The sequence below is a fragment of the Coregonus clupeaformis genome, chromosome 4 (assembly GCF_020615455.1).
Source record: "Coregonus clupeaformis isolate EN_2021a chromosome 4, ASM2061545v1, whole genome shotgun sequence".
Lineage (NCBI taxonomy): Eukaryota > Metazoa > Chordata > Actinopteri > Salmoniformes > Salmonidae > Coregonus > Coregonus clupeaformis.
This window is the reverse complement of record NC_059195.1, coordinates 1,899,701-2,043,879: the sequence shown is the minus strand read 5'-3', so window position 1 is coordinate 2,043,879 and position 144,179 is coordinate 1,899,701. Positions and strand designations below refer to the sequence as shown.

The 144,179-nt window shown below is 43.0% G+C and overlaps 1 protein-coding gene across 2 annotated transcripts; it reads left to right on the top strand.

The window, feature by feature from the left end:
• The first annotated feature begins 68,330 nt into the window (after window positions 1-68,330).
• slc39a10 (solute carrier family 39 member 10) lies at window positions 68,331-129,019 on the top strand. Of its 2 annotated transcripts, XM_041863403.2 has the most exons (12): window positions 68,331-68,434; window positions 85,541-85,622; window positions 86,367-86,395; window positions 92,414-93,673; window positions 93,849-94,026; window positions 109,100-109,275; window positions 115,553-115,732; window positions 119,425-119,545; window positions 119,775-120,086; window positions 120,378-120,458; window positions 124,827-125,017; window positions 126,243-129,019. In XM_041863403.2, exons 3-12 carry the CDS (start codon window positions 86,393-86,395, stop codon window positions 126,393-126,395), a joined length of 2,655 nt encoding a protein of 884 aa, XP_041719337.1. In that variant the 5' UTR covers window positions 68,331-68,434; window positions 85,541-85,622; window positions 86,367-86,392; the 3' UTR covers window positions 126,396-129,019. The 2 variants fall into 2 exon arrangements, with proteins under 2 accessions (XP_041719337.1, XP_041719346.1); XM_041863412.2 differs by lacking the exons at window positions 68,331-68,434; window positions 85,541-85,622; window positions 86,367-86,395 and adding an exon at window positions 87,705-87,791.
• The last annotated feature ends 15,160 nt before the right edge of the window (window positions 129,020-144,179 follow it).

Here is a 144,179-nt window from a genome sequence, read left to right as displayed (position 1 = left end):
AAGTAGGTGTTATTCCAGAGCACTGGATCAAAGACCAAACTGTGTGTTTACCCCCAAATAAATATGACAAAGCAATATAGGATTGGTCCACACCCTCTCTGAAATGGAAGTCATTTCAGCTTCTGAGGATAAAACTGACATCAAGTAAATAGCAGATACATTATACTTGAAAATGCAATAAGTAAAAACTGCTGGTTGTTCAAAATGACTGTTGAATTGTTCGAACCCTCACCCCACCATTCAGAATCAAAACAGTAATGTGAAGACATCGAAATCACCGAAGCCAGTGAAGTGGAGGAGATCTCCAATAGAAAACTACATTCAAATAATTTTTAACTGTTATGTTAAAACACTCATTTACATTTTGTGTACATTCAATTTACTTGCCATGGTTTTTATTCTGTATATTGTTGTGTGTTTAGAATCACATGAGGAATGTAATCTCCCACCTCCAGTCACTACTGCCTCCAAGTTATGTAAGTATGGTAGCCTGCAATGCTGATTACTATTCAACCCCTTGTCCCTAAACCCAAGCCACTGAACAACCACCTTGCCTTTTGATAGACTGGGAGGACCTTTTACCGTATTACTTTAACTGATCCTTTCAAATCTACAAGCGTGTGGCTAGTGGGATGGTAGCCTCAACTCAGATGGAATCACTCCATGTTTCACCATTGTTAGTGCAGTGAAACAAACCTGAAACTGAGCTGAATTCTGTCTGGATTTCCATGCTAGGGGGTAAGGGCTTGGGAGGTTAACTTTGGCATGTTGTAGAATTTTGTCTTCTTCCACTTCAATAAAACTTAAACACATGACAAATGTGTGTAGAAAAAGGCTGAATGTTATTTTACACTATTTTCAGGCAAAGGTCTACCTAAGCCCCCACCAAAATATTCCCGAATCACCAGAAAACCTGTGCCACTGCTACCAAGAAACAAAAGGCTCAAACGCAGCACAAGCCACCTAATAATGACGGTGAGGACGACCCTTCACAACGTAAGCCAACTCCTTGTTCTTGATCATTTTATTTGAGAAAGGTATCCTAATTGTAAAAACAATTGGCATTATGTTGTCCAATCTTTTATTGCATAGAATCATCTTGGTCTCTTAAATGGCTTAACCCTGGAGCATGAGGGCTCGAGGTCTCCTTCTGCCTTCTTAATTGAGGGATCCTCCTCACCAAATCATTGCAAAGGATCAGACCCTTTTCCTGTGACAGACGCAAGTACGAAACTCTCCACTTAGAATTTTGGTTTAAAGTTTGGTAGACATTAGATTGTGTTTAGGTTGCCTTACAAATGTGTGTAGAAAAATGATTGATGTTATTTGTCACTTGCATGTGTTATTTCTTTAGGCCTACCCAAGCCCCCACTAAAATCTGCCAGAAAACGTTTGGTTTTCGCCAGGCATTACTGGAACCATGTTGTCCAAAAAGTTATACTTTTGAATCATCTGTCCATAGAACGTTCTTCCATGAGTCTTGATGATCATCCAGGTGCTTTTTGGCAAAGTTTAGTCAACTTTTTGGACGAGATGGGTCCCATTATGCCTGGGGAAAACCAAACACTGCATTCCACAGTAAGAACATCATACCAAAGGTCAAGCATGGTGGTGGGGGTGTGATGGTTTGGGGATGCTTTGCTGCCTCAGGACCTGGACGACTTGCCTTAATAGAAGGAACCATGAATTCTGCTCTGTATCAGAGAATTCTACAGGAGAATTTCAGACCATCCGTCTGTGAGCTGAAGCTGAAGCGCAGCTGGTTCATGCAGCAAGACAATGATCCAAAACACACAATCAAGTCTACATGAAAATTGCTAAAAAGCAACAAATTGGAAGTTTTGGAATGGCCCAGTCAAAGTCCAGACCTAATCCCAATTGAGATGTTGTGGCAGGACTTGAAACGAGCAGTTCATGCTTGAAAACCCACACGTCACTAAGTTAAAGCAGTTCTGCATGGAAGAGTGGGCCAAAATTCCTCCACAGCGACGTAAGAGACTGATCAACAACTACAGGAAGCATTTGGTTGGAGTCATTGCAGCTAAAGGTGGCACAACCAGTTATTGAGTGTAAGGGGGCAATTACTTTTTCACACAGGGGAATTGGGTGTTGCATAACTTTGTTTATGAAATAAATGAAATAAATATGTAATTGTTGTGTTATTTATTCACTTATGTTCCCTTTATCTAATATTAGGTTTTGGTTGAAGATCTGATAACATTCAGTATCACAAATATGCAAAAGTAGAGAAAATTAGAAAGGGGGCAAATACTTTTTCATAGCACCGTATTTGGTAAAGATATTCTAAATTGTACCAGAGGTCTCATTCTGCTTCTTCAGATGAGAGATCCCCCTCAAAGTGCTGCAAAGGCTCAGACCATTTTCCTATGCCAGAAGCAAGTATGACAATTATTTAAAAAAAAAAATTAATGGTAGTGAAATTAGACTGTTATATTTGGAAGTGAATAAATGTAAAAGTACTTTGTTTCAGAAAATCAAGAAAAGAGATATACACTATTTATACAAAAGTATTTGGACACTCCTTCAAATTAGTGGATTTGGCTATTTCAGCCACACCCGTTGCTGACAGGTGTATAAAATCGAGCACACAGCCATGCAATCTCCATAGACAAACATTGGCAGTAGAATGGCCTTTGTGAATAGCTCAGTGACTTTCCACCATCGTAGGATGCCACCTTTCCAACAAGTCAGTTTGTCAAATGTCTGCCCTGCTCGAGCTGCCCCAGTCAACTGTAAGTGCTGTTATTGTGAAGTGGAAACGTCTAGGAGCAACAATGGCTCAGCCGCGAAGTGGTAGGCCACACAAACTCACAGAATGGAACCGCTGAAGCGCATATGTTACGCCACTGAAAAAGGGGAGAAATAATCACGAGAGTGATGCAGTTATGTTTCCTCACTGAAAACTTTAGTATAATCATTTTACAAAAATACCACATTTTACAGAACAACAGATCTACAGGAAATAGATAGTTTTTTAGGGTACAAGGCTTATTCAAGTCACAACAGCATAAACTGTAATTCACTAAAACATATACAAATGTTTCAATATAACTGTCAAGCACAAAGTAGCTTTAGCTCAGTAACCTATAACTAAATGTATCAACAATGTCAACAAAATGTTCGAAACACATTATACAAATAACCCCAAAATATATTATTAACAGCGTACATGTTAATTCACAATTAACATAAAATGGCAGCTACTCTCAGTACGAAGCTATTCTTCGCTGCAACCGAGCAGGGTTTCACTCACACACGCACATATTACACTCTGCAACTTATCTCTAACTTACTCAAGATGTTACTAAAACACACCTTAAACACTCTTGACATGTTAGCAAGTTATTACATTTAAATTAACTCGTTTTATATCAATAACGTACCTGAAAAAGGGGAGAAATAATCACGAGAGTGATGCAGTTATGTTTCCTCACGGAAAACTTTAATATAATGAGGAAAAGACCGCGATTTCCCCGGGAACTTGGGTGGAGACCAGAGCAATCGATCTCAGGCTCATAGATTAAGAGCATTTAGTAGATCACAGATTAACACTTTTACCCTTAAATTAGGCACCACAAAATAAAGTAGTCAATATAACGTTTACACATTCCTCTTACAATTTCTACCCTTTGTACACTTGATGGATTTTAACGTTTTAACATAATTATGAATTTTATCAATCTCTATGAACTAGTACTGAATGCATAATTCTTTCAACCTTAGATATTTTAAGATCCTCACATACTATGAACTTACTAATGTGTTTTAGTGTATAACAGGCTATGAATATGTCCTTTAACCTGTCACACTCTCCCCGACAAAATAAATGTTGTCCCAACATTACCAACATTGTCTTCTTAAACAGTCTATAAGCACTGGACGTAGAAAATCCTCTTCTGTAAGCTATCCTTGAGCAGAGGTCAAAGTTCACAGTTCAAATAGAACCAATAAGTTATTTTCACAGTCCATATCTGTTGACCAGCTGTATAAACAGTCCATAAGCAGTCTTTTCTCATACTATTGTCAACAGTCCATCAGTTTTAATGATATATATGCATAGTCTGCTAATTGTCTCGTGAAAGTCTGTGAAATCAGTCAGTAGTCCATGATCAAACATGTCAACTCTGTAGCCTCATGTTTGCTGAAGTCCATACATGTAGGGTGGCTGAAGGTAACATCGCTGTAGTGATGGCAGCCATGGAACCAGTCCTGGTACAGGGTAGACAGGGAACAACTGTGGCTGTGGCTGGATACTGTAGCAGGAAGGGATACCAAGCTGATCATAGGTGATATGTCTTGGAGGGTGTCTCTCTCTTTGTGGCAGCTGGTAGGCTGGTTCCTCAGGTTCAGCAGCAGCAGTTAATGAAGGAAACGCACTTAGTGGACGATCATCAGGCACATTTTCAGCAGGCAAGTTCATCTTCTCAGCAGGCAGGTCTTTAACTGTTGTTGTCTCCTCCAGCTGCTTTTCAACAAGAGGCTGTGCTGGTAGCGTATCAGGAACTGGCACCGCAACTGTCTGTTTCACTGGTGGGGGCCTGTTTTCCGACTCTCTTGCTGGTTCAGGTCATATTCATCCCCGCTGTCTTCATCAAAATCTAGAGGCTGTGATGCAGGCTGATGTCTCTTTTTTTTCTTACTTTTGTCATCTTTAGTCATTTCTGGTTGTCTCAAAGGTAAGTGGTCACAGGACATGAGCAGGTTTCTGTGCAGAACCCGGGAGCGTCCCCTACCCTTTTCTGGTCTCAACTCATAAATCGGCAGGTCTGAACCCATTTGTCTCAATACTGTGTGAATTTGATCTTCCCAATAGTTACGGAGTTTGCCTGGTTCTCCTCTTGTTGTCAGGTTTTTAATCAGAACTCGCTCGCCAGGCTGTAGCACTGAACTCCTAACTTTAGTGTCATAGTACTTCTTACTTCTTTCAGCAGCTTTCTGAGCATTTTCATTTGCAATGGCGTATGCTTCTTCCATTCCTCATTTCCAGTTCTCCACGTAGTCTCGCTGGTTACTGGGATCTGCCTCTGTGCACAGTCCAAAGAGCATATCAACTGGAAGCCTGGGTGATCTCCCAAATAGAAGATAAAATGTTGAATAGCCAGTCACTTCGCAACAGGTGCAGTTATAGGCATAAATCAATTTGTTCAGAGACTCCTTCCAGTTTGACTTTTGTGTCTCAGTTAGTGTCTTTAGCATTTGCAACAATGTTCTGTTCATTCGTTCCACTTGACCGTTCCCCATCGGGTGGTAGGGTGTTGTTCTGGACCCCGCCATGCCACTGAGTTTCTTTAACTGATGGAACAACTGATTTTCGAATTCTCCCCCTTGGTCATGGTGGATGTGGGAGGGGAATCCAAACTTCAGGGCAAAGTCATTGAAGATGAGATTTGCAGCAGTTTTTCCTGACTTTGATGTGGTGGCGTAGGCTTGAGTGAAATGTGTAAAATGATCAACAATCACATGGATGTACTCATATCCCCCTTTGCATCTGTCGAGATGGAGGAAATCTATACATACCAGTTCAAATGGCTGTGTTGTCACAATGTTTGTCAGAGGAGCTCTTGTCTCATGGCCTGGCTTTTTCTGCTTGACACAGCTACAAGTTTTAGTCACATAGTGCTCGATGTCAGATTGCATATATGGCCAGAAGAAGCGGTCACATACTAGTGATACCGTGCGGTCAGTACCTTGGTGTCCCAAGTTATTGTGCAACTCTTCCATCACTTTACCTTTGTACTGCTCTGGTAGAACTAACTGCTTGCGGGCTGTAGTGATTCTGTACAGAATACCATCACTGTCGATTGTCAATTTGTCCCATTCTCTGAATAGGCATTTTGTCTTTGGACTGAATTCCTTTTGCTCTTTAACTGGCGGTTTGGAACCAGACAGTTTGAAATCGAGCACAGGACGGATGACCGGATCAGACTCTTGTGCTTCTCTTATCCCCTCTTTTGGGATCGAGCTGATTGTTGCAGTGGTTGTCTCACCTTCAGCTGATACTGACATAGATGCAGCTGAAAGTGACCAAGGTACAACAGACTCTTTCTGTACCTCAACTGCTTGTATCGTGGCGGCAATGGTGTCCGTGGAAGCTCCTCAGAACATTCTCTCATCAGTGACTCTACATCCAGTGGCATCCTCGACAAAGCATCTGCATCACTGTTCTCTCTGCCTGGCCTGTACTTTATTGTAAAGTGGAAATCAGCCAATTCTGCAACCCACCTGGAAGTGGTTGCGTTCAGTTTGCAGTAGACAGAATGTAGCTGAGCGGGTTGTTATCGCTGTATACAGTGAAGGTCGGAGCATAGTACAAATAATTGTGGAACTTATCAGTGATTGCCCATTTTAGAGCTAGAAATTCTAGCTTGCCAGAGTGGTAGTGATAGTTCTTCTCAGCTGCTGTTAAGGTTCGAGAACCATAAGCAATGACCCTAAGCTTCCCATCTTGCTCTTGATAAAGAACTGCTCCTAAGCCTTGGTGTGACGCATCAGTGTGTACAACAAATGGCTGAGTGAAGTCAGGGAAACCTAAGACTGGTGGGTGAAGCAAACACTCAATCAGCTTTTCAAGTGCCTGTTGATGCTGGTCAGTCCACAGGATTGACTTGTTTGAGGGCACCACATGACTTACTTTTTTTGTTTTTGCTTTCCGTGGGTGGTCAGGTAATTTATCTGAATCTGCTTTCAGGAGGTCATACAGACAGCTGTCCCTCCTAGAAAAGTATTTGATGTACTGTCTGTAGTAAGTGAGTAAACCAAGCATTTTTTCTGAGCTGGCCCACAGTCTCTGGTCTGATTTCTTTCAATGCTCTTACTGCTTCAAAATCGGCTGGGTCAACTCTGCTGCCCTCTGCAGACACTATTCTGCCCAAATAATGGACCTGGGGTTTAAAGAGATCACACTTACTTGGCTTGAGTTTGATGCCATACTCTCTGAGACGCTGCAAAACTTTTCGCACATCATTCACATGGCTGTCGAAAGTTTTACTGAAAACTAGCGTGTCGTCCAGATAAGGAATACAGATGTTGTCCCGGAGCCTTTCCAAACATTCCTCCATACAACGCTGAAAAGCTGCAGGAGCGTTCGTGAGGCCGAATGGCATACATATCCACTCATAGGACCCACAAGGTCACAAATGCTGTCCGTGATCTGCTTTCTTCAGAGATGAACCCCTGGTCATACGCTTTTCCCTGATCTAAAAGGGAGAACCAGGAATTACCACCTAAACTGTCCATGATGTCCTGGACCAGAGGGATGGGCTGGCGGTCGGGATGTGTCTTTCTGTTCAGGTCTCTGTAATCTATACACAACCGGAGGGTCCCGTCCTTCTTTCTAACGCACACGACAGGTGAAGAATATGAAGAGTTTGACTTCCTAACCCAACCCTTAGCTATGAGGTCATGAAGGTAACCCTTCATCTCCTGATACAGTGGCCTGGGCACTGACATGTATGTGCGCTTGACTGGTTCAGAGTCCTTTAGGGAAATAGTCATTTTCAATCGTTCAATGCAGCCAATGTCATTGTCTGATCTGGAGAAGGAGTGACACTCTTCTCTAAGCATTTTCCTAACAACCTCTCTTGTTCTTCGGGTTAGGTGACTTAAACCTACTGGTGGATCCCACTGTTCAGTAGCAGTACATGGGGTTCGAACGGTGGTGTGATTCACTGTTGCTGGGGTGACAGCTTTTTCAAAGACTTGGGCAGGTAACACAGTCATAATGGTTTGTACTGTACCGATTATTGTGCGTCCCCTAGCAGGGCAATGTCGTGGTCAGTGGGGTTAGAGACATCAAGCATGATAACTGGAAAAACACCTTTCCTGACTCTGACTAGTGTGTCAAGGAACTCAAGTTCATCTGGCCACTGCGGGTTCAGGTCTGGCTGGAAAGCATTGTCATGTCGTCTTTGAAAGTTTGGGAAGCTACATGGCACTCAATCTGAATGCTACTGTGTTTTGGTACAGCAACCTTCTCTTTCTTGGTTTTCACTGCGTATTCATCTGTCTGTTCTGCGCTAACAGCCTGTATAAAAGTTCTCACCTTGTTTCTTTTGAGGCTTGGGAAAGCTTTTTTTACTGTCCTGTACCGTTTAGTCTTTTCGGTCATTGTCAGGATGTGCTCAATAGCATTGAAACCTATGATGGGATGAGATAGGTGACAGCCTTTCATTACCAGCACTGGGATGATCAGTTCCTTTGTTTGGTCAGTTTCAGAGGCTAGCCGAAAAGTTGTTTCAATCCATCCCAGGTATGGCATTTCAGTCCCATTTGCTGACGTCAATCTTAGACCATCAGGTGAGTCCAGAATTTCTGAAACATCCCTCAGCCTTGCGTTTGGGAGAGATTCCGCTTTCCATCGTTCATCAATGACCGATACCTGAGAGCCTGTGTCCCATAGGGCTTGGAGGTGGTGGCGATTCAGGTGACACTCAACAAGGCACTGTCTGCCGACTAGCGAGGTGACCTTATGGGGGTGGCAACCTTGAGCTAGGGATGGTAAAGAGTGGGCATTTTCCTCTGTACAGGAAAGCTTTTCACAGGTAGAGTCAATTTTCAGGTGAGTGCATTTTTCCTTATGTTTAGTCCAATGTTGGTTATGACATCCTTTGGAACAGTACAGTGTCTCTTTACATGATGAACATTGTTTCAGGTTCTCAAATGAATCTTCTCTGGCACAATTTGCACATTTCTGGGACTTTTTGGTAGCTACGGTTAACACTCGTCCCTCAGCGGTAACCCTTCCCCGTTTAAAGTGGCCTCTTTTGATGGTCTGACTCCCTGGATTTTACATCCAGCTTGAAAATGTTCTCCACTCCCACATCAGAAGCAGTGTGTGCAGCGTGCATCTGTTCTGGCCTGCTGGCAGACAAAACACCTCCTTGGAGCTTGAGCAGAGTGGTTGGTATACAGGTTAGGTGCATATTGATGCTGCGCAGGGTCAGGTGCTTGGGGTTTACCTTCCAAGTAGCTGCGTAGCTGTGAGCCTGGAGAAATAGTCCTGATTACTGCGTCTACTATTTCTACCTCAGGATAGCCTCTGTTAAGTCCATTCTCAATCTGATGGGCAAGGCTGGACAAAGTCAGTTTATCTTTCTGGCCCGGGTTCACCTATCTGACCAGAAATGTTAAACTCTTTGCGCCAGTATGAGCCGGGCTGTGCACTGCAGAGAGCTGCATGCTCCTCTGAAGATGGGCAGGGGTTGGGGCTGGCGCAGAGAATCACTGGCTTTGTCTGCAGTACTCTGCTCAGTTCCCACCCCTTGTTGTGGAGTTACAGTTCTCAGTTCCTCTATTCTGTGATGTGTTCCGGCTGTTTCAATATCATGGTCAGTTTGCCCTGTCTTGCTATCTATGCCACTGATCATCTCTGTCATTTTGTCTTTAAGTAGCAATAATTCCGACATGCCGCCATCTTCTAACTCTGCAACTTCCTCTCTTTCAAGGAACATCATAATGTGAGTCATCAATGATATGCAGGATTTGTCTTGAACATCTCTTCTCTGTTCGCCTGATATGTCAAGGAAATCACATACGTCTAGTAACTTGTCTTTAGTCAGGGTGTGCAATTCTCCTACTACCTCTTCCTGTAGTTCTTCCAAGGCGGTTGTCATGTTGACAGGACAGGAGGAACCTTTACTGTGCAGGAGTTGACTCTGAATTAGATGGTCCTTACTGTCTCTGATGGTCTCTCAATGGCCTCAGTTGACACGTACTTAACCACCAACTTCCAGCTCCCCTCGAACAGCAACACTTTCCTCACTGCAGCCTGCCTGGGTTGTTATGTAGGAATTTAGGTGGCTCGGAATTCAGCGACCAGGATGTGGAAACCGGACATCTGAGCAGCAATCTCAGCAGTGCCTCCAAAATGGTACGCCCCTGAAAAAGGGGAGAAATAATCACGAGAGTGATGCAGTTATGTTTCCTCACTGAAAACTTTAGTATAATCATTTTACAAAAATACCACATTTTACAGAACAACAGATCTACAGGAAATAGATAGTTTTTTAGGGTACAAGGCTTATTCAAGTCACAACAGCATAAACTGTAATTCACTAAAACATATACAAATGTTTCAATATAACTGTCAAGCACAAAGTAGCTTTAGCTCAGTAACCTATAACTAAATGTATCAACAATGTCAACAAAATGTTCGAAACACATTATACAAATAACCCCAAAATATATTATTAACAGCGTACATGTTAATTCACAATTAACATAAAATGGCAGCTACTCTCAGTACGAAGCTATTCTTCGCTGCAACCGAGCAGGGTTTCACTCACACACGCACATATTACACTCTGCAACTTATCTCTAACTTACTCAAGATGTTACTAAAACACACCTTAAACACTCTTGACATGTTAGCAAGTTATTACATTTAAATTAACTCGTTTTATATCAATAACGTACCTGAAAAAGGGGAGAAATAATCACGAGAGTGATGCAGTTATGTTTCCTCACGGAAAACTTTAATATAATGAGGAAAAGACCGCGATTTCCCCGGGAACTTGGGTGGAGACCAGAGCAATCGATCTCAGGCTCATAGATTAAGAGCATTTAGTAGATCACAGATTAACACTTTTACCCTTAAATTAGGCACCACAAAATAAAGTAGTCAATATAACGTTTACACATTCCTCTTACAATTTCTACCCTTTGTACACTTGATGGATTTTAACGTTTTAACATAATTATGAATTTTATCAATCTCTATGAACTAGTACTGAATGCATAATTCTTTCAACCTTAGATATTTTAAGATCCTCACATACTATGAACTTACTAATGTGTTTTAGTGTATAACAGGCTATGAATATGTCCTTTAACCTGTCACACTCTCCCCGACAAAATAAATGTTGTCCCAACATTACCAACATTGTCTTCTTAAACAGTCTATAAGCACTGGACGTAGAAAATCCTCTTCTGTAAGCTATCCTTGAGCAGAGGTCAAAGTTCACAGTTCAAATAGAACCAATAAGTTATTTTCACAGTCCATATCTGTTGACCAGCTGTATAAACAGTCCATAAGCAGTCTTTTCTCATACTATTGTCAACAGTCCATCAGTTTTAATGATATATATGCATAGTCTGCTAATTGTCTCGTGAAAGTCTGTGAAATCAGTCAGTAGTCCATGATCAAACATGTCAACTCTGTAGCCTCATGTTTGCTGAAGTCCATACATGTAGGGTGGCTGAAGGTAACATCGCTGTAGTGATGGCAGCCATGGAACCAGTCCTGGTACAGGGTAGACAGGGAACAACTGTGGCTGTGGCTGGATACTGTAGCAGGAAGGGATACCAAGCTGATCATAGGTGATATGTCTTGGAGGGTGTCTCTCTTTGTGGCAGCTGGTAGGCTGGTTCCTCAGGTTCAGCAGCAGCAGTTAATGAAGGAAACGCACTTAGTGGACGATCATCAGGCACATTTTCAGCAGGCAAGTTCATCTTCTCAGCAGGCAGGTCTTTAACTGTTGTTGTCTCCTCCAGCTGCTTTTCAACAAGAGGCTGTGCTGGTAGCGTATCAGGAACTGGCACCGCAACTGTCTGTTTCACTGGTGGGGGCCTGTTTTCCGACTCTCTTGCTGGTTCAGGTCATATTCATCCCCGCTGTCTTCATCAAAATCTAGAGGCTGTGATGCAGGCTGATGTCTCTTTTTTTTCTTACTTTTGTCATCTTTAGTCATTTCTGGTTGTCTCAAAAGGTAAGTGGTCACAGGACATGAGCAGGTTTCTGTGCAGAACCCGGGAGCGTCCCCTACCCTTTTCTGGTCTCAACTCATAAATCGGCAGGTCTGAACCCATTTGTCTCAATACTGTGTGAATTTGATCTTCCCAATAGTTACGGAGTTTGCCTGGTTCTCCTCTTGTTGTCAGGTTTTTAATCAGAACTCGCTCGCCAGGCTGTAGCACTGAACTCCTAACTTTAGTGTCATAGTACTTCTTACTTCTTTCAGCAGCTTTCTGAGCATTTTCATTTGCAATGGCGTATGCTTCTTCCATTCCTCATTTCCAGTTCTCCACGTAGTCTCGCTGGTTACTGGGATCTGCCTCTGTGCACAGTCCAAAGAGCATATCAACTGGAAGCCTGGGTGATCTCCCCAAATAGAAGATAAAATGTTGAATAGCCAGTCACTTCGCAACAGGTGCAGTTATAGGCATAAATCAATTTGTTCAGAGACTCCTTCCAGTTTGACTTTTGTGTCTCAGTTAGTGTCTTTAGCATTTGCAACAATGTTCTGTTCATTCGTTCCACTTGACCGTTCCCCATCGGGTGGTAGGGTGTTGTTCTGGACCCCGCCATGCCACTGAGTTTCTTTAACTGATGGAACAACTGATTTTCGAATTCTCCCCCTTGGTCATGGTGGATGTGGGAGGGGAATCCAAACTTCAGGGCAAAGTCATTGAAGATGAGATTTGCAGCAGTTTTTCCTGACTTTGATGTGGTGGCGTAGGCTTGAGTGAAATGTGTAAAATGATCAACAATCACATGGATGTACTCATATCCCCCTTTGCATCTGTCGAGATGGAGGAAATCTATACATACCAGTTCAAATGGCTGTGTTGTCACAATGTTTGTCAGAGGAGCTCTTGTCTCATGGCCTGGCTTTTTCTGCTTGACACAGCTACAAGTTTTAGTCACATAGTGCTCGATGTCAGATTGCATATATGGCCAGAAGAAGCGGTCACATACTAGTGATACCGTGCGGTCAGTACCTTGGTGTCCCAAGTTATTGTGCAACTCTTCCATCACTTTACCTTTGTACTGCTCTGGTAGAACTAACTGCTTGCGGGCTGTAGTGATTCTGTACAGAATACCATCACTGTCGATTGTCAATTTGTCCCATTCTCTGAATAGGCATTTTGTCTTTGGACTGAATTCCTTTTGCTCTTTAACTGGCGGTTTGGAACCAGACAGTTTGAAATCGAGCACAGGACGGATGACCGGATCAGACTCTTGTGCTTCTCTTATCCCCTCTTTTGGGATCGAGCTGATTGTTGCAGTGGTTGTCTCACCTTCAGCTGATACTGACATAGATGCAGCTGAAAGTGACCAAGGTACAACAGACTCTTTCTGTACCTCAACTGCTTGTATCGTGGCGGCAATGGTGTCCGGTGGAAGCTCCTCAGAACATTCTCTCATCAGTGACTCTACATCCAGTGGCATCCTCGACAAAGCATCTGCATCACTGTTCTCTCTGCCTGGCCTGTACTTTATTGTAAAGTGGAAATCAGCCAATTCTGCAACCCACCTGGAAGTGGTTGCGTTCAGTTTTGCAGTAGACAGAATGTAGCTGAGCGGGTTGTTATCGCTGTATACAGTGAAGGTCGGAGCATAGTACAAATAATTGTGGAACTTATCAGTGATTGCCCATTTTAGAGCTAGAAATTCTAGCTTGCCAGAGTGGTAGTGATAGTTCTTCTCAGCTGCTGTTAAGGTTCGAGAACCATAAGCAATGACCCTAAGCTTCCCATCTTGCTCTTGATAAAGAACTGCTCCCAAGCCTTGGTGTGACGCATCAGTGTGTACAACAAATGGCTGAGTGAAGTCAGGGAAACCTAAGACTGGTGGGTGAAGCAAACACTCAATCAGCTTTTCAAGTGCCTGTTGATGCTGGTCAGTCCACAGGATTGACTTGTTTGAGGGCACCACATGACTTACTTTTTTTGTTTTTGCTTTCCGTGGGTGGTCAGGTAATTTATCTGAATCTGCTTTCAGGAGGTCATACAGACAGCTGTCCCTCCTAGAAAAGTATTTGATGTACTGTCTGTAGTAAGTGAGTAAACCAAGCATTTTTCTGAGCTGGCCCACAGTCTCTGGTCTGATTTCTTTCAATGCTCTTACTGCTTCAAAATCGGCTGGGTCAACTCTGCTGCCCTCTGCAGACACTATTCTGCCCAAATAATGGACCTGGGGTTTAAAGAGATCACACTTACTTGGCTTGAGTTTGATGCCATACTCTCTGAGACGCTGCAAAACTTTTCGCACATCATTCACATGGCTGCTCGAAAGTTTTACTGAAAACTAGCGTGTCGTCCAGATAAGGAATACAGATGTTGTCCCGGAGCCTTTCCAAACATTCCTCCATACAACGCTGAAAAGCTGCAGGAGCGTTCGTGAGGCCGAATGGCATACATATCCACTCATAGGACCCACAAGGTCACAAATGCTGTCCGTGATCTGCTTTCTTCAGAGATGAACCCCTGGTCATACGCTTTTCCCCTGATCTAAAAGGGAGAACCAGGAATTACCACCTAAACTGTCCATGATGTCCTGGACCAGAGGGATGGGCTGGCGGTCGGGATGTGTCTTTCTGTTCAGGTCTCTGTAATCTATACACAACCGGAGGGTCCCGTCCTTCTTTCTAACGCACACGACAGGTGAAGAATATGAAGAGTTTGACTTCCTAACCCAACCCTTAGCTATGAGGTCATGAAGGTAACCCTTCATCTCCTGATACAGTGGCCTGGGCACTGACATGTATGTGCGCTTGACTGGTTCAGAGTCCTTTAGGGAAATAGTCATTTTCAATCGTTCAATGCAGCCAATGTCATTGTCTGATCTGGAGAAGGAGTGACACTCTTCTCTAAGCATTTTCCTAACAACCTCTCTCTGTTCTTCGGTTAGGTGACTTAAACCTACTGGTGGATCCCACTGTTCAGTAGCAGTACATGGGGTTCGAACGGTGGTGTGATTCACTGTTGCTGGGGTGACAGCTTTTTCAAAGACTTGGGCAGGTAACACAGTCATAATGGTTTGTACTGTACCGATTATTGTGCGTCCTAGCAGGGCAATGTCGTGGTCAGTGGGGTTAGAGACATCAAGCATGATAACTGGAAAAACACCTTTCCTGACTCTGACTAGTGTGTCAAGGAACTCAAGTTCATCTGGCCACTGCGGGTTCAGGTCTGGCTGGAAAGCATTGTCATGTCGTCTTTGAAAGTTTGGGAAGCTACATGGCACTCAATCTGAATGCTACTGTGTTTTGGTACAGCAACCTTCTCTTTCTTGGTTTTCACTGCGTATTCATCTGTCTGTTCTGGCGCTAACAGCCTGTATAAAAGTTCTCACCTTGTTTCTTTTGAGGCTTGGGAAAGCTTTTTTTACTGTCCTGTACCGTTTAGTCTTTTCGGTCATTGTCAGGATGTGCTCAATAGCATTGAAACCTATGATGGGATGAGATAGGTGACAGCCTTTCATTACCAGCACTGGGATGATCAGTTCCTTTGTTTGGTCAGTTTCAGAGGCTAGCCGAAAAGTTGTTTCAATCCATCCCAGGTATGGCATTTCAGTCCCATTTGCTGACGTCAATCTTAGACCATCAGGTGAGTCCAGAATTTCTGAAACATCCCTCAGCCTTGCGTTTGGGAGAGATTCCGCTTTCCATCGTTCATCAATGACCGATACCTGAGAGCCTGTGTCCCATAGGGCTTGGAGGTGGTGGCGATTCAGGTGACACTCAACAAGGCACTGTCTGCCGACTAGCGAGGTGACCTTATGGGGGTGGCAACCTTGAGCTAGGGATGGTAAAGAGTGGGCATTTTCCTCTGTACAGGAAAGCTTTTCACAGGTAGAGTCAATTTTCAGGTGAGTGCATTTTTCCTTATGTTTAGTCCAATGTTGGTTATGACATCCTTTGGAACAGTACAGTGTCTCTTTACATGATGAACATTGTTTCAGGTTCTCAAATGAATCTTCTCTGGCACAATTTGCACATTTCTGGGACTTTTTGGTAGCTACGGTTAACACTCGTCCCTCAGCGGTAACCCTTCCCCGTTTAAAGTGGCCTCTTTTGATGGTCTGACTCCCTGGATTTTACATCCAGCTTGAAAATGTTCTCCACTCCCACATCAGAAGCAGTGTGTGCAGCGTGCATCTGTTCTGGCCTGCTGGCAGACAAAACACCTCCTTGGAGCTTGAGCAGAGTGGTTGGTATACAGGTTAGGTGCATATTGATGCTGCGCAGGGTCAGGTGCTTGGGGTTTACCTTCCAAGTAGCTGCGTAGCTGTGAGCCTGGAGAAATAGTCCTGATTACTGCGTCTACTATTTCTACCTCAGGATAGCCTCTGTTAAGTCCATTCTCAATCTGATGGGCAAGGCTGGACAAAGTCAGTTTATCTTTCTGGCCCGGTTCACCTATCTGACCAGAAATGTTAAACTCTTTGCGCCAGTATGAGCCGGGCTGTGCACTGCGAGAGCTGCATGCTCCTCTGAAGATGGGCAGGGGTTGGGGCTGGCGCAGAGAATCACTGGCTTTGTCTGCAGTACTCTGCTCAGTTCCCACCCCTTGTTGTGGAGTTACAGTTCTCAGTTCCTCTATTCTGTGATGTGTTCCGGCTGTTTCAATATCATGGTCAGTTTGCCCTGTCTTGCTATCTATGCCACTGATCATCTCTGTCATTTTGTCTTTAAGTAGCAATAATTCCGACATGCCGCCATCTTCTAACTCTGCAACTTCCTCTCTTTCAAGGAACATCATAATGTGAGTCATCAATGATATGCAGGATTTGTCTTGAACATCTCTTCTCTGTTCGCCTGATATGTCAAGGAAATCACATACGTCTAGTAACTTGTCTTTAGTCAGGGTGTGCAATTCTCCTACTACCTCTTCCTGTAGTTCTTCCAAGGCGGTTGTCATGTTGACAGGACAGGAGGAACCTTTACTGTGCAGGAGTTGACTCTGAATTAGATGGTCCTTACTGTCTCTGATGGTCTCTCAATGGCCTCAGTTGACACGTACTTAACCACCAACTTCCAGCTCCCCTCGAACAGCAACACTTTCCTCACTGCAGCCTGCCTGGGTTGTTATGTAGGAATTTAGGTGGCTCGGAATTCAGCGACCAGGATGTGGAAACCGGACATCTGAGCAGCAATCTCAGCAGTGCCTCCAAAATGGTACGCCCCTGAAAAAGGGGAGAAATAATCACGAGAGTGATGCAGTTATGTTTCCTCACTGAAAACTTTTGTTTAATCATTTTACAAAAATACCACATTTTACAGAACAACAGATCTACAGGAAATATATAGTTTTGTAGGGTACAAGGCTTATTCAAGTCACAACAGCATGAACTGTAATTCACTAAAACATATACACATGTTTCAATATAACTGTCAAGCACAAAGTAGCTTTAGCTCAGTAACCCATAACTAAATTTATCAACAATGTCAACAAAATGTTCGAAACACATTATACAAATAACCCCAAAATATATTATTAACAGCGCACATGTTCATTCACAAATAACAGAAAATGGCAGCTACTCTCAGTACGAAGCTATTCTTCGCTGCAACCGAGCAGGGTTTCACTCACACATGCACATATTACACTCTGCAACTTAACTCTAACTTACTCAAGATGTTACTAAAACACACCTTAAACACTCTTGACATGTTAGCAAGTTATTACATTTAAATTAACTCGTTTTATATCAATAACGTACCTGAAAAAGGGGAGAAATAATCACGAGATTGATGCAGTTATGTTTCCTCACTGAAAACTTTAGTATAATGAGGAAAAGACCGCGATTTCCCCGGGAGCTTGGGTGGAGACCAGAGCAATCGATCTCAGGCTCATAGATTAAGAGCATTTAGTAGATCACAGATTAACACTTTTACCCTTAATTAGGCACCACAAAATAAAATAGTCAATATAACGTTTACACATTCCTCTTACAATTTTTACCCTTTGTACACTTGACGAATTTTAACCTTTTAACACAATTATGAATTGTATCAATCTCTATGAACTAGTAGTGAATGCATGATCTTTTTAACCTTAGATATTTTAAGATCCTCACATACTATGAACTTACTAATACTTTTTAGTGTATAACAGGCTATGAATGTCCTTTAACCTGTCACACATAAACATCAGCTGTCCTTGGTTGCAACACTCACTACCAAGCTCCAAACTGCCTCTGGAAGCAACGTTTCTATGGCCGAGCAGCCACACACAAGCCTAAGATCACCACGCGCAATGCCAAGTGTCGGCTGGAGTGGTGTAAAGCTCACCGCCATTGGACTCTGGAGCAGTGGAAACGCGTTCTCTGGAGTGAGGAATCACGCTTCACCATCTGGCAGTCCGACGGACAAATCTAGGTTTAGCGGTTGCCAGGAGAACGCTGCCTGCCCGAATGCACAGTGCCAACTGTAAAGTTTGGTGGTGGAGGAATAATTGTCTGGGGATGTTTTTCATGGTTCAGGCCAGGCCCCTTAGTTCCAGCGATGGGAAATCTTAATGCTACAGCATACAATGACATGCTAGACAATTCTGTGCTTCCAACATTGTGGCAACAGTTTGGAGAAGGCCCTTTACTGTCTCAGCATGACAATGCCCCCGTGCACAAAGCGAGGTCCATACAGAAATGGATTGTTGAGATCGGTGTGGAAGAACTTGACTGGCCTGCACAGGGCGCCATCGAACACCTTTGGGATGAATTGGAACGCCGACTACGAGCCTGGCCTAATCGCCCAACATCAGTGCCCGACCTCAGTAATGTTCTTGTGGCTGAATGGAAACCCATCCCCATAGCAATGTTCCAACATCTAGTGGAAAGCCTTTCCAGAAGGGTGGAGTCTGCTTTAGCAGCAAAGGGGGGGACCAACTACATATTAATGCCCATGATTTTGGAATGAGATGTTCGACGAGCAGGTGTCCACATACTTTTGGTCATGTAGTGTAGAGAAAAGGCTTCATTGCCAAGATCCCGAACTATCCCTTTAAGAAGATACACCGGTGGGTATACACTTACATTTTACATTTTAGTCATTTAGCAGACGCTCTTATCCAGAGCGACTTACAGGAGCAATTAGGGTTAAGTGCCTTGCTCAAGGGCACATTTACGTCATTTAGCAGACGCTCTTATCCAGAGCGACTACAAATTGGTGCATTCACCCTATAGCCAGTGGGATAACCACTTTACAATTATACTTTTTTTTTTTTTTGGTTTTTGGGGGTAGAAGGATTACTTTATCCTATCCCAGGTGTTCCTTAAAGAGGTGGGGTTTCAAATGTCTCCGGAAGGTGGTGAGTGACTCCGCTGTCCTGGCGTCGTGAGGGGAGCTTGTTCCACCATTGGGGTGCCAGAGCAGCGAACAGCTTTGACTGGGCTGAGCGGGAACTATGCTTCCGCAGAGGAAGGGAGCCAGCAGGCCAGAGGTGGATGAACGCAATGCCTTCGCCTGGGTGTAGGGACTGATCAGAGCCTGAAGGTACGGAGGTGCCGTTCCCCTCACTGCTCCATAGGCAAGCACCATGGTCTTGTAACGGATGCGAGCTTCAACTGGAAGCCAGTGGAGTGTGCGGAGGAGGGGGGTGACGTGAGAGAACTTGGGAAGGTTGAACACCAGACGGGCTGCGGCATTCTGGATGAGTTGTAGGGGTTTAATGGCACAGGCAGGGAGCCCAGCCAACAGCGAGTTGCAGTAATCCAGACGGGAGATGACAAGTGCACTTCTGGCCATAAGTAAAATTCCTTGATTTTCCATGATTCCATCAATTAATCCATTCAATTTCCTGACTTTCCCTGTCTGGAATTCACATTTAAAATTCCATGACAACAATATAATATCATTATTACCTATCAATCTTATTAATAATATTCTGATTGTAACCAGACTGGTAGAGTGATGTGTGAGTTCTGTGTGAATTCCTTAGTGGGAAATCAAAGTGTTTTGAGTGAGTGAGTGGATGAGTGACTGACTGACTGAGCAAGGACCTTTATTAGGTCCAAACTTGTGAAATATAGACGTCTATGATTGGATCAGATTTGGTCTGGCCAGGGCGGACTGACCTAATGTCAACTCATTTTCAACGTCATTCGCCTTCCGGTGTCAGTCGGTGCTCAGTGGGTGAGGATGCTTTTAACAGTAAATGGAAAGAGTGTAGGTGGTAGGTGTCAGTAAGAGCTGGGAGAGGTGACATTAACTGGAGAGAGAGAAGAGAGAGCGAGCGGTAGAGAGAAGGAGCGTGAGTGGGAGGGATTGTCCAGAATGTTTTCACAGTCTTGCTTTGACCACCAGACGACAGAAAGAGAAAAAAAAAACAGTTACGATCTGAACATAACAGTATGCCCGTGGAAGGGACGACAGTAGCAGGTGACCCAACTGTGGTTTGTGACTACTATGATTTCCCATTGTAGCCAATTCAATTGCAGTAATTTCATTAAAACATTTTTGGTAATTCCGTTACATATTTTCCAGTAATTCTGTTAAAATTTGATTTGATTTTGTCACGTTCGTTCAAGGACGGGTCAGACCAAGGCGCAGCGTGATATGCGTACATGTTTATTAAACGTATAAACACACGACAAAACAACAAACGAAACGTGAAGTCCAATGGTTGCACAAACAACAAACCTTACACGGAACAAGATCCCACAACTAAACAGTGCCAATCGGCTGCCTAAGTATGATCCCCAATCAGAGACAACGAGCACAGCTGCCTCTGATTGGGAACCACACCGGCCAACATAGATCTATACATACTAGATACACCACATAGAATATACATAACAAAGAATATACACACCCTGACTCAACATATACGAGTCCCCTGAGTCAGGGCGTGACAGATTTAGTAACACAATTACAGGTTTTAATCACTTAATAATTCATATTAAAACTTGATATCAGTAAAAACACTAACTTATTGGTAGGACTACTTTTCCTTGTTACTTCTGTGAACTTTCATTATCCTCCCTCCTCATGAGGGAGAGAAATGAGAAAATATCGTTTTTGGTAACGGAATTACAAGGCACAAGGCAATGTTTTTTAAACCATAGAAGGCAAATAATTTCTCCAAAACTAAAATTAAGTGTTTATATTAGTTGGCAGGGGTCTTTACTTTTGATGCATTTCTAATACCTTTTAGGACTTTTTCTGGTAGATGTTGTATAAGACTCCTTTTTCATCTTTTTGACCAGGAATCAAATTCTTTGCTTATTCCTATTTTTTAGGATGGAAAATGGTTGAAAAATGTATATATGCCTTAATTTCTAAAAAAATATATAGACTAATGCCTTTCATTTGACACCCAATTTGACATGCTGCTATGAACTTCACATGTTGGTGCTCATGGGTCCTTTTGGATGGAAATGCCCTGAAGCATGAAGGTGTATCTGTTCACACACGATTGATGGCGGAATCAAATCAATCTGGCTCTATTTGCAGAAGTTGTTCCTTAAAAAAAAAAAAAACATTTAATATTAAAACATACAATCTACCTGCAGTGAAGCTGCTCAACATTCACATTACATTCAGTCATCTAACAGACTCCCATCCAGAGCGACCCACAGGAGCAACCATGGTCAAGCGCCGTGCCCAAAGGCACGTCGACAGATCTCCCACCAAGTCAAAATGGGGACCAGAACCAGCGACCTATGGGCCACCGGCCCAAGCTCCCAACCGACATGCCACCAACCCTCTAAGATCCCCCCACAGTTCCCCGAGAGCTGCCCCTCAACCATCCGAGAACCCCCCCCCGAAACCTCTCCCTCCATTCCCAACCCCCCCCCCACACACACAACCCACTGTCCCCCAACAACAACAACATTAACAAAAGAGAAAAAAGAGAAAAACTAATTAAAACAACATCAGAAAACAAAAGACATGAAGGACAACTAAATCAAAACAGCATACTGTATACGTTTCAGTGCATGTGTGGCACTATTTAGACTCCCATCCAGAGTGGCACAGCGGTCTAAGGCACTGCATCGCAGTGCTAGCTGTGCCACTAGAGATCCTGGTTAGAATCCAGGCTCTGACGCAGCCGGCCGCGACCGGGAGACTCATGGGTGGCGCACAATTGGCCTAGCGTCGTCCAGGGTAGGGGAGGGAATGGCCGGCAGTGATGTAGCTCAGTTGGTAGAGCATGGCGTTTGCAACACCAGGGTTGTGGGTTTGATTCCCACGGGGGGCCAGTATGAAAAATACAAAAAATAATGTATGCACTCACTAACTGTAAGTCGCTCTGGATAAGAGCGTCTGCTAAATGACGTAAATGTAAATTTACGTGTGTGTGTGCACATCCAAATCAAATTGTATTTATTACTTGCGCGAATACAACAGGTACCGTGAAATGCTTACTTACACGCTCTTAACCAACAATGCAGTTTTAAGATAATAGAGTTAAGAAATGATTTACTAAATAAACTAAAGTAAAAAAAAGTTACACAATAAAATTATAATAATGAGCCTGCATAAAGGGGGTACCGGTACCGAGTCAATGTGTGGGGGTACAGGTTAGTCGAGATAATTTGTACTATGCATAGATAATAAACAGCGAGTAGCAGCAGTGTAAAAACAAAGGGGGGGGCGTCAATGCAATCAGCCTCAGGCAAACATGCATTGGATGTAACAGCGTTGCCCCTCAGTGTCATTCAAACTTACTTTTTTGTTGTTGTTTATTTTGACATTATGTTTTAGTTTTATCTTTGACCGTCATTCTATCCCCCGCCCAGCAACTCCACTCCCACTTGTCTCCAATTCCACATCCCAACCCTAAGCTTCCCTCAGCCCATCCCAATTATCTCTGCTGGCCACCCTCTTCGGATTTATATGCACCATATATCTTTCAAATATGCTTTGATGTTTAACATACAATTTTTATCTATCTAATCGAATAGAATCCACAGATAGTGAGTTGAAGATAAATACTTTTACTGAGAGTTTTAGTATATTAGTAATTGACTGTGTCGTGCCCTGACCTTTAAATGCCTGTTGTTTCTCGTTGGTTTGGTCAGGGTGTGAATTTCTATGTGTAATCTATGTGGTGTATTTCTATGTTGGCCGGGTGTGGTTCCCAATCAGAGGCAGCTGTCGATCGTTGTCTCCGATTGGGGATCATACTTAGGCAGCCATGTTTTCCTGCCTGGGTTGTGGGATCTTGTTTCTGTTTGGCTAGTTTCGTTATAGCCCATAGAACTTCACGGTTCGTTGTTTGTTATTTTGTCAAGTGTTATTTCGTAAATAAAACATGTACGCATACCACGCTGCACCTTGGTCTGACTACTTAATCAACGATCGTGACAGACTGACCAGTTCTCTCCAGATCTCCCAACATCCCTATTTCTAGGGTCAATTTTAGATTAATGTTATGCTTTTTCAACGATTCCTGAACCTGAGACCAGACACAGGCTACCTGAGGGCAATACCAGAACAAATGGTCTATTGATTCTGTATCCTCACAACAAAATCTGCAGAGCTGCGATGATTGTATGCCCCAAATATTCCACATTTTGTTGGTGGCAAGAATTCTGTACAATAATCTTAGCTGAACAGCACGAAGTCTTGAATCTAGCAGCGTTTTATATATCAACTCATAAACCCTGTGCTATGGAATCGGTACATCAAGCATCTCTTCCCAGCTATTTGGTCATCTGTATGGCACAGCTGTCAACATCCTGGTCCTCAAATGAAACTGGTATACTTTCTTATTCATGCTATTTTTGTTCCTCTGCCAGTTTTGATGCTTTAAAGTATATTAGGCAGACAGACCAGTTCCCTACCTCCTCCCGCTGCCACCTGCCTCCTCAATTTTTGGGGTAATGCTGTAATCAATTGGTTGTAATCTTGGATTTAGCAGACCTTCCCATAGAATTTCGATAACTCCATAAAAGACATAACTGTACCATTCCAATTTACAATATAATTTAAAAACAAAATACCCTTTTCAAACATATTTTCCATAATACAGGTATTATATCAACCAGCACATTTGTTGTAATATTTCTTCTATCTTTTCAGGGGGGTGAAATTGAAATTGTAACCAGCTTGTTTGAAAAAGAGATACTTTGAACAAGGTTTCATTTTCAATTAATCGAAAATGAGACATGGCAATCTGCGCAAAAAGGCAAAAAGGCCATTTTTAAACAAAGGATGAGCTTAGTAATCTACTTGAGAACCATTTTGGGTTCAAGTAAAACTTTTGTATAAATTAAGCTTTTAGAGAGAGGTTTAGTGCTTTTATATTTAATAATCTCAACCCACCCAGTTCATATTCATTATATAGATAGGCACACTTTATATTGTCTGGTTTAGCATCCCAGATAAAGCAAAATATTTTTTGCTCACATGATTTGAAAAATGAATAATCAGAGGTAGGCAACGCCATAAGTAAGTGACTAAGGAGTTAATCAGTGTACTTTTTCCATAAATAGACAGGTATTTACCTCTCCATGGTTGCAGGATCTTGTCTATTTTTACAAGTTTCTATTGAAATTCATTGTGGAGAGCTCATTTACAGTGAGGGAAAAAAGTATTTGATCCCCTGCCTAATTTGTACGTTTGCCCACTGACAAAGAAATGATCAGTCTATAATATTAATGGTAGGTTTATTTGAACAGTGAGAAACAGAAAAACAACAACAAAAATCCAGAAAAACGCATGTCAAAAATGTTATAAATTGATTTGCATTTTAAATGAGGGAAATAAGTATTTGACCCCCTCTCAATCAGAAAGATTTCTGGCTCCCAGGTGTCTTTTAAACAGGTAATGAGCTGAGATTAGGAGCCCACTCTTAAAGGGAGTGCTCCTAATATCAGCTTGTTACCTGTTAGGCCTACTGCTGCTAGGTAGCTCTCTCTCTGCTCTCCCCCTCCCCTCTGTCTGTCCTTGATTGCAGGAGTGAAGTCTGGTGTGCGGGAGTCAGGGTTCCAGCTGCAGCTCATTCACCATAATCACCTCAGCCTTTAAGACCCGGTCAAACTTTCCACTCATCGTCAGATCATAGTCAAGACAACCATATATTTGGAACCTGACTCCTGCCTCCGCTTCACTCCTGCCACCACCATCCTGCTCTCCACTATCGGGCCTCTCCTTTGGACTCACCACGGACACTAGGACATTACGGTACCACACCTGCCCTGACCTGGATCTGTACCCTCCCTGTAACCTGGACTTGCTCTTCCCCATTTATTGGAAACCTGGACTATTGAACATTATAATAAACCTGTTAAAACTTCTCTGGCTTGGTGTACTTGTCTGCATTTGGGTTCTATCCAGTTAAATCATAACAGTATGATCTGACGCTGAGTGGAAAGTTTGACCGGGTCTTAAAGGCTGAGGTGATTATGGTGAATGAGCTGCAGCTGGAACCCTGACTCCCGCACACCAGACTTCACTCCTGCAATCAAGGACAGACAGAGGGGAGGGGGAGAGCAGAGAGAGAGCTACCTAGCAGCAGTAGGCCTAACAGTCTCTCCCGGCCGGAGACGGAGGCTATGGAGAACTACATTCGGGACTCCTTGGCGGCAGGTATTATGCGTCCTTCCTCGTCACCTGTAGGAGCGGGATTCTTTTTTGTTGCTAAGAAGGATAAGACCCTCAGACCCTGTATTGATTACCGTGGACTTAACAACATCACCATTAAGAACAAGTATTCTCTGCCTTTGATTAATTCTGCTTTTCCCCTCCTTCATGGTGCTACCATCTTTACGAAACTGGATCTACGAAATGCGTATCACCTGGTGCGCATTCGTAAGGGTGATGAATGGAAGACTGCCTTCAACACACCCTTGGGACATTTTGAGTATCGGGTTATGCCTTTTGGGTTGTCTAATGCCCCTGCTGTTTTTCAGGCACTAGTCAATGATGTCCTTCGGGACATGTTGAATCGGTTTGTTTTTGTCTATCTGGATGATATCTTGATTTTCTCAGAGTCCTCCCAGGAACATGAACTGCATGTGCGCCAGGTGTTGCAAAGGTTGTTGGAGAACAAACTGTTTGTGAAGATGGAGAAATGTGAATTTCATGTGTCTGAGACCTCTTTTTTGGGTTACATCATAGCTCAGGGGGAGCTGCGGATGGACCCAGCTAAGATCTCTGCTGTCACGGACTGGCCAGCTCCCTCTACCCGCAAACAACTTCAACGATTCCTGGGGTTTGCGAACTTCTATAGGAGGTTCATCAAGGACTACAGCCGCATTGCGGCGCCACTCACCGCTCTCACCTCCATCTCACGACCGTTCGCTTGGAATGAAGGGGCCGAATCAGCGTTCGAAGAACTGAAACATCGCTTCGCCTCGGCTCCCATTCTGATGCAGCCGGACCCCGACCGCCAGTTTGTCGTGGAGGTGGATGCATCCGACACTGGGGTAGGTGCAGTGTTGTCACAACGTTCTCCTGAAGATAACAAACTGCATCCCTGTGCTTTTCTCTCAAGGAAACTTTCTCAGGCAGAGAGGAATTATGATGTTGGAAATCAAGAACTGCTCGCCGTTAAGCTGGCTCTCGAGGAGTGGCGACATTGGTTGGAGGGGGCGGAACAACCCTTCATCGTTTGGACGGATCATAAGAATCTGGCTTACCTCCAGTCAGCGAAGCAGCTCAACCCCCCGTCAAGCCAGGTGGGCACTATTTTTTTGGGAGATTCAATTTTTCTCTGTCTTACCGTCCTGGGTCACGCAACGTCAAGCCTGACGCCCTGTCTCGTGTTCATTCGGCTGTTGATACTGGTAGTAACCCTGAACCCATTTTGCCTCCTACCTGCAGTATTGCAGTCATCACATGTGACATCGAGGGGATTGTTAGACAGGCTCAACATCATCAAGCTGACCCTGGGAGGGGTCCTCCTAACCGGATGTTTGTCCCTGAGTCTGCTCGCTCCCAGGTACTTCAGTGGGCTCACTCGTCTCCCCTACCTGTCACCCTGGAGTTTCATGGACCCTTTACTTTGTGCGACGGAAGTTCTGGTGGGCCACGATGGAGGCGGACACTCGAGCCTTCATTGCTGCTTGTACGGTATGTGCACGAAGTAAAAACTCCACCCAGGCCAGCGCTGGTCATCTACGACCTCTACCTATACCCAGCCGGCCCTGGTCGCATATCGCTATGGATTTTGTCACTGGACTTCCCCCTCATCTGGTAAGACTGTCATTCTTACGGTGATTGATCGTTTTTCTAAGTTCGCTCATTTTTTTTTTTTTTTTAAACTGCCCACTGCCAGAGAGACGGCTGATATTTTGGTTGAACATGTGTTCCGCTCTCATGGTCTACCCACGGATATTGTCTCTGACAGGGGTCCCCAGTTTGTCTCCCAGGTGTGGAAAGCTTTCTGTAAAGCTTTGGGCATTACATCCAGCCTGTCCTCTGGATATCACCCCCAGACCAACGGGCAAGCCGAGAGAGCGAACCAGGAGATGGAGACCGCACTTCGCTGTGTCACTGGGTCTAACCCTGGGTCATGGAGCTCCATGCTCCCCTGGGTGGAATATGCTCATAACACCTTGACTAACGCTTCCTCTGGTTTGTCTCCTTTTCTGTGTGCTCTGGGTTATCAACCTCCCCTGTTCCCTTCCCAAGAGAGGGAACTTGCGGTACCCTCGGTGCAGTCCCACATGCGCCGCTGCTGCAAGGTCTGGAGGAAGGCCAGGGTAGCTCTGTCCCGAGCTTCGGGCGTACATGCAGAGGCAAGCCAACCGTCACCGGTCCCAGGCTCCCGGTTACTCTCCTGGTCAAGAGGTATGGCTGAAGTCACGGGACCTTCCATTGAAGGTGGAGTTGAAGAAGATGGCGCCTCGTTTTATAGGACCGTTCAAGATACTGTCTATTGTTAACCCCCTGCGCGGTTAAGCTACAGCTTCCTGCCTCTACGGGTTCATTCCACCTTTCATGTTTCCCAGATTAAGCCTGTGTCGGTTAGCCCTTTGTGCCCGCCCTCTCGTCCCCCTCCTCCGCCCAAGATCGTGGGTGGGGGTCCGGTCTCACACTGTCCGGCGACTTCTGGATGTTCGCCGCCGGGTCGTGGTTTCCAGTACCTGGTGGATTGGGAGGGTTATGGTCCTGAGGAACGTTCCTGGGTGCCCAGGAGCTTCATTGTGGATCCTGCTCTGGTTCGTGAGTTTCATAGGTTACATCCTGATAAACCCTGTCGGCCGCCAGGTGGCGTCCGTAAGAGGGGGTACTGTTAGGCCTACTGCTGCTAGGTAGCTCTCTCTCTGCTCTCCCCTCTCCCTCTGTCTGTCCTTGATTGCAGGAGTGAAGTCTGGTGTGCGGGAGTCAGGGTTCCAGCTGCAGCTCATTCACCATAATCACCTCAGCCTTTAAGACCCGGGTCAAACTTTCCACTCATCGTCAGATCATAGTCAAGACAACCATATATTTGGAACCTGACTCCTGCCTCCGCTTCACTCCTGCCACCACCATCCTGCTCTCCACTATCGGGCCTCTCCTTTGGACTCACCACGGACACTAGGACATTACGGTACCACACCTGCCCTGACCTGGATCTGTACCCTCCCTGTAACCTGGACTTGCTCTTCCCCATTTATTGGAAACCTGGACTATTGAACATTATAATAAACCTGTTAAAACTTCTCTGGCTTGGTGTACTTGTCTGCATTTGGGTTCTATCCAGTTAAATCATAACAGTTACCTGTATAAAAGACACCTGTCCACAGAAGCAATCAATCAATCAGATTCCAAACTCTCCACCATGGCCAAGACCAAAGAGCTCTCCAAGGATGTCAGGGTCAAGATTGTAGACCTACACAAGGCTGGAATGGGCTACAAGACCATCGCCAAGCAGCTTGGTGAGAAGGTGACAACAGTTGGTGCGATTATTCGCAAATGGAAGAAACACAAAATAACTGTCAATCTCCCTCGGCCTGGGGCTCCATGCAAGATCTCACCTCGTGGAGTTGCAATGATCATGAGAATGGTGAGGAATCAGCCCAGAACTACACGGGAGGATCTTGTCAATGATCTCAAGGCAGCAGGGACCATAGTCACCAAGAAAACAATTGGTAACACATTACGCCGTGAAGAACTGAAATCCTGCAGTGCCCACAAGGTCCCCCTGCTCAAGAAAGCACATATACAGGCCCGTCTGAAATTTGCCAATGAACATCTGAATGATTCAGAGGAGAACTGGGTGAAAGTGTTGTGGTCAGATGAGACCAAAATCGAGCTCTTTGGCATCAACTCAACTCGCCGTGTTTGGAGAAGGAGGAATGCTGCCTATGACCCCAAGAACACCATCCCCACCGTCAAACATGGAGGTGGATACATTATGCTTTGGGGATGTTTTTCTGCTAAGGGGACAGGACAACTTCACAGCATCAAAGGGACGATGGACGGGGCCATGTACCGTCAAATCTTGGGTGAGAACCTCCTTCCCTCAGCCAGGGCATTGAAAATGGGTTGTGAATGGGTATTCCAGCATGACAATGACCCAAAACACATGGCCAAGGCAACAAAGGAGTGGCTCAAGAAGAAGCACATTAAGGTCCTGGAGTGGCCTAGCCAGTCTCCAGACCTTAATCCCATAGAAAATCTGTGGAGGGAGCTGAATGTTTGAGTTGCCAAACGTCAGCCTCGAAACCTTAATGACTTGGAGTAGATCTACAAAGAGGAGTGGAACAAAATCCCTCCTGAGATGTGTGCAAACCTGGTGGCCAACTACAAGAAACGTCTGACCTCTGTGATTGCCAACAAGGGTTTTGCCACCACTAAGTCATGTTTTGCAGAGGGGTCAAATACTTATTTCCCTCATTAAAATGCAAATCAATTTATAACATTTTTGACATGCGTTTTTCTGGATTTTTTTGTTGTTATTCTGTCTCTCACTGTTCAAATAAACCTATCATTAAAATTATAGACTGATCATGTCTTTGTCAGTGGGCAAACGTACAAAATCAGCAGGGGATCAAATACTTTTTTCCCTCACTGTATATATTTTGTTTTATGAATACCAAGTATGTACATGTTCATTTGTGGCGAGGTCCAAGCCAAGGCTACTGTGTTTTTCACACACAACTACATGCACGCACACGTGCACACACACACTCACGCGCACACACACACACACACACACACACTGTTCTTTCCAGATGGCTGAAGATCACTCAAGGCCAAACTTTTCCTCTTCTCCCGTACTCCCTTTTGTCCTTACCTTCTCACTGCTCTCTTCAACTACATTGTCTCTAACAAATTCCCAGGCTGTAAGCGGCCCGTCACTCAGTAATTACACAGGCTCAACTTGAACTTTGGAGGAATAACTCTGGGTTATCTCCTCCACTTCCTGTTTTGGACTTTTATTAATGGACTCAAGCTGAATGCCTTTTCCTCCAATCCAAATGTCAACTGACATCACGAAACACTAGAGAAACACTTAACGCAGCACTTTTATCCAGCCAAATGTCCTCACAGGTGTACATACTGTGGTGAATATGTAATAGATGCTAGATGAGATGTCAACTTCCCCTACAAATGAGTTGTCTGTTGTTTAACCTGTTTTGGTGTGTAACCTTATGTTGCCGATGTGAAATGGGTAGCTAGTTAGCGGTACACTAGTTGCGTTCAATCGGTGACATCACACGATGTTGTCACACCCTGGTCCTGGGGACTCTATATGTTGAGCCAGGGTGTGTAGTTGCTATGTGTTTTGTTCTATGTTCACAGTCTAGTTCTTGTATTTCTATGTTGGCCAGAGTGGTTCCCAATCAGAGGCAACGAGTGTCAGCTGTTGCTGGTTGTCTCTGATTGGGAGCCATATTTAAACAGTCTGTTTTCCCTTAGTGTTTGTGGGATCTTGTTCCTTTTGGTGTGTTCCGTGTTTGTTGTGTTTAACATAGGACGTCACGTTATCGTTTGTTGTTTTGTGGTTCGTGCATTCATTAAATAAAGAAGTATGTTCGTTCATCACGCTGCGCCTTGGTCTACTCAGTTCAACGATCGTGACAGAAGATCCCACCATACCAGGACCAAGCAGCGTGTCCAGGAGCAGGCAGCCTGGACATGGGAGGAAGCGCCGGGAACGGAGCTGGAGAGGTTGGCGATGGCCCAGGTGGGCAAAGTGTGGTCCTGGGAGGACATGCTCGGGGGAAAAGGGCCATGGGCTAAGATTAAGGCCCTGGCGAGAGAGGAGCAACGGCGTCAACAGTGTCGTCGTCGGACGGACGAGAGGCAACCCCAAAAAAAATTTAGGTGGGGGCACACGGCATGGGCGACTGGGCAGCAGGAGGCTGCCACAGGGCGAATTGGGAGGTTGGCAGAGGAGGCCGCCAGGTTACGGGGGCCACTGGTCAAAGAGGGGAAGGAAGTTGTAGAGTCACGGCGAGAGGTACTGGGGTGTGTTACCAGTCCGGTCCGGCCCGTTCCAGATCCCTGCGTAGGGCCAGTGGTGTGTGTCCCCAGTATGGTCCGGTCTGTTCCTGCTCCCCGCACCAAGGTAATGGTGCGCGTCGCCAGCCCGGCCCGGCCTGTTCCTGCTCCTCACACCAAGCCTACGGTGCGCGTCGCCAGCCCGGCTCGGCCTGTTCCTGCTCCTCGCACCAAGCCTACGGTGCGCGTCGCCAGCCCAGCCCGGCCTGTTCCTGCTCCCCGCACCAAGCTAATGGTGCGCGGCGCCAGCCCGGCCCGGCCTGTTCCTGCCACTCACACCAAGCCTACGGTGCGCGTCGCTAGCCCGGCCCGGCCTGTTCCTGCCACTCGCACCAAGCCTACGGTGCGCGTCGCCAGCCCGGCCCGGCCTGTTCCTGCCACTCGCACCAAGCCTACGGTGCGTGTCGCCAGCCCGGCACCAAGCCTACGGTGCGCGTCGCCAGCCCGGCCCGGCCTGTTCCTGCCACTCGCACCAAGCCTACGGTGCGCGTCGCCAGCCCGGCCCGGCCTGTTCCTGCCACTCGCACCAAGCCTACGGTGCGCGTCGCCAGCCCGGTCCGGCCTGTTCCTGCCACTCGCACCAAGCCTAAGGTGCTCGTTCTTAGCCCGGCCCTGCCTGTTCCTGCCACTCGCACCAAGCCTACGGTGCACGTCGCCAGCCCGGCCCGGCCTGTTCCTGCTCCACGCACCAAGCCAGGGGTGTGCGTCGTCAGCCCGGTCCGGCACGTTCCTGCTCCACGCACCAAGCCAGGGGTGCGCATCGTCAGCCCGGTCCGGCCCGTTCCTGCTCCACGCACCAAGCCAGGGGTGTGCGTCGTCAGCCCGTCCGGCCCGTTCCTGCTCCACGCACCAAGCCAGGGGTGCGAAGTCGTCCAGCCCGGTCCGGCCCGTTCCTGCTCCACGCACCAAGCCAGGGGTGCGAGTCGTCAGCCCGGTCCGGCCCGTTCCTGCTCCACGCACCAAGCCAGGGGTGTGCGTCGTCAGCCCGGTCCGGCCCCTTCCTGCTCCACGCACCAAGCCAGGGGTGCGAGTCGCCAGTCCGGTCCGCCCGTTCCTGCTCCACGCACCAAGCCAGGGGTGCGCATCGTCAGCCCGGCACGCCGTTCCGCCCACGCACCAAGCCAGGGGTGCGATCGTCAGCCCGGTCCAGCCCGTAGCTGCTCCACGCACCAAGCCAGGGGTGCGATCGTCAGCCCAGTCCGGCCCGTTCCTGCTCCACGCACCAAGCCAGGGATGCGCATCGTCAGCCCGGTCCGGCCCGTTGCTGCTCCACGCACCAAGCCAGGGGTGCGCATCGTCAGCCCGGTCCGGCCCGTTTCTGCTCCACGCACCAAGCCAGGGGTGTGCGTTGTCAGTCCGGCACAACCCGTGCCTGGGTCACCGGTGCCTGTTCAGGTACCGGTCAGCTGCTCCACACCGGAGCTGAAGCAATCCGCTCCTACGATGTCCAGTCCAGCTCCAGCCAGCGGGGCCAGACCGGACCAGGGGCGCTACGGGGGGATTATTGGTAGGTGGTGGGCAAGCCCGGAGCCGGAACCGCCTCCGAGGAGGAATGCCCACCCAGCCCTCCCCTGTTTGGTTTATGTGGAGGCGCGGTCGCAGTCCGCGCCTTTGGGGGGGGTACTGTCACACCCTGGTCCTGGGGACTCTATATGTTGAGCCAGGGTGTGTAGTTGCTATGTGTTTTGTTCTATGTTCACAGTCTAGTTCTTGTATTTCTATGTTGGCCAGAGTGGTTCCCAATCAGAGGCAACGAGTGTCAGCTGTTGCTGGTTGTCTCTGATTGGGAGCCATATTTAAACAGTCGTTTTTCCCTTAGTGTTTGTGGGATCTTGTTCCTTTTGGTGTGTTCCGTGTTTGTTGTGTTTAACATAGGACGTCACGTTATCGTTTGTTGTTTTGTGGTTCGTGCATTCATTAAATAAAGAAGTATGTTCGTTCATCACGCTGCGCCTTGGTCTACTCAGTTCAACGATCGTGACAGAAGATCCCACCATACCAGGACCAAGCAGCGTGTCCAGGAGCAGGCAGCCTGGACATGGGAGGAAGCGCCGGGAACGGAGCTGGAGAGGTGGGCGATGGCCCAGGTGGGCAAAGTGTGGTCCTGGGAGGACATGCTCAGGGGGAAAAATCTTGTTCCTTTTGGTGTGTTCTGTGTTTAACATAGGACGTCACGTTATCGTTTGTTGTTTTGTGGTTCGTGCATTCATTAAATAAAGAAGTATGTTCGTTCATCACGCTGCGCCTTGGTCTACTCAGTTCAACGATCGTGACAGATGTGAGACCTATAAATAGTTGTTTCCATTGCTCAGCAAGGGCCTTAGCTTTTGTGGCACGACTGGTAATGCTACTACATGGGTGTCACATGATGTGTTCCGAAGGTCCCTGGTTCAATCCCAGGATAGGGTAAGAAGAGAGATGGAAGAAAGACTGTTACACTGGTTATTTTGTTGTCATCCTCAATGTGAATTTTGTTTATATATTTAGTGCACGAATGGCTACTTCAGTTTTTTGTATTTCTCATTGCCTGATCTGCTTCCATGCTAATATTTGTGTGTGCCATCAGGACCACCAATATCTAGTCAAGTCATGTTGGGAAAATTCAGAGGGGCTGTCTTCACAAATCAGTCAGGATTTGGTCATAGCAGCTCAACAGATATTGATTGGCAGTGATCAGAGTTGCAAAGGGAGGGTATATTACTGGAATATGTCTAAGTTTACCAGTAAACTACCAGAATTGTTGTAACTTTCAAGGTTTTTTGGAACAACGACACCTTCTTTAACCTGTCTTCTCCCCTTCATCTACACTGATTGAAGTGGATTTATTAAGGTGACATCAATAAGGGATCATGGCTTTCACCTGGATTCACCTGGTCAGTCTATGTCATGGAAAGAGCAGGTGTTCCTAATGTTTTGTACACTCAGTGTGTATAGAATAAGATGATTTAAAACTGAATGACAAAGCTGTAAAACATTATCCTTTATATAAACCATCAACATAGTGAATACCAATCGGTGTTTAATATGAGGGTTTCAGCATGAAATATCCTTTATATATTTTTTTATATATCCTAAAATATATTACTCACTTTTATTTATTTTAATATGTCAATATGTCTTTGTTGTAAATGTTTTGGCCCCAAACTGGCAGTTGTGAAAAAAGTCAATAGTTGGTAGAGTTGCAGAGTTGAAAATAATTCCATTGTTGATTAGATGCTTTTTCTTTCTCAACCAAAAACTCATGGACAATATGGACACACATAAACTCAGCAAAAAAATAAACGTCCTCTCACTGTCAACTGCGTTTATTTTCAGCAAATGTAGCATGTGTAAATATTTGTATGAACATAACAAGATTCAACAACTGAGACATAAACTGAACAAGTTCCACAGACATGTGACTAACAGAAATGGAACAAAGAGGGGGGGTCAAAATCAAAAGTAACAGTCAGTATCTGATGTGGCCACCAGCTGCATTAAATACTGCAGTGCATCTCCTCCTCATGGACTGCACCAGATTTGCCAGTTCTTGCTGCGAGATGTTACCCCACTCTTCCTGCAAGTCCCAGACATTTCTGGGGGGAATGGCCCTAGCCCTCACCCTCCGATTCAACAGGTCCCAGACGTGCTTAATGGGATTGAGATCCGGGCTCTTCGCTGGCCATGGCAGAACACTAACAGAACTAGCAGTATGGCTGGTGGCATTGTTATGCTGGAGGGTCATGTCAGGATAAGCCTGCAGGAAGGGTACCACATGAGGGAGGATGTCTTCCCTGTAACGCACAGCGTTGAGATTGCCTGCAATGACAACATGCTCAGTCCGATGATGCTGTGACACACTGCCCCAGACCATGACAGACCCTCCACTTCCAAATCGATCCCGCTCCAGAGTACAGGCCTTGGTGTAATGATCATTCTTTCGACGATAAATGCGAATCCGACCATCACCCCTGGTGAGACAAAACCGCAACTCGTCAGTTAAGAGCACTTTTTGCCAGTCCTGTCTGGTCCAGCGACGGTGGGTTTGTGCCCATAGGCGACGTTGTTGCCGGTGATGTCTGGTGAGGACTGCCTTACAACAGGCCTACAATCCCTCAGTCCAGCCTCTCTCAGCCTATTGCGGACAGTCTGAGCACTGATGGAGGGATTGTGCATTCCTGGTGTAACTCGGACAGTTGTTGTTGCCATCCTGTACCTGTCCCGCAGGTGTGATGTTCGGATGTACCGATCCTGTGCAGGTGTTGTTACGCGTGGTCTGCCACTGCGAGGACGATCAGCTGTCCATCCTGTCTCCCTGTAGCGCTGTCTCCTTGCAGCATGCCTAAGGCACATTCACGCAGATGATCAGGGACCCTGGGCATCTTTCTTTTGGTGTTTTTCAGTCAGTAGTGTGGGAATTTATTATTCTCATAATTGATGGGATGACTAGCTTGGAAGGAATGTATTAATGATTAAGGCATGGAGGGTCTGTACTGTGCTGATGTGGGTTGTTTCACCTGGCAAGCTGTGATTGATGTGAAGAGCTGTTTTAGGGGGTAAGAAAAGATAGGAATTTGTGTTTCCAAATACTAGACTATACTGCTTCTTTGTGATCTGTGAACCGTCCTTGGACGTAGGAATGGTGTCTAGGGGAGCTGGCTCTTTTCACCATGACAGGTTGTTATGATAAAAACGTATGCCTGGCAACAGGGGTGCGCCAACGGATTGGCTGAGTAAGTCTAAACCACGCTCAGTCTCTACCCTGATAGGCCCAGCAGAGAGCGGGAACTAAAAACTGTCAGAGTATTTGAAGAACAATCTGTAACAATGGATTAGTTCTCTGTCTGCCCTGCGTGGTATTTCAGTGAGCCCGTATATACGGACATCATATTTACCATTGAAGGTTTTGCATTAATTAAAATACTAGTCTATTTAGAAGACGTGTTGACCTCTTTTGTCCCGAATACCAGATTTGAATTCACGCAACTTAACAGTAGAAAGGCCTCTTTAGTGTCCTAAGTTTTCATAACTGTGACCTTAATTGCCTACTGTCTGTAAGCTGTTAGTGTCTTAACGACCGTTCCACAGGTGCATGTTCATTAATTGTTTATGGTTGATTGAACAAGCATGGAAAACAGTGTTTACACCCTTTACAATGAAGATCTGTGAAGTTATTTGGATTTTTACTAATTATCTATGAAAGACAGGGTCCTGAAAAAGGGACGTTACTTTTTTTTGCTGAGTTTATAAAAATATGAATACATTTGTAAAAGTTATTCAAATATAAATTACCAAAGTTACCATAGATTTCCATAGATTACCTATTAATTACCAAAATTACAGAATATTGTAGCTTTGCAACCCTAGTACTGATGCATAATGGAGAGGAAGTGGAATTGGTCCCTCTCTCTTTACCCTGCCTCAGGCAAACTTAAAAACACTTTTTTTATTCTGTCTTCCTCATTGAGGCTTGAGTATCACATGTATCACAGTCCTCAATTGTCCAGTGTTGGTGATCTCGTGCCCACTGGAGCCGCTTCTTCTTGTTTTTAGCTGATAGGAATGGAATCCGGTGTGGATGTCTGCTGCAATAGCCCATCCATCACACCTTTGGTCTCTCCTGGAGTATCATAAGACACATGATTGGTGAACGAGATCAATTGACCTTAAACCTTTATTGCTATGAAGATATCATCTTCAACCTTTTGACCCCTTCAACTTGTATCCATACATCTCCATGTGATGTGGCACGTCCATGAGCTAGCAGCCTGTGTTCGAGAGATGTGGAAGACATATTCCTTGTTTGTCGGGTCATCCCTGCTCCACGGTAGCAGGCACCACTGACAGATAAGGATGAGGCCTTGCCTGCTTATTGAATAACACTGCCATTGCTCGTGGCTAAGCACGCTTGTGATCATTCAAAATAAATTGATGGATCATGACGGCAGGTGGAAAAATGGATTTGGCGTGTCGGGAGAGGGGCCATCTGAAAAGTGTTTTCCATAACAAATGTGACAGAAAACTCGTAATGAAATCTGTATCTATCAAATCAGCTTTATATTGCTGTGCTGCGGGCCATGGATGGCTTCCAAGGAGCCTGGTTGAAAGAAGATGAATTTAGTCTAAATTAAATGTTAAAATGAGGGTTTATTTAAGATTTTATTTAAGAGATGGATTTTTGATGCAAGTGAAATAGAAATGTTACCTAAAATCCTCATCACTAGATTCATAATATGTGTATACTGTATTTTCAAAAATGTAGTCCTTTGATATTAATCAGATATTAAATCGCTATAATAAGAATATTATTTTCAGGACATGTGAGTATTATACGTAATATACACCCACAGGCCAGCTTATTAGGTACACCCATCTAGTACCATGTTGGACCCCCCTTTTCCTCCAGAACAGCCTTAATTCTTCAGGCATGGATTCTACAAGTCAGAAACATTCCACAGGGATGTTGCTCCATGCTGACGCAATGGCATCATGCAGTTGCTGCGGCTTGGACGGCGATACACCACCACCACCAGCCTGTACCATTGACACCAGGCAGGATGGGTCCATGGACTCATGATGCCTACGCCAAATCCTGACTCTGCCATCAGCATGACGCAACAGGAACCGGGATTCGTCAGACCAGGCAACGCTTTTCCAGTCCTCAATTGTCCAGGGTTGGTGATCGTGTGCCCACTGGAGCCGCTTCTTTTTGTTTTTAGCTGATAGGAGTGGAACCCGGTGTGGTCATCTGCTGCAATAGCCTATCCGTGACAAGGATCGACGAGTTGTGCATTCTGAGATGCCGTTCTGCACACCACTGTTGTACTGCGCCATTATTTGTCTGTTTGTGGCATGCCTGTTAGTTTGCACAATTCTTGCCATTCTCCTTCGATTTCGCTCATCAACAAGCTGTTTTCACCCACAGGATTGCCATTGACATTATTTTTTGGTTTGTCGCACCATTCTCGAGAAACCCCACAGACTGTCGTGCGTAAAAAGCACAGGAGGAAAGACGTTTCTGAGATACTGGATCCGGCGTGCCTGGCACGATGATCATATCACCCTCAACGTCGCTTAGGTCACTTGTTTTGCCCATTCTAACGTTCAATCGAACAGTAACTGAATGCCTCGATGCCTGTCTGCCTGCTTTATATAGCAAACCAGGACCATGTGACTCACTGTCTACGGGAGCGATACATTTTTGTGAACGGGGTGTACCTAATAAAATGTCCGGTAAGTGTATATGTGGCACATTAAATGCATTATTATGTGTTCAGTAAAAATGTATTGTTACATGGTGTGTGTGTCAACACGTGCTGCAGAAAGACAGAGAAGGAGAGAGAAAGAAGATGGGGGCATGAAGAATGACACTCAGGACAAATCCTTCCTCTGAGTGACAGGTCTCATAAATAATTCTGTGAGATCTCCGGGGAAACCAGAGCTTTGCAGGTGTCTTATAGAAAAATAAGTGCTGAAGAGAGAGAGAGCAAGAGAGAGATGGAGAGCGAGGGAGGGAGGGAGGGAGTGAGGGAGGCAGAGGAAGAGGGACTCTTTTTGTGATTTGGTGCATGGCTTGTGCTTTCTTTGTGATACATACGGCCTTATCTACTGTATGTATCTAATCTACATATTTTTCCCTTATTCAATCAGCATTGCAAGGTAAGTAACTGATGATATGTTACACACTTTTTATTGTTTGATATTAATTCAAAGTATAGATGAACAAAAATATAAACACAACATGTAAAGGGTTGGTCCCGTGTTTCATGAGCTGAAATAAAAGATACCAGAAATGTTCCATACACACAAAAAGTTTATTTCTCTCAATTGTTGTGCACAAATTTGTTTACATCCCAGTTAGTGAGCATTTTGCCAAGATAATTCATCCACCTGACAGGTGTGACATGTGGCTGATTAAACATCATGATCATTACACAGGTGCACCTTGTGCTGGAGACAATAAAAGGCCACTCTAAAATGTGCAGTTTTGTCACACAACACAATGCCACAGATATCTCAAGTTTTGAGGGAGAATTAACATTACATTCTCTTGTTGCCAGAGAATTGAATGTTAATTTCTCTACCATATGCCGCCTCCAACGTTGTTTTAGAGAATTTGGCAGTCCGTCCAACTGACCTCACAACCGCAGACCACGTGTAACCATGCCAGCTCAGGACCTCCACATTCAGCTTCTTCACCTGCTGGATTGTTTGAGGAGTGGGGGGTGCTGCTGAGAAGTATTTATGTCTGTAATAAAGCCCTTTTGGGGGGGGGAAACACATTTTGATTGGCTGGGACTGGCTCCCCAGTGGGTGGGCCTATGCCCTCCCAGGCCCACCCATGGCTGCCCAGTCATGTGAAATCCATAGATTAAGGCCTAATGAATTTATTTCAATTGACTGATTTCCTTCTATGAACTGTAACTCAGTAAAATCTTTGAAATTGTTGCATGTTGCGTTTATATTTTTGTTCAGTATAGTTACACAAGTATGAGGAAAAACACATCAACATAGATGGTATTTAGTGTAAAGTGTGACCACCACCACCACCACCAAAGTTACAAGTATTTCTTCCCACAGACAGGCACATCATGCATATAGCACATTTGGTACATGGGAGTACCTAGCTCTTTTCTTAGAATACAAAATAATTTTCATTTTCCTTAGACCATATTCCTTGCTCATTATCCAATCATCAAAAGTAAGTGGAGCATATTTCAGCGTGATCGGCTTTAAGCGTCACAAGATCAGATTTTGAATGGCTTTGAAATTATACCTCTCTGTGGGGCGCCTTTGAACACACGCTATCTTCCGCTTAAAGATTCAAGAGAACGAGGAGTAGCAACAAGGCTGCTATTGACTGGGCTGACGTTGGATTTAACAAATGTCAGGGCTGTCAGGATTCAATCCCCGCCCCGCTTCACCACCAGTGCAAAAATAATAGATGATTTTGGGGGAGAAGAAGGTGCAACTGCATATACCTGTCCTTGTATTTTATAGTTCAAGGAATGAGGGGGTTCCAGAAATGCTGACTTTGCCTGTTCTTTTATGCGTATGATTGAGAATCAAAGAGTGTGAGACTTGCAATACTTAGTGTGGTACTGAATATCCTGATAACTCCCAGTAGCAGTAAGAAAAGCTGTCTGAGACACACAGAGACCTTCTTGTACCACAGACACAGGTCTAGAGATGTCACTCACTGTTGAGAGATTATAAAAGTTCCTACTTTTGATGAGACTTGACACAACCCCTAAAGTGTGCGTGTTTGAAAATTTGATTGGAATCTCCATTGACTGTTTATCAAGCAATACGTTTAAATGCTTTGCTCTGTTATGAAGTCCTATTCAATTAACTATGGTGAAGAAAATATGAAAATAAAGCCTTTGTTGAGAAGACACATACCTAGTAGGTAAGCGTTTTTCCTCATGAATCCTGTTCTGGAGGCAGCTCTGCAGAGTGATCACTAGCCGGCACAGCCACGAAGTCATAACATCTGATTTTAACCCTAACCTTAACTACACTGCTAACCCTAATGCCTAACCCTAACCTTAAATTAAATAAATTGTTTTCATGAATTTTTACACAATATCTGCAATTTTGACTTTGCAGCTGGCCCATCTAGCCAATAGTGTGTGATTGCGGCTCGCAATTCAGGGCGTTCCTGCATGTGGGTATTCGCAATTTGGGGCGTTCCCCCCCCCTCGAGCATTCCATTGGTTCCCGCATGAACACCCCCCTTTGAGCATCCCATTGGTTCCTGAATGAACGCCCGCCCTCGAGCACGCCATCTTCATGCTTGTATGACACTTTTAATATTCTGGATTTCCCCTGATTGTCTATGTGATTAAAATGTGGGTCAAAATGGAAATAAAAGTACTATCTGAGTTTTTTGGGGGCAAAGGACACTGTCTACCGGTGTACTAGCTAGATAGCTACCGGTGTCGCTCCTGCCTCCCGCCTGCTCAATACCGGAGTCCTCCCATTCCCCACAGTTCTGTTAATGACGGCGAGGGCAGGTGCGAGTGAAGGACACTGTGCTAACTAGAAGTTACACAAAGGACACTGTCCTATCTATTGTTAGCTAGCTAGCTATCTAGCCCGCCTGCTGTGTACCGGAGTCCTAGCTAGCTAGTACCCAATGTCCTTCGCTTGATGGGCACTTCTTACGTACCATACGGTCAAGCTGCTCCCACAACAGCTCAATAGGGTTGAGATCCGGTGACTGTGCTGGCCACTCCATTATAGACAGAATACCGGCTGACTGCTTCTTCCCTAATTAGTTATTGCATAGTTTGAAGCTGTGCTTTGGGTCATTGTCCTGTTGTGGGAGGAAATTGGCTCCAATCAAGCGCCGTCCACAGGGTATGGCATGGTGTTGCAAAATGGAGTGAGAGCCTTCTTTCTTCAAGATCCCTTTTACCCTGTACAAATCTCCCACTTTATCACCACCAAAGCACCCCCAGACCATCACATTGCTTCCACCATGCTTGACAGATGGCGTCAAGCACTCCTCCAGCATCTTTTCATTTGGTCTGCGTCTCACAAATGTTCTTCTTTGTGATCCAAACACCTCGAACTTCGATGTGTCTGTCCATAACACTTTTTTCCAATCTTCCTCTGTCCAGTGTCTGTGTTCTTTTGCCCATCTTAATATTTTCTTTTTATTGGCCAGTCTGAGATATGGCTTTTTCTTTGCAACTCTGCCTCGAAGGTCAGCATCCCGGAGTCGCCTCTTCACTGTTGACGTTGAGACTGGTGTTTTGCGGGTACTATTTAATGAAGCTGCCAGTTGAGGCAGTTTCTCAAACTAGTTACTCTAATGTCTTTGTCCTCTTGCTCAGTTGTGCATCGGGGCCTCCCACTCCTCTTTCTATTCTGGTTAGAGCCAGTTTGCGCTGTTCTGTGAAGGGAGTAGTACACAGCGTTGTACGAGATCTTCAGTTTCTTGGCAATTTCTCGCATGGAATAGCCTTCATTTCTCAGAACAAGAAGAGACTGACGAGTATCAGAAGAAAGTTATTTGTTTCTGGCCATTGTGAGCCTGTAATCGAACACACAATTGCTGATGCTCCAGATACTCAACTAGTCTCAAGAAGGCCAGTTTTATTGCTTCTTTAATTAGCATAACAGTTTTCAGCTGCGTTAACATAATTGCAAAAGGGTTTTCTAATGATCAATTAGCCTTTTAAAATTGTCACGTTCGTTGAGAGACGGGTCAGACCAAGGTGCAGCGTGGTATGCGAACATGTTTATTAAACTTCATAAACATAAACAAAACAAGAAACAACATAACGTGAAGTCCTCAGGCTATCCAAATACAAGCCTACACACGGAACAAGATCCCACAACCATAGTAGGCAACTGGGCTACCTAAGTATGATCACCAATCAGAGACAACGAGCGACAGCTATCTCTGATTGGGAATCACACGCGGCCAAACATAGGAACACAACTCTAGATCCTAACCATAGAAAACATAGATTCACACACCCTGACTCCACAAACAAGAGTTCCGTACGTCAGAGCGTGACAAAAATGATAAACTTGGATTAGCAAACACAACATGCCATTGGAACATCATCCTCTCCACCACTGCGCTAGATGTCGTGGAGGTCATTTTTGCCACCAAATCCGATGACACTGTGTGCAGTTGTAGCTGTTCAGTCCTTGTGACCAGTCCAAGTGCAGTGACGGCAGGGCAGCCCAGTAGTGCAGTGCGAAGGCCACGAATCACATAGATATCTTGTTGAGTTGAGCATTCCCCATATATGAGTGCAGTCTGGAATTTACCTCTCACATTAAGGGGTATTTGACTGGGGCCCTGAAGGTGTGTGCCGCAGTGGATCTGTGGTCAGCTGTTGTTATAAGGTCTATGGAATGACTGTGACATCTGCGCCTGTGTCTATTTTTTATTTGACCTGTTGATTACACAGACTGAGTGTAGTTACGCATGGCTGGTCTGTATCCGTCCCAATGCAATTTCCGACTCCTCTTCCTCTAGGCGTTCTGACACTGCTGTTTGTGATCTGCAGACTATTTCATAGTGGCCCTTCTTTTGACAATTTCTGCAGATAACGTCTCTGGCTGGGCAAACTTGTCTATTATGGTGGCCCTTTCCACACCATGAACATGATTAGTGTTTTTCCACTGTGTGTCACTTCTCTGTGTAGCCCTGTTTGGTTCACTAGCAGTGTTTGTGTATCTTGGTCGCCCAGAGTGTTGGAAAGGCAACTTTGTGTTTCTTATAGCCTCTACTATTTGTCTTTGTTCACTGTTATCACTGAGTAAGGATTGTTGTTTCTTTATGATTTATTTTTGACGGGCCATGGTTTTAGCTTACATTAAGGTAGGGGCTGAATCCATCTGCATTTGTTCTGATAGGGCTGTCACAAAGACCTACTACTAATCTGTCCTTTATTAGATCATCACGTAATTGTCCATAATCACAATGTTCACTGAGCTCATGCAAAGCAATGACGAACTTGTCCTCTGATTCCCCACTTTCCTGAATGCGTTTATTAAATCGAGCTCTTCAAAAAAATCACATTCCATTTTGGTACTAAGTGGCTGTTTAGCGCTGCTGTGACAGTGTCATAAATCATTAGCTCGTTAGCTGTCAGATTTCTGGAGCGTACTATAGCCTCGGCCTCTGCGCCCATTGAAAATAGCAGTGTGTTCACTTGCCTGTCTTGCGGCTGCTTGTCCAAGCCAGATGCCTGTCTGAAACATGGAAGCAGGTAAACCACTGTTGCCATTCTTCTGGGTGAGTGAAGTTGAATTCAGATGGGGTAGATATTTGGAATAATGCTTGTTGTGCCATCTAGTTCACGTTAGCTTGCGCTTGTTCTGCATTCTGATTATTATCTTGCTGTGGTTCTGACATGTGGTCTTTAGCTAGCTTCTGCAACTTGTTAGCGATCACTGTTCTTAATGTATCTAGCTAGTTAGTTTGCTTTCTGGCTAGTTAGATGAGGACATTAACAATGAAAATGCCGGTAGAACTTGTTCTCAGGTTTACTCTTCCATTCGAAACCATGACATAATGAACCTGATTACTTCTTCTGAGTCTTTGAGATGCGAGCATGGTGGTTGTTGACCACATCTTAACTTAGGAAGTGAGGGGACGCGGACACCAGAGTTAGTAGGAAACATGAGTGAGTTTATCTCGCTTCAACACAGTATTTATCAACTCAGTCACCATGCGCCCCCTTACGGAGGGGGACATGTAACTACTCCCACAAAATATACACTGGAGTTGCTTACCAAGACGACATTGAATGGCCTAGTTACAGTTTTGACTTAAATCGGCTTGAACATCTATGGCAAGACTTGAAAATGGCTGTCTAGCAATGATCAACAACCAACTTGGAAGAGCTTGAATAATTGTTTAAAGAATAATGTGCAAATAGTGATAGAAATATTCAGTTGTATTGGATTTGTCCCAAATATAACGCTTTGTATTCAGGACATAAAGTTCGTTTATTTGCCACATTTCTCGCAGTTTTACTTACAGTTTAGTGTAGTTTAGTGCCTTATTGCAAACAGGATGCATGTTTTGGAATATTATTATTCTGTACAGGCTCCCTTCTTTTCGCTCTGTCATTTAGGTTAGTATTTTGGAGTAACGACAATGCTGTTGATCCATCCTCAGTTTTCTCCTATAACAGCCATTAACCTTTTCACATGTGAGTTCCAAATATCTCTAACGGTCGCCCCAGCGTGAGTTGTTTTATGCACGTGATGTCATAATGCACCAAAATGTGATTGTTACGCAATAGGAGAGTTAACACGCGCTGCCTGCCAATTATATATAGGCTATGTTTCAACTTGTCAATTTCCAATTATTTTCTAACAAGTTGTATTTTCTAACAACAGTTTGAATTGAGGTGTGTTCCGCCTCCTCATTAATTCACATAGAAGTAGTCCATTTCAGTGTTGCGGACAATTTATGTTTGAGGCTTTTACTGAGCCGGACTAACTTCCTTCTTCCAGGAGAGCCCTTCTGCACATCAAGTATTCAGACATTTATACAGTCTTCCAAGAAATGGCACATTTTCTGGCTGGCGCTTGCATTATTGCATTGTTGTTTTCCTTACAAATAATACCTTTGGACATATTTGCGTTCCTATCAAAGTAAGTGCCTTATTTTCTGTATATCGTGTTGTCGTTTCTACTGTAGCATACAGTGCCGATTTTGCAGTTTTTCCTACTTACAAAGCATGTAGAGGTCTGTAATTTGTATCATAGGTACACTTCAACTGTGAGAGACGGAATCTAAAACAAAAATCCAGAAAATCACATTGTATGATTTTTAAGTAATTAATTTGCATTTTATTGCATGACATAAGTATTTGATCACCTACCAACCAGTAAGAAATCCGGCTCTCACAGACCTGTTAGTTTTTCTTTAAGAAGCCCTCCTGTTCTCCACTCATTACCTGTATTAAATGCACCTGTTTGAACTCGTTACCTGTATAAAAGACACCTGTCCACACACTCAATCAAACAGACTCCAACCTCTCCACAATGGCCAAGACCAGAGAGCTGTGTAAGGACATCAGGGATAAAATTGTAGACCTGCACAAGGCTGGGATGGGCTACAGGACAATAGGCAAGCAGCTTGGTGAGAAGGCAACAACTGTTGGCGCAATTATTAGAAAATGGAAGAAGTTCAAGATGACGGTCAATCACCCTCGGTCTGGGGCTCCATGCAAGATCTCACCTCGTGGGGCATCAATGATCATGAAGAAGGTGAGGGATCAGCCCAGAACTACACGGCAGTCAATGACCTGAAGAGAGCTGGGACCACAGTCTCAAAGAAAACCATTTGTAACACACTATGCCGTCATGGATTAAAATCCTGCAGCGCACGCAAGGTCCACCTGCTCAAGCCAGCGCATGTCCAGGCCCGTCTGAAGTTTGCCAATGACCATCTGGATGATCCAGAGGAGGAATGGGAGAAGGTCATGTGGTCTGATGAGACAAAAATAGAGCTTTTTGGTCTCCACTCGCCGTGTTTGGAGGAAGAAGAAGGATGAGTACAACCCCAAGAACACCATCCCAACCGTGAAGCATGGAGGTGGAAACATCATTCTTTGGGAATGCTTTTCTGCAAAGGGGACAGGACGACTGCACCGTATTGAGGGGAGGATGGATGGGGCCATGTATCGCGAGATCTTGGCCAACAACCTCCTTCCCTCAGTAAGAGCATTAAAGATGGGTCGTGGCTGGGTCTTCCAGCATGACAACGACCCGAAACACACAGCCAGGGCAACTAAGGAGTGGCTCCGTAAGAAGCATCTCAAGGTCCTGGAGTGGCCTAGCCAGTCTCCAGACCTGAACCCAATAGAAAATCTTTGGAGGGAGCTGAAAGTCCATATTGCCCAGCGACAGTCCCGAAACCTGAAGGATCTGGAGAAGGTCTGTATGGAGGAGTGGGCCAAAATCTCTGCTGCAGTGTGTGCAAACCTGGTCAAGACCTACAGGAAACGTATGATCTCTGTAATTGCAAACAAAGGTTTCTGTACCAAGTATTAAGTTCTGCTTTTCTGATGTATCAAATACTTATGTCATGCAAGAAAATGCAAATTAATTACTTAAAAATCATACAATGTGATTTTCTGGATTTTTGTTTTAGATTCCGTCTCTCACAGTTGAAGTGTACCTATGATAAAAAATTACAGACCTCTACATGCTTTGTAAGTAGGAAAACCTGCAAAATTGGCAGTGTATCAAATACTTGTTCTCCCCTCTGTATGTATGTATGTATGTATGTATGTATGTATGTATGTATGTATGTATGTATGTATGTATGTATGTATGTATGGAGCATTATGTATTTACAGTTTTATTCACATGTTTTCAAGTACTGGTGACAAATAATGCATTCTGATTATTTCATAGATTGTAATGGACACCTATGATGTGTGTAACATTCTTTTTTGGTATTTGGTTGTACTGATTATAATGAGCTAATGCTAAGCTATTTGCCAGCTATGTGTGGCGCCATGTTTGTTAACATTATACAATGCATTCTGGGTGTCACGTAAACGTCTGTCAGATCAAATATGTTATAATGAGGTGAAGGAATGGTTCACTCCTCTTTCGGGTAAACTTCCGGAAGTGAATGATCGTAGACGACACACCCCCTTCAACATGCATACTGCAAACAGACCAAACTCATCTTGTCTCCTCTTATTAGCTTTGGTTGACGAAAAAAAGAAAGAAAATGGTGGTACAAACTATCCATCGTCGGATGACTTTTGATTTCTATAAAGTGTTTTACTCAATTATTTTCATCAATGTTGAGCTCAACCGTGATGTGATGAATTATAAATAGTAATTGCTAATAGCTAATTAATATTGTGGTTTCTGTCAGCCAAGAGTTCTGTAAATATGACCACTTGTGTTACGTCATTTATTTCCTCAGTTAGTGCTAGAACTTATTACATTTACATTTACGTCATTTAGCAGACGCTCTTATCCAGAGCGACTTACAAATTGGTGCATTCACCTTATGATAGCCAGTGGGACAACCACTTTTATTTATTTTTATAGAAGGATTACTTTTATACTATCCCAGGTATTCCTTAAAGAGGTAGGGTTTCAAGTGTCTCCGGAAGGTGGTCAGTGACTCCACTGTCCTGGCGTCGTGAGGGAGCTTGTTCCACCATTGGGGTGCCAGAGCAGCGAACAGTTTTGACTGGGCTGAGCGGGAACTGTGCTTCCGCAGAGGTAGGGGGACCAGCAGGCCAGAAGTGGAAGAATGCAATGCCCTCGTTTGGGTGTAGGGACTGATCAGAGCCTGAAGGTAAGGAGGTGCTGTTCCCCTCACAGCTCCGTAGGCAAGCACCATGGTCTTGTACTAGATGCGAGCTTCAACTGGAAGCCAGTGGAGTGTGCGGAGGAACGGGGTGACGTGAGAGAACTTGGAAAGGTTGAACACCAGACGGGCTGCAGCGTTCTGGATGAGTTGTAGGGGTTTAATGGCACAGGCAGGGAGCCCAGCCAACAGCGAGTTGCAGTAATCCAGACGGGAGATGACAAGTGCCTGGATTAGGACCTTAGCTTCCTGTGTAAGGTAGGGTCGTACTCTGCGAATGTTGTAGAGCATGAACCTACAGGATCGGGTCACCGCTTTGATGTTAGTGGAGAACGACAGGGTGTTGTCCAGGGTCACGCCAAGGTTCTTCGCACTCTGGGAGGAGGACACAACAGAGTTGTCAACCGTGATGGCGAGATCATGGAGCGGGCAGTCCTTCCCCGGGAGGAAGAGCAGCTCCGTCTTGCCAAGGTTCAGCTTGAGGTGGTGATCCGACATCCACACTGATATGTCTGCCAGACATGCAGAGATGCGAAGGGGGAAAGGAGAAGATTAATTGTGTGTCATCTGCGTAGCAATGATAGGAGCGACCATGTGAGGATATGACAGAGCCAAGTGACTTGGTGTATAGAGAGAATAGGAGAGGGCCTAGAGCTGAGTCCTGGGGGACACCAGTGGTGTCAGCACGTGGTGCAGAGACAGATTCTCGCCACGCCACCTGGTAGGAGCGACCTGTCAGGTAGGACGCAATCCAAGAGTGAGCCGCGCCGGAGAAGCCCAACTCGGAGAGGGTGGAGAGGATGATCTGATGGTTCACAGTATCAAAGGCAGCAGATAGGTCTAGAAGGATGAGAGCAGAGGAGAGAGAGTTAGCTTTAGCAGTGCGGAGAGCCTCTGTGACACAGAGAAGAGCAGTCTCAGTTAAATGACCAGTCTTGAAACCTGACTGGTTTGGATCAAGAAGGTCCTTCTGAGAGAGATAGCAGGAGAGTTGGCTATAGACGGCACGCTCAAGAGTTTTGGAGAGAAAAGAAAGAAGGGATACTGGTCTGTAGTTGTTGACATCGGAGGGATCGAGTGTAGATTTTTTGAGGAGGGGTGCAACTCTCGTTTTCTTGAAGATGGAAGGGACATAGCCAGTGGACAAGGATGAGTTGATGAGCGAGGTGAGGTAAGGGAGAAGGTCTCCGGAAATGGTCTGGAGAAGAGAGGAGGGGATAGGGTCAAGCGGGCAGGTTGTTGGGTGGCCAGCCGTCACAAGTCGCAAGATTTAGCAGAGGGAAGAGATGATAGGATGAAAGAGGAGAGAGTAGCGGGAGAGAGAGAGAGCGAAGATTGCGACGGCACATTACCATCTGAGTAGGGGCAGAGTGAGTAGTGTTGGAGGAGAGCGAGAGAGAAAAGGATACGAAGTAGTGGTCGGAGACTTGGAGGGGAGTTGCAGTGAGATTAGTGTGGTGAATTATTATTAATGAACTGTAGAGTTTAATGGACAATGAGGTAGAACTGGGTTAATCAAGAGCATAGAGTTAGATTTCTTTGTTACTGGGCCAGGAATTGGGTCATTTCATTGTGTGTGGGGGGTTTGTGTATGTTTCAAGGATTTAGGGCCTTGTCATGGTTAAACTAAACATGAGTGTATGTGCAAGACAGGGGAGTAAGTGATTGGTTGGAGTACTATGTGCATAATAAAAGTCGAGTTTAGCCGCCCTCAGAAACAAAGGAAGTGGGCAGAGCAATAAAAGAGCGGGAAACTGAAGAGGGGACTATATAAGATGGAGGGAGAGAGTAAGAGGGGGTGCCATTCTGCAGACTGGCATTGGCTTTGTTGAAACTCTAATAAAGTCATATCTTGATGCAACAAAAACTCTGTAAGACCTTATTTGTAATAAAGTATAGTGGTTATTTTCCACAACATTAGTAGAAGAACAGCATGTAGTAAAGATGAGGTCAAGCGTATTGCCTGCCTTGTGAGTAGGGGGAGACGGTGTGAGGGTGAGGTCAAAAGAGGAAAGGAGTGGAAAGAAGGAGGCAGATAGAAATGAGTCAAAGGCAGACGTAGGGAGGTTAAAGTCACCCAGAATTGTGAGAGGTGAGCCATCCTCAGGAAAGGAACTTATCAAGGCGTCAAGCTCATTAATGAACTCTCCAAGGGAACCTGGAGGGCGATAAATGACTTATGTAGCCTACATTTTCCGATTTGGATGATTGTGTATGCTGTCGCTACTTCTGTGAATGTCTGAACATTGCACATTCAGGACATAATTTTGTAAGGACTGTGTTTGTGAAAAATGTTTCTGTGAAAAAAAAAAATGTGGCTAGCTCAAATGCTGACTGTTGCGTCAATCGAAACTGGACGTTCTAAATAAGCGTTCTAATCAAACCGGTTTGATCGTATGCTGCAGGGACACTGTAGAATGATCACACCGGCTTGTTGGTACGTGTGAAAAGGTTAAACTCCGTAACTGTTTTAATGTCACCATTGGCTTCATTGTGAAATCCATGTGCGGTTTCCTTCCTCACCGGCCACTGAGTTAGGACGGACCCCTGTATCTTTGTAGTGACTGGGTGCATTGATACACTATCCAAAGTGTAATTAATAACTTCACCATGTTTAAAAGGGATATTCAATGTCTGCTTTTTTTTACCCATCTACCAATAGGTGCCTTCTTATTAGGCATTGGAAAATGTCCTTGATCTTTGTGGTTGAATCTCTGTTTGAAATGCATTGCTCGACAGAGGGACCTTACATTTAATTGTATGTGTGGGATACAGAGATGAGGTAGTCATTCAAAAATCATGTTAAACACTATTATTGCACACAGAGTCCATGCAACTTATTATGTGACTTGTTAAGCAAATTTACTACTGAACTTATTTAGGCTTGCCATAACAAAGGGGTTGAATACTTATTGACTCAAGAAATTTCAGCTTTTCATTGTTTATTAATTTGTAAACATATCTAAAAACATAATTCCACTTTGACATTATGGCTTATTGTGTGTAGGCCAGTGACACAAATCTCAATTTAATCCATTTAAAATTCAGGCTGTAAAACGACATAATGTGGAAAAAGTCAAGGGGTGTGAATACTTTCTAAAGGAACTGCACGTCTTCCGTGGAGACCGTAAGCATGTAGCCCTCACTGTCCTCAAGGGCTCTCTTCGGCAACTGAGAGTCGTTCTGCTCAAAGCATGAGAAAAAGGGTTTTAGCTTGTCTAGTAGAGCGGCATTTGTGTCCGCGACATGACTGGCTTTCTTTTTGTACATCCGTGATCGTTAGAAGACCCTGCCACATTCGCCTCGTGTCTGACCCGCTGAATTGCTCCTCCACTTTGTCCCTATACTTGTGTCTCGCCATCTTGATCGATCTGCGTAGGTCGTATTTGTACTGTTTAACCATACTTTTTTTCTTCTGTCACGATCGTTTACGAACGAGAAGGACCAAGGCGCAGCGTGATAAGCATACATGTTTATTTAACGAATAAACACAACGACAAAACAACAAACGAAACGTGAAGACCAAGGTAGCATACACACAACATACCTTACACGGAACAAGATCCCACAACTAACAGGTCCCAAAAGGCTGCCTAAGTATGGTCCCCAATCAGAGACAATGAGCGACAGCTGCCTCTGATTGGGAACCACACAGGCCAACATAGATCTAGACATACTAGAATCTAACATAGACAATCAACATAGCCAAACACAACACAGAAAATACACACCCTGACTCAACAAATACAAGTCCCTTGAGTCAGGGCGTGACACTTGTTCTCCCCACTGTATATATTAATATATATATATATATATATATATATATATATATATATATATATATATACAGTGAGGGAAAAAAGTATTTGATCCCCTGCTTATTTTTTTACGTTTGCCCACTGACAAAGAAATGAGCGTACGCTCCAAAATGCGTTGTGGTTTGGCGAGAACACTGACATTTTGCCAAGGCAGAGCTGAGTGGCCGATAACGAGACACGCACGGACATAAATTCTGGCCTAATGACAATTGCCAAATGTCATTACACTTTTTGGTGTTTTGTGTAACATATGTCTCTTTCCATTCACAACTGTTTGGAGGCTGGAAATATGTTGCGAGTGGATGAACGTGTGCGTGTAGCCTAGTAAATGAGCCCTTTGAAGTTTATGCCACAACAAAAGTTACTACATTTTAAAAGTTATATGACAAATCTTTACGACTAGGCCCACAGAGATCTTATTCAATTAACAGGGATTCTATACAGTGAGGGAAAAAGTATTTGATCCCCTGCTGATTTTGTACGTTTGCCCACTGACAAAGAAATGATCAGTCTATAATTTTAATGGTAGGTTTATTTGAACAGTGAGAGACAGAATAACAACAACAAAATCCAGAAAAACGCATGTCAAAAATGTTATAAATTGATTTGCATTTTAATGAGGAAAATAAGTATTTGACCCCCTCTCAATCAGAAAGATTTCTGGCTCCCAAGTGTCTTTTATACAGGTAACAAACTGAGATTAGGAGCACACTCTTAAGAGGGAGTGCTCCTATTCTCAGCTTGTTACCTGTATAAAAGACACCTATTCACAGAAGCAATTAATCAATCAGATTCCAAACTCTCTACCATGGACAAGACCAAAGAGCTCTCCAAGGATGTCAGGGACAAGATTGTAGACCTACACAAGGCTGGAATGGGCTACAAGACCATTGCCAAGCAGCTTGGTGAGAAGTTGACAACAGTTTGTGCGATTATTCGCAAACGGAAGAAACACAAAATAACTGTCAATCTCCCTCGGCCTGGGGCTCCATGCAAGATCTCATCTCGTGGAGATGCAATGATCATGAGAACGGTGAGCAATCAGCCCAGAACTACACGGGAGGATCTTGTCAATGATCTCAAGGCAGCTGGGACCATAGTCACCAAGAAAACAATTGGTAACCCACTACGCCGTGAAGGACTAAAATCCTGCAGCGCCCGCAAGGTCCCCCTGCTCAAGTAAGCACATATACAGGGCCGTCTGAAGTTTGCCAATGAACATCTGAATGATTCAGAGGAGAACTGGGTGAAAGTGTTGTGGTCAGATGAGACCAAAATCGAGCTCTTTGGCATCAACTCAACTCGCCGTGTTTGGAGGAGGAGAAATGCTGCCTATGACCCCAAGAACACCATCCCCACCGTCAAACATGGAGGTGGAAACATTATGCTTTGAGGGTGTTTTTCTGCTAAGGGGACAGGACAACTTCACCGCATCAAAGGGACGATGGACGGGGCCAGGTACTGTCAAATCTTGGGTGAGAACCTCCTTCCCTCAGCCAGGGCATTGAAAATGGGTCGTGGATGGGTATTCCAGCATGACAATGACCCAAAACACACGGCCAAGGCAACAAAGGAGTGGCTCAAGAAGAATCACATTAAGGTCCTGGAGTGGCCTAGCCAGTCTTCAGATCTTAATCCCATAGAAATTCTGTGGAGGGAGCTGAAGGTTCGAGTTGCCAAACGTCAGCCTCGAAACCTTAATGACTTGGAGAAGATCTGCAAAGAGGAGTGGAACAAAATCCCTCCTGAGATGTGTGCAAACCTGATGGCCAACTACAAGAAACGTCTGACCTCTGTGATTGCCAACAAGGGTTTTGCCACCAAGTACTAAGTCATGTCTCACCAAGCTGCTTGGCGATGGTCTTGTAGCCCATTCCAGCCTTGTGTAGGTCTACAATCTTGTCCCTGACATCCTTGGAGAGCTCTTTGGTCTTGTCCATGGTAGAGAGTTTGGAATCTGATTGATTAATTGCTTCTGTGAATAGGTGTCTTTTATACAGGTAACAAGCTGAGAATAGGAGCACTCCCTCTTAAGAGTGTGCTCCTAATCTCAGCTTGTTACCTGTATAAAAGACACTTGGGAGCCAGAAATCTTTCTGATTGAGAGGGGGTCAAATACTTATTTCCCTCATTAAAATGCAAATCAATTTATAAAATTTTTGACATGCGTTTTTCTGGATTTTTTTGTTGTTATTCTGTCTCTCACTGTTAAAATAAACCTACCATAAAAATTATAGACTGATCATGTCTTTGTCAGTGGGCAAACATACAAAATCAGCAGGGGATCAAATACTTTTTTCCCTGACTGTATATATATTTGCGAGATTAAAAACATATTGGGGATTGGAAGTGATGCAGACAATTACATTGATGGAAGTTACAATCTATCTGCAATATTAAAGCTGATCCAACCCCGTAAAAATAATAATAATAATAATAATAATAATAATAATAATAATAATAATAATAATACAAAAAAAACAGCTGGGATTTAAACAGCCACAAGCCTGGGACTATCCACGATCCCAGCACAAGGGCTAACTGCATCACTTGCTGTGTTCAAACTGTCAAGAAAACCTGGCTAGCTTGATAGCTAATAGCTTGGCTAGCTGCTTCACCAAGCAGCAGCTCTTCAGACTTTAGGGTTTGGAAGTATCCCTGACAGATAGTAGCGGTCCTGGCAACTGAGGCTAACCGCATCACGGGATCCAAATTAAACAGGTAGGCTGTTTCAGGTAGGCTGTTTAAGAAACTTTCAAAAACAACAAACCGAGCTCTCTCACGTTCTGCGTTCAGCATGCGTAACGCTCCAACTGTCTACAGGTGTGCTAGCTAGCTACCTATCCTGCCTCCCTTTGCCGAACACCTACCCTTGCCGTCATTAACAGAACTGCGGGAAGACAACCATTGTCCTATCTAGCTAGCTACCGTTGTCGCTAGGGTTGAATGGCGGGAACCCGGTTACCGAGATTTACCAGGATTTACCTCCCAAATTACTCCCTTTTCCTGGGATAAATAATTGTTAGAAACCGGTATATTTTATAATAAATTATTTATATGAACAGCATGGCGTGAAATGGAACTGTTAAATTATATTTTATGTCTAAATCTGGCTTCTCTACGGCATCTGCATGATTAATCATCAACGCTCAGAGTGGGGACAGACAGCCCATCTTAGTATGGAGAGCAGTTCACAATGCATGTAGACCTATCATCTCATCATGGTAAATTTATTTCATGTGACAGGTATCCCTACAGTACATTTTCTGCTGCATAGCCTTTGTTACAGTAATATAAAGACCGAATGCACTTTTTTTATTGTAAAGATATAATTTGTTTTGCAGCTGCAGAGTTTTAAAACAGCCTATCACTCGAATATCATTGCTTTAAATCAGTGCAGGCGCTGTGATGCGGGATTTGAAGGAGTCAGGCGCAGGAGGGTAAATCAGAGTATACAGAGTTTATTCTGTAATCCAGCGTAACCAGTCCAGTGGGCAAAACAGGCACACTGGAACAAACATGCACACAGGGAAAATACCCCGGCAATACAAAATACTGAGCTCAACCGAGCTACTAATCCTCACAATGAACAATCACCCACAAGGACAAAGGGGCAGAGGGAACACTGAAACACGTACTAATGAGGGGAATATGAACCAGGTATGTGTAATTGACAAAACAAGACACATGGAATTATGAGATATGGAGCGGCAGTGGCTAGAAGGCCGGTTTTATCTCCACCTCTTTATTCAAAGACTCAAGCATGGACACTCTTATTGACAGTTGTGGCTGCTTCGTGTGATGTATTGTTGTCTCTACCTTCTTGCCTTCATGCTGTTGTCTGTGCCCAATAATGTTTGTACCATGTTTTGTGCTGCTACCATGTTGTGCTGCTGCCATGTTGTGTTGCTACCATGTTGTTGTCATGTGGTGTTGCTACCATGTTGTGTTGTCATGTGTTGCTGCCATGCTATGTTGTTGTCTTAGGTCTCTCTTTATGTACTGTTGTGGTGTCTCTCTTGTCATGATGTGTGTTTTGTTCTATAGTTTTATTTTTAATCCCAGCCCCCTTACCTGCATGAGTCCTTTTGCCTTTTGGTAGGCCGTCATTGTAAATAATAATTTGTTCTTAACTGACTTGCCTAGTTAAATAAAGGTTAAATAAAATAAATAAATACAATTAAAAGCTGGCCACACTGTTTTTTCACAGAAACATTTTTCACAAACACAGTCCTTACAAAGTTATGTACTGAATGTGACCAGTTTATTTTTGGATGCAATGTTCAGACATTCACAAAAGTAGCGAAAACATAACACAATCATCCAAACCGGAAAATGTAGGCTACATCAGTCCTAACGCTAACTGAGGAAACATTGATGTAACAGAAGAGGTCATATTTAGCTAACACTAGGCTTACAGAAACCACAATATGAATTAGCTAATAGCAATGTACAATTCATAGCAATTTACAAGCTAATTATTATTTACAATTCATCACATCATGGGTGAGCTCACCATTGATCAAAATAATTGAGTAAAACACTTTCAAAAAATTGAAAGTAATCCGGCGATGGGTAGTTTGCACGCACCACCATGTTTGTTTTTTCGTGTCAACCAAAGATAGGAAGAGCAGACAAGATGAGTTTGGTCTGTCTGCAGTATGCATGTTGAAGGGGGTGTGCCGTCTACGATCATTCACTTTCCTTCCTTCACTTCTGGAAGTTTACTCGAAAGATGAGTGAACCATTCCGTCACCTCATTTTGTTATAAAATCTTTGGTCTGACAGACATTTATGTGACACCCAGAATGCATTGTATAATGTCAACAAACATAGCGCCACACATAGCTGGCAAATAGCTTAGCATTAGCTCATCATAATCAGTATAACCTTCAAAAAAGTATTTTACACACATCATAGGTGTCCATTACAATCTACGCAATAATCGGAATGCATGATTTGTCACCAGTATTTGAAAACATGTGAATAAAACTGTAAATACATTATGCTACATACATACAGTACGTACATACATGTTATATGCTACAGTAGAAACTACAACACAATATACAGAAAATAAAGCACTTACTTTGATAGGAATGCACACATGTCCAAAGCTATTATTTGTAAGGAAAACAACAATGAAGGCAATGCGAGCGCCAGCCAGAAAATGTGCCAGGGGGAAAAAGTTAGTGCAAGACTGTGCAAATGTCTGCATACTTGATTTGCAGAAACACTGGGAAAGTAATTGGGCTCTCCTCAAAGAGAGAAGTTTGACCAGCTCAGTAAAGCCTCAAACATAAATTGTCCGAAACAGTGAAATGGGCTACTTCTATGTGAATTTATGAGGAGGCGGAACACACCTCAATTCAAATTGTTAGAATCTAATTTGAAATTGACAAATTGAAACATAGCCTATAGATAATTAGCAGGCAGAGTGTCTTGGTTTGAGGGCAGCGCGGGTGAACTGTCCTGTTGCGTAAAAATCACATTTTGGAACAGAGAGTGCATTCTGACATCACGTGCATAAAAAAAATCACACTGGGGTGACCGTAAATAATATTTTTAACTCACGTGTGAAAAGGTTAATACAAAATTGAAAGCTGAAATGTCTTTAGTCAATAAGTATTCAAACCCGTTGTTATGGCAAGCCTAAATAAGTTAGAGTAGAAATGTGCTTACCAAATCGCATAATAAGTTGGTCTCATTCTGTGTTCAATAATAGATGGTTAACAAGATTTGTAATGACTTCCTCATCTCTGTACCCCACACATACAATTATCTGTTAAGGTCCATCAATTGAGTAGTGAATGTCAATCACAGATTCTACCACAAAGACCAGGGAGGTTTTCCAATGCCTCACAAAGAAGGGCACTGAAAAGATGGGTAAAAATAAAAAAAGCAGACATTGAATATCACTTTGAGCATAGTGAAGTTATTAATTACAGTTGAAGTTGGAAGTTTACATACACTTAGGTTGGAGTCATTAAAACTCGTTTTTCAACCACTCCACAAAATTCTTGTTAACAAACTATAGTTTTGGCAAGTCGGTTAGGACATCTACTTTGTGCATGACACAAGTAATTTTTCAAACAATTGTTTACAGATAGATTATTTCACTTATAATTCACTGTATCACAATTACAGTGGATCAGAAGTTTACATACACTAAGTTGACTGTGCCTTTAAACAGCTTGGAAAATTCCAGAAAAGGATGTCATGGCTTTAGAGGCTTCTGATAGACTAATTGACATCATTTGAGTCAATTGGAAGTGTACCTGTGGATGTATTTCAAGGCATACTTTCAAACTCACTGCCTCTTTGCTTGACATCATGGGAAAATCAAAAGAAATCAGCCGAGACCTCAGAAAAAAATGTGTTGACCTCCACAAGTCTGGTTCATCCTTGGGAGCAATTTCCAAATGCCTGAAGGTACCACGTTCATCTGTACAAACAATAGTATGCAAGTATAAACACCATGGGACCACGCAGCCGTCATACCGCTCAGGAAGGAGACGCGTTCTGTCTCCTAGAGATGAACGTACTTTGGTGCGAAAAGTGCAAATCAATCCCAAAACAACATCAAAGGAACTTGGGAAGATGCTGGAGGAATCAGGTACAAACGTATCTATATCCACAGTAAAACGAGTCCTATATCGACATAATCTGAAAGGCTGCTCAGCAAGGAAGAAGCAACTGCTCCAAAACCGCCATAAAAAAAGCCAGACTACGGTTTGCAACTGCACATGGGGACAAAGATCGTACTTTTTGGAGAAATTTCCTCAGGCCTGATGAAACAAAAATAGAACTGTTTGGCCATAATGACCATCGGTATGTTTGGAGGAAAAAGGGTGTGGCTTGCAAGCCGAAGAACACCATCCCAACCGTGAAGCACGGGGGTGGCAGCTTCATGCTGTGGGGGTGCTTTGCTGCAGGAGGGACTGGTGCACTTCACAAAATAGATGGCATCATGAGGAAGGAAAATTAAGTGGATATAGTGAAGCAACATCTCAAGACATCAGTCAGGAAGTTAAAACTTGGTTGCAAATGGGTCTTCCAAATGGACAATGACCCCAAGCATACTTCCAAAGTTGTGGCAAAATGGCTTAAGGACAACAAAGTCAAGGTGTTGGAGTGGCCAACACAAAGCCCTGACCTCAATCCTATAGATCATTTGTGGGCAGAACTGAAAAAGCGTATGCGAGCAAGGAGGCCTACAAACCTGACTCAGTTACACCAGCTCTGTCAGGAGGAATGGGCCAAAATTCACCCAACTTATCGTGGGAAGCTTGTGGAAGGCTACCCAAAACGTTTGACCCAAGTTAAACAATTTAAAGGCAATACTACCAAATACTAATTGAGTGTATGTAAACTTCTGACCCACTGGGAATGTGATGAAAGAAATAAAAGCTGAAAGAAATCATTCTCTCTACTATTATTCTGACATTTCACATTGTTAAAATAAAGTGGTGATCCTAACTGACCTAAGACATGGAATTTTTACTAGGATTAAATGTCAGGAATTGTGAAAAACTGAGTTTAAATGTACACTGCTCAAAAAAATAAAGGGAACACTTAAACAACACAATGTAACTCCAAGTCAATCACACTTCTGTGAAATCAAACTGTCCACTTAGGAAGCAACACTGATTGACAATAAATTTCACATGCTGTTGTGCAAATGGAATAGGTTCAAAAAAGGTTCAAAATTGAACCCCTCCCATCACATTTCTGGTTTGAACCTTTACACAGGGGTTTCTTGAAGACCCTTTACAGAGGGGTTCCTCAAGGAACCTTTTTCAACTGGAAAGGTTCCGCCGGTGTGGCAACCCAAATGGCACCTTTACTTCTAAGAGTGTACTGTTCAATGACTCCATGTATTTCTCTCATTGACCTCTAAGAGGCTGCAGACCTCAGGCTGAAAACCAATGACCCAGAGGTCCTTCTCAACAATCTATTCCTTGACAGATGTGTCAAGTATGTGTGAGGTATTTCAATCACGGCATTTGGATAGATCCAAATTTAACAGATATCTCCTATGCTGTATCATAATGTCTCTATTTACATCACACACACACGCACACACACACACACACACACACACACACACACACACACACACACACACACAGAGAGAGTAATTCCTGTCACTGTACTCTACATCTTCATTTTGTCATTACAGACAGTGGGGATGAAGCAAAGGTCAAGTATAAAATGTTGATCTGCTCTTTTCTGGCAAAGTGCATTTTATAACATCTATGATTGTTTCTGCTCAAGCCTATAGTAAGGGTTGGTTTTCCGGGCCCATATTAAGCCTTACTCCTGGACTAAAAGAGCATGTCCAATGGAGATTCTTCATTGAAAATGTTTTTTAGTCCTGGACAAGGTTTATTTTGGGTCTGGGAAAATGGCCCTATAGGCCCTATTACTTCAAAAAAGAGGATAGATAGGCTTGTAGAGACTTGTGGGTTGGTTGGTACCACAGGCTTGGTAAAAAACACCATCCACCATTGTTTGATAAAGTGGGCCATTTTTACCAGTCAATGTCAGGGGCCGGCCAGCCAGTCATAGCTGTGCAGAGTCTGTCAACTAAAGCTGTGTCAGGTAGATTGCCTCCAAAGTCACAACCACAGAGTTCCAGTTCAGGAAATATTACCACAGTAATCTGCAGCAAGAGGCATTTCAGCGGTAAATGGGTGCCATAAATATAGCCCGGATTGAGTCTGGCCTCATAACTCATTGCAGTTGTTGGCCCTTTCATATATGGCCCTACTGGGGTAGATACAGGGGCTAAATGTCATGACTTCCTCCGAAGCTGCCTCCTCTCCTTGTTCGGGCAGGCTTCGGCGGTCGTCGTCACCGGCCTTCTAGCCACTGCCGCTCCTCATCTCATCATTCCATTGGTTTTCCCGTGTTATTAGGCACGCACACACGCACGCACGCACGCACACACACACACAATATAAATAATCCCTACTCATAGCTGAGCTGTTGAAATACTGCACGCTCACACTGAAATTTGATGTAATCAATATGACTTTAGAAATAAAATCTACAATGGTGTAACAGTCAATGAATGAGTCAAATGAGTCAACCATAAAAGTCCATGGGCCAGCAGGCCAAATTTCACAAGGGCACAACTTTGGTTTTAGAAGTGGGGGGGACATCTTTTATTATTTTATTTTTTTATCCAGTCGGATAAACATTCCAAACAGCCTACCCAACCGCTTGGAGGTTCGCATGGTCCTAAAAATGCAATTTCAGAATGTGGGGAGGACATGTCCCCCCCGTCCCCAGTGAAAGTTGTGCCTCTGGGCAAAAGTCTAATGATGATTTTCATTAAGGTCCATGTCTGTGGGTTATATATTGGTTTGATAGCCACGAATCGGAGGTAGCTAAATGTGGTTATCACTGCATTATACAGTATATCATGACTCCTATGTGGTTAGTTGGGCCAACAGGATTGAGGGCATGAAATGTAATTTTGTATTATCAGGGAACAATCTCCTCAAACTAAGGCAATTTGATATTTTATTTTCATAATACAATACATATTAAGGTACTGTATGAAACAATTGGAATGGTAATGCCATCTCCATGAGCCCACCTTGGGGGTCAAAAGTCATACATGTATGCATTTTGGGGTATATCGAGCCTGAATGGACAGTATAGGGATGTGCTCTATTATCACATGGTACCCTGGATGACAAGTACACCATTTCACACAGAACAACCATTGGGGATGTTTTTTTCTCTGATATAGACTGTCTATAATCAGTCCCTGCAGCCTTTTTTCAATAGCTTTAAAAAAAAAAAATCACAAGTATGTAGTGAATCTTCAAAACTCTTAGTACAAAACTCCAAACTGGTAACACTTGTAACGCAGCCAATCTTACATTCAAAACCTTTAATTGTGCATTCATTCTGTTTGTAGACATCTTTCACCACACAACCATAGAGCCAAAATATAAGTTTACTGTGAAATATAATGAGTACATTGGTTTAATCATCAAAACACAACATAATGATATCTTCTCAATTTAGTTATTTTAACAACCAGTTAATCCAAAAGAAAGAAATGTAAGATACAGTGGGGAAAAAAAGTATTTAGTCAGCCACCAATTGTGCAAGTTCTCCCACTTAAAAAGATGAGAGAGGCCTGTAATTTTCATCATAGGTACACGTCAACTATGACAGACAAAATGAGGAAAAAAAATCCAGAAAATCACATTGTAGGATTTTTAATGAATTTATTTGCAAATTATGTTGGAAAATAAGTATTTGGTCACCTACAAACAAGCAAGATTTCTGGCTCTCACAGACCTGTAACTTCTTGTTTAAGAGGCTCCTCTGTCCCCCACTCGTTACCTGTATTAATGGCACCTGTTTGAACTTGTTATCAGTATAAAAGACACCTGTCCACAACCTCAAACAGTCACACTCCAAACTCCACTATGGCCAAGACCAAAGAACTGTCAAAGGACACCAGAAACAAAATTGTAGACCTGCACCAGGCTGGGAAGACTGAATCTGCAATAGGTAAGCAGCTTGGTTTGAAGAAATCAACTGTGGGAGCAATTATTAGGAAATGGAAGACATACAAGACCACTGATAATCTCCCTCGATCTGGGGCTCCACGCAAGATCTCACCCTGTGGGGTCAAAATGATCACAAGAACGGTGAGCAAAAATCCCAGAACCACACGGGGGGACCTAGTGAATGTCCTGCAGAGAGCTGGGACCAAAGTAACAAAGCCTACCATCAGTAACACACTATGCCGCCAGGGACTCAAATCCTGCAGTGCAAGACGTGTCCCCCTGCTTAAGCCAGTACATGTCCAGGCCCTTCTGAAGTTTGCTAGACTGCATTTGGATTATCCAGAAGAGGATTGGGAGAATGTCATATGGTCAGATGAAACCAAAATATAACTTTTTGGTAAAAACTCAACTTGTCGTGTTTGGAGGACAAAGAATGCTGAGTTGCATCCAAAGAACACCATACCTACTGTGGAGCATGGGGGTGGAAACATCATGCTTTGGGGCTGTTTTTCTGCAAAGGGACCAGGACGACTGATCCGTGTAAAGGAAAGAATGAATGGGGCCATGTATCGTGAGATTTTGAGTGAAAACCTCCTTCCATCAGCAAGGGCATTGAAGATGAAACGTGGCTGGGTCTTTCAGCATGACAATGATCCCAAACACACCGCCCGGGAAACGAAGGAGTGGCTTCGTAAGAAGCATTTCAAGGTCCTGGAGTGGCCTAGCCAGTCTCCAGATCTCAACCCCATAGAAAATCTTTGGAGGGAGTTGAAAGTCTGTGTTGCCCAGCGACAGCCCCAAAACATCACTGCTCTAGAGGAGATCTGCATGGAGGAATGGACCAAAATACCAGCAACAGTGTGTGAAAACCTTGTGAAGACTTACAGAAAACGTTTGACCTGTGTCATTGCCAACAAAGGGTATATAACAAAGTATTGAGAAACTTTTGTTATTGACCAAATACTTATTTTCCACCATCATTTGCAAATAAATTCATTAAAAATCCTACAATGTGATTTTCTGGATTTTTTTTCCTCATTTTGTCTGTCATAGTTGACGTGTACCTATGATGAAAATTACAGGCCTCTCATCTTTTTAAGTGGGAGAACTTGCACAATTGGTGGCTGACTAAATACTTTTTTTCCCCACTGTACATGTTTCAAAATTGCCCTTAGAATGTAGTATGTTACAGTACTGTAAATTACAGTACATTACACTGTTTTCACATTAGGCAATAACCATTAAAATTGACTGAACATTATATTTCTATATTTCATATCATGTGTGATAAAAGGTGTGATCATTGAAGTCATCTTTCACAATGTAATCAAATTAAAGAAATTAAAGAAACAATGTTTAGCAGGCAAGCCTGTCTTCAGCATTTGGCCATAGGTTGTCATCGAAATTGCAGTAAATATCGTCATTGTTCATCCACCTGGGGAAAAATGTTTTGGCATGACGAATCCAAGTCTGATATAGGTCTGGATTGATGTCATTGCATGCCTCACCAATGGCCTGAAGGAGGGTGGTACGCTCTTGGGGATGGCAATCATATATCTTCCACCTCTATTGTAATCGTGTATTGTATTTTAGAGTACTGTATCACAGGAAGGCCAAAAAGATAATCAAGGACATCAACCACCCGAGCCACAGCCTGTTCACCCCGCTATCATCCAGAAGGCAAGGTCAGTACAGATGCATCAAAGCTGGGACCGAGAGACTGAAAAACAGCTTCTATCTCAAGGCCATCAGACTGTTAAATAGCCATCACTCGCCAGCCTCCACCCAGTACCCTGCCCTGAACTTAGTCACTGTCACTAGCCGGCTACCACCCGGTTACTCAACCCTGCACCTTAGAGGCTGCTGCCCTATGTACATAGACATGGAATCACTGGTCACTTTAGTAATGGAACTCTGGTGACTTTAATTATGTATCCATACTGTTTTACTCATTTCATATGTATATACTGTATTCTACTTTATTCTAGTCAATGCCTCCTAATATTTATATATTTCTTAATTCCATTCTTTTACTTTTAGATTTGTGTATTTCGTTGTGAATTGTTAGATACTACTGCACTGTTGGAGCTAGGAACACAAGCATTTCGCTACATCCGCAATAACATCTGCTAAATATATGTACGCGACCAATAACATTTTATTTGATAATGATATACAATATTATGCCATATAAAATATATGCCTTGAATCCTGTCATATACATTGCATTCCAACATAATAACATTCTAACAAACCGCCTGATGATGAGGGCATCAGCTTACATAGCTGGTGAAGTATTAAAGCTTTAGGTTTACAGAATTTATAGATGGTGTCTAGTTACACTATTTATGGAAAATGTTATATTGTAGTATAGGGCCTACTGAAAGATGTATTGGTTAGTGGCTGTTGAGGGTGGTCAATAGCATCAGCAATGTTCCAATTGCTAAAAGGCTGGATTTTTTTCTATTAACCAATTGCATAATTGATATTAAATGTGTCAAGCAGCCACTGAACTAATGGCTACAAAATGATTAGGTAAACTATTTAATTAAACAACTTGTAAGGTTAGAGAGCATAATTTTAAGAGCATGATGGTCAGGGACAGAAGAGATTATAATCAACAATGTTCCTTTTTAGAGATAATTTGTGTTTACCTATATCTTTGTGTTAACTTGCTGGGAAAACTCAACAAATGATAGAGCACATCTTTCATTTTAGCATGCTGAGTATTGCTAAATGTTTGCTAATTTATAAAAAAAATTGAAATATCACATTTACATAAGTATTCAGACCCTTTACTCAGTACTTCGTTGAAGCACCTTTGGCAGCGATTACAGCCTCAAGTCTTCCTGGGTATTAAGCTACAAGCTTGGCACACCTGTATTTGGGGAGTTTCTCCCATTATTTTCTGCAGATCCTCTCAAGCTCTGTCAGGTTGGATGGGGAGCGTCTCTGCACAGCTATTTTCAGGTCTCTCCAGAGATGTTCGATCGGGTTCAAGTCCGGGCTCTGGCTGGGCCACTCAAGGACATTCAGAGACTTGTCCTGAAGCCACTCCTGTGTTGTCTTGGCTGTGTGCTTAGGGTCATTGTCCTGTTGGAAGGTGAACCTTCGCCCCAGTCTGAGGTCCTGAGCACTTTGGAGCAGGATTTCATCAAGGATCTCTCTGTACTTTGCTACGTTCATCTTTCACTCGATCCTGACTAGTCTCGCAGTCCCTGCTGTTGAAAAACATCCCCACAGCATGATGCTTCCACCACAGTATATTATGATTCCTATGCTTCACCGTAGGGATGGTGCCAGGTTTCCTCCAGACGTGACGCTTGGCATTCAGGCCAGAGTTCAATCTTGGTTTCATCAGACTAGAGAATCTTGTTTCTCATGGTCTGAGAGTCCTTTCGCTGCCTTTTGGCAAACTCCAAGCAGGCTGTCATGTGCCTTTTACTGAGGAGTGGCTTCCGTCTGGCCACTCTACCATAAAGGCCTGATTGGTGAAGTGCTGCAGAGATGGTTGTTTTCTGGAAGGTTCTCCCATCTCCACAGAGGAACTCTGGAGCTCTGTCAGAGTAACCATCGGGTTCTTGGTCACCTCCCTGACCAAGGCCCTTCTCCCCTGATTGCCCAGTTTGGCCGGGCGGCCAGCTCGACGAAGAGTCTTGGTGGTTCCAAACGTCTTCCATTTAAGAATGATGGAGGACACTGTGTTTTTGGGGACCTTCAATAATGCAGAAATGTTTTGCTACCCTTCCCCAGATCTGTGCCTCGACACAATCCTGTCTCGGAGCTCTACGGACAATTCCTTCAACCTCATGGCTCGGTTTTTGCTCTGACATGCACTGTCAACTGTGGGACCTTATATAGACAGGTGTGTGTCGTTCCAAATCATGTCCACAGGTGGACTCCAATCAAGTTGCAGAAACATCTCAAGGATGATCAATGGAAACAGGAACTCAATTTAATGTCTCATAGCAAAAGGTCTGAATACTACGTATCAGTTTTTTTTATTTTTAATATATTTGTACAATTGTCTAAAAACCTATTTTCGCTTTGTCATTATGGGGTATTGTGTGTAGATTGATGAGGAAAATGTGTTATTTAATCAATTTTAGAATAAGGCTGTAATGTAACAAAATGTGGAAAAAGTCAAGGGGTCTGAATACTTTCCGAATGCACTGTATATTCCCTAGTTAACGCTGGGTGTTCATATTGACTCTATTCACTCCACATGGCTGTTCAAACACAAAATAAAGACGTCAAAGTGCATTCTAATAAAGACACATTGATTTTTTTAAAAATATAATTTGTTTGATAACAATGACAGATTTTACCAGGGGTCTGACCCCGTTTCCATTTTAAGGGACCCCGACCCCAAGTTTGGGTAGAACTGGCACTGGCATGGCCACGTTATCTGATTCTTCTAAAATAACTTTGCCGTCAAGCAATATTGACACAATGATCAATGTAACTACATTCTGCCCTATTTTTCCTTTACATTTATGAGCTATACTGAACAAAAATATAAAACCTAACATGCAACAATTTCAAAGATCTTACTGAGTTACAGTTCATATAAGAAAATCATTCAATTGAAATGAATTCATTAGGCCCTAATCCAGGGTTCTTCAATTCCGGTCCTGGAGGGCCGAAACACTTCTGTTTTTCATTTCTACCTGGTGTCCCAGGTCTGATCTAGCCCCTGATTAGAAGGAGAGGATGAAAAACAGAGGTGTTTCGGCCCTCCAGGACCGGAATTGAAGAACCCTGCCCTAATCTATGGATTTCACATGACTGGGCAGGGGTGCAGCCATGGGTGGTCCTGGGAGGGCATTAGAGTTTTTCCCCACAAAAGGGCATTACAGACAGAAATACTCTTCAGCAACCCAACCCCCCTCAGACGATCCCGCAGGTGAAGCAGCCGGATGTGGAGGTCCTGAGCTGGCGTGGTTACACGTTGTCTGCGGTTGTGAGGCCATTTGTACGTACTGCCAAATTATCTAAAACAAAGTTGGAGGCATCTTATGGTAGAGAAATTAGCATTCAATTCTCTGGCAACAGCTCTGGTGGACATTCCTGCAGTCACAATGCCAATTGCGCACTCCCTCAAAACTTGAGAGATCTGTGGCATTGTGTTGTGTGACATTACTGGACATTTTAAAGCGGCCATTTATTGTCCCCTGCATAAGGTGCACCTGTGTAATGATCATGTTGTTTAATCAGCTTCTTGATATGCCACACCTGTCAGGTGGATGGATTATCTTTGCAAATGAGTAATGGTCACTAATGTGGATGTAAACAAATTTGTAGCAAACATTTGAGTGATACGCTTTTTGTAGGCATTTATTATTTTTTTTCAGCTCATGAAACGCCTATTTTGTTGCTTATTGACAGCATTTGAATAATTGTCACTCAATAAATATTATCGTCATAATTATCTTTCAAACATGTGTTTATAGCTACAATAGCAAACACACATCACAAGCAAACAACCATGAGTGTTGTCAAGATGCTTGTTAAGATGCTAAAGCTAGCGAACACAAATCATCCATCGACCTTAAGGCAGGCAACATTCATAATAACAAAAAAAGCGATCACCAACTTTTGTGTATATTTAAGACTGCTTCGCATGTTTGGTGCAGTTGAAAGCTGAACTGCTTTTCTTCTTCTTGCTTCTGTTCTTCTGGCAATGTTCAACAGGTGCAAAGAATTCCCCCGCACGAACGAGCAGGTCCTGGTCGAGAGCGCGTGAATGATTTCCCTTCAGCGTGTGCATGTGACATAAACTCGCCACTTCACAGCATGAATCTAAAATGTTAATAATGTTAACTTCGGCTGTGAGCGATGGGAAAAAAATAGGCCTCTAAGACAATTTCTTCAATAATTCAATGGATGTTTTGTTTATAAAGTTGATGACTGAAGTGTCTTATTTGGAATAATAAAATATGACTTCTCTATCGGGCGGTCTATAAGAATTGTCTTTCTTGGCATTACTTCAGCTAAACCGCAGTACCGAAAATGCCCTCTGAGCGCAGTGGCTAGCGTGCTTCCAGATTGGAAGCCTGCCCCCTTGGCCGTTTGTGCGTCGCTGCTCAGTGAACGGGTTGCTTTTTTTTTGGGTACGGAGCTGAGAGGAGATGCACACGGCCCTCGAGTGAGGTAACTATATAAAAAAAAAAAAACATTTGTTTTCTTTCACTCCCACAACATGGAACCGGGCAGAATTTGCTACAACATGCAGATGTAGCTAGTTGGCTAGCTACATTCATTGCTTTTAAATTAAATAACGTAGCAGACGTATTAAACGCCCAGCTTTGTTTAATCGGCTAACGTTAGCTAGCAAATGTCTTGTGCGTTGTCTGCTAGCTAGTTAGCTATTTGGAATCTTGCCGACTGTGGTGTTTTGACGTCTTGAAACTAAAATGGCTAGCTTGCTAGCTAGTCTACGTTGTCAGCCAGGTGCATTCATTTACCCGGTACCACTACGGTACGAGTAGGCACCTATTGTGAAAGTAGGTGGCTACGTCTTGTAAAAATATTTTAACAGCAAGCTAACTTGGGCACGCTGTGTTGCATGCAGCCATTGCAGTAGGGACGAGACTACGCGTGGTGCACCATGGCTAACGTTACCTAGCTATTTTTTTTCCGGCCTAACTGGTTGAAATTGGAATTTTAACGCTACCTAACGCAACTAGTTAGTTAACTAACCACCACAAATTACGTTTCAAACTTTCACCGACCTACGACGGGATGCCGAGAAACCAAAACGTCAATTAACGTAGGTGGTAACGTTAGCTAGTAACCTACGTTGGTGGCTTGCCTAATAACGTTATGCACACCATGTGTGCGGCTCTGAATGATACCATTTCGCTGAAATCAAATCGTTGAATAATTTGTGGGTAGGTAACGTTAAATCAGTCCATGTCAAAGTAGCTAGCTAGGCTAGTGCGCCATAAGCCTGTGTTATGATGCAGTAATTATGTATCAGCAATGCGCTCTAGCTCTATTTGGCTGGTTTACGGCAGCCTATTTTATAAAATGTAACTAACTTGGTGAGAAATTAAAAAGTGTCGACGAACTATAACTGCAGATAAGTATTGGGCCTGGTAGACATGCACTGAATCAATGTTTGACTTGCGTCTAGACCGCTGCAGTGGCTCCCAACCTTTTTTGAACCGTGGCACAACGATGGGATAAATTGTTGCACAAAAACTTTTCCTAATTTAGTTAGTGGCAATTAGCTCTATTTAATCCATACTGCGAATCATCTATTTTCGGTGACAAATATTTTTCATAGGTTAAGTAGGGTTTAAACTATTTTCAGTTCCTTACTCATGATGGTTAATTTGTGTGTACCCCTTTACGACTGTTGCGCTAAAGGTGCAAATCTCCGATAGAAAGATAAACATGTAGTGCATGTAAAATAGGTCTTACTTTTGAACGGAAAGGTCTAGATATGAGTGGTTTTCTGCATTGTAAAGGTGCTACCACAAGCCTAATCATACTTGCCTGTGCTAATGGTTCTCACAGGCTAAGTAAAAATTATACAAATTACTTTGCTCATGATGCACGCTCCAGTGCACTGAATTTGAAACCACAATAGAGCTGTAATCATCTGTGCCATTCAATGTATTATCTGATTGATTTTCTTTCTTGCTGCACTGGTGCTCAAGTAAAAATCCCACGTTCATTCCACAGGTCATGTTTATTAATGTGTTCTGAAGTTGAACCACTGGTCTAGTCACAGGCTATTTTAGTGTGTTACAAGGTCATGCTCCAATACCCCACATTTAACTGAAGATGGTTTTATCTCAATATCAAATAATTTCTGGTTAGCAATTAAGGATGTTACTGTGATTGTTTTCTATTTAAATGGTCATAAAAAAACAGCTTCTCAGCAATGAGCAATTTCTCAAACAAGATTTTTGCTAGGACTGTCGGAGTGGTTTGTGTGGGGTGGGGTAAACTGAAAATTAGCTGTTATTGGCGAAGAGGTTTGGAACTCTCTTATTGGTCTATTAACTAATTTACTGCATGGCGACATCACAATGGAAGGCAAAAACGGGCAGAAATTTCAGGCAGTCTTTTCAAACAGTGCTTACACTGAAGGGCATTATCTTCGCCATTTTCACAATTTCACTGTATTTTTCCAACCTCATAGTGTGTAAATGTACACTGAGTGTATAAAACATTAGGAACACCTGCTCTTTCCACGTCATCGACTGACCAGGTGAAAGCTATGATCCCTCATTTGCGTCACCTGTTAAATCCACTTCAATCAGTGTAGCTGAAGGGTAGGAGACAGGTTAAGGAAGGATTTTTAAGCGTTGAGACAATTGAGACGTGTGACATTCCAAGTGTGAATGGGCAAGACAAAATATTTTAGTGCCTTTGAACAGGGTATGATAGTAGGTGCCAGGCACACTGGTTTGTGTCAAGAACTGCAATGCTGCTAGGGTTTTCACTTTCAACAGTTTCCCATGTGTATCAAGAATGGTCCACCACCCAAAGGACATCCAGCCAACTTGACTCAAATGTGGGAAGCATTGGAGTAAACATGGGCCTGCATCCTTGTGGAAGGCTTTTGACACCTTGTAGAGTCCATGCCCTGACGCATTGAGACTGTTCTGAGGGCAAAAGGGGTTGCAACTCAATATTAGGAAGGTATTTCTAATGTTTTGTACACTCAGTGTATATAGAACACAAGTAAATCATGTTTTTGACTGCACTGAGCCTTTAAAAGCAAAGCCCTAAGTGCATTACCATTATCTACATAAGGAGGCAACCTGACCCAAAGGTATTAGGCTACCATATAGATGTAGTGACATTTCCATGCAAGCCGTTATGCTGAACTTTGAGTTGTTTGAAGGAATGTCTTATGAAGTCTTAAACCTGAGAAGCCGATAAGCCTACAGTAACTCCCAAGAAACTATGCATTATGGAAAATTCTGTTAGTTTTGCAACCCTACTCCGGAGGCATCTCTGTGGGGTTATTTGTGAATGTGAACATATTTGATCTGGTATTGATGCTACTGACTAATACATTTTCATACATAAGGCACCCAGAATGTTCTGTTCATTTGCCCTAAAACTTAGAAAACGCTCTGAAACAATTACTGCATTAAATTGTTGAACGAGAATGGTCATTTTCTGTTTCAAATAGCATTCACATTTCATGCATACTGAACGCTACCCGGCCGGGTGGCGATAGCGCCCCAGGGTCATCCTAAGCATGTGATGTGCTTGCCCTGCACTGTACATGGAGGGTCCATGCTTAATGGTTGCGTAAAATACATATTTTCTTAAAACTCCACACGATTTTGTGTGGATTTGTAAATCCCACAATGTAGTACAGTAATGAGACGCTTAGGCCTATGTAATGATCAGGTGAGGTGTAGGCCTATGTTTTTGCTTTTAATAGCAACTTTTAATCTAGCGCTATATAAAATATATCTATTATTTTTATATGTAATGTCTTTCATAACTTGCATTTTTTGCAGTGTCTGTATTGTGCTTCGCACGGCTGAATGTTAATTGCCTACACCAGTTGCGCACGTACACCGACCGGCCTGGTAACTAGATGCAGAATAATTAAGGGCAGAAGTGATGTAGGGTTCCATTTTACAGTAATTAAACTCTGACTAAGGCTACTCTGTAACACTGCAAATCTGGTGCTGCTGGACAAAGTATTGTAAAATGTACAAGCAGAAGCTCTAATGTTAATCATTGCTACAACAGAACTGCCTTCCTCATTTAGTATGTCTGAGGGATTGAATAGGGGGAAATATCTGTACGTGTCGCCTGCGTAGTGTGGATATCATATTGGGCCAGTATATTTGTGTGTGCCTGTTGAGTCTAATTTCAGAATGTGTTCTATGGATAAAAGTACACCCATGCGAAACTGCACATCATTCTAAAAATCAACTTTGAGAATGAGTCTTAGCCGGAATTGTAAACAGGACATGAGTAAGCAGTCCAAGCTTCCTGTAACCACAAATATGTTCCACTAAGGTTCACAGTATGCCATTTTATTTTATTTTATTTCACCTTTATTTAACCAGGTAAGCCAGTTGAGAACAGGTTCTCATTTACAACTGCGACCTGGCCAAGATAAAGCAAAGCAGTGCAATAAAAACAACACAGAGTTACATATGGGGTAAAAAACATAAAGTCAAAAATACAGCAGAAAATATATATACAGTGTGTGCAAATGTAGCAAGTTATGGAGGTAAGGCAATAAATAGGCTATAGTGCAAAATAATTACAATAGTATTAACACTGGAATGCTAGATGTGCAAGAGATTATGTGCAAATAGAGATACTGGGGTGCAAAAGAGCAAAATAAATAACAATATAGGGATGAGGTAGTTGGGTGGGCTAATTTCAGATGGGCTGTGTACAGGTGCAGTGATCGGTAAGGTGCTCTGACAACTGATGCTTAAAGTTATTGAGGGAGATAAGAGTCTCCAGCTTCAGAGATTTTTGCAATTCGTTCCAGTCATTGGCAGCAGAGAACTGGAAGGAATGGCGGCCAAAGGAGGTTTTTGGCTTTGGGAATGACCAGTGAGATATACCTGCTGGAGCGCAGACTACGGGTGGGTGCTGCTATGGTGACCAATGAGCTAAGATAAGGCGGGGATTTGCCTAACAGTGATTTATAGATGGCCTGGAGCCAGTGGGTTTGACGACGAACATGTAGTGAGGACCAGCCAACAAGAGCGTACAGGTCACAGTGGTGGGTAGTGTATGGGGCTTTGGAGACAAAACGGATGGCACTGTGATAGACTACATCCAATTTGCTGAGTAGAGTGTTGGAGGCTATTTTGTAAATGACATCGCCGAAGTCAAGGATCGGTAGGATAGTCAGTTTTACGAGGGCATGTTTGGCAGCATGAGTGAAGGAGGCTTTGTTGCGAAATAGGAAGCCGATTCTAGATTTAACTTTGGATTGGAGATTCTTTATGTGAGTCTGGAAGGAGAGTTTACGGTCTAACCAGACACCTAGGTATTTGTAGTTGTCCACATACTCTAGGTCAGACCCGTCAAGAGTGGTGATTCTAGTCGGGTGGGCGGGTGCCAGCAGCGTTCGATTGAAAAGCATGCATTTAGTTTTACTAGTGTTTAAGAGCAGTTGGAGGCTACTGAAGGATTGTTGTATGGCATTGAAGCTCATTTGGAGGTTTGTTAACACAGTGTCCAATGAAGGGCCAGATGTATACAAAATGGTGTCGTCTGCGTAGAGGTGGATCTGAGAGTCACCAGCAGCAAGAGCCGGCAAACCAGACGGCAATAGAAACTCCATATCCCTGGACTCGGCCTTAGACATGAGCCTGACTGACTCTTTGCTCATAAGATGGCCCCAGTGAGTGCATTTTTGGGTGTGTGCAAAAATCTCAGTTTCTTCAATATATCACCTCTAAAGAATCACAGACTGCTGTGGAAATTGTCCAGACAGGCCATTGAAATCCCCCCAGATTAGCAGCTCACCTCTACCCCCCCATCCCGCTTTGATTATGACTCGTTCTCGTGCTCAGTTAGGCATTTCCCACCCTTTTTTCAATTCCCTGTTTAGGTGGTCAGTCTGTCTCCCACATCTCCTTTGACCCTACGGTGATGTCTCATGATTAGGGCTGTGACGGTCTTGGAATTTGAGGTTACGTTAAGCTAATGTACACAGTCACTGACCTAACCATTCAGGGGGGTCACAATTCAGTTTGTACACTTGTTTACATGGAGATCCTTCTTCATAAAAACCTGTTTGAAACAAGGCACTACACTGTGTTATTATCATGGCATTTCATTATTATTATTATTATTCAGGTTATTACTTATAAATATTAATAAACAAATTAAGAAATGCCAGGTTGGAGAGGATCTGTAGCATTTTCGTAGTACCACAACATTAACGGAGTCAAAGTAAAGAAATATGCCTACCTAGTCTGTTGGCTTTTCTGCATATCTTTTTTTTTATATATATACATAGATCCTGTTTTCTGCATATATACAGTACCAGTCAAAAGTTTGGACACACCTCCTCATTCAAGGGTTTTTCTTTATTTTTTACTATTTTCTACATTGTAGAATAATAGTGAAGACATAAACTATGAAACAACACATATGGAATCACGTACTAACCAAAAAAGTGTTAAACACACCAAAATATATTTTATATTTGAGATTCTTCAAATAGCCACCCTTTGCCTTGATGACAGCTTTGCACACTCGTGGCATTCTCTCTACCAGCTTCACCTGGAATGCTTTTCCAACAGTCTTGAAGGAGTTCCCACATATGCTTAGCACTTGTTGGCTGCTTTTCCTTCACTCTGCTGTCCGACTCATCCCAAACCATCTCAATTGGGTTGAGGTCGGGGGATTGTGGAGGCCAGGTCATCTGATGCAGCACTCCATCACTCTCCTTCTTGGTACAATAGCCATTACACACCTTGGAGGTGTGTTGGGTCATTGTCCTGTTGAAAAACAAATGATAGTCCCACTAAGCCCAAACCAGATGGGGTGGCGTATCGCTGCAGAATGGTGTGGTAGCCATGCTGGTAAAGTGTGCTTTGAATTCTAAATAAATCACAGACAGTGTCACCAGCAAAGCACCTCCACACCATAACACCTCCTCCTCCATGCTTTACGGTGGGAAATACACATGCGGAGATCATCCGTTCACCCACACCGCGTCTCACAAAGACACAGCGTTTGGAACCATAAATCTCCAATATGGACTCCAGACCAAAGGACACATTTCCACCGGTCTAACGTCCATTCCTCATGTTTCTTGGCCCAAGCAGGTCTCTTCTTATTATTGGTGTCCTTTAGTAGTGGTTTCTTTGAAGCAATTCCACCATGAAGGACTAATTCACACAGTCCCCTCTGAACAGTTGATGTTGAGATGTGTCTGTGACTTGAACTCTGTGAAGAATTTATTTGGGCTGCAATTTTTGAGGGTGGTAACTCTAATGAACTTATCCTCTGCAGCAGAGGTAACTCTGGATCTTCCATTCCTGTGGTGGTCCTCATGAGAGCCAGTTTCATCATAGCGCTTGATGGTTTTTGCGACTGCACTTCAAGAAACTTTGAAAGTTCTTGACATTTTCCGTATTGACTGACCTTCATGTCTTAAAGTATTGATGGACTGTCATTTCTCTGTGCTTATTTGAGATGTTCTTGCCATAATATGGACTTGGTCTTCTACCAAATATGGCTATCTTTTCTATACCCCCCCACACACACACACACACACCTTCACACACACACACACACCTTGTGACAACACAACTGATTGGCTCAAACGCATTAAGAAGGAAAGCAATTCCACAAATTAACTTTTAAGAAGGCACACCTGTTAATTGAAATGCATTCCTGGTGACTACCTCATGAAGCTGGTTGAGAGAATGCCAAGAGTGTGGAAAGCTCTCATCAATGCAAAGGGTGGCTATTTGAAGAATCTCAAATATAAAATATATTTTGATTTGTTTAACACTTTTTTGGTTACTACATGATTCCATATGTGTTATTTCATAGTTTTGATGTCTTCACTATTATTCTACAATGTAGAAAATAGTAAAAATAAAGAAAAACCCTTGAATGAGTAGGTGTGCCCAAACTTTTGACTGGTAGTGTGTGTATTTGTGTGTATACAGCTCTGTAAAAAATTAAGAGCATCAAAGGAAAGTTGGAAAGAGGAGATGTAGAAAGTTTAATAGACAAAGTTAGCAAAACAATTGCTTATCATTAGTGAACACTCCCGCCATTAGGTCAAGTTTATCTACATGAAAATAAAGTTGATACACTTTTTTTTTTTTATCCTAAAATGAATGTAGGCCTATTTAAACAGTTTTGACAGTTATTTTATTTTCATGACTGTCTTCATCCATAACCAACCACGGTTATTCAATTACTGTCACAGCCCTACTCATGATATCATCTGGTTCTCTTTCTCCTCTCTCTCACTCTCCTTTTGATGTCACAGGATGTTGCCTCACGATTGTGATGCCCACACCGAGAGGCTCTCTTGCGTAACTCACCAGACTCTGGCTTCATGCTCAGTCTGTATGCACGCACACACACATAAATCGTCTGGACCCCCACCCCTTCCAGAAAATGGCCGGTTCAGTGGCTGATTAACTCTGATCCCAGCTCCAAGACATACACAAGTATGCACACATTATGTCCCCTCCCTTTGTACACCACGCCCCACACACAAACGAGTTAGCCTAAGTCAACTGATTTAAAGACTTTAAAACAGCCAACCAGGTCCAATAGTAACCCAGAAGAGCATTGGGTGTGTATTCTTGGTTTCGTCCCACTAGGTCTTGAGATAAAGGTAAGCTGTACCTTTTGAGCCCTCCCAAAGTGCTGTTTGGGTTTGTCTGCCATCCCTGTTTTGGCCTTGTTTGCTGATAATAGTGTTTACCTGGTTGCAGGCGTAGCCTCGGTCCGGCCATCTCATCCTGCGGTTAATTCGTTCCCGGTCTGTAGTGCGTCAGCATCACACCTGCGTTCAGTTTTAAAGATCTCATGCTGATCTGCACCTGCTTACGGTGGGACTCACGCTAGGAGGCTGAGTCCATCCACTGCTTCTTTGGATCCGTGGATAAAGCCTACAAAGCCCAGGTTTTGGGAAGTTGAATGGTTCAGAGGCTGAAGACCTGACCTTGCCAGTGCTAATACAAGACTTCTGAATACTTTTTTGTGATTTAGGCGAAGAGTTCAGGAGAAGCAGTGGCTTAATTTCGGCCTCTTGAATCTATTTGCTTTATGATGATGCTAATTTCACCGTTCAGATGGAAACAGTTTGGTTACACCATTCATGAAGTTCATGAATAGTCCTGGTCAACATCATTTGTTTGTCTTCTTGCTTGATGGACTTTTGACGTGTATCTAACTGAGCAGTTTGATAGGTTTGTGAAGGAAGTGTGCACTAGCTAGCAGCATGTCAGATTTATTGTTGCTAACAGAATGGATGGATTGGTTTGTGATGGGACGTGCAGTACTGTGCACTAGCCTGAGTGAGTGAACTTGCTGTCCATGTGACCAACTGTAATTGACAAGTGAACAAGCCAATGTTGAACAAATTGATGTTGCATCTCCAGTATACACTGTTTGTTTACAAAGAGTTTAAAAATCAGCACAACTAGGGTTGCAAAGGGACGGTATGTTACTCGTAACTTTTGAAGTTTGCTAGTAAACTACCAGAATGTAAAAAACAAACAAATGATCACAAGATAACTAGTATTTCTAATTATCTCTGGCTCTCTGTGTGGCCTTATCATATATAAAATAAGATTATTTTTAAATAAATAATTTAATGACAAAGCTGTAAAACATTATCGTAACTATATACCATCAACTTATGAATACCATTGGTGTTTATTATAAGGCTTTCAGCATTAAATATTTTTTACGCTAATTTAGTTTACGATGTCAATGTTTTGGATTAATGTTTTGGCGCCAAACTGGTGGCAGTTGTGAAAAATTCAAAAGTTGGAAGAGGTGCTAGAAACTCATGGACATGTTTACTATGCATTCGGAAAGTATTCAGACCCATTGACTTTCTCCACATTTTGTTACGTTACAGCCATATTATAAAATTTATTAAATCAATCAATCCTCAGCAATCTACACACAATACCCCATAATGACAAAGCGAAAAAAGGTTTTTTGAAAGTTATACAAAATTATAAACAGAAATCCCTTATTTACATAAGTATTCAGACCCTTTGCTATGAGACTTGACATTGAGCTCAGGTGCATCCTGTTTCCATTGATCATCCTTGAGATGTTTCTACAACTTGGAGTCCACCTGTGGTAAATTCAATTGATTGGACATGATTTGAAAAGGCACACACCTGTTTATGTAAGGTCCCACAGTTGACAGTGCATGTCAGAGCAACAACCAAGCCATGAGGTCAAATGAATTGTCAGTAGAGCTCCGAGACAGGATTGTGTCGAGGCACAGATATGAGGAAGGGAACCAAAAAATGTCTGCAGCGTTGAAGGTCCCTAAGAACACCGTGGCCTCCATTATTCTTAAATGGAAGAAGTTTGGAACCACCAAGACTCTTCCTAGAGCTGGCTGCCCGGCCAAACTGAGCAATCGGGTGAGAAGGGCCTTGGTCAGGGAGGTGATCAAGAACTCGATGGTCACTCTGTCAGAGCTCCAGAGTTCCTCTGTGGAGATAGGAGAATCTTCCAGAAAGACAACCATCTCCGCAGCACTACACCAATCAGGTCTTTATGGTAGAGTGGCTGGACGGAAGCCAGTAAAAGACACATGACAGCCCGCTTGGAGTTAGCCAAAAAGCACTTAAAGGACTCTCAGACCATGAGAAAAAAGATTATCTGGTCTGATGAAACCAAGATGAAACTCTTTGGCCTGAATGCCAACCGCCACATTTGGAGGAAACCTGGCACCATCCCTACGGTGAAGCACGGTGGTGGCAGCATCATGCTGTGGGGATGTTTTTCAGCGGCAGGGATTGGGAGACTAGTCAGGATCGAGGGAAAGATGAACGGAGCAAAGTACAGAGAGATCCTTGATGAAAACCTGCTCAGGACCTCAGACTGGGGTGAAGGTTTACCTTCCAACAGGACAACAATCCTAAGCACACACCCAAGACAACACAGGAGTGGCTTCGGGTCAAGTCTCTGAATGTCCTTGAGTGGCCCAGCCTGAGCCCGGACTTGAACCTGATAGAACATCTCTGGAGAGACCTGAAAATAGCTGTGCAGTGACTCTCCCCATCCAACCTGAGAGCGCTTGAGAGAATCTGCAGAGAAGAATGGGAGAAACTCCCCAAATACAGGTGTGCCAAGCTTGTAGCTTAATACCTAATAAGACTTGAGGCTGTAATCGCTGCCAATGGTGCTTCAACAAAGCACTGAGTAAAGGGTCTGAATACTTATGTAAATGTGATATTTCCGTTATAAAATAAAATTCCAATTTTAAATAAACGGTTTTTGCTTTATCATTATGCGGTATTGTGTTTAGATTGATCAAAAAACAACAAAATTTTAATCAATTTTAGAATAAGGCTGTAACGTAACAAAGTGGAAAAAGTCAAGTCTGAATTCTTTCCGAATGCACTGTATGAAAACATTGTTTTAAAGTTGTTCAAGTAAAATTACCAAATGTACAATAGATTGCCATAGATTAAATGTTCATTACTAAAATTACTGAATCTGGTAGCTTTGCAACCCTTGGAACATCATACATTTAGCACTACCAAATTGCACTCACCAACGCGGTCCTCAAGTCTTGCTCTTGTTGAAAAGTGTTTTTTTTTCTTCACATAAGTTGACCATTTTGGAAACACCCTTATACAATGAAATGTTAGTAGTAGGCCGTAAGTGGTCACAGAACAGGGCTAATGCTAAACTCTTCAGAATTAGGCCTACATTTACATTTTAGTCATCTAGCAGACGCTCTTATCCAGAGCGACTTACATGAGCAATTAGGGTTAAGTGCCTTGCTTAAGGGCACATCGACAGATTTTTCACCTAGTCGGCTCGGGGATTAGAACCAGCGAGACCTTTCGGTTACTGGCACAACGCTCTTACCCACTAAGCTACCTGCCGCCTACCTACAACTTTGATTGGAAACTAGCCTAATTCTAATAGGAAAACGTCAACAGGTATTTTGTTTGATTGCTTATCCATGTCCACAGTTGGTTTTCCCATTCACAGCACCCTCACCTTTGCAGTGTGCCTGTGCACACACACCTCACTGTTTCTAACCTGGGTTTAACTGGGTCTTATAAGGGTCCAGTTGGCAAAAGAAGACAAATAACATGCATTTTAGACCCTTGAGTTTTACAGTCCATATACCATATCCTCACTGTGCCAACACAGACCATCTGGTTTGTGTGTGTGTGTAGGGTCCATGTGTGTAGGCTCTCTCTCTGCCCGAGCTTGATCTTTTCTAGATAACTGCAACCTTTACCTAGGCGGAGGTAGTTATATGAACAGTAAGACATTGTGTTTGAATAGTACCACTACTGTACCAGTTTAGTTGTCCTTTCTGGTCTGAAAAGTCACTCACAAACCAGTCAGATATACAGTAGGAAAGTAGCCTAATTAACACCAAACATTTCTTATAGTCTCTACTTTTATATTAGTGTGTTTTCTATTATTGTGGTCTACGTTGAATTCCGTTTGACATGATATGCAATCTGCCAAAGTGGAAATTAGTGAAATGGAAATTGTGAATATGCGTAGTAGTAGCAGCAGCAGCACAAAGTCACACAATGGACCTGGACATGTTTCATACACGCAAACACACACCGTGGAGCGGGTCAAGCGCTTCAACTTCTTCGGTGTCCACATCGCTAAGGAATTATCATGGTCTGCACAGTCGTGAAGAAGGCACAACAACGCCTTTTCTCCATCAGGAGTCTGAAAAGATTCAGCATGGGGCCTTAGGTCCTCAAAGTTATACAGCTGCACCATTGAGAGCATCTTGACTGGCTGCATCACCACTTGGTATGGCAACTGCTTGGATCTGACCGCAAGGGTAGTGCAGCAAGTCTGGAACCAACAGGACCCTGCACAGCTTCTACACCCAAGCCATAAGACTGCTAAATAGTTAGTCCAGGTAGCTATTGGTTAACTATTTAACTATCTTCATTGACCCTTTTTGCACCAACTCTTTTGACTCCTCACATATGCCGCTGCTACTGTTTATCTATCCTGTTGCCTAGTCACTTTATCCCTACTTATATGTACATATCTACCTCAATTACCTCGTACCCCTGCACATCGACTCTGTTCTGGTACCCCGTGTATATAGCCAAGTTATTGTTACTCATTGTGTATTTATTCCTCATGTTATTATTTTTCTAGTTCTCTTTTTTTTCTGCATTGGTGGGAAGGGCCCGTAAGTAAGCATTTCACTGTAAGTCTACACCAATTATTTATTTTTTACGAAGCATGTGACAATTTGATTCGACACACACACACAGCTCAGAGACGGAGTTGAGGAGGAAGCTGTAGCCGTGTGAGAGTCATATGACGCGGCTTAAGGGCTCCTGTCTCCTCTCCCACCACCTCGTGTCTAAAGTTGAGCGATAGAGAAAGAGCCTTGACTGTCTGCACACCAGGAATGCACCGCTGCTTCTGCCAGGCCCTCTGCTAATTTTCACTGGACTGCTACTTCTTGGACCATCTCGTTTAAGCCTAGGTCGTGTATAAGTCAACGCCTGTGAGGTTATGCACAAACACTTAGGTGGTTGTGCATAACCATTAGATAATTAACTGCTAGTTCTTTGAATATGGACGTCTGATGCTTTGTGTAAAATGTACGGAAAGTATTCAGACCCCTTGACTTTTTCCACATTTTGTTACATTACAGCCTTGTTCTAAAATTGATTAAATTGTTTTTTCCCCTCATCAAGCTACACACAATACCGCATAATGACAAAGCAAAAACTGGTTTTTAGGAATTTCTGCAACTTTATAAAACACAAAATATGAAATATGACATTTACATAAGTATTCAGACCCTTTACTCAGTACTTTGTTGAAGCACCTTTGGAAGCGATTACAGCCTCAAGTCTTCTTGGGTATGATGCTACAAGCTTGGCACACCTGTATTTGGGGAGGTTCTCCCATTCTTCTCTGCAGATCCTGTCAAACTCTGTCAGGTTGGATGGGGAGCGTCACTGCACAGCTATTTTCAGGTCTCTCCAGAGATGTTCGATTGGGTTCAAGTCCGGGCTCTGGCTGGGCCACTCATGGACATTCAGAGACTTGTCCCGAAGCCACTCCTGCGTTGTCTTGGCTGTGTGCTTAGGGTCGTTGTCCTGTTGGAAGGTGAACCTTTGCCCCAGTCTGAGGTCCTGAGCTCTCTGGAGCAGGTTTTCTTCAAGGATCTCTCTGTACTTTGCTCCGTTCATCTTTCCCTCAATCCTGACTAGTCTCAGAGTCCCTGCTGCTGAAAAACATCCCTCCCAGCATGATGCTGCCACCACCATGCTTCACCGTAGGGATGGTGCCAGGTTTCCTCCAGACGTGACGCTTGGCATTCAGGCCAAAGAGTTCAATCTTGGTTTCATCAGACCAGATAATATTTTTTCTCATGGTCTGATTCCTTTAGGTTCCTTTTGGCAAACTCCAAGCGGGCTGTCATGTGCCTTTTACTGAGGAGTAGGACTGTTGCGGTGACCCTATTACCGCCACACCGGCGGTCACAAGTCATGAAGGCAGTCAAATTCCACGTGACCTTTTAGTCACGGGAATTAGGTTTCACCAAGCTCTGATGCTTCTGCTGGTCATTAGTAGCCTACCAAACTTGCTACCTGCCTGGTACTCAGCACTCTATTGTCCCTCTAATCACTCTGACGTCAATGCAAATGTAATCGAAAATCTAATCAAACACTTCATGAGAGCTCATGTTGCACAACATTTCAATAGGCTATTTAATTGCGTGAGAAAACCGAGTGATGGCCTCTACTGAAATGAGGAGGATCCCATCAGCTTTCTATAGGCTAGGCCTACTATATTTATTTCTCAACTTTCCTAATATTAAGCACATTGCTTTTATTTACAACAGGAGTATAGCCTACCTGGCTGGCATGAAAATGAACGACGCGAAAATCGTCCTCCATTCGCTATTTATTTTTTCTAGCTGCCCGTTTCGATACAGGTGCATGATAATGGTCCATTCTAAATCAAAACTAATTTAACACAAATTATTTATTATATGTAAAAACAAGATTTAAATAAAGAATAGTCTGATGGGTGACAATATTAGCCTATCACTATATTATCACTTGTGAATGATGCCCAGAATAAGAAACAATGGCTTTTTTTTGCGACTTTTTCTAATCATAGTCGCACACCTCATGTAGCCTAGCCATATGCCTATATGTTTTGATAAGCTTTGTATCACAACTAAAGTGGCCAAATAACTTTCTTAAAATTAAGCACATTAATCCACTTTACAAGGGGTGTAGCGCCTAACTGGCATACATAAACAGCAGGTGAGTTTCAAGTTTGGGAAAGATAATGTTCACCATAAAAATGTACCTTTTTATAATTAAAGCCTTACATGCATAATTGCATTTGCGATCACTTTTGATAATGGTGTTTTCTGCTAATGGAACATTTGCTCTTATAGCCTACTACCATGTGTGCATTGCTGCACTTATAATGTGAAGAAATAGCCTAATAGTTTATCAACATTTTAAGCTAAATGTTCTGATCTGTTGCGTCAGCCACGTTGCATAAAAAATGTTTTGACGCTAGTGGTTGTATTAATTTGGGATCTATTGCATCCCACAACTGTCCCAGACTATGTTTGGAATATGTATTTCTCGTACAGAATAGAGTAGGTCAACTTTTGTACTATGGGGGATAGTAGATTGACATAGGCTAGTGCTTTTGCTGTTCATTAGGCGTACTCATCTTGTTGGCTGACAAAGTAAATATGGAGAGTTCTTCCAATATCTTCAATATGCTCCTCGGAATTGGATAAGGGCGCGCGCAGTTGCGTCCCCGACATGTCTGTCTTCACTGAGCAGTGATTCGGAGCGCTCAGCACTCAGGGAGAAGTGCTCAACGGCCACTGGTCGCAAAAGCCATGGATTTCTTTAGGGTGCATTACGGCCACACAAAGGGGATGCTGCCGTGAAATTCTAGGCATTATCAAGTGCTTGTCAAATTGTGAATGAGTGACTGGTGTAGTGTACGGCCTGCGCAAAAAACAAAGCAGAGCTCATGCCTTTCAAGCGACCTTTTTCAAATCATCCTTGGTCGAGTCATGCAGCCTTACAATGTATTAAACATCTTAACATATAGCCCAACGTTTGTAGAACAACTAAAGTTACATTAATATCTAAATTAAGCATATAGGAATAGCTATTTCATCTCCACAGAGGAACTCTGGAGCTCTGTCAGAGTGACCATCGGGTTCTTGGTCACCTCCCTGACCAAGGCCCTTCTCCTATTGCTCAGTTTGGCCGGGCGGCCAGCTCTAAGAAGAGTTTTGGTGGTTCCAAACTTCTTCCATTTAAGAATGACGGAGGCCACTGTGTTCTTGGGGACCTTCAATGCTGCAGAAATGTTTTGGTACCCTTCCCCAGATCTGTGCCTCGACACAATCCTGTCTCGGAGCTCTACGGACAATTCCTTCAACCTCATGGCTTGGTTTTTGCTCTGACATGCACATAATGACAAAACGAACCTGTTTTCACTTAGTCATTATTGGGTATTGTGTGTAGATTGATGAGGATTTTATTTATTTAATCAATTTCATAATAAGGCTGTAACGTAACAAAATGTGGAAAAAGTCAAGGGGTCTGAATACTTTCCGAATGCACTGTATATGAGGGCCCTGCAATATGACTTCCGAATACATCTTTTGAAGGCTTAGAATGAGCTTCAAAATGTGCATCGTCAAATTCATGAAAACCGACATTTTAAGATACGTAATTGTATGCGTGTTTTCTGATTAATTTACTCCCCAAATGCCCGTTTTTGTCACCCAAGGGGAAGCATGAAGCCGGAAAGTTAAAACCGTTTCATTTTAACTAGGCCTACACACTTTAACTACAACTCTCACCAGCTGTATAATGTCTTTCTTTTGACAGCTTGCCAGTCTAAAACAGCTGTTTCTTTTTTATTTTCAAAAAGTACTGGCTGGCAAGCGTTCAGTAAAAGAAAACAGCGAAATCTAATGTAAAACACATAAAAAGGCCTGTATCTGGCGGTTTCTTACAGTCCTGTGAGTCTTCAGCTCGAGCGACTCGAGTGTGACGTGTAATCCAGTACGCGAACAAAGCTGCGGGAGGTGTAGCTAGTTGAAATGAGAGTTTTCTAACTTATAATTTATATCTTAATTGTCTACGTTTTTATATAATTTAATTATATTGTCTTTGAGCCCATTTAAACAGTATGGGACTGTATACGGAAGTAAAGCAGGAAAAAGGTGGTAACTTTCCCATCGTATTCTGTTTGCCAACTCTGTTCAACTCTCCTCTTGGAAAACTAGCCTATCCTCCTGCAGGATTTCACCCGAAAGCTATTCTAACACGCTTGCGTCTACTGATCAGCTGCTCCTCTGTAAACTGATTAGCTGAATCAGGTGTGTAAGTGTAGGACTGGAGCAAAGCCTGCATATACCAAGCTCTCCTGGAGGAGATTTGGCCAATCCTGCTGGACATCAAATAAGCCATTTGACATCTATCAAAACCCTGCATTTCAGTTGTCATTGTTGAACTTTTTGAGAATACGGACTAATGGTCACGCTTCTCTCCTCAGCTCAACAGTTTGTGTTTCTGAAGAACTGGAAAAGGCCCTATCACATCAGGATTGGGGGCCAAGGCGGCGCAGTATTACTACGGTAAGTTTAACGTTTCCAAAACCTGAGTCATATTTTGTTTAATTTAGTTAACTAGGATATTTGCTTGCTACCAAAGATGGGCTAGGTTTAGTCTTATCTTGGAACCCAGAACCAAATCTCTGGTGCGCTGGCTACTTACTCGATTTGACTCTGGGGGCTGAGGTGTTCAAACCTGTACTGAACGGAAGCGGACAGTTGTCCCCCTTCTGAAAGCATCCGCCAAAGGCCGTCCTCAGCCCATCTCCTTAAGTAAAGTCCACCTGTGTTTACAATCCTTTCCTGTTAAAATCCAACAGCCACCTCTGTGAAATCCCGATTTGTCTAACATAATCATTGAATGACGCTAATCCGCTGTCTGTCACGACAGACTAGGTTTAGCCGAGTCAAAAATGCCTAATCATTGTTATGTAAATTACGGTTAAAATGGTATAACTTAAAAGAAGAACATCATGTGAATTCACGAGCTGGGTTGTAGTTGGTTGTAGTTTGGTTACATCACTCGCTGACCTTTTTCATTGGCCGCCTGAAAAAAAACAAAAGACACTGGTTGTGGTGCATAACACACAAGCCTGACTAAATCCTGAGAATACACTAAGCCTAAGGGGTCTCCGGAGTAGAGTGACCCTATCCACGTGTGTGTGTGTGTGTGTGTGTGTGTGTGTGTGTGTGTGTGTGTGTGTGTGTGTGTGTGTTCAAAGGTGTATGAGCTTACACTAAACAGAGAATTGGTCTTTTCATTCACAGTTGAATTGAAGAAGGCGCCCTTGGATATGGTGAGTTAATGACCCGTTCCCCCAGCTATACAAGTTCAAGTACAGTAGCTACTGTAACCAAAAGCTTTACCTGTGTGTTTAGACCATGCACACACACCCAAATGTGTCCAGCGGGGTATACTACAAAGGAGGATCAATGAGTTAGCCAGCTAACTTTGATAAACAACAAGAAATAACTATTGATTTTCTTGTTCGTTAAGAAGGCAAAACGTGTGTTTTGGTTGTTGAGTCAATTAGGTCCTACCCATTTCAAGCTTTTAATAAAAATAAAAAGTTATTTCAGAATATTTAGGCAAGTTAGCTAGTATACCCTCTAGTGTAAAGGACACTCCCCAAAATATTTTTGTTTTAAGATGTTCTTGTTTGTATCACACAAACACTAACATTTTGAGACATTGAGAACATTTTGGAATGTTTAACCAACCACCACACTTCTTTTTTAAATGTATGATTAGCTTACCCTAAACCTGAGGAGAAGTAGACACACTATGGTGACAAAAGACAATCCATTCGTAACATTGCTTCATGGCTACTGTATCGACGTAACTGTATCAAAACCAACTAATGCAATACATATACAATAATATGGCTAATACATGCTGTATATGAATTTAGAATAACTATAGGTACTTTTTAGTTGTTTGACTTTGTAAACAAACCATTCATAGCTTCAAATGATGTAAAACTGTGATTCTCAATCAGGGGGTCTAAGACCTCTCTGGGGGACCTCAGGGAGCTTTCAGGGGTCCCTGAAAAGTAAGGATATAACGAACAAACTGATATTAACAGCTGCAAGGCCAAAATATCTCACATTTATGAAACAAAAACCGTTTGACAGGGATTTTAAAACATTAAATAATTTCATATTTTGAGTGTCCACAATGAATATTGAGCAAACATTTTACTCTAGAGGGCCCAGTGGTATCAACATATTTGTCTTATGTGTATGTCTCAATAAACCATTAAGTTATAAGGAGCATTAGAGGTGCGGATATGACTTATTTTATATAGGCCATACATTTTTCCCCAATACAGCGCCTGACCATTCTTAACTAGTTATTGTAGTTCACAAATATCTCAAACTTTGTGAAACATCCCTTTTTTTTTTTTTTTTTTGTCAAGCACTCAACAAAGAGTGTATTCAGTAGACACACACCATGCTGTGTTTGAGAGTGGTGTGTTCTTAGGATAGGGCAAGACTGTAACCTATTTTATCTCCACGTGGGTTCATAGGTCAGCCCAGACTCATGTTTATAAACAGTGTATTGTTGGAAGCAGCCGTGGAGTAGGCTTGTAATCACTTTGCCATTTGCAACCGAAAAGCTGCACCGCTGTCACACACTTATCAGCCTTAACTTGATTTCACACATCACTTGGGCAAGCAAGGCACTCTGTGGTAAGTAGCCTACTCTGCTTTCCTTGGATTGTTTGAATGGGAAAGGTTAGTATCACATTGTGTCACATTGATTTAACTGGACATCATTTTCTGCAGTTCATTTCCACTTTAATTGTCACATTGTTATATAGTGTGCAACAGGCTGCATTTGGCAATACGTTATTTCAATGTCTTGAAATAATTTTCTGTATATTGGTGGTGTTGCACAAGTGTATGAAGTCACTCAGATAAACTTTTTATATTTGTAAGAATCACACATTAGATGCATATTATCAAAGTAGCCCTTTGGTACCACTAAGCTAATGCATACTAGTATTTGCACCTCCTTATCCTAAGTCTGGGATAAGGAAGTTAGTCATTGATTAGCTCTGGTATTGGCAGCATTATCGACTGCTTGGGGAGAAGACTAGGGATCTGTACCAGGTTATCAGAATTGGCTGAGATACGCATGTTGATCTGACATATCACTACTACCACAAAGATTATCTGTAGGCCTAATCAGTATTATTAAAATAAAGTAGCCTGACGTAATGTAGCATGGGTACCAGACAGTCTTTCTTTGTGTATTATGTTTATAAATAATTGTATAATGATGCAGTACTCTACCCAGATCATAGCAAAAAGAACATGTCTTCATAATCTCAGTTACTGATATATAAAAAAAAAAAAAATTGTATTGATGCACCGGTCCGTCAATCTAAGTAACATAATAAACAAATCCCCATCAAAATCTGTCAGTTTAAGAAAATATATCAATTTTTTTACAACCTGGAATTAAAATTAATTTTTGGGGGGTTTGTATCATTTGATTTACACAACATGCCTACCATTTTGAAGATGCAAAATATTTTTTCTTGTGAAACAAACAAGAAATAAGACAAAAAAAACAGAACTTGAGCGTGCATAACTATTCACCCCCCCAAAGTCAATACTTTGTAGAGCCACCTTTTGCAGCAATTACAGCTGCAAGTCTCTTGGTATGTCTCTATAAGCTTGGCACATCTAGTCACTGGGATTTTTGCCCATTCTTCAAGGCAAAACTGCTCCAGCTCCTTCAAATTGGATGGGTTCCGCTGGTGTACAGCAATCTTTAAGTCATACCACAGAATCTCAATTGGATTGAAGTCTGGGCTTTGACTAGGCCATTCCAAGACATTTAAATGTTTTCCCTTAAACCACTCGTGTGTTGCTTTAGCAGTATGCTTAGGGTCATTGTCCTGCTGGAAGGTGAACCTCGTCCCAGTCTCACATCTCTGGAAGACTGCAACTGGTTTCCCTCAAGAATTTCCCAGTATTTAGTGCCATCCATCATTCCTTCAATTCTGACCAGTTTCCCAGTCCCTGCCGATGAAAAACATGGATGGTGTTCTCGGGGTGATGAGAGGTGTTGGGTTTGCGCCAGACATAGCGTTTTCTTTGATGGCCAAAAAGCTAAATTTTTGTCTCATCTGACCAGAGTACCTTCTTCCATATGTTTGGGGAGTCTCCCACATGCCTTTTGGCGAACACCAAACGTGTTTGCTTATTTTTTTCTTTAAGCAATGGCTTTTTTCTGGCCACTCTTCCGTAAAGCCCAGCTGTACGGCTTAAAGTGGTCCTATGGACATATACTCCAATCTCCGCTGTGGAGCTTTGCACTCCTTCAGGGTTATCTTTGTTGCCTTGATTAATGCCCTCCTTGCCTGGTCCGTGAGTTTTGGTGGGCGGCCCTCTCTTGGCAGGTTTGTGGTGCCATATTCTTTCCATTTTTTAATAATGGGTTTAATGGTGCTCCGTGAGATGTTCAAAGTTTCGGATATTTTTTTATAACCCAACCCTGATCTGTACTTCTCCACAACTTTGTCCCTGACCTGTTTGGAGAGCTCCTTGGTCGTCATGTTGCCGCTTGCTTGGAGGTGCCCCTTGCTTAGTGGTTTTGCAGACTCTGGGGCCGTTCGGAACAGCTGTGTGTATATATACTGAGATCATGTGACAGATCATGTGACACTTAGATTGCACACAGGTGGACTTTATTTAACTAATTATGTGAATTCTGAAGTTAATTGGTTGCACCAGATCTTATTTAGGGGCTTCATAGCAAAGGGGGTGAATACATATGCACGCACCAGTTTTCCGTCATTTATTTTTTGAATCAAGTTATTTTTTTCATTTCACTTCACCAATTTGGTCTATTTTGTGTATTACATGAAATCCAAATGAAAATCAATTTAAATTACAGGTTGTAATGCAACAAAATGAAAAACGCCAAGGGGGATGAATACTTTTGCAAGGCACTGTACCTAAAGGGATCCTAAAAATCAAACTCAAATAGCTAAATGATCCATGGTATGACCATCTTCAAAAGATTCCATATGTCAGCTTAGACTTCTAAGAACTACTCTTGGAGATAATAATTGCGCATTTCTACTTTTCTTATGTCAATAACCGTACTGGTAGCATGTAAAGTTTATATTAGAAGTTCTATTATGTCAATAATATAAATATTAGTCACATGCAACATTTTGCCCTCTTTGCAAAGCTAAACCTAGTCTTGTCTCGGCTCAATCTTTAAATATACTCTGAATCTACAGAACATGGAATGATAAGTCTGTCTCTAGCCTTCTTTATGTCAGTCTCTGTCCTTAAAGGTGCAATCTGGGATCTAGCAATCTGTTCAATGGTCATTTGATTCTTGAAGAATATAATTTATAGATGCCTCATGAGATTAGCAAAACTGTCTAATTCTACCATAACCCAAATTGTAAGGTTGTATTACTCCAGGGTTTACAAACGACAAGAACGTAAACAATGTATGGTTACACAATACAGTGAGGGAAAAAAGTATTTGATCCCCTGCTGATTTTGTACATTTGCCCACTGACAAAGACATGATCAGTCTATAATGTTAATGGTAGGTGTATTTGAACAGTGAGAGACAGAATAGCAACAACAAAATCCAGAAAAACGCATGTCAAAAATGTTATAAATTGATTTGCATTTTAATGAGGGAAATAAGTATTTGACCCCCTCTGCAAAACATGACTTAGTACTTGGTGGCAAAACCCTTGTTGGCAATCACAGAGGTCAGACGTTTCTTGTACTTGGCCTCCAGGTTTGCACACATCTCAGGAGGGATTTTGTCCCACTCCTCTTTGCAGATCTTCTCCAAGTCATTAAGGTTTCGAGGCTGACGTTTGACAACTCAAACCTTCAGCTGCCTCCACAGATTTTCTATGGGATTAAGGTCTGGAGACTGGCTAGGCCACTCCAGGACCTCAATGTGCTTCTTCTTGAGCCACTCCTTTGTTGCCTTGGCCATGTGTTTTGGGTCATTGTCATGCTGGAATACCCATCCACGACCCATTTTCAATGCCCTGGCTGAGGGAAGGAGGTTCTCACCCAAGATTTGACGGAACATGGCCCCGTCCATCGTCCCTTTGATGCGGTGAAGTTGTCCTGTCCCCTTGTTTCCACCTCCATGTTTGACGGTGGGGATGGTGTTCTTGGGGTCATAGGCAGCATTCCTCCTCCTCCAAACATGGCGAGTTGAGTTGATGCCAAAGAGCTCGGTTTTGGTCTCATCTGACCACAACACTTTCACCCAGTTCTCCTCTGAATCATTCAGATGTTCATTGGCAAACTTCAGACGGCCCTGTATATGTGCTTTCTTGAGCAGGGGGACCTAGCGGGAGCTGCAGGATTTCAGTTCTTCACTGCGTAGTGTGTTACCAATTGTTTTCTTGGTGACTATGGTCCCAGCTGCCTTGAGATCATTGACAAGACACCTTGGAGCCAGAAATCTTTCTGATTGAGAGGGGGTCAAATACTTATTTCCCTCATTAAAATGCAAATCAATTTATAACATTTTTGACATGCGTTTTTCTGGATTTTTTAAAATTTATTCTGTCTCTCACTGTTCAAATAAACCTACCATTTAAAAGTAGACTGATCATGTCTTTGTCAGTGGGCAAACGTACAAAATCAGCAGGGGATCAAATACTTTTTTCCCTCACTGTATGTTGTATATCAGATGAATGCTGTATAAATGACGTAGGACACAGCCCACTCCCAATGTTTTGAAAATGTAATAAAAATAAGTGATTTGGTAGTGTTGGATATGCTTTCAATCTGTGTCTTCAATTCGGTTGCTGGTCTACGGGCTTCAATGCCCTCTGTAGTTTGGCTTATTCAACTTTTGTCTGACGTCTGGGGTCTCTCCCCAGCACTAAGGTCTGTGTCTCTAGCACCAAAGCAAGGGTACCCTTGCTAACGATCCCCATTGCCTAACCCTGGTCTATGCAGTTAGTTATTCCTATTCAACTCCTCCAGTACGCCCCCCCACCCCCCTATCCCTCTTACCCCCAGGCCTCTCTGGAGATCTTATGAAGATCATTTGACTGGAATGCTATGTCTGGCTCTGGCTGAAAAACATGAAGAAAAAAATATTTCTCACACTTTCTCCAGCTATCTCTGTGGTGAGCTTATTGTGCTCAGGCTGCAATAAGATGAAAGCCCATTTGTCCTGTCTTTATTTTAAATCAGATTGGTTATTATGAGATCAATTGGGTAGCTACTTCATCAAGTACTAGGCTCATAACAAAGTTTCTTACAGGAGTGTGTGTGTTCTCTTTACCCCTTTTCAGGGGTGTCATAACGGGGAGACGATGCGGGTCCACGCTCACACCAAGTTCTGCTTCCTATGTGTGCTCACCTTCCTGTTCCACCAGTGCAGCCACTGCCACGGTGACAGTCAGCACCATCACCACGGCCATCACCAAGGCGACCATAGCGGTGCTGGCGAACATGATGGTCACGAGCACGCCCACAGCGACCTGCAGATCTCCCAGGCTACTTACGTGGGTGGAGGAGGGTCTGGCAGGGAAGTAGATGCGCAGAACAAGGAGAGTCCCGGCGAGGTGCTAGAGCTGGAGCAGCGCTTCTACATCCAGCAACTGTTCCGGCGCTACGGCCAGCGCGGCCAGCTGGACTTCCGTGGCTTCCAGAGCCTGCTGCTCAGCCTGGGTCTAGGGGAGGTGAAGGTGGTTGGCCTGGAGCACGAGGAGCTGGGCCATGATCACGTTGCCCACCTGGACCTGCTGGAGGTCCAGGAGGGGCTCCACTCACACTCGCCCACCCACGAAGAGCTAGGGCATGACCATGGGCACAGACACCAGCATCCACGGGGGAGGCCCCACGCACACTACCACCCACACACAGAGCCAGGGCCAACTCACTCCACCTGCAACCAACTGGTGACCGGTGCCAGTCCCACTGTAGATGATGGTCCGCTGGATGATCATGACCACAAACATGACCACGGCCCGTTAAAAGACAATGACCACACTCATGATCATGATCACAATCATGACCACGAACAAGACAAAGAGCACAAACACAATGAGAGCCAACAACTCAACCATGAAGTCCACAGCAACAAGACTCAGCCTCATCACGACCATGATCATGAACACTACCATGATCATGACCATGACCTCAAACCCCACACACATCCCCATCACTCACAAAACAGCACAGAAAACACAGACAGTCATCCAGCACATCAAGAGCAGCCACCCACAGCCCCGGCACAGCCCACACAGGCACTCCAGGAGCAGCAACCAGGGGCCGAGGCTTCAGAGGCCCCCATTGCCAAGCCCTCTGCCCCACCTACCCTACCTCCAGAATCCAAGCCGAAGAGGCCAAGGAAACCCAAAGGCCACCGGGCCCGAAACCAAGACCATCATGTCCATAGTGAGGAACATGACCACGACCACGTGCATGGTCACAGTCTTAGTCCTGTGCCTAGGGGGAAGAGGGCGGCAGGTGAGCCCCACGTGAGCCCCACGTTACCGGTGCCAGCCATGCCCAGGCATCAAGAGGACGTGGCTCACCGGCATGAGGAGGTGGGGCTTATTTATTTGATGTATGATGAATACACAAAATGTGTATATATATAGTAAATGGATTTGCTTTAACTGAGTAGTAAAGGATTTATAATGTAATGACATGGTAGATGGTACTGTTTGTGATAAACCTTTTCTCCTCTCTCCACCATCTCTCCCTCCCTCCTTCCTCCAGTGTCTGAATCTGACCAGGCTCCTCAACTACTATGGCCTGAGTCCAGACTCACGCATCTCGCCCAGCCAGTTCACCTACCTGTGCCCGGCACTGCTCTACCAGATTGACAGCCGCGTCTGCATCCGCCACTATCACCAGGTGGATGTGGGGCAGGCCGCCCTGGAGCCAGCCAACTCCGGTAAGGCCCTGTGACTTCACTCGGCGACAGTAATGCATTTATGTAGCCCTCATCATAAGGATCTTACCTCGTCTACTAACAATGTGACCATTGTGACTTTTATGTCAATAATGAGACAATTGAGGTACTAATTCCCAAAAGCATACACAATGTTATTGGATTGTTCTGTGGACGTTAGGCTTTGAAACTATGTTTTGAATGGTGCCACTCACACATGGGTGGCAGTATTAGGCCCTTTTTGCGCAATAGATGTATCATTCACACACTTCTGTACACACTTCGCTTCGGTTACACACAAACACAATGAACACAGCAAACTACAGTATTTGTTCAGGAAATACAACCCCGCTTGTTAAGTAGCACACAGTGAGCTTGAAGGCTCTTCTGTGTCGAGTGAGAACACATACTCAGAAACATGCCAATAGCCTTGTGACAGTGTCATGATTTGGCATGTGCCATAAACTTGGGCATAAAAGTTATTTGCCATCAGCATTGCCCAGGGCTCTGCTGAACCTTGCCAAAACATAAGGGCTGCTCAAAGGTTGATCTTATGTTGTTGCCCTTTTATTGGTGTGGTGAATTGATACTACTTGGGGCTGGATAGGCCTAGGTGTTTTTCTGTTTTGACATGCATATGATGCAATGACACTCTCAGTACTGCAATTCAGCTTTTAGCTGCCAAGTACTACTACTACTAAAGTGTTCTTACCCATGACACTACATCAAAATGGCAAAGGATTTGGACAACAGCATTTAGCAAAATTGCCAAGCAGGGAATACTTCCTGTCGAAACTTGCATTTGAAACAATGTGAAGAATTATCTTCCAACTCGCTTAATCATATCACATGGTCTCCATTGGTTATATCACAGTAGCTCCATTGTTTTCAAATTTTATGTTTTTATTTTTTATTCAAACATTTCAGAGCGTAAGCCGAACATTATTGAAATCAGCAAGGCCAATTCAGTTGTACGTCTCAAGGCCCCTCAATGCTCATTAAACGGCAGGGTTCCAAACTGTTTTGTGAGGGATTGGAGAAGGCTATCAAACCACCGCACTGTGAAGTGCCATGGGTGTAAATAAAATAGCCTTCCTCTAGGGATGTAACGATTCACCGATAGGCATCGGTCCCTGATTCAAATATTTAAAATACTAGTGGTTCGGTCTTCGGATCCAAATGTAGCATGCATTGGTCAGAAATAGATTCAAACGTTATGAATTGGCGGTTCACTTTTTTTGTTGTTGCTCGTATTACATGCTTTATACGTTCTGAAAATACCTCTATTATTTTGTGACAACTTAGCATGTCACAACTAAGCATGTAACTGTGTTGACAGTCATTGATCTACAAGTCATTTAGCATGCCGAAAAACTCCAGGCAATATCAGTAGTCAAACTGCACACTGTGCCCAGCTTTGAGCGCTGACCAACGAGAGGTAGATGGCCTGTTCTTGCACATCAGTGAAGCACCTTCATCATTCAAATGCAAAAATGGCTTGTGTGATATTAGGCTTTATTAGTTGAGTGACAACCTATGTAAGTTGCTAGTTTATAATTGTTATCTATGCACTGTTGAAAATCGTGTTTTACCGGAATGAAAGTAAGCTACCGGAGATAACGCTAATCTGGCTATACAGTGCCTTCAGAAAGTATTCATACCCCTTGACTTATTCCACATTTGGTTGTTAAAGCCTGAATCTTTTTTTTTTTTTTTTACACACAATACCCAATAATGACAAAGTGAAAATATGTTTTTAGACATTTTTGCAAATGTATTGAAAATTAAATGCAGAAATACATCATTTGCATAAGTATTCACACCCCTGAGTCAATACTTTGTAGAAGCACCTTTGGCAGCGAATAGAGCTGTGAGTCTTTCTGGGTAAGTCTCTAAGAGCTTTCCACACCTGGATTGTGCAACATTTGCCTATTCTTTAAAATAAATCTTCAAGCTCTGTCAAATTGGTTGTTGATCATTGCTAGACAACCATTTTCAGGTCTTGCCATAGATTATCAAGTAGATTTAAGTCAAAACTAACTCTGCCACTCAGGAACATTTACTGTCTTTTTGGTAAGCAACTCCAGTGTAGATTTGGCCTTGTTTTAGGTTATTGTCCTGCTGAAAGGTGAATTCATCCCCCAATGTCTGGTGTAAATCAGACTGAACCAGGTTTTCCTCTAGGATTTTGCCTGTCCTTAGATCTTTTTTTTTTTTTTTATACTCAAAAACTCCTCAGTCCTTAACGATTACAAGCATACCCATAACATGATGCAGCCACCACTATTCTTGAAAATATGGAGTGTGGTACTCCGTAATGTGTTATTGGATTTTCCTCAAACATAATTTTTTTCCTGGATACAAAGTGTTAATTGCTGGTCCACATTTTTTGCAACTTTAGTGCCTTGTTGCAAACAGGATGCATGTTTTGGAATATTTGAATTCTGTAAAGATCAAATCTTTAATCGATGAGAAAGTTAGCAGAATGTCGGCCAAAATCCATCTTGTTCTATCTTCTCCAACTGCCGGCCACTGGGCTTCTTCTCATCACCATATTTGGTAGTGAGTGGAAACGCCAACCGGATGCTTTATGCATCCAGTGAAATATCTGGCTCATTGTACTATCTATGCCTGTATCTTTGTAGTGACTGGGTGTATTGATACACCATCCAAATTGTAAAAACTTCACCATGCTCAAAAGGATATTCAATGTCTGCTTTTTTTTTTTTTTTTTTACCCATCTATCAATAGGTGCCCTTTCTTTGCGAGGCATGGGAAAACATCCCTGGTCTTTGTGGTTGAATCTGTGGTTGAAATTCACTGCCAAACCTTACAGATAATTGTGTGTGTGGCGTACAGAGATGAGGGATTCATGAAAACATCATGTTAAACACTATTGCACACAGAGTGATTACATGCAATTTATTATGTGACTTGTTAAGCACATTTTACTCCTGAACTTATTTAGGCTTGCCATAACGAAGGGGTTGAAAACGTATTGACTCAAGACATTTCAGCTTTTCATTTTTTATTAATTTGTAAACATTTTGAAAAACATAGTTCCACTTTGACATTATGGGGTATTTAATTCAGGCTGTAACACAACTAAATGTGGAAAAAGTCAAGGGTTGTAAATACTTTCTGAAGGTACTGTAAATCTTTCATTATCACACAAACTCCAGAGTCCTGATGCAACAATTGTGCTGTGGGGCTGAAGACAACAATAAAAATGGTTTCAAAGAAGGTGATTTAAGATGGAACTGAAAAAGGCAAGAGGGCACGGATGACTCCTCATTAGTGAAGCACTGGAGTCTCTCCCACTGGGGAGACCCCCCTCTCGTTTACCCCTGCGGACTTCCACTGGGGTGCTCAGAAAATGTTCTGTTAAGTTTTCTCATTCTTTTTTTTTTCTCTTACTTCCACTGAGGACAGTCTTTCTTTCTGAGCCGCGGCTTGAAGGAGAAGCATAATTGGAGTGAGGACACGGACCAGTTGTTCTCTTCTCTCTCCCTCCTTCCCCATATTTCCACCCGGCTCTTCCTGATGGGAGTAATGAGAGGGGGGAGTATGAGTTATGTGAGTGTGAAGGACCTGCCAGTGATGTACTGTCTGTCTGATTTACAGTTGCCTCAGGATTATAGGGCGTTTTGCCTGATGCGACAAATAAGATATTGCTCAATGGTAGCAACTGCCTCTGTGGCAAGATGATACATTTCAAAACAACTGACATGTTGCAAGAGAACGAAGTATTGTCATGTACTATAAGGGTCAGTTACTTGGCACTAAACCCAACACTCATTGAAATACTAAGGTGGGCACGAATGTCATTTAAAGAATTATGTTTATTCACAAATAAATCAGCTGGCATACAGAATAAAACCAAAATTCCAACAAATCAAATAATGTATAGACTCAGGCTGCATCCCAATACTCATATCATACTATCTAGTATGCCTGTACATTTCATATGTCCCATTACATAGTGGGCTATATTTTCGGATTGCACTAAGGAGGCACAAGTGTCAAACGCGCGTTAGTTTGCAATTTCGTCATGTAAAAACTGGCGCACTGGCAGCCCTAAAGCCAGGTTCGGCAATTTACCTGTCTAATATCCGCTCGCTTGTGCTGACGTGGGAGGGGTGGCAATATTTGAGGTGTGTCCTGAAAAACAAGCGCAAAAGTGACCATTTCATGCAGCGCTAATGGTTTTTAATCGTCCCACAAAAAAAATGCAACAAAGCGCCTATTCAAAGCCCTAACTTTGTCACTCAAACATATTCCAGTGTCTGCCTGCAAGCTGAAAATCTTAGCCAGTGTGTGTGTTTTTAGGCTAACTGCCCCTCCCCCCTCTGAAGCATAGGCTACTGTACTGACGTACAAGCGTGATTCAGAAGATAGGGAGAGACATGTTTAATTAGCTAGAGAGAAATTGATAAACTTTTTCAATGCTAGTTAAGGATACTATAGGCTTAGTTATCCTGTTTCACGTTGGATTTATTAACTACAAAAAGTTAAGACATGCCGCTCTGTACACACAAAATTTGTCGCATCTTGTGCCATAGTCTAGACTTGTCTGTCCATCACGCATGTAAACAACTAGATTGTCTGCACTGATTGGTGAAGTAACTGAATGAATTACATGTAAAAAAAAAAAAAAATAATAATAATATGATTTCACAGGTTAAAAAAGGAACAATTATAAACCAGTACTTTTTTTGGTTTGAACTGGTTCAGAACTTTATTTTTCTTGTCAAAAAAGTGGAACAGAACCATAAAGAATATTGGTTCTGTTCAGAATGAAACGATTGGAAAATAATTTGGTTTCCAACCTCTGGTTTTAATACCCCCAAAAAGCAGGTTTTAATAGTAACACAGTTGATAATGGCATGGATTTTGAGAGCCGAAGCGCATGCTATCCAGCCATGACGCACAGTGCCCATGGAAGAGAGATGTGTCTTGTGCCAGTGAATGTTGTATTTAGAAACAAACTATTGTTTCACCCCATTTAGGCCTACATGTGCACACAGTGCCATGGAATGAGAGATGTGATTAATGATAAAATGCTTCTGACCCCATCCTATTTAGAAATATTGTTGTTGTTTTAAAAAACAGATTGCTTGTTTTCCGTTTCATATCAAGCCCTCCATAGGCTATCCTTAGCCTAGGCCTAGGCTACTGAGGCTGGTTTAACCTGACCTTGGGTAAGGGTAGTCTATCCATGAAAGGTGTTTAAATGGTATGAATTGAAAATACAGTGCATTCTGAAAATATTCAGACCCCTTGACTTTTTCCACATTTTGTTACGTTACAGCCTTATTCTAAAATGGATTAATAAAAAAAGATTCCTCATCAATCTACACACAATAGCCCTAATGACAAAGCAGAGTGCTCAGGACCTCAGACTGGGGCTGCAAATTTATAAAAAAAAAAAAAAAAGAAATATCACATACATACATACATACATACATACATACATACATACAAACATACATACATACATACATACATACATACATACATACATACATACATACATACATACATACATACATACATACATACATACATACATACATACATACATACATACATACATACAGTGGGGGAAAAAAGTATTTAGTCAGCCACCAATTGTGCAAGTTCTCCCACTTAAAAAGATGAGCGAGGCCTGTAATTTTCATCATAGGTACACGTCAACTATGACAGACAAATTGAGAAGAAAAAAATCCAGAAAATCACATTGTAGGATTTTTAATGAATTTATTTGCAAATTATGGTGGAAAATAAGTATTTGGTCACCTACAAACAAGCAAGATTTCTGGCTCTCACAGACCTGTAACTTCTTCTTTAAGAGGCTCCTCTGTCCTCCACTCGTTACCTGTATTAATGGCACCTGTTTTGAACTTGTTATCAGTATAAAAGACACCTGTCCACAACCTCAAACAGTCACACTCCAAACTCCACTATGGCCAAGACCAAAGAGCTGTCAAAGGACACCAGAAACAAAATTGTAGACCTGCACCAGGCTGGGAAGACTGAATCTGCAATAGGTAAGCAGCTTGGTTTGAAGAAATCAACTGTGGGAGCAATTATTAGGAAATGGAAGACATACAAGACCACTGATAATCTCCCTCGATCTGGGGCTCCACGCAAGATCTCACCCCGTGGGGTCAAAATTATCACAAGAACGGTGAGCAAAAATCCCAGAACCACACGGGGGGACCTAGTGAATGACCTGCAGAGAGCTGGGACCAAAGTAACAAAGCCTACCATCAGTAACACATTACGCCGCCAGGGACTCAAATCCTGCAGTGCCAGACGTGTCCCCCTGCTTAAGCCAGTACATGTCCAGGCCCGTCTGAAGTTTGCTAGAATGCATTTGGATGATCCAGAAGAGGATTGGGAGAATGTCATATGGTCAGATGAAACCAAAATATAACTTTTTGGTAAAAACTCAACTCGTCGTGTTTGGAGGACAAAGAATGCTGAGTTGCATCCAAAGAACACCATACCTACTGTGAAGCATGGGGGTGGAAACATCATGCTTTGGGGCTGTTTTTCTGCAAAGGGACCAGGACGACTGATCCGTGTAAAGGAAAGAATGAATGGGGCCATGTATTGTGAGATTTTGAGTGAAAACCTCCTTCCATCAGCAAGGGCATTGAAGATGAAACGTGGCTGGGTCTTTCAGCATGACAATGATCCCAAACACACCGCCCGGGCAACGAAGGAGTGGCTTCGTAAGAAGCATTTCAAGGTCCTGGAGTGGCCTAGCCAGTCTCCAGATCTCAACCCCCATAGAAAATCTTTGGAGGGAGTTGAAAGTCCGTGTTGCCCAGCGACAGCCCCAAAACATCACTGCTCTAGAGGAGATCTGCATGGAGGAATGGGCCAAAATACCAGCAACAGTGTGTGAAAACCTTGTGAAGACTTACAGAAAACGTTTGACCTGTGTCATTGCCAACAAAGGGTATATAACAAAGTATTGAGAAACTTTTGTTATTGACCAAATACTTATTTTCCACCATAATTTGCAAATAAATTCATAAAAAATCCTACAATGTGATTTTCTGGAATTTTTTTTCTCATTCTGTCTGTCATAGTTGACGTGTACCTATGATGAAAATTACAGGCCTCTCTCATCTTTTTAAGTGGGAGAACTTGCACAATTGGTGGCTGACTAAATACTTTTTTTCCCCACTGTACATACATACAGTGAGGGGAAAAAAGTATTTGATCCCCTGCTGATTTTGTACGTTTGCCCCCTGACAAAGAAATTATCAGTCTATATTTTTAATGGTAGGTTTATTTGAACAGTGAGAGACAGAATAACAACAACAAAATCCAGAAAACGCATGTCAAAAATGTTATAAATTGATTTGCATTTAAATGAGGGAAATTAGTATTTGACCCCCTCTCAATCAGAAAGATTTCTGGCTCCCAGCTGTCTTTTATACAGGTAACGAGCTGAGATTAGGAGCACACTCTTAAAGGGAGTGCTCCTAATCTCAGCTTGTTACCTGTATAAAAGACACCTGTCCACAGAAGCAATCATATTCCAAACTCTCCACCATGGCAAGACCAAAGAGCTCTCCAAGGACGTCAGGGACAAGATTGTAGACCAACACAAGGCTGGAATGGGCTACAAGACCATCGCCAAGCAGCCTGGTGAGAAGGTGACAACAGTTGGTGCGATTATTCACAAATGGAAGAAACATAAAATAACTGTCAATCTCCCTCGGCCTGGGGCTCCATGCAAGATCTCACCTCGTGGAGTTGCAATGATCATGAGAACGGTGAGGAATCAGCCCAGGAATACACGGGGAGGATCTTGTCAATGATCTCAAGGCAGCTGGGACCATAGTCACCAAGAAAACAATTGGTAACACACTACGCCGTGAAGGACTGAAATCCTGCAGCGCCCGCAAGGTCCCCCTGCTGAAGAAAGCACATATACAGGGCCGTCTGAAGTTTGCCAATGAACATCTGAATGATTCAGAGGAGAACTGGGTGAAAGTGTTGTGGTCAGATGAGACCAAAATCGAGCTCTTTGGCATCAACTCAACTCGCCGTGTTTGGAGGAGGAGGAATGCTGCCTATGACCCCAAGAACACCATCCTCACCATCAAACATGGAGGTGGAAACATTATTATTTTTCTGCTAAGGGGACAGGTCAACTTCACCGCATCAAAGGGACGATGGACAGGGCCATGTACCGTCAAATCTTGGGTGAGAACCTCCTTCCCTCAGCCAGGGCATTGAAAATGGGTCGTGGATGGGTATTCCAGCATGACAATGACCCAAAACACACGGCCAAGGCAACAAAGGAGTGGTTCAAGAGGAAGCACATTAAGGTCCTTAATCCCATACAAAATCGGTGGAGGGAGCTAAAGGTTAGAGTTGCCAAACGTCAGCCTCAACCTTGATGACTTGGAGAAGATCTGCAAAGAGGAGTGGAACAAAATCCCTCCTGAGATGTGTGCAAACCTTGTGGCCAATTACAAGAAACGTCTGACCTCTGTGATTGCCAACAAGGGTTTTGCCACCAAGTACTAAGTCATGTTTTGCAGAGGGGTCAAATACTTATTTCCCTCATTAAAATGCAAATACATTTATAACATTTCTGACATGCGTTTTTCTGGATTTTTTGGTTGTTATTCTGTCTCTCACTGTTCAAATAAACCTACCATTAAAATTATAGACTGATCATGTCTTTGTCAGTGGGCAAACATACCAAATCAGCAGGGGATCAAATACTTTTTTCCCTCACTGTAGGTATTCAGTCCCTTTATTCAGTACTTTGTTGAAGCACCTTTGGCAGCGATTACAGCCTCAAGTCTTCTTGGGTATGACTCTACAAGCTTGGCACGCCTGTATTTGGGGAGTTTCTCCCCTTCTCTGCAGACCCTCTCATGCTCTGTCAGGCTGGATGGGGAGTGTCGCTGCACAGCTATTTTCAGGTCTCTCCAGAGATGTTAGATCGGGTTCAAGTCCGAGCTCTAGCTGGGCCACTCAAGAACATTCATAGACTTGGCCCGAAGCCAGTCTTGCGTTGTCTTGGCTGTGTGGTTAGGGTCATTGTCCTGTTGGAAGGTGAACCTTCGCCCCAGTCTGAGGTCCTGAGCACTCTGGAGCAGGTTTTCATCAAGGATCTCTCTGTACTTAGCTCTGTTCATCTTTCTCTCGATCCTGACTAGTCTCCCAGTCCATGCCGCTGAAAAACATCCCACAGCATGATGCTGCCACCACGCTTCACCGTAGAGATGGTGCCAGGTTTCCTCCAGACGTGACACTTGACATTCAGGCCAAAGAGTTCAATCTTGGTTTCATCCGACCAGAGAATCTTGTTTCTCATGGTCTGAGAGTCCTTTAGGTGCCTTTTGGCAAACTCCAAGCGGGTTGTCATGTTCCTTTTACTGAGGAGTGGCTTCCATCTGGCCACTCTACCATAAAGGCCTGATTGGTGGAGTGCTGCAGAGATTTGTGTCCTTCTGGAAGGTTCTCCCATCTCCACAGAGGAACTCTGGAGCTCTGTCAGTGACCATCGGGTTCTTGGTCACCTCCCTGACCAATGCCCTTCTCCCCCGATTGCTCAGTTTGGTCGGCGGCCAGCTCTAGGAAGAGTCTTGATGGTTCCAAACTTCTTCCATTTAAGAACTGTGTTCTTGGGGACCATCAATGCTGCAGAATTTTTCCTCGACAAAATCCTGTCTTGGAGCTCTACAAACAATTCCTTCGACCTCATGGCTTGGTTTTTGCTCTGACATGGGACCTTTTTATAGACCGGTGTGTGCCTTTCCAAATCATGTTAAATCAATTGAATTTACCACAGGTGTACTCCAATCAACTTGTAGAAACATATCAAGGATAATCAATGGAAACAGGATGCGCCTGAGCTCAATTTCGAGTCTCATAGCAAAGGGTCTGAATAATAAGGTATTTCTGTTTTTTATTTGTAATAAATTAGCAACAATTTTCCCAACCTGTTTTCTCTTTGTCATTATGGGGTATTGCGTGTAGATTGATGAAAAACATTTATTTAATCAATTTTAGAATAAGGCTGTAACATAACAAAATGTGGAAAAAGTCAAGGGGTCTGATTACTTTCCAAATGCACTGTATACCAGTACGTTCGTAACAACCGATTTTAAAGCATTATTAAACTTCTATTCGATCAAATAGGCCTCACGTAGCAAATTAGTAATTACATTTTATGTTGACCCAATTCAACACTCCCCACCTTCAGATTTTGGGGTGGAGTCAGCTCTCTTGCTTCACCTCTTCCTCTCTGACACTATTCAATTCCATAAGTCCAAGAAACTGGTGTGAATGTGGAATATGAAGCAGCGACACAACATACTGATGCAGAATGTTCTGAAAATAATGGTGGGTAAAAAATCACTAAAAAGAGAGAAGCTTGGTTTCACCAACAGATTTAAATCAAACGTATACATTATTGACACAGTCACCATAACCAAGTTAACTGCCTTAACATTAGCAAAATTAGCTTGCTTAGCCATATAGATACAATCTCATTGGTTGAAGAGTTGTTACAAATTCAAAAGCAATTGAATACATCATGTCATCTTCACCAACTGGGAGCTACGAGATTTCAAGGACTATCTGAGCGCGACATAATTTACCCGGCTCAAAGGTTAGCCACCTTTGTGGCATATGCATATTCGCCTCATGGGCATCAACACCTGAAGGGAGTGTCACAAAGCAGGATAGAGGAGTTGGCGACCAACTTTGGTAAACATTTTCATTTAACTCAGGATAACCTGAGGGGTGTGGCCCAAAGCTACAGCATATTATAGAATGTTTGCTGCAACAAGGGTGTGTGGCCAATGTTGTTCCATTTCTAAGCCCCCTCCTCTCCCTGCAGAGGGGAGGGTAGAGTTCGTTTTTTTTAATGCCCTTTGGAATGTCAATGATGCTAAACTCCCACCATTAAAAGCTTCCTTGAGGGCAATTAAAAGGGATTAAGCCAGAGAGAGGACACTAACCTTGACTCGCACAAACAAGCTGTTTTCACACAAATCCCAATGTAACATCCCGATCCATTTAGACAGAGCCATGTCAATCATTAATTTGGTCCCCGTCCTATGAATCCACACTTTCATAAATGTTAAGGGCCCAATCCAGCCGTTTTTATATCTATATCAAATAATTTATTGGCAACGATTACAGTGCATTACATTTTAAAAAATCCACATCATTCTACACAGTATACCCCATAATGACAAAGCGAAAACAGATTTTTCTTTTTTTGCACAATAAAAAACAGAAACCTTATTCACATACATTTTCAGACCCTTTGCTATGAGACTCGAAATTGAGCTCAGGTACATCCTGTTTCCAGTGATCATCCTTGATGTTTCTACATCTTGATTGGAGTCCACCTGTGGTAAATTCAATTGATTGGGCATGATTTGGAAAGGCACACACCTGTCTATATAAGGTCCCACAGTTGACCGTGCATGTCAGAGCAAAAACCAAGCCATGAGGTCGAAGGAATTGTCTGTAGAGCTCCGAGACAGGATTGTGTCGAGGTACAGATCTAGGGAAGGGTACCAAAACATTTCTGCAGCATTGAAGGTCCCCAAGAACAGTGGCCTCCATTCTTAAATGGAAGAAGTTTGGAACCACCAAGATTCTTCCAAGAGCTGGCCGCCCGGCCAAACTGAGCAATCGGGGAGATGGGCCTTGGTCAGGGAGGTGACCAAGAACCCGATGGTCACTCTGACAGAGCTCCAGAGTTCCTCTGTGGAGATGGGAGAACCTTCCAGAAGGACAACCATCTCTGCAGCACTCCACCAATCAGGCCTTTATGGAAGGGTGGCCAGACGGAAGCCACTCCTCAGTAAAAGGCACATGACAGCTCGCTTGGAGTTTGCCAAATGGCAGCTAAAGGTATCTCAGACCATGAGAAACAAGATTCTCTGGGCTGATGAAACCAAGATTGAACTCCTTGGCCTGAATGCCAAGTGTCACGTCTGGAGGAAACCTGGCACCATCCCTACGGTGAGGCATGGTGGTGGCAGCATCATGATGCGGGGACGATTTTCAGCGGCAGGGACTGGGAGACTAGTCAGGATTGAGGGAAAGATGAACGGAGCAAAGTACAGCGAGATCCTTGACGAGAACCTGCTCCAGAGCGCTCAGGACCTGAGACTGGGGTGAAGGTTCACCTTCCAACAGGACAATGACCCTAAGCACACAGCCAAGACAACGCAGGAGTGGCTTCGGGACAAGTCTATGAATGTCCTTGAGTGGCTCAGCCAGAGCCCAGACTTGAACCCGATCGAACCTCTGTGGAGAGACCTGAAAATAGCTGTGCAGCGACACTCCCCATCTAACCTGACAGCGCTTGAGAGGATCTTCAGAGAAGAAGGGGACAAACTCTCCAAATACAGGTGTGCCAAGCTTATAGCGTCATACCCAAGAAGACTCAAGGCTGTAATCGCTGCCAAACATGCTTCAACAAAGTACTGAGTAAAGGGACTGAATACTTATGAAAAATGTGTTATTTCATTACATTTTTTATGAATTATCAAAATTTAAATCTAAAAACCTGTTTTTGCTTTGTCATTATGGGGTATTGTGTATAGATAGATTTGAGAAAAAAATAAATATGTAATCTATATTTTAGAATAAGTCTAACGTAGGGGTCTGAATACTTTCCAAATGCACTGTAAGTACCTTACTGTAATAGATTTCCATTTAAAATGGGCAAAAATGGCTTTTTAGCATTTTGCTAGGACTTTCTGGGAGTGGGCTGAGTGTGGAGGGGAAACTGAAAACTAGCTGTTAGTAGCAGAGATTTTCTCTTTTGTTATTGGTCTATTAAGAAATTTACTGCATGGTGATGTCACCAGGCAAACCTTCTGATTAGGTCCTGTGTAGATTTCATTTTCAACCAGCAACTATGAGGAAATAACACTGATCAACTTTTTTCATACTTTTACTGTGTTTGTTTCATCAGCTGTACAATATGATATAAAACACAGGAAAAACTTAATTTTGACTGCACTGGGCCTTTAAGTTGAATTTCCCCAATAGGAAGGCTCGTGTACCTTTTTTTCCCCAATCAAAAATCTTCTCTCCCTGTTTGGAGATCATGAACATGACAATGTCTGGCTGAAAACTACTAGCCTTGTTTCCTCAATACCTCACCCCACTCTCAAAGCTCATTGGAGGAGGTCTGAGGGATTTGACAGCTAATACAAGTGTTTTTGTTTTTTGCCCCAAAGCCGAGCTTAACTTAACGGGCGTGCTCCCAAAACTAACGGCTAATAGCTGTGTAATTAGCACTTCTTTGGGCACTGCCTCTTTTATTAGCATTCCCCCCTGTGAGAAACGCCTGCCTCCTGTTTCCAAAAGGACTTGCAGCGTTTGGGGAGATCTTTTAATGATTTTTAATCCTCCAGTTGGGCAAAGCGACAGCAACAGCTTGATTCACTCCCTCTACAGCTATTCAGGCAATTGCAGAATGATCAGGGATCATTTTTTCATTAATCACCTGAGACTAGGCAGATGAAAAAATGCATGACGAGGTGTTTTGGCATTATTTCCCTCTGGTGTTTTATTCATTAGTTATTTTGATAAATTTGGACTATCGTTGTTTGATCAATTTGATTTTAGCGTTAAGCCTGCTCACTCCTACTATTTATTTGCTATTTAATATTTGTAGATTTGCTGATGCTACGTTGGAATACACCTCTGATACGACCAGGGGTGCACATGTCCATGAACCCTTGGTTTAACCTATCCAGTCAAGATAGACCATTGACCACTCCGAGAGAGGAAAAAAGTATTTAGTATTTAAAGTATTCAAACCTTTCCAAAGGCTGCACTTATTTGATCCCGTGAGAGAGCGAGAGTTTGTGATCCCCTGATACATTTATACATTTTAGTCATTTAGCAGACGCTCTTCTCCAGAGCGACTTACAGTTAGTGAGTGCATACATTTTTCATACTGGCCCCCCATGGGAATCGAACCCACAACCCTGGCGATGCAAGTGCCATGCTCTACCAACTGAGCTACAGGAGGCCTACTGATCTCTATGAAGCGCAAGGAGTCACATGCCGCATGCAGGCCCACTAAAGGCAACGTGATTACCCTGCCCTATAAAAATAACTGGAAAACAACAGTATAAATTTGCTTTTGCGGCTTCAAGGAAAGGGTTTCTCCCACTCCTTTCCTTGCAGTTGGAGTGTAGTTATTGTCAACAGAATTGTGTGGTTATTTAGGGTTACAAGCATGTATAATAACCTGAACAGACCAAGAAAGGCACAGTTATTAGTCAGGCCACCTCCAAAACGGACTACGCGATCTTCACAACATAATCATTGAACACCAATTCATATTGACGTGGCAAGAAAGGACTCTCGAAATCCCCCATTGAAATTAATTGTCTGGAAGATGAGCGTCATGATGAGCCTGCAATGGCAGTCTTCGACGCCTGCCAGATCTGAATGCCGGCGGCAGAAGCTAGTATCGGTTTAGCGAATGCGGCACCCGTTTGTGACATTGAATTTCACACAACATTAAACATCCATCCTCTCTTGCTAAAGTGTTCTTTTAGTTTCTCACAGTTTTCTAGATTCCAGGCCCCAACGATGACTGTCAAACTGATCCTGTCATCACCATATACTTTTATGACCTTTTGATACATTACGTTTCTGTTTTAATTCTGGGCCTCTGTTTTGAATAAATGTTCAAGAAGGTGCAAAGACAAAATGAACTCAGAATGACATCTACCAACGTGGCTCTGTATATAGCTATTGCTTCCAACAGCGATGGAAGAGGTTGTTGCAAAATCGCACTCAAGTGAAGTAAGCCTATTAATGCCAACAGCTTGTGGACTGCGGATTTGTCTCTGCAGGGGGACAGGTTTCTGACTATGGTGTCACTCCCCCTTCACAATATTTTTGGCAGTCAGTGCATAATGCTCCTTCCCTTACGAGTTGTGGTATGACTCTCTTTCTGTCTGTCTCTATCTCTCTCCATCTTTGTCTCTCTCCCGCTCTCCCCTCTCTTACCCCCACCCCCTTTCTGTCTCTGTGTATGCAGTGTGGGTCTGGATGTGGGGCTTTGTCTCCATCACCATTATCAGCCTGCTGTCCCTACTGGGTGTGATACTGGTGCCCATCCTCAACCAGGGCTGCTTCAAGTTCCTGCTCACCTTCCTGGTGGCCCTGGCTGTAGGCACGCTCAGCGGCGACGCCCTGCTCCACCTGCTGCCACATGTGAGTACTGCTCTGCGCCTTCCGGTGCCAACTCATTTTCTCAGATAGCCACCATGGCACCCAATCTACACACATCCACCAACAAGTTCAGAGACTTGTTTGGGATGGCGCAACATTACAGAAAGTCAGATCAATGATTCACCTACTGCCCCACGTGAATTACAGCTATACTTGGAAGAGGGGGTCTGGGCACCCCCACAACAAGAATGGAAATATCTATGCTGGCCCCCAAAAAAACAAAGATTAACGTCAGGCACTCCTAAGAGACATGGGGCACCCCCAAGAGTCGATGTCAGGGCCTAAAACTAACTTTGTTTCTCTACCAGACACTGTGGCAGATAGATTAATAAATCTACCAGCCACTCAGATATTCTTACCAACCAAAATATTTGTTTTGCATTATACCAAAAAACTCAAAACAAAATGGATGAGCATGCTTAGTAACGTTTCTAAAACAATGAATGTATTACTAGTAAGAAGTAATGAGGTATATTGCTCAGTTTAATGTCATATTTTGTGACCCGAGTCGTTTAACCAAAATATCACAGATGAGCACAATGTCGTTCGCGAACTGCAGCCCTCCAAATGTTTCGTGTTTGAGTTTGTTGATGAGTTTGTTGAGCTGAGGCTGTGTATGTTTTGGTTCTACAAAGCTGTGTCCATCATAACATTCAATAATCAATTAATTGCATTCATTCATGCACCATGCAATCAATTGTCAGTTCTAAACATACATTTTTCTTCTCTATCTCATCTATTCATCTATTTTCCTGCGCACATATGACAGACAGTTGGTGGTCGGAGCACGTCTCTGGAGTCACTGAGCTGGAGAAGCGTGTATTAATCCTGCTTTAGGACTCATTACGGCCGGCACTAGCAGGTCAAACGAACGACTTAAATGAATAAGTCACTCATGAAAAACTAATCCTGACTCTCGAGTCAGTAAAAATAGTAGTTAAAAAAGAATGAATCGTTCACGAACTGCACATCACTAGTGTGCCTGTGAGAATCTGACTAGTAGAGGCTGACGACATCTTCTCTTTGCTTGCAGTGGAAGCAAACTCGAAACATTTAAAAACAACCTAACTTGTGAACAAAACAATGTAAATAGCCAAGAAACAAGTCTCACTTTAGTAGTTACACCAACTTTTATGCCTGTGCGCATTGCTTCTAAAAACAAATCTTTCAGCACTTAACAGTGCGCACAGCCTCCCAGACAGGCAGTGTTGCTGCACGAGGTGGGCTATAACGTTAGGATTAGATTGTGCATTAACAGATATGAAACAGAATGGCAGAAATACTTAAACAGCTACTGCAGCATTTATCTTTCTATAAATCACAACTCACACGTGCCCATACTTGACTTTTGACTATTTTTATAAAATGCCCGCACTGTAGAGCCCTGAGTTTGACCACCCGCCAATATGGCTGGTGAATTAGGAATTCTTCCCGCCAATGACAAAACCAACCTGCATTTGGTGGGTGGCGGGTGTTTAGTTTTAGGCCTTCATCAATGTGCAATTTGAACACTGAGTAGGCCAACTTCTCTGCCCTGTACCACCCACACATCCACCCCGCGTACCACCTCAGTTCCTCCGTAGCCATGGCATCCAATCCACACACACCCACTAACCACGTTCTGGCCCAACGTTACAGAACGTTAAGATAGAAATGGATTGTGTAGAGCAGACATGATTCGTTTTTTTTGCAGAATAAGGAATAAGGTGTCGACTCTTCATGACGTTCATCTGCAACATTCTAAACATTGCACCCCACTGCGTAAACCCCTGCCATCGCCAAACCAACTAATTCACTCCAAGATCCTGTCCCCTTACCACTGGTGTCCTCAGTGGAGCTCCAATATAGTGCCACACAATACAGTGCCAACTCCCCTCACAGCCCTCAGCCTGACAGCTCCTTGTGAAGTATCACACATATGACTAATTCTGATTTATAATTTACCTGTGTAATATCAGACTGCTCTAGTTGAATTAGCCTTTTGCATTATCCCAGACAATCTTCCTCCACAAAACCTGCATTCAGACTACCCCAGAAAATCAGCTCCCTGCAAACTTTTCCAACCTAACTTCCTCACCTCCGAGTTTCATGCCAGTCATCAATTCATCATCCATCAAATCAAATCAAATTGTATTTGTCACATGCGCCGAATACAACAAGCCCTTAACCAACAATGCAGTTTTAAGAAAGAATACCAAAAAAACACACGCACAAAAATACTATATAAAATAGTACGAAATAAAAGTAACAAACAATTAAAGAGCAGCAGTAAAAATAACAATAGCGAGACTATATACAGGGGGTACCGGTACCGAGTCAATGTGCGGGGGCACCGGTTAGTCGAGGTAATTGAGGTCACCCCATCACCCCTAATAGCGATGAAATAATTGCCTTGACATTTCATGCTGTTGACAAGTTCAGGAATCCTGGCCATGAAATTAAACACTGTAGGCTAAAGTTACTAGCTAAGCATTTGCTAAAGTTTCCATCTGTTATTTTACAGAATGCTGGTGCTAAACACTTGCTAAATATGTTTGTTGCTAAATGGCACTATGCTTATCCTTGTAATTCCGATCATAACTATTTTAGTGACATTATTCTATCTTGGCCAAAAATTATATTCACAAATGTAAATGGGGTGGGAAATGTCCTTATTTTGTAGTTTTTTTCATTTAACTGTTACAATTTCATAAATCCCTCAAACTAAAAAGTTGGGAAGTCATGTCTCTGAATATCTCATTGCTTTGTCACATCTCAAGATGTCCTGAATTGGTGTTTTTAATTATTTTATTTTTTCATTGTATAAACAAATGTCTCTATTGATGTGTAATATTGGTATTATTGTTGCAATAAAAAACACACAAACACACACACACACACACACACACAAAAACATCTTATCACTTTATGCTAAAATAGTTAAATTGATTGAATTTCGTAAGAAAGTACACCATATCTAGTCTGGGTACCAGCCTTTTTAGCCAACATTCCACGTTCAGCAATCTCACCGTTCAATATGCAACTGGATTTCTGGCAGGTTTGCTAATTGGTTTTTGGAAATAACATTATTTCCATGACAAAATGTGCAGCTTCTTAAAAAAAAAAAAGATTTAGAATTATACAAAGTCAAAAACAACCATTTAGCTGTTAGCTAGGCAAGTTGTTGTATTTTCAAATCAAAGCTAAGACATTTTGTGGTTGGAATTGCAGTATATCTTTAGTCTGAGAATGTAATCAAATCAAGCTTTATTTATAGAGCCAGCACATTTCAGACATGGAATGCAACACAATGTGCTTCACAAGGAAAGGAAAGAAAAGAAAGAACAGACTATGAAATAAATAAGAGCTGAAATATTTACTACACAACAAACATAAGATTAAAAAACGAAAGAATGATCAAAACTGAATGACTAAAAAGCACCCTAAGGAAAAGCAAAGCTAAAAATATGCGTTTTAAGATCTATTTTAAATATGTCATGTTGTCTGGCAGGCTATTCCAGAGATTGGGGGCATAATAACTAAAGGCTGCCTCTCCATGCCTCTTGTTCCTAGGCATTGGGATAGTTAAAAGGCCACCAGTGCCAGAGGACCTGAGGGACCTACTGGGTACATAACTTAACTTAAAAGCATGTCTGACATGTACAGTGAGGGAAAATAATTTGATCCCCTGCTGATTTTGTACGTTTGCCCACTGACAAAGAAATGATCAGTCTATAATTTTAATGGTAGGTTTATTTGAACAGTGAGAGACAAAATAACAACAACAAAATCCAGAAAAACGCATGTCAAAAATGTTATAAATTGATTTGCATTCTAATGAGGGAAATAAGTATTTGACCCCTCTGCAAAACATGACTTAGTACTTGGTGGCAAAACCCTTGTTGGCAATCACAGAGGTCAGACGTTTCTTGTAGTTGGCCACCAGGTTTGCACACATCTCAGGAGGGATTTTGTCCCACTCCTCTTTGCTGATCTTCTCCAAGTCATTAAGGTTTCGAGGCTGACGTTTGGCAACTCGAACCTTCAGCTACCTTCACAGATTGGCTAGGCCACTCCAGGACCTTAATGTGCTTCTTCTTGAGCCACTCCTTTGTTGCCTTGGCCGTGTGTTTTGGGTCATTGTCATGCTGGAATACCCATCCACGACCCATTTTCAATGCCCTGGCTGAGGGAAGGAGGTTCTCACCCAAGATTTGACAGTACCTGGCCCCGTCCATCGTCCCTTTGATGCGGTGAACTTGTCCTGTCCCCTTAGCAGAAAAACACCCCCAAAGCATAATGTTTCCACCTCCATGTTTGACGGTGGGGATGGTGTTCTTGGGGTCATAGGCAGCATTCCACCTCCTCCAAACACGGCGAGTTGAGTTGATGCCAAAGAGCTCAATTTTGGTCTCATCTGACCACAATACTTTCACCCAGTTCTCCTCTGAATCATTCAGATGTTCATTGGCAAACTTCAGACGGCCCTGTATATGTGCTTTCTTGAGCAGGGGGACCTTGCGGGCGCTGCAGGATTTCAGTCCTTCACGGCGTAGTGTGTTACCAATTGTTTTCTTGGTGACTATGGTCCCAGCTGCCTTGATATCATTGACAATATCCTCCCCGTGTAGTTCTGGGCTGATTCCTCACCGTTCTCATGATCATTGCAACTCCACGAGGTGAGATCTTGCATGGAGCCCCAGGCCGAGGGAGATTGACAGTTCTTTTGTGTTTCTTCCATTTGCGAATAATCGCACCAACTGTTGTCACCTTCTCACCAAGCTGCTTGGCGATGGTCTTGTAGCCCATTCCAGCCTTGTGTTGGTCTACAATCTTGTCCCTGACATCCTTGGAGAGCTCTTTGGTCTTGGCCATGGTGGAGAGTTTGGAATCTGATTGATTGCTTCTGTGGACAGGTGTCTTTTATACAGTTAACAAGCTGAGATTAGGAGCACTCCCTTTAAGAGCTCGTTACCTGTATAAAAGACAGCTGGGAGCCAGAAATCTTTCTGATTGAGAGGGGGTCAAATACTTATTTCCCTCATTAAAATGCAAATCAATTTAACATTTTTGACATGCGTTTTTCTGAATTTTGTTGTTATTCTGTCTCTCACTGTTTTAAATAAACCTACCATAAAAATTATAGACTGATCATTTCTTTGTCAGTGGGCAAACGTACAAAATCAGCAGGGGATCAAATACTTTTTCCCTCACTGTATAGAATCCCTGTTAATTGAATAAGATCTCTGTGGGCCTAGTCGTAAAGATTTGTCATAACTTTTAAAATGTATTAACTTTTGTTGTGGCATGAACTTCAATGGGCTCATTTACTAGGCTACACGCACACGTTCATCCACTCGCAACATATTTCCAGCCTCCAAACAGTTGTGAATGGAAAGAGACATATGTTACACAAAACACCAAAAAGTGTAATGACATTTGGCAATTGTCATTAGGCCAGAATTTATGTCCGTGCGTGTCTCGTTATCGGCCACTCAGCTCTGCCTTGGCAAAATGTCAGTGTTCTCGCCAAACCACAACGCATTTTGGAGCGTATGCTATACCACCCGTTTTCAAGTCCATTCGCAAATTCTTCATACCTCTGACATGCGGTAATGATAAAAAGTGGTGTAATAATCTAGAGTTTTCTTGACATTTTGTTTTAATTATTGTGATAGACTCATGTTTTACCGCTACGGCGTACCCCCACTTTCTTTTGCCGAGACACTGTAGCGGACCACCTTATTTTAACCCCTGGTTATCGCACATTCACACTTCACAGAGTAGGCGTTCCCTAACGGAAATATTCAAATACAAATACATGCTAGAACGTGCCAATAGGATCGTGCTAGCTCGAGCTTGGCTCTGCCCACCTCCTTGCTTGTTCTGCCCACTATGATTAATTTGCTTCCATTGGAAACGACAGGCTGTGGTCTATCATGGGTTAGTTATAAAAGTCTTTGCCTACACGATCTGTGGAGAAAATAAAGTTATATAGTTCCAATATTTGCATAACTTTTGTGATTGGAGGAAAGCTATGAGGGTTATCGACTCATGATCAAATCTTCTGATCTCCTCGAGCTCATTAATGATAGAATGTTCATATTTGAAGATTGAAGAAATGCCAGTCTCTTTGGCAAATGACAGGAGTGGCAACGAGTAGAATGTTAGCTAAAAAGACTGGTACTCAGGCTACACTATACCACAATTTCCTAGTAAATACCAGTGGCAACAAGACTATAAAATAGTGCCACCAGTGTTTTTTTCCCCCATCTCACAGGCTCAAGGGGAGCACGACCACAGCCACAGTGAGTCGGGAAACGACAGCAACACTAAAGAGGTGGACATGCTCACTGCCTTCGACGGGGTCTGGAAGGGCCTGACAGCGCTGGCTGGAATCTACCTCCTCTTCATCATTGAGCACTGCCTCGGCATGTTCAAACACTACAAAGACGCAGGGGTAAGGAGGAGCCATGCACCCATTGCTGATGAAATGCTATGGAAATAACTTAATAACTTAACACTAGGTGTTTACGATTGTGAACTGGTACTCAGAATACCTGGGAAGTAAGACATATCTTATGAATATGAGTGTCACATGTCAAAGAATAGATTGTAGGAAGTACAGTGCCTTCAGAAAGTATTTACACCCCTTGACTTTCTCCACATTTTGTTGTTAGTCTGAATATAAAATGAATTAAATTTAGATTTTGTGTCACTGATCTACACATAATACCCCATAATGTGAAAGTGGAATTATGTTTTTAGAAATGTTTACAAATTAATAAAAAATGGAATGCTGAAATGTGCTGAAAGTCACATAATAAGTTGCATGGACTCACTCTGTGTGCAATAATAGTGTTTAACATGATTTTTAAAAGACTACCCTGTCTATGTACCCGACACATAAAATTATCTGTATGGTCCCTCAGTTGAGCAGTGAATTTCAAACACAGATTCAACCACAAAGACCAGGGAGGTTTTCCAATGGTTCGCAAAGAAGGGCTACAATATAAAATATAAAAAAATATAAAAGTTTTAGAACACCTACTCATTCAAGGGTTTTTCTTTATTTTGTACTATTTTCTACATTGTAGAATAATAGTGAAGACATCAAAACTATGAAATAACACATATGGAATCATGTAGTAACCAAAGAAGTGTTAAACAAATCAAAATATATTTGAGATTCTTCAAATAGCCACCCTTTGCCTTGATGACAGCTTTGCACACTCTTGGCATTCTCTCAACCAGCTTCATGAGGTAGTCACCTGGAATGAATTTCAATTAACAGGTGTGCCTTCTTAAAAGTTAATTTGTGGACTGTCTTTACTTCTTAATGCGTTTGAGCCAATCAGTTGTGTTGTGACAAGGTAGGGGGGTATACAGAAGATAGCCCTATATGGCAAGAACAGCTCAAATAAGCAAAGAGAAACAACAGTCCATCATTACTTTTAAGACATGAAGGTCAGTCAATACGGAACATTTCAAGAACTTTGAAAGTTTCTTCAAGTGCAGTCGCAAAAACCATCAAGCGCAATGATGAAACTGGCTCTCATGAGGACCGCCACACGAATGGAAGACCCAGACTTACCTCTGCTGCAGTTCATTAGAGTTACAGGCCTCAGAAATTGCAGCCCAAATGAATGCTTCAGAGTTCAAGTAACAGACACATCTCAACATCAACTGTTCAGAGGAGACTGTGTGAATCAGGCCTTCATGGTCGAATTGCCGCAAAGAAACCACTACTAAAGGACATCAATAAGAAGAAGACTTGCTTGGGCCAAGAAACACAAGCAATGAACATTCGACCGGTGGAAATGTGTCCTTTGGTCTGGAGTCCAAATTGGAGATTTTTGCTTCCAACCGCCGTGTCTTTGTGAGACGCGGTGTGGGTGAATGGATGATCTCCGCATGTGTATTTCCCACCGTAAAGCATGGAGGAGGAGGTGTTATGTGTGGGGGTGCTTTGCTGGTGACACTGTCTGTGATTTATTTAGAATTCAATGCACACTTAACCAGCATGGCTACCACACCATTCTGCAGCGATATGCCATGCCATCCCATCTGGTTTGGGCTTAGTGGGACTATCATTTGTTTTTCAACAGGACAATGACCCAACACACCTCTAGGCGGTGTAAGGGCTATTTTACCAAGAAGGAGAGTGATTGAGTGCTGCATCAGATGACCTGGCCTCCACAATCCCCTGACCTCAACCAAATTGAGATGGTTTGGGATGAGTCGGAATGCAGAGTGAAGGAAAAGCAGCCAATAAGTGCTCAGCATATGTGGGAACTCCTTCAAGACTGTTGGAAAAGCATTCCAGGTGAAGCTGGTTGAGAAAAGTCCAAGTGTGTGCAAAGCTGTCATCAAGGCAAAGGGTGGCTATTTGAAGAATCTCAAATATAAAATATATTTTGATTTGTTTAACACTTTTTTTTAGTTACTACTTGATTCCATATGTGTTATTTCATTGTTTTGATATCTTCACTATTATTCTACATGTAGAAAATAGTAAAAATAAAGAAAAACCCTTGAATGAGTAGGTGTTCTAAAACCTTTGACCGGTAGTGTACATTGAACATCCCTTTCAGCATGGTGCAGAGTATGTGAGTGTTTTTTAAAAGAAACACCTAAAATGTTTAACTTAAAACACTTCTACATCTATCTATAGGTAACAGGATTGACGTGTTATGCTTGACGCACTCAGTTTTCCACCACAAAACACCAGAAAATTGCACAAAAGAGTAGAACCAGCTCACCTGCTTTTACACTATTATTTGACAAGTATATGTTTATTATTTTTATTTTTTGTATACTTTAAAAGGGAATCATTTTACCATAGTTCAGTTCAAGTTAAAAGGGTGATCTTAAATCTGAGGGACAAACATACATTAATCACTAACCATTAGAAATAAGTAAATCTTCAGAAATTACTTCTCCAAAGCATTACAATGTTCGTGAAAATCTTGTGGTTAAATGGGTTAAAATCTTCCTAGAAGTTGGTCAAACATGATATGGGACATGCCAAAATTGGGATTTTATGAAAAAACTACTTATGAAAACATGGTGCTATTGCAATTTTTTTGAAAGGTCCATGCAGCCAATTTAATCTCAATATCAAATAATTTCTGGGTAACAATGAAGTACCTTACTGTGATTGTTTTCAATTAAAATGGTCTTAAAGAAACAAATAGCATTTACATTCTACACTAAAACGGCCTTATCATAATTTTCACAGTATTATTCCAACCTCAAAGTGTAGAAATATACACTGAACAAAAATATAAACGCAACACAAAGTGTTGGTTCCATGTTTCATAAGATGAAATAAGAGATCCCAGAAATGGCCATATGCACAAAAAGCTTATTTCTCTCAAATGTTGTGCACAAATTTGTTTACATCCCTGTTAGTATTTATCCTTTGCCAAGATATCCACCTGACAGGTGTGGCATATCAAGAAGCTAATTAAACAGCATGATCATTACACAGGTGCACCTTGTGCTGTGAACAATAAAAGGCCACTCAAAAATGTGCAGTTTTGTCACACAACACAATGCCACAGATGTCTCAAGTTTTGAGGGAACGTGCAATTGGCATGCTGACTGCAGGAATTTCCACCAGAGCTGTTGCCAGAGAACTTAATGTTCATTTCTCTACCATAAGCCACCTCCAACGTCTCCAATTGTAACGTCATAGATTAACCTGTGTTAACTTGTGGATTAAACAATGGGTGGGTCTAATCCTGGACGCTGATTGGTTAACACCACATTCCAGCCTGTGTCTATTCCACAAGTTACCACCGTCTCTGGCAACTGAACCGATAGAGCGAACGACCAGCCGGCTTGGGTAGCAACCCTAGATTTGTGTCGGGACTATATCTTGTGGAAGGATGAAATGGTATGAATAAATTCATCAAAGTAATGTTTTTTTATGAAAACATGTCAATCATTATTTGAGTATGTTGGTAATCCGTTGTATAAAAGTGATAATGCCCTCAGAGCCGGTGTTTGGAGAAAATATTGGCACGGTTTATCCTCCAAACACCAGCTTCTCTGGCATTATCACTTAAGTGTGGGTGAATTGCTATACTTGAGCTAGCAAACTAGTCTGTGTCTTTCTATTCACGTGTCCATTTGTTCTTCCTTCAGGGCACCTTCTGTCGCAGGAAGAAGAGGGGCGAGGAGGCCAAGATTGGCAGGAAGCTGTCAGATCACAAGCTGAATCGACGCTCGGACGCTGAGTGGCTTCATCTTAAGCCACTCACAGAGGGTGAGAGGGTGTCCTGTCCTAAAGTGAACTCCAACTAACAAAAGAGTAGAATTGTTACCACACTTAAAAAGCACCTGAGTGGAAGATTTGTGTGAGACTGGATGATAATACTATGCATGACAAAAGTATTGCCAGCTTTGTGTGCTTGTGTTTTGTAGGACATACCATATACAGTATATCCTGAACTTGGCATTTAGTAACAGCTTTCTCCTTCATTTCCCCCCTCAAGGTCCAGACAGCACGGCCATCTCCTGCGACAACGGCCACAACGACACCCAGCTTACAGAGCTCCAGCCACCCGACTCGCCCAGCAACAAGACACCACTGGCCCCTGCAGACTCGCTCACCAAGGAGAATGGCCGCCGGCCCAAGAAACACGGGCACAGCCACGGCGGGCATTCTCACGGGGGTGGGCACGGACACTCGCACGGCGGGAACTGCCACTCGGACCAGGAGATGAAAGACGCGGGCATCGCCAGCATCGCCTGGATGGTCATCATGGGCGATGGCATGCACAACTTCAGCGACGGCCTGGCCATAGGTGAGCACTAAGCCACCACTTAGTAAAAGATTTTGTCGTCAATTACTTATCTGGCTAGGTAAAAGTTGAATTAATAAAGATTAGACTAGTTTATACTGTTCTGTAACATAGTTAAGTCTGTGTCGATGTTCTATGGCAAACATTTACAACTCGAGCAGTGTATTATATATTTTCAAAAATGTAAACTGCAAAGGTTAAGCTATAAGGTACTAATGTGGTTTAAAGTTTGTTTCTGTCCAATTCACATGTTCTCAAACTCTATTTGTGACATGTTTAATGTTTCTTTGACAGGTGCTGCCTTCAGTGCAAATATTACCGGTGGCATCAGTACGTCTGTCGCCGTGTTCTGCCACGAATTGCCTCACGAACTGGGTAAGTGCACCACTCCCAGTCCGAGAAGGGCCATCAATCGTCACAAACAACATCCATTATTTTGCCAATACTCATTTCACAATTGACTCAAAAGCTTGGATAATTATCCAATCCCCAAGGACAATGTGTTGGGCAATGGAGAGAATGCACAGTGCCTACTATCTGTTAAACAAAGACACTAGCCCCGATCCAGTCAATTGTAGCCTAAATAAAGGAAAACGATCTATATTCATTGTATTTTTATTTAACCTAATTGACACATTAAACAAGCTTATATAAAAACAAAAAGTGAGTCCGATTTGAGACCAAGGTCTCTTTGCAAGGGACCCCTTCATGACAAGAGTAGCTGGCAGCCCACCTATGAGTAGCTCGCCAAACAATGTCCGTTGTTTCTCAATGGACAATTGTCATTTTAAGACTGAAAACCATTATGTTACCAGGTACAGTGAGGGGAAAAAAGTATTTGATCCCCTGCTGATTTTGTACGTTTTCCCACTGACAAAGAAATGGTCAGTCTATAATTTTAATGGTAGATTTATTTGAACAGTGAGAGACAGAATAACAACAACAAAATCCAGAAAAACGCATGTCAAAAATGTTATAAATTGATTTGCATTTTAATGAGGGAAATAAGTATTTGACCCCTCTGCAAAACATGACTTAGTACTTGGTGGCAAAACCCTTGTTGGCAATCAGAGGTCAGACGTTTCTTGTAGTTGGCCACCAGGTTTGCACACATCTCAGGAGGGATTTTGTCCCACTGCTCTTTGCAGATCTTCTCCAAGTCAGGTTTCGAGGCTGACGTTTGGCAACTCGAACCTTCAGCTCCTTCCACAGATTTTCTATGGGATTAAGGTCTGGAGACTGGCTAGGCCACTCCAGGACCTTAATGTGCTCCTTCTTGTGCCACTCCTTTGTTGCCTTGGCCGTGTGTTTTGGGTCATTGTCATGCTGGAATACCCATCCACGACCCTTTTTCAATGCCCTGGCTGAGGGAAGGAGGTTCTCACCCAATATTTGATGGTACATGGCCCCGTCCATCGTCCCTTTGATGCGGTGAAGTTGTCCTGTCCCCTTAGCAGAAAAACACCCCCAAAGCATAATGTTTCCACCTCCATGTTTGACGGTGGGGATGGTGTTCTTGGGGTCATAGGCAGCATTCCTCCTCCTCCAAACACGGCGAGTTGAGTTGATGCCAAAGAGCTCGATTTTGGTCTCATCTGACCACAACACTTTCACCCAGTTCTCCTCTGAATCATTCAGATGTTCATTTTCAAACTTCAGACGGCCCTTTATATGTGCTTTCTTGAGCAGGGGGACCTTGCGGGCGCTGCAGGATTTCAGTCCTTCACGGTGTAGTGTGTTACCAATTGTTTTCTTGGTGACTATGGTCCCAGCTGCCTTGAGATCATTGACAAGATCCTCCCGTGTAGTTCTGGGCTGATTCCTCACCGTTCTCATGATCATTGCAACTCCACGAGGTGAGATCTTGCATGGAGCCCCAGGCCGAGGGAGATTGACAGTTCTTTTGTGTTTCTTCCATTTGCGAATAATCGCACCAACTGTTGTCACCTTCTCACCAAGCTGCTTGGCAATGGTCTTGTAGCCCATTCCAGCCTTGTGTAGGTCTACAATCTTGTCCCTGACATCCTTGGAGAACTCTTTGGTCTTGGCCATGTTGGAGAGTTTGGAATCTGATTGATTGCTTCTGTGGACAGGTGTCTTTTATACAGGTAACAAGCTGAGATTAGGAGCACTCCCTTTAAGAGTGTGCTCTTAATCTCAGCTCGTTACCTGTATAAAAGACAGCTGGGAGCCAGAAATCTTTCTGATTGAGAGGGGGTAAAATACTTATTTCCCTCATTAAAATGCAAATCAATTTCTAAAAAAGTTTTACATGCTTTTTTCTGGATTTTGTTGTTGTTATTCTGTCTCTCACTGTTCAAATAAACCTACCATTAAAATTATAGACTGATCATTTCTTTGTCAGGGGGCAAACATACAAAATTAGCAGGGGATCAAATACTTTTTTCCCTCACTGTATATTGACAGAGAAATAATGCATTACTTTCTATTGTACACTAAGGATCCGGGGAAGAGTTGCAGGGGAGAGGAGAGACGAATGTGCCTATTTGAAAGCTAGAAAAAAACGTGTCGCTCGTGATGTTTCATTTTTTTCAAAGTAGCTTTCATACTAGAAATGGTTGGAGACCCCTGATCTAGGGCATCTAAGGGTCAAATAGTTTTGCATTGTTGTATGCTCCTTTTAAGGTGCATTGCATCAGATTTCTATAGGTTGTCCTATGACATGAGTTGGCCTAAGATGCATTGTATCCAACCCTATTGGAGCATCTGCCTTGCCACCCCCTCACATCACCTTACCCTACCGACACTGGGACCAGTCATCTCCTCCTAACAAATGACGCCAGCGCATTTGAAAAGTGGACCTCTGCTCTCCCATTGCTCCAAAGACAAAAGCCTCCCCGGGCTCTTTAACACCCCGCCGAGAAGTTAATTGGCAGTGATGGGTGTGTTAATTGCACCCGGCAACACGGCCAAGATGGGCGGCTTTGAGTGTGTGACGACAGATCAGAACCGACCGAGACATGGTCCTCAGTAAACAACAGAGGAAGCAAAGTAAAAGTGGAGACTGGATAGTGGCAATGGTGTGAGACCACGGCTCTCTCTCTTTTTATTTGATTGATGAATGCGAAGTGACCGGAGTGATAATATTTTCATTGTGGTAATTAGCGGGGAAAAGAGAACACTCGGTATGGCGGGGAGAAAATGTAGGTCAGCGTCTCTCTATTCATTTCTCGCTGAATCAAAGGCTTTTCTGCCGAGAGTTGGGCTTTCTTCCCACAGCCGTGCTGCACTGGCAGTGAGTGAGGAGGATGGTGTATGTGCATATGTTATCCTAGGTGATTTCAACATTCACATTGATTCAACAAAATGTTACTCTGCTACGGACTTCCTGAACATGCTTGACTGTCTCAACCTGGTACAGCACGTCAACGTCCCCACACAATTGTGGGCATACACAAGACATCATCATCACTGGAGAAGTCCCTGCCTCAGACCTGGATGTACATGAGCTAGGTGTATCTGACCATAGGGCCGTGACGATGTCTGTGAGTACTCCTGCACTTGAGCTCCGCCCCAAGCGCACTATTAAATTCATAAACATCAAGTCCCTTGACACATCTCTCTTCCAGGAGTCTGTTCATAATACCCTACAAGCTGACTTTCTTGAGTCCACCCCTGACGAAATGGTTGACCTGTATAATATCACTCTAAGCAACACCTTAAACAGCCTTGCCCCTGAAAAAACATGTCAAGTATCCTTCCAACGGTCCTCTCCATGGTTCACAGAAGAGCTGCGCAGCATGAAGACCCATGGTAGCAGTTTAGAGCGTCTTTGGAGAAGTATTGTCCACCTACTGGCCTATAAAGACAACCAGGCTTGCCGATTTTCTGAGTTATTCAAGGCTAAAATCAACACCATCCGACAAGACATTGTATCCTCCAACCCCAACCCCACTCTGGCTCCTACCCCACAGTACTGAGAGATCCCTGGTGAAGTTTATAAATGACCTGCTCATGGTTGCAGATACAGGATCCCCCGCAATCTTGATTCTTCTGGACCTCTGCTGTTTTTGACACAGTAGATCACACCATTCTACTGCAGCACCTCTGAGAGCACACTGCCATCTGTGGGACTGCCCTTAACTGGTTCACATCCTACATCTCTAACCACAAGCAGTACGTCACCCTCGGTGAGGCAACATCAGAGTAGTCCACCATAACCTGGGGTGTCCCACAAGGGTCTGTGTTAGGACCTATCCTCTTCCTGCTTTACATGCTCCCACTTGGCCAGATCTTCAGACAGCAATTTCACTGCTATGCAGACGACACAAAGCGTGAAACATCTGCTCTGTCAACATTGGCCAACTGGATGCAGAACAACTCAACAGTAGCAAGACAGAGGCAATGCAGATAGGTACCCCCCAGCAGATCACCAACTCCTGCAACATCCACCCTGTCATAGATGGCTGCATCATCCCCCTCTCCTCAGTCATCACTAATTTGGGTATGAAATTCGACCCTGCCCTCTCCTTCAATGCCCATATTAGTCACGTCTGTAAAACTATTTTTCACCTAAAGAACATCTCCTGCCTAAGAATCTCTCTCACCACATCTCATGCAGAAAAGCTGATGATCAATAAGTAACAATTTTGTGGGTATCAATGTGTAACAAATGGTTGCATACAGTGAGTGTGAGGTGAGTGACTGAGTGAGTACGATCACATGCGTATTGGCCAGCCCATCTATCCTTACCCGGTCCTCCTTGTGCTTTTCTGGCTGCAGGTGACTTTGCGGTGCTGCTGAAGGCTGGCATGTCGGTGAAACAGGCCATTGTGTATAACCTACTCTCTGCCCTCATGGCCTACGTGGGCATGATGATCGGCACAGCCGTGGGCCAGTACACACACAACGTCACCAGCTGGATCTTCGCCGTCACCGCTGGCATGTTCCTCTATGTGGCTCTGGTGGACATGGTGAGTTAGTTGTACAGTGAAACATAATCACAACCATTTCACAAAACCTGTTTTAACATGGGCAGTGCCATTGAATGCTTTCACCATTGTAAAGTAGTCGACTGGATGGGACCTCATATGGTTTAAAGAGGTATTACAGAATTACATACAGGTTCGCAGGAAGGATCAGCCAATTAATTATTCTCCTGAGCAAATTGCAGCACTGCAGGTGGCATGAAATTACCAAACCTTGGCTTTATGCCTGTTCAGACTAAACACATTCCAGCACAGTAGGTGGTGGAATGCACCTTTTCAGTTTGTTTACGGACCACCAATAAACTTGTAGAAGAAGAAATTGACGACTACTGTAAAATGGAGACTGTCCTTAATGGCGCTGCCCATGCTGTCACAGAAGTAAAAATAGGGGTGGGCTCTTTCCAACTCTATGCAGTGAAATTATCTCTTTCACCCCCAAACGCAGAGTTTCCCAAACTAGGGGTTCTGATTTGAAAATGGGGTTGCATGAAAAAAAAGATCTAATCTGTAGTCAACTGATTTTGCCGCTTAATCCATAGAACCGAGGTTACGTGAAAGCTATTAGCGGTTGGGAAAAACAGAGCGGTTTCAGTTTTTTCTACAAATTTGGCTCTAACTTTTGAGTGGTTGGAGCTAGAAGCTACTATGACCTGATTCCTGAAAGCTAAGACTCTCAGGAACACGTACCTCTACGACGTTCACAAGCTCAGGACTCATGTGAACGGGACTAGGCATCAAATCAGAACAAAGTGACTTGGGGGGTTATTTTCCACACAATGATCTTCCCTGGTGTTTTCCTGAATTTCCCAATACCTCTCTGGTGCATTTGTCACTTCAAACCATACTTCCTTGAGATTGAAATACTGTCAGGCTGAATTGTACATTTTACATTTTAGTCATTTAGCAGACGCTCTTATCCAGAGCGACTTACAGTTAGTTGTAATTGAATGTCATAGCCCCAGATGGAGAAGTAAACGCTGGCTGTTGATTACGTAACTTTTTTCTCATGGTGGGGTCGCAATAATTTTCTGAAATCAAAATGGGGTCACGGGCATAAAAGGTTTGGTAACACCTGACCTAATGTCAAAGTCCATTACAGTTGAATCACCTCTATCGCCCCCTAGTGTCTAACGTTAATACAGTGTAGTCCCCTCTTCATTTGCCTGTATGGTGTCTGACTACATTCTGACCTCTCGCTCCCTCTCTCTAGTTACCAGAGATGCTCCACGGTGACAGCGAAGAACACAAGCGCTGTCAGCTGGGCCACTTTGTCCTACAGAACCTTGGCCTACTCACCGGTTTCTCCATCATGCTGCTCATTGCCATCTTCGAAGACCAGATAGTTTTTGACTTTGGCTTCTAGCGGTGGAGGGCGGGGTTGGTTGGTACGAGGGAAGGTGGATGTGGGGTTGTGTGTCGGTACTTGTGCTTCTTGGCCTTAAAAAAAGTGCTTTGTTTGTTCTGTGGTGGTCCAGTGTCCTGCATGCATGGTGATCGAGCTCTCATTCATGCTCCCTGTGCCTCTCAATTCCGTAGATCAGAAGCTGTGGCTTATACGTACCCCCCACCCGCCCATTCTGTTCCCTTTCTCTATCCCATTGAGTTATTCCTTTCAGCTCCTAGTTTCTATCCCATGCTCCTGCTGTTTCTTGTGAGCCAGAGTGGGGCGTAATGCAGCTTAGATGATGTACTGAAGGAACACTTCAGTTACACTCACCAACAAACACCTATTTAGTTGATATTGATATTGATAAGGCCACCTTCCTTTAGCAGACTAGCTTATGCAAGTAACACTTCGATTACTCTCCCCATTCCTCTGAAAAGCAGCCCTCTGCTCATCCATCATAACCCTGTGCAGTGTGTCGTCTATGTCGTCCCCCCTCCCTTTATCCACTATCAACACTGTGGCGTGTCCCATTATCCATGCCTAGTGCACCTGTGGCGCCTTCCCATTTCCCCCATCCATCGTAAACTTCTGAAATCTCTCCCGCTGTGTATCAACGTCTATTGTCTCACGCTGTGGCTGTGCCAAGCCAAGTCCACTGTGGTGGCTTGCCCGACGAACACTGTAATAGTGTATCTAGGAGCTAGCTAGTCCATAGACTCGCAAGTGTTAAAGGAAAGTGGTGCTAAAGCCCAAATTTGTCCCCGGGCATCGTATTCCCTTCACAAACCTGAGTCAACAGGTCTGTATTGAAGGTCTTCGCCCTGTTGCTCTGCAGTGAAAACTATTGAGAACCACAGCTTAGCTATGCATTTTGTCAAAAATGTGAACGCTACTACCCCAACCTTAAAAGAGAGATTACGTGTCTAATTATAATGGCTCAGTGTTCATTTGCAGCAGACTCCATATTTCTGTTTTTATGACGGATTTTGAAGGTACCCATAATGCTACATAGTGCTACGAAAGAAAGACTACTTTAGGTGCTCACTCGGATGTAAGCCCCTAGTCAGTTGCCTTTCATTATGCGTGTTCAAGACCGATGTTAAAGGTAGACTCAGCGGTGCACAAAGTAAACAGAATATCAGGTCAATTTCCACTACAACTAAGAGTGTTAAAGCACGGGGCTAAACTTCTCTGCTGTTTTGGTCCTGTAGCTACCACGTTGTAGCAGTGTGAAGCGCACCCGAGCACATGCACAGATACTCTGTGTGACTGTGGAGAGCAGTCTTGCATCGCGCTCATATCAATATCTGCGGTTCTCTAAAATGATGTGGGAGAAAAAAATGTTTGATTACCCAGATGTATATTAAGAACCAAGAAATATTGCCCAACCACTGCATTTGTAGGACTGATAGTAGTACAGTCTGTAAACCAGAATGAGACATTTTACAAAATGAAACTTGGCAGGCCCTAAGTCCTATGTGAATTAAGATAGTAATGTTTCTGCCTGCGTCGAGAAGAGAACAGTGTTGCTTTGAGTTCACTCCATTATTGAGGGCACTAGCTTGTTGTTGTAGCCAAATACATGACACGTGCATTGTTGTGGTATTTTCTTATTTTTAAATGGCCGTACTGTAAATCTTGATTACCCCCATCGCAATCAGGCAAAGTCAAATTTCAACTAGATTGAGAGTGAATTAAGTATATAAACAATGTGCTTATTACATAGAGGTTACACTAGTTACCTTACCAAATGACCCAAGTTAAGACAGTTTTCAGCATCATATAAGTACAGGAACAGGGCAAATCTAAAGAGTCAATGTTCTTGCGGCTTAAATTAAGTTATTGTTAAAAAACTCTGAGATGTTTGGATACTGTGTTTTGTATCATTCCTCCCAAATCAGTTGATAAGAAAAGTACTTGTATCAAATAATACATTTTCATGTGTCATTCTGAAATTGTTCTCTGACAATCCGGAAAAGACCAAGCATGTCAATGCCCTTTTTATCACTGCTAAAAATATGCTTTATGTCTCTATATATTTGAATATGTTCAAATTAGCACACTTTGCACTTGTGTAATTGATATTCGACTTGTAATCAAATCGTAGAACTATAAGGTTATCAGATGTTCCTTTTGATGATGTAGTTTTTTTTAACAATCATTAGTTGTATATTTTTTGTTAAATGAGTGTATGTGATAAGACACCACGCCGACTGTGCCAAAAGTGGCCCATTTGGGTTTTCTTTACCATGATTCTGTGCTTGCCGTCGCCTCCTGACATTCCATTGGCTGTCTGCTGCTCGAGTGCTAAGCTAGCCAGCCTGGCTGCTTCACCTGCTGGATCACATTGAAATGTGCAACCTCCATTTATCCTGTCACCGTGTGACATCCATCGTCTTGTCTTATTGGCTGTGAATCATCGTCAATCACATTAAACTAATGTACTTGATTGGATCGAATCATGCATGAGGCATGAGTGAAATGGAACAGGAAAAATGTTTTGGATGTAATTGTTTCTGCTTTTGTATAGAAAAATGTAAATGAAAAAGACTAGTCAAACGTTTTGTTAGTTTATTTGTTAAATAAACAGATCAACTGTAGCAATGAGGAATTATTTGTGGCCTGCTGAGCCTATTGGGAGAGCGTTTGTGTTTTAGGACATTCATGTTAATTAGTTTTTCATAGTCTGATCTGGTTTTTTTCTCATGTTGAAAAATAGGTACTTCATGGGCTGAATAGGTGCCCACTATAACGTTGCTACATTCTTTCAACAATCAACTTTTCATGCAATGGAGAGGGTTACAAGTGTCTAGCCACCATTTAAATTACCATGCGTCAAGGAATATCGTAATCTCTTTACTGGACTAGGAGCAGCAAATCAAAAGAATATATATATATATATATATATATATATATATATATATATATATATATATATACATACATACATACATATATACACACACATATATATATATACACACATATATATATATATATATGTGTGTATGTATATATATATATGTATATATGTAGGTCCATGGTTGTTTGGTTTTTAATTTAATACATTGTTTACAAACCTGGATATCTAAATGTATTGCATTTATCATCCTCGCTGATTGTCTGTGCATTCTGTCTGGAAAGGAAAATAAAGTTAGCAAAGAGCCCCTTGTGTGTGACCATACTTTTTTGCAATGGTGATTTTGTCTTAAAGCCACAATCAGGATTTTTTTTTTTACTTAGAAGAATATTAATATCATCCTGAGACTAGTACAATTGTCTTCATTAACAAAAAACAAACAAATCACTTAGAATGCCATTGTTGCTCAGTGGAGCGTTCCTTTTCTTGTTCTAAGGGCAAGGGTGCGTTCAGTTCATTAAACGTTTTGCTATGTTGTGTGACGGTTTGTACTGAACGGCACGATTCCCCAAACAACTGTGCATCGTTCTTCAACAGCCTTCAAGGTAGGTTTGCTCCTGTTTGATGGTGTTACGAATTAACAAAAATTCAGGAGCGAGGACCAGACTTGAATGCAATACTTTAACTAGTTGCCTTGAACGCAGCACCCTAGCAATTCAACAGGCACCAGCTGTTGAATCTCGACTCAGCAAGTTAATTGTAATCTTTTGTCAAGTCTTGCACCTTCTCCCTTCAGGTCTCGTTCACTAACCTCTACTCTGTTCGACTCTCAACATCTCTTTTTGAAATCAGTTGGCTCTTGGCGTTTCATGCTTTATAGAGTTTTATTTTGTTTTCAATTGCTGTCTTCAGGCTCTTTATATCCCTCGTTCCTCTCATATCACGGACCAGCACGCTACCTGCTTTCACAACATTTCCTCTCCGCCAAGCCAGCCTGCTCCGTGGCCCATTCCCAGCGTGCTCTCCGGAGCGCATTTCCTGACTATCAACGGCCCTGCTTCACCGAACGCACCAGTGCATCTCCCGGCCACATGCAAGCCGTGTGCTCCTTGGTGGAGCCGAGAGGCCATGCTGCCAACCATGTCTTCCAAGTCCCGGCTATTCAACCATCGCCGGTACAGTAATTCATTGTCAATACAATTCCATATTAATTTCCATTCACGGTAAGAGTCATTGATAAAAGCTGCTTGGCACTTCATTATGCCATTTATTAAAGCTTGTCCAGGGTCACGTCTGCCAGTCCATGTGATGGCAGGCCACACATAGTATCAGATTGCATTAATTTGTAGCAACTTCACCATATTGGCCACATCCTGTCATCCTGCAGACCGGCCTTCTCACTCTAGAAATGCCATCTTCATGTAATTGCATGGCGTCCATCCAGCCATGATTGTTCTCTCTTGTTATTTTGCTCTCTGCCTCATGCCTCTTTTCTTCCACTAAACTACTTCTCCTCCTCTCCGTTCGGTTGACTATGGCTGCCCCTCTTGCCGGGACCACAACCACATCCACCCATGTTGCATACTGCATGACACCACGCACCTGAGGGCCACCATGACGACATCCCCTGCAGCCTCCACTGCCACATATTCATTCCAACACCACCAACTCGGCCTCAAAGCTTCAGATCAGGCCTCCAAAGACTTCGACCCAGGCCCCCAAACCAGTTCTGGACCTGGCTTCTCTCCCAGCCTCAGATTACAATTTGCCATCCGACACGGCCTAAGTCCCTGCAGCTACAGCTACCCCGATGGCCCAGCAGACCAGCTATCTCCCCCGCTCTCTCTCACTGCCCCTGTCTTCTCCACGCCGGCAGTGCACTCCCTGCATCCAACGGCTGCTATGAAACCCTTAACAAGGAGTTCAGGACCATAAACTGGTCCTGCACATCTCTAAAACTAAGACCATTGTATTTGGTACAAATAATTCCCTAAGCTCTATACATCAGCTGAATCTGGTAATGAATGTTGTGGCTGTTTGTTATGATGAGTTTCTCTGGTATCAAGGAATTCAATATGCAAGAAGATATTTAACACTTAGATGGAGAGTTGATACATGCATTTAATATATACTGTACCGGATTCAACACAACAAGCTGCACAGGAATTGCCTCTTGCCATTTGAATGAATACATAGAAAATCTCTGTTTATATACTGTTTTGCAAGCTAATTCCATCCAACATTTGCCCACAATTATTGGGTGTCACTCCCAACTACAATAGTATCATCTTGCAACCCAGTCAGCTTGCACCCCATTCAGGACATTCCCTCACGTACTCCTTGGCACGCATACCTTCTGGTACCCACCAGTCACTTAAATCAATGGAATGTCCGCATCCTCAAAATCCTATGTAACACTTAATATCAAACACATTAAAAAATCCTGTATAAAACACATCATATCACTGTTGAACAAGTTATTTGGTGTTTCCTGGCTCCAACCCTAATCTAGCACACCTGATTCTAATAATTAGCAGGTTGATAAGATGAATCAGGTTAGTAACACCTGGGGTTGGAGCGAAAACCTACAGGAGGGTAGCTCTCCAGGAACAGGATTGGTCAACCCTGCCTTAGATTGTAAACTGTCATGGTCAAAACATAGATAGAAAATGGTCAAGATGGGGAGAGGTCTGTCCTTGCTAAAGAGATGCTCTGCTTTTTTGACACCACACTCCAAAAAGCAAGTTATGCAGATTCTATTTTTGTCTTATCTTGATTATTTTCCAGTCATGTAGTCAAGTGATGTAAAGAAAGACAAAGTTAAGCTGCTGCTGGCCCAGGACAGAGCTGCACATCTTGCTCTTCATTGTAATCAGAGGGTTTAAATAAATACAATGCAGGCCAGTCTCTCTTGGCTAACTAGTGGAGAGACTGACTGCATCACTTCTTATTTTTATAAGAAACAATGTGTTGAAAATTCCAAATTACTTACATAGTCAACTTACACACACACACTTACCGCCACCAGGGGTCTTTTCACAGTCCCCAAATCCAGAACAAATTCAAGAAAGCATACAGTATTATATAGAGCCATTATTTGACCTTGATATTGTGTGTGTATGTATTGATATGTAGGCTTTGTGTGCTGATTTTAAATGTATGTAGTTCTGTTCTTGCCTATTAATGTTCTGTATTATGTCATGTTTTGTGTAGACCCCAGGAAGAGAAGCTGCTGCTTTTGCAACGGCTAATGGAATCCTAATAAAATACCTAAAACACCATTCACACAAAAAGCTTATTTCTCTCAAATTTTGTACACACATTTGTTTACATCCCTGGTAGTGAAAGTTTCTCCTATCCACCTGACAGGTGTGGCATATCAAGAACCTGATTATTAAACAGCATGATCATTACACAGGTGCACCTTGTGCTGTGGACAAAAGTCCACTCTAAAATGTGCAGCTTTGTCACACAACACAATGCCATTGATGTCTCAAGTTGAGGGAGCGTGCAATTGGCATGCTGGCTGCAGGAATGTCCACCAGAGTTGTTGCCAGATAATTCAATGTTCATTTCTCTACAATAAGCCGCCTCCAACGTTGTTTTAGAGAATTTGGCAGTACATGCAACTGGCCTCAGACCACGTGTATGTTGTCGTGTGGGTGAGCGGTTTGCTGATGTCAACGTTGTGAACAGTGCCCCATGGTGGGGTTATGGTATAGGCAGGCATGAGCTACAGACAGCGAGCACAATTGCTTTTTATCAATGGCAATTTGAATGCACAGAGATAACGTGACGAGATACTGAGGCCCATTGTCGTGACATTCATCCGCCCCCATCACCTCATGTTTCAGCATGATAATGCATGGCCCCATGTCGCAAGGATCTGTACACAATTCCTGGAAGCTGAAAATGTCCCAGTTCATCCATGGCTTGCATACTCACCAGATCTAGGCCCTGTGTAGCTCAGTTGGTAGAGCATGGCGCTTGCAAAGCCAGGGTTGTGGGTTCGTTTCCCACGGGGGGCCAGTATGAAAAATGTATGCACTCACTAACTGTAAGTCGCTCTGGATAAGAGTGTCTGCTAAATGACTAAAATGTAAATGCTAAATGACTAAAAATGTTTTAAAAAATCTATCACCCATTGAGCATGTTTGGGATGCTCTGGATCGACATGTACGAGACTGTGTTCTATTTCCCGCCAGTATCCAGCAACTTCGCACAGTCATTGAAGAGGAGTGGGACAACATTCCACAGGCCACAATCAACATCCTGATCAACTCTATGCGAAGGAGGCAAATGGTGGTCACACCAGATACTGACTGGTTTTGTCATCCACGCCCCTACCTTTTTTTTAAGGGGTCTGTGACCAACAGATGCATATCTACTGTGGGCTCCAACATTACTGGCACCACTGACTGGCAATGCACAAACAATACTTTAAAAAATATAAACAATATAATTATAGAGAAACTCAAAATACCAACATGTGAGTAATGCTGTACTATAGTAATGTTCCAATGGAACCCACCAAAATGTTTTATTTAATTTAAAATCAATGTCATCCAAATCAAGGTTTCACAATCAATGGCACCCTTAAAGAGTATTGTAAATAACATCTACCAAAATTAAACCAGGAATTAAATTCCACTTATTTAAGTTTATCTAAGTCTTAAGGAACTATATTGAATGCACAGAGATAACGTGACGAGATACTGAGGCCCATTGTCGTGACATTCATCCGCCCCCATCACCTCATGTTTCAGCATGATAATGCATGGCCCCATGTCGCAAGGATCTGTAGCTCAGCTGGTAGAGCATGGTGCTTGTAACGCCAAGGTAGTGGGTTCGATCCCCGAGACCACCCATACACAAAAAAAATTATGCACGCATGACTGTAAGTCGCTTTGGATAAAAGCGTCTGCTAAATGGCATATTATTATTATATTGAGCCATTACATCACTTCCTGTTTCACTAGGGTATATAAATGAGGTAACACGCATGCAATATCCCTTTGTCATCCAACACCAAGAAGAAAACAAAAGAACTGGCAGTTCAAAAGAGACAGATGGTTGTAGACCATACATCTGGTAATGGCTACAAGAAGATCCACAAACGATTGAATATACCACAGCACTTTCAGGGCAATTATTTAAAAAATAAAAAGATATGGAACATTTGAAAACCTCACGGGTAGAGGACGCAAATGCAATTTGCCCTCCAGGATAGGGAGGAGGATGGTGAGAGAAGCAACAAAATCCCCAAGAATCACTGTGAAAGAATTTCAGGCCTTGGCGGTGTCTTCGGGTCACCAGGTTTCAAAAAGCACCATCAGACGCCACCTCCACAACCACAGGCTCTTTGGAAGGTTTGCCAGAAGAAAGCCCTTTCTGACCCCAAGACACAGACGCAAGCGCTTGGAGTTTGCCAAACATAATTTAAATGACGACTGGAAGAAGGTGCTCTGGTCAGATTTGATTGAACTTTTTGGTCAGATACAGCATCGGCATGTTTGGCGTCGAAACAGAGATACATACAAGGAGAGGTACCTCATACCCACAGTGAAATATGGTGGTGGGTCAGCGATGTTATGGGGCTGTTTTAATTCCAGAGGTCCAGGGGCACTGGTTAAGATTAATGGCATAATGAATTCCACGAAGTATCTGGCAATTTTGGCTGACAATCTGGTTTCCTCTGCCAGAAGGCTGGGACTTGGCCGTAGGTGGACTTTCCAACAAGACAATGACCCAAAACATACCTCAAGATCCACACAGAAATGGTTCTGTGACAACAAAATCAATGTTCTGCCATGCCATCTCAGTCGCCGGACCTCAATCCAATCGAAAATCTGTGGGCTGAGTTTAAGAGGGCAGTTGATAAGCGCAAACCCAAGAATGTGAAGGATCTTGAAATGATCTGCATAGAGCAGGGTTCTTCAATTCCGGTCCTGGAGGGCCGAAACACCTCTGTTTTTCATCCTCACCTTCTAATCAGGGGCTAATTCAGACCTGGGACACTAGGTGAGTGCAATTAACTACCAGGTAGAAATGAAAAACAGAAGTGTTTCGGCTCTCCAGGACCGGAATTGAAGAACCCTGGCATAGAGGAATGGTCCAAAATCCCTCCAAATGTGTTCCTTAACCTTGTCAAACATTACAGGAAAAGACTCCATGCGGTTATCCTTGCCAGAGGTGGTTCCACTAAGTACTAAATGAGGAGTGCCAATAATTATGAAACTTTGACTTTGGTGACATTTATTTTGTATTAATTTATTTTGCCTTGTGTATGTTGACCTGCTTAAAAGTCTTACTCACATCGGCTACGGAGAGCGTGATCACATAGTCATCCGGAACAGCTGGTGCTCTCATGCATGCTTCAGTGTTGCTTGCCTCGAAGCGAGCAAAGAAGTGGTTTAGCTCGTCTGGTAGGCTTGTGTCACTGGGAAGCTCGCGGCTGTGCTGCCCTTTGTAGTCTGTAATAGTTTTCAAGCCCTGCCACATCCCACGAGCGTCAAAGCCGGTGTAGTATGATTCAATCTTAGTCCTGTATTGACTCTTTGCCTGTTTGATGGTTCGTCGGAGGGCATAGCGGGATTTCTTATAAGCGTCCGGGTTAGAGTCCCGCTCCTTGAAAGCGGCAGCTCTACCCTTTAGCTCGGTGCGGATGTTTCCTTTAATCCATGGCTTCTGGTTGGGGTATGTACGTACGGTCACTGTGGGGACGACATCATCAATGCACTTATTGATGAAGCCAGTGACTGATGTGGTGTACTCCTCAATGCTATCTGAAGAATCCCGGAACATGTTCCAGTCTGTGCTAGCAAAACAGTCCTGTAGCTTAGCATCTGCGTCATCTGACCACTTTTTTATTAACCAATTCACTGGTGCTTCCTGCTTTAGTTTTTGCTTATAAGCAGGAATCAGGAGGATAGAGTTATGGTCAGATTTGCCAAATGGAGGGCGAGGGAGAGCTTTGTATGCGTCTCTGTGTGTAGAGTAAAGGTGGTCTAGAGTTTTTTTTTCCTCTGGTTGCACATTTAACATGCTGGTAGAAATTAGGTAGAACTGATTTAAGTTTCCCTGCATTAAAGTCCCCGGCCACTAGGAGCGCTGCCTCTGGATGAGCGTTTTCCTGTTCACTTATGGCCTTATACAGCTCATTCAGTGCAATCTTAATGCCAGCATTGGTTTGTGGTGGTAAATAGACAGCTATGAAAAATATAGATGAAAACTCTCTTGGTAAATAGTGTGGTCTACAGATTATCATAAGATACTCTACCTCAGGCGAGCAAAACCTCGAGACTTCCTTAGTATTTGATTTTGTGCACCAGCTGTTGTTTACAAATATACACAGACCGCCACCCCTTGTCTTACCGGAGTCAGCCGTTCTATCCTGCCGATGTAGCGTATAGCCCGCTAGTTGTATGTTATCCATGTTGTCGTTCAGCCACGACTCGGTGAAACATAAGATATTACAGTTTTTAATGTCCCGTTGGTAGGATAACCGTAATCTTAGGTCATCCAATTTATTTTCCAATGATTGAAGATTGGCTAATAGGATTGATGGGAGCGGCAGTTTACTCGCTCGCCGTCGGATCCTTACAAGGCACCCCGACCTACGTCCACGATATCTCCATCTCTTCCTTATGCGAATGACGGGGATTTGGGCCTTGTCTGGTGTCTGTAGGATATCCTTCACGGCCACCTCGTTGAAGAAAAATTATTCGTCCAATACGAGGTGAGTAATCGCTGTCCTGATATCCAGAAGCTCTTTTTGGTTATAAGATAAGATGGCAGAAACATTATGTACAAAATAAATTACAAATAACGCATAAAAACACACATAATAGTACAATTGGTTAGAGGGCTGTAAAACGGCAGCCATATTCTCCGGCGCCATTCTAGTCAACCAGGTTGGTGGGAGCCACAGTAACAACGAGATTTCTTTAGTGCCTTGTTACAAACAGGATGCATGTTTTGGCTTCCTTCTTTTCACTCTGTCAATTAAGTTAGTATTGTGGAATTCCTACTATGTTGTAGATCCTTTCTCAGGTTTCTCCTATCACAGCCATTAAACTCTGTAACTGTTTTAAAGCCCCATTGGCCTCATGGTGAAATCACTGAGTGGTTTCCTTCCTCTCCAGCAACTGAGTTAGGAAGGATGCCTGTATCTTTGTAGTGACTGGGTGTATTGATACACCATCCAAAGTGTAATTAATAACTTCACCATGCTCAAAGGGATATTCAATGTATGCTTTTTTTTATTTTTACCCATCTACCAATAGGTGCCCTTCTTTGCGAGGCATTGGAAAACCTCCCTGGTCTTCGTGGTTGAATATGTGTTTGAAATTCACTGCTCGACTGAGGGACCTTACAGATAATTGTATGTGTAGAGTACAGAGATGAGGTAGTCATTCATAAATCGTGTTAAACACTATTATTGCACACAGAGTGAGTCTATGCCACTTATTATGGGACTTGTTAAGCACATTTTACTCCTGAACTTATTCATGCTTGCCATAACAAAGGTGTTTTCATTTTTTATTAATTTGTAAGCATTTTGAAAAACATATTTCCACTTTGACATTATAGGGTATTGTGTGTAGACCAGTAGCAAAAAATCTCAATTTAATCCATTTTAAATTCAGGTTGTAACACAACAAAATTAGGAAAAAGTAAAGGGGTGTGAATACTTTATGAAGGCACTGTATGTGCCTGCTGCTCCAGCTGTGGCTCGGCCCTTGTTCCTCACAGCTGATACCTCTCAGTTCAGTGAGCCGATTGCCAGCAATGCCCTCTGGCTCACCATTCCCTCTCGACGGCCACCCTGGCTCTTCCGCTGTGTCTTTGTGAGACGCAAAGTAGGTGAACGGATGATCTCCGCATGTTTGGCTCCCACTGTGAAGCAGAGAGGAGGAGGTGTGATGGTGTGGTGGTGCTTTGCTGGTGCCACTGTCTGTGATTTATTTTGAATTCAAGGCACACTTAACCAGCATGGCTACCACAGCATTCTGCAGCGATACGCCATCCCATCTGGTTTGGGATTAGTGGGACTATCATTTGTTTTTCAACAGGACAATAACCCAACACACCTCCAGACTGTGTAAGGGCTATTTTACCAAGGAGAGTGATGGAATGCTGGATCAGATTACCTGGCCTCCACAATCCCCCGACCTCAACCAAATTGAGATGGTTTGGGATGAGTCGGACCACAGAGTGAAGGAAAAGCAGCCAACAAGTGCTCAGCATATGTGGGAACTCCTTCAAGACTGTTGGAAAAGCATTCCAGGTGAAGCTGGTTGAGATAATGCCAAGAGTGCATAGCTGTCATCAAGGCGAAGGGTGGCTATTTCAAGAATCTCAAATGTAAAATATATTTTGATTTGTTTAACTTTTTTGGTTACAACATGATTCCATATGTGTTATTTCATAGTTTTGATGTCTTCACTTTTATTCTACAATGTAGAAAATAGTAAAAATAAAGAAAACCCCTGGAATGAGTAGGTGTGCTAAAACGTTTGAGCGGTAGTGTGTTTTGATTTGTTTAAATCTTTTTTGGTTACTACATGATTCCATATGTGTTATTTCATAGGTTTGATGTCTTCACTATTATTCTACAATGTAGAAAATATTAAAAATAAAGAAAACCCCTGGAATGAGTAGGTGTGTCCAAACTTTTCACTGGTACTGTATGTAAATGTAATATTTCAGTTTTTTATTTTTAAAAATCTGTTTTTGTTTTGTCATTATGGGGTATTGTGTGTAGATTGATGAGGGAAAAAAATGCAATTTCATCAATGTTAGAATAAGGCTGTAAACTAACAAAGGGTGGAAAAAGTCAAGGGGTCTGAATACTTTCCGAAGGCATTGCCAAACATTCAGCACCTGCAGTCCAGAACAGCTCACTTCCTCTCCAGGGTCCGACTAACTTGTAGTTCTCTTTTTGAGGATTGCCATCACCACAGCAGCCTAACTACCATGGCCTGACGATGATGTCTACCTGAGACTCCAAGCCAAACTCTACAGAGTTCACCCCTACCACGGATCCTTCATCTGCAGCCCTTAGCTTCATCCGGTCCATTCTCATTTCCCTCCTGAATCCTCATTCTCACATCCATTCAATTTCCTCAATAAATATTCTAAACCCATTTCAATGTCTGGTCCTTAAACTCCTTAAACACCGTAATCACAACATTCTTCAATTGGGTGCAGCTGGTAGCCTAGTGGATAAAAGCGTTGGGCCAGTAACTGAAATGTTGCTGTTTCGAATCCCTGAGCCGACTAGGTGAAAAATCTCTGCCCTTGAGCATGGCATTTAACCCTAATTGCTCCTGTAAGTCACTCTGGATAAGAGCGTCTGCTAAATGGCAAATGTAAACTGGTAGTTCAGAACACCACAGTTTACGTTGAATTAAACGTTGCACACCGTTGTGTTGTGCTGAATTACCTCGAAGGCAGAACCAATGTGATTGGTTGGATGAAAGCTCAGAGGGCAGAGCCTACATGTGAGTCAAATTAAAAAAGGTTAGCTGGGAGGTAGGTTGGAGGGTGGTGGAGGGAGTAAAAACCGGATTGCGACAAGGTCGCCAGTTAGAATCCCAATCCAAACCTTACCCAACATATTTAGGCTGGGATTCCATCGATCCACCTTGATTCAATCAGTTCAGCGTCAACCCATGATAACCGACAACTGCATATCATAATCATTGCTTTTGTTTAGGCTATGTCAGAGGTGTAACTGTGTTGGAGCTGTCAAATCAGTGAGTGGCTGCCCTTGTGGTCATTGTCACAAAACCACACCCATCCTTAAATCCCACCCATGTTAGGGAGTTCAGATGAGAGTGTAGGCTATTTAGAAATAATGCCACTCAAAATGAAAATCATTCAACAAAATAAGGATTTATATCAGTTTATCAAGGTGTAGATTAATTACATCACACATACCAGTGTTTGAACTTGTAATACGGCTGCATGGGATTTCTAATAATGCTACTCGCATGCCATGCATCCAATGGCAATGTCCGCGATGGTTATAATGCCGGGAGCCGCTTGTAGATTTGACAGCTACAACCCGGGGAATAGCGGGTTAACGCTAATCTTATTGAATGCTGCCCCTAATCAGTAGGCAGAGGTTACAGTGGCCGGTGAGAGTGAAAAGAAGAAAAGGTCCACATCAAATGATGTTTAAACACTAGAGACCAGTGTGTTCCAGGAATAGAGTGGCTTTTGCGTCTCTTTGATATTTTGAAGGAGAAATTGTGCACCAATATTGAATTTTAAAGACCTGTTATAATAAATTAACTGCCCTTTAATATAGACCACATGAACAATTATATAAAACAGATTTCTTATATTAATAAAACTTGCTAGTGTCAACAATCAGCATTTTTCCAACTTCTGTGAATATTTTAACCCACTTAACCCCAACATTTCCCAAAGTTTTCACCATTATTGTAAAGGGTTGGATTCAATCCGTATCGCGGAAGACCCATGTTAAAATGTAAAGGTAATTTCCAATTGGGCCGTCATATGCAGCGTTTACCGTGAATACAGTCTCCACAAACGCGGGAACACTGCATTTAAATTTCAATCATGCGCTGTAGTGCATGTCTTCCGTGTTACAGATTAAATTGAGCCCCAAGTTACTTTGTTCCTTTGACAAAGAACTCCATTAAATCCATAGCGCCTAAGATCAGCGTTGTACCATGACTGAAATTTAAAGGCAATGTTCCAGCATTAGCGGAGACTGCATTCACGGTAAACACTGCATATGTCAGCTCAATCAGAGATTACTTTTACATTTCGATCACGCAATGTAATGCTTCAGTGATACAGATTGAATCGAGCCCAAAGTAATTTCTTAACACTATTTATTTCACATCATTAGTGATTCATTTACATTTGTCCCTCATTTTAATGTCAACCCTGTTACATGAACTGAACTCTCGTTTTAATATGGTGAAACTATTCCTATTTTTTTTTGTTATATCTTTTTTGTTGATATATTGAACATACTGTATAATAGTCAAATCATAGTGTAAAAGCAGGTGGCTGGTTCTACTCTTTTAGGCCATTTTCTGGTGTTGTGTGGTGAAAAACGGAGCGGGTTGAGCATGACATGTCAACCTTGTTACCCATAGATAGATAGGCTTAAAAATTGGGGAAGCTAGCATTTTATTGCCCCTCTCTGTTGCAGACAACAAGCTTCCATTCCCCCTGTCACAAGGGGAGTTATGGCTGATTTAAGATGACAACTTCAACGCTGTTACTTTAGTTGTCACTTAAAGGGCGATTGCACTTCCTGATTTGGCATTGTTTTACATTTGGTTCATTAAGAAACGGCCATGACTGAATTCAAACGTGAGTTGGTTTTGGGGTGTGGTTTGATGTGGGTGTCTCGTGTGTGTGTGTGTGTGTGTGTGTGTTTGTTTTCGCTGGTGGAAAGAGTTAGATAAATAATTTGCTAAATAATTTTTCTATCTTCAGCCGGCTGGTGTGCGACCGTGGCAAAATTGGTTTGACTTTGGATTGCCTATCTCCGGGGCTAGGTAGGGACTGTCAATAAATTACACAAAGTAAATGAGACGATATTTTCATGTTGCACACCTTTTAGTTTTCTCATTAAATGCCTTCAATATTTGTATATGAATTTCTACAATTTATAGTTGGTTTGAGTTTTATAAGTCATTGAAATTTGGAGCTATTGGAATTAACATATTGACCAATTTACATTGTGTAATTTACAGATGGACCCTAACTAGCCCCATAGGGATATCCAATGTCAACCCAAATTTACCATGGGCATTACGAGCTGCACTCCGAATTGATGATTAACTTTGGGCATATGGGCAGGATTGAAACAAACCCAACCTTCATTTACATTGTGATGCAGTCATGACCACAAGTCTCACAAAACTCAGTTCATGTGAAATAAAACAATTATTGACCAAATTACACTACCCAAAACGCACTCTTTTGGTGGAATGACCTATCTATGATCACATTTGTTTCTGCCCTTCAGGCAGAGCTGTCCTCAGAACAAGATAGAATAAGAACAATCTTTGTTTGTACTGTCATTGGAAAATTTGAAGAAAGTATGTATAGCTTTTAATCGAGTAAAAAATAAATAATGGGGTGCATTGCTGGTAGGCTGTTCAGCTACTTAAAACTTTGAAACGCTTCATTGTTGTGAAATCGGCTGTGTGTAAAACATGCCAAAACTTTTTGCATTTTAAGGCTGATGTTCAATTATGTAACGCAAGGATGCAGGAACTCAATGCCCAGTGCTTTTGGGTAATGAGGTGTTGCATCTGAGGTTTTGGGTTCATCCTCATCAGTTGTGCTTTTGTGTGTATGCTTCCGTAGCCCCTCAAATTAAAATATCATTACACATGATTCTGAAGCACTGTAATAAAAAAATAATAATAACAGAGACCACTCTTTTCATAATTATGTTTAAGTATGGTCCTCTGGTCCTCTGTAGCTCAGCTGGTAGAGCACGGCGCTTGTAACGCCAAGGTAGTGGGTTCGATCCCCGGGAACACCCATACACAAAAAAAATTATGCACGCATGACTGTAAGTCGCTTTGGATAAAAGCATATTATTATTATTATTAAGTAAAATTGGATAAATAGCGGGGTATAAAACAGAGAATAGGGGAAGACTATGCATTGAGCTGGCAAATCAGCGCCACCCCTCGTCTGATCCAGTGCTCGGCGGGCACGTCAGAGTTGAACGTCATGGCAATGACGTAGTTGGTGGAGTGGCGCTCGCCGGTCTTGTAGACGGGGAGGAGAGGTAGCACATGCGCTGTGGGATCTCTTACCTCTTGATGGGTTTCAGCAACATCTGGGGGGGGGCAGGAGAGGGGAGAATGGATGGAGGATAAGAACGGAGAGAGGAGGGGGGTACAGGTAAAGAGGGGGAATTGTTAACACGAGGAGTAAACAGGAGGACAATGATGAGAAGAATAGAAAAGGTGGGATGTCGGTTTTAGTAAAGTGGAAATAGAATGGAGGTAGGGAAGGAAGTTGGGACAATAGTAGAGGATGAAACAGTTAGGTAATTGTACTTGATGTCATTTTATCATCCAATTGTTGAGTCGCCAGTAGGACATTTGGGGCCATAACATTTGATACAATAGCAGTGAGGGAGCAAGTCCCCAGGGCCCATTAGCAGTCCTGGTAAAACAAAAGGGATAAACTGGGACACTCAACTTCTCACAAAAGCGAGTTTGTTGAGTTCCGAAAAAGAAACCCTTATCCAATTCAATAGCAGGAGCTGCCGGATAGATTTGCATTTCAAAGCTGACTGTGTTGTGTTTTCCCCCACAAATAATAAACAAATTTTTAATTAAGTTCCGCTCTTGTCAAGAACTGATTTTGTTAATAAGATTGCCCTGAAATGTCTGAATATTAAAAAGAGAAAGCTTGTGCATTATTCAACAGCCTGCATTGTGATGGTAAAAAAGAGGGAGAAAAAACTACTGAGAACTTACAAAGCAATCAGTTATACTGTGTGTGGGAGCTACTTGCAGGAATCTGCCACTAGCAATCTATTTTCATCTCTTACTTAATACACTATTCATACACCATATCAAGTTGTAATTAAGAAGCCCCCTAGAAAACTAAGGGAGGATGAGAGGGAACAAACTTAGTTATTGCACACGCCAAGTTTGGGCAGAATTTGGTGCAGCTGCATGAGGCCCTGAGATAGAACTTTGAATACAAAGCTGGGAACAATCTCCTGGGTTGATACGTGCAGCAGCATTTATTATTCTGCTGTTTTGTTGTTGTTTGTACTCTCCTCGGCACCTATAGGGTATTGTAGTCTGATAAAAACACCTGCCTCGTAGGAGTTAAGACACAGAATATAGATAGAATGTGCTCTATTTTCCTAC

Coding starts and splice junctions, on each gene's coding strand:
- slc39a10 (XM_041863403.2), top strand. Junction 115,733..119,424: donor AACACTACAAAGACGCAGGG/GTAAGGAGGAGC, acceptor TTCTTCCTTCAG/GGCACCTTCTGTCGCAGGAA. Junction 120,459..124,826: donor CGAATTGCCTCACGAACTGG/GTAAGTGCACCA, acceptor TTCTGGCTGCAG/GTGACTTTGCGGTGCTGCTG.